The sequence below is a fragment of the Athene noctua genome, chromosome 2 (assembly GCF_965140245.1).
Source record: "Athene noctua chromosome 2, bAthNoc1.hap1.1, whole genome shotgun sequence".
Classification (NCBI taxonomy): domain Eukaryota; kingdom Metazoa; phylum Chordata; class Aves; order Strigiformes; family Strigidae; genus Athene; species Athene noctua.
The window spans coordinates 63470794-63614972 of NC_134038.1; the positions used below are offsets into that span (position 1 = coordinate 63470794).

Consider the following 144179-nt stretch of genomic DNA (forward strand, 5'->3'; position numbering starts at 1 on the left):
CATATTTCTGTGGTATTTCAAAGAAGAAAAAAAAAAGTTATTTGTGTTAGGTAGACAACAGAAAAGGAAGATTATTGACATCCTTGTAATTTGGTCACTTTGAATGATCACACAAACGTATGCAGATTCTTTTCCAAGCTGAAGATGTGATTCATCATCCATAATACTACAGTGCTTCTTTTATAACATCACTCACTCACACAGCTGATCCTCCAAATCCCCATTCATACTTGCACACATATTTTCCTTGCACAACTTTTCTTGCTAAAGTCATTGAAAGGTTTATAGTCTCTGCCCTTCACAGTTTGTTAACTTAGCTTTACTGAATTGAAATCTAATAACAGAGATGACATAAATAATTTACACAATATAAAGGAAAACAATTCCAAAACTTTTTGGCAGTGTTATCACAGTATTTTTTCGTGAATATAAAGAGGTATACTACCAACATTCTCTTGCAGGTTAGGAAAAGAGATTCATTTCAGCAGGCAATATATTAAAGAGTTTTAATTAGTGTTTATGTATGAAGTCTATCAATAAGGTAAGATAATAATAAAATAAACTGAAGAGACTATATCAAAGAACAAGTGAGTGCAACATTTATTAGGAAACTATACATTATAAGAGCAAATTCAAAAACCAGCATCCCAAAGTCAACCTCAAGACCGTATTTACAATTTACATATACAGATTTACAGTTTGGTTGCATTATAAACTACAGTCATGCCACTCTGCCCCACAGAATATAACTTTGCAAAACTTAATAGTGCACCTTTCCAGAGTTCAAAGGGAATTTTTGACATTGTAAACTGCCCAAATGGGGTAAAATAGTGTCACATCAATCAAGGGAGATATGAACTCTGATAAGAATCACCTAGTAGGAAATGTAACTTTTTATAAGAAGACAAATTATAAAGTGAAATAATGATGCCAATTACGATACATAATTTAGCTGTAAAGTTTCCTGTAAAATTTCCATTAACTGACAAGATTAATGCATTCAATTTGTAATGGGAAAAGAAATTTTGATTAGATATAAAAGCAAGAATTCTTGAGGAGTTCCACTATATCATTCTATTTCCAAAACAGATTTTTCAAGCAGCTCCATTTCCATTTAAGTCCCATTGCAGTCAGCCAAGGGACTCTACCTTTATGGAATTATTGTAGAGGATGGAACGGTCTCAGAAGCACCAACAATCCGTCCCATACTATTTATACACTAGAAATTATTGTTTTTGTCAAATTAGCTAATTAAACACTACTGATAACTCTCTTCGGAGGTGCCAGAGAGACCAAAAATTTCAGAGACATTTTATTTCTCTATATGCATCTCATTATGCCAGGAAAGGAGGACAGAACTCTCTGTTAAAAAATGACAATTTTTGACTAAATTGACAATTTTCTGACTAAATTTTCTACAAAGTACTAAAAAGTAATTGCTTCAGCAGTTAGCATTGTCCAACTCCTCTCACTGTTACAGTAAGCATTGCTGGATGTCCAAAGGCTTTCTCAGCCACTTCGCTCTTGAATCTATAGCCTTAATTACAAGCTTTTTCCTGGTCCTGATCACAAGGTTTTAAGGTTCTCAGTTTGAATCAACTGAGGCAGAAGCAAATCATGTGCTCAAATGTATACATGTATTTTTGAGTTGTCATATTTATTCCCTTCATCATGAGTGGAGAGATTGAGGTAGTTTTGGGGTATAGTTCATCAGACCAACTTTAAACAACTGCATGAGCATGCTAAGATTTCTGCTACAAAAGTGCTCTCTTTAAAAGAAATCTTGAGCAACTAGCTCAGACATAGACAGTCCTGCAGATGTCCAAGTCAGACATCACGTAACTAATCAAGACTGTGAAGCCAAAATCCTTGAAGCCATTGCTCAGTCTGTGCTCTCAGACATCCAGGATTTCAAATGTTTACATGACTTGAAACAAAACTTTTTCCTTGGAAAGTACATGGGTTCAAGAGGTAGGGGAGGATATAAATTTTTTCTACTTGCTCTTCAGTTCAAGAAAATTCTTTAAACTTATTCAGGAAAGGCAAAACCAACAAAACCCAGGAGCTTGGTTATCCCTACAATTGGTTCTTTTAAAATAAATCCTTTATTTTCTTTCAATTTTGTAGCATATTTAGATCCCTTTTATAGAAATAGATATTTTGAAAATGGTCACTCCTCAGAAAAATATATTAATTTTTGTTGATACTATTAGTTTTCCTTATAGTCCTTGTGACAGAAAGTGAGGTCTCTAGTGATAACATTGGGATATTTTTTCTGAATGTCAGGGATTCACATACTAGAGTTCTGGGAGTTTTAAACTTAAATTCTCCCCTTTCCCTTGGGAACTAAAAAATACTCAGAAAATTATCTGCATTGTTTCTCATAATTTACCAATTTATTATATGAACATAAATCCCTGCTTTCTAGATCAAGTATTCTGAATGTGACCAGCAGCACTTAGACATTAAGGGTTTTCTTTATTTTTAAGATACATTGGGCGCTCCTGATGACCAGTGAGCCATACATATAACCATACTCGTTAGAAAAAGATGAGTATACTATTGTCTTCAGTATCTTCTAAGATCTCAGGGAAGGATGCCACTTGCTTATAGCAGATTTTCGCTGGGAGTCTATTCATTTTAGGAAGTAAAGGCCTGATCCAAACCCCGCTGAAGTCAATGGAAAAAGACTCCCATTGACTACAATGGGCTCTGGATCATGCCCTAAGTCCAATCTCTTCATTAATGCAGGATTAATAATAAGATGTCTTTCCAGTAGCCTGGAGTACTTAAGATCTCAGAAATTTCAGCTGAATAATTTCATGTTAGGTTGCCGTCCACTGGAATTTGAAAGGTGAAGCCGAGGTCTTTTTCAGTGACAAAAGTAACCTTAACTGGGCGCATTTTCAGTTCCTAGTGATATTCAACCCCACCAGTTCAGTCAAAATCTTTAAGCATCCTAATGAACAAACAGCAAGAACAAGTGAAACCAAAGAAATATATGTTGTTCAGTGCATGCTTCAGAAACACAGTGTAGGCTCTGATTTGAACAATGAACAAATAGATGCCTAGTAATACTTTTGGAGACTTCAGCGTAGAGCCTGACTACATGGAACAAATTAAAAGATTATAACACAGTTAACTATGTAAGGTTTTCAGTTGTATTTCTTTTTAAACTAACAGACAAGGCAAGATACAAGGTTTCTTATAGTGTTTTCTAAGTTTGCACAGCAAAGCACAATCGTTTCATAAGTAATGAAAAGTGGCAGAAAGATATTAACATTACAAACTCTTAAGTTCTTGGAACTTGCAGATGTGAATTGCAAAAGTCATATTAGTACAAACTTTGACAGACAGACAGTAAATGGATAGAATTACTATAGTGTTAAAACAGATATAAAATATATCTGTATTGTGATCGGGTTTATATAAAATAAAAATCTGACACTAAGAAAATTTCTGCTTTTACTGTTTAAAATTTTCATTTCTGATCAACCACTAGACAGATCAGCCTTTCCAAAAGATCCCTAGCATTATCTATTGCTCACATTTCATTAAATTGCCATTAGCAGTACTTATTATTTTACCTTGGTTATTAATACTGACAAGAATGGCTCAAAAGTAGAAGCATTTTCTTTTTGTAATTGATTGCTAATGTTCCACTAAAAAATATCATCCAGACTGCCATCCACTTTATAATAAAGATCTTTCTAAAGTTATATTCTAGAGCTTAAAAATAAATCAGTGTAAGTTTACCATAATTTAAATAAGATTTACTGTTAACAGATCAGCACATTCACTGATCTATAAATGCTTGCAGACATGTCACCATCCTCCCACTAAGCCAGTGAAATAGATCAATTTAAGCTAATTTCTGAGCTGAAGAAGACCTGGTTTTGCCTTCACTTTTACATCAGGCATTTTACCAAAGCCATTTCTGCAATACTGCTTGACCACTCAGATTTAGCTTTAAGCAACTCAAAAACTTGCTTGTAACATTTCTATTAATTAATTTTAGAGATAATGGAAGCAGATCTTACATCTCTACATCAAAATCTGCCAGTTTTCCAGCAGAATGGATTTACTTTGCTCATCCAAAGACTTTCCCAAACTATGGAAAAATCTCAGGTTTGGATCCATGGTATGAATCACCTCAGACTCCTTCATTTCTCTCCAAAATGCATTAATATTATAATGAAATGGTTTGGGATCTTTTTTTTTTTTCCCTTGTTGAATTAAAAAAAAAAAGAAATCATGTGATTTGTTTCGCTGTAAAATAAAGATGCCACGTTACAAATTTTGCTGGTTTTGGGCAAAGGAAAATTTGCCTTGCTCTACAGCATAACTTTAATCACATCTAAAACTCACATAGACATGAGTGACATCAGGGAACACCTGATTTGAGATAAGTGTCTGTGACTTCTTCAAGTTCTGGCCACACATGACTTCAGCTTAGAATCTCGTATTTAGTAACACAGAAGTTAACACAACTGCAAGCCTGTTAAACAAATGAAGTACAAGGCCTGTTTTCAGTTTGACTCAATATCTTTTTCCACCCCTTCATTCTTGTTTAAACTGATATCTAGTCAGTACTGTTTCATTCAAACCATAGCCTTTTAAACTTGATGGAGAAGATGGAAGCCTCCCACCACCTGGATCAGGTGAAAAAAGAAGAAAATCCATCCAGTTTATATGCTGCTGGCTGAAGCCAATATAGACAAAATAAAGTTTCATATCTATTTGTTTAAATAAAGGGCATTAATTTTTCTTGATGTGGTCTTCAATTTATTCAAGAGTGTCCATTTATCACTTTCTAGATGAAAGGTATGGCTATGATTAGCAAGATCAATAGTCATCAAAGCTCTTTAAGCAAGGTTTAGCAACTGCTTACTCAAGGCATATAGAGCTTGGCTACTAAAATTAGCCTGGGTCATAGGATTATAAATGACATTTTGATCTATGGCTCCCATTTCATTTAACTAAACAGATGTGAAATTCCTGCCCGTAGAGTCAGTGACACTGGCCAAAATTCAAACCCTGGAAGTTGTCCAGGATGTACAGTGTATAGAAAACATTTCTCATTGATTTTCAGACAGAAGGAAAAAGTGTTAGTCAAGATAAAATGCTTTGTTGGAGAGGATTTCACAGCACAATGCTGTACAGAGAAAAATTATTTCCTGCTATTAATACACCTATAGCAAGGAACTTACAAGCATGCAGGAGGATGCTCAAACATCTTCATCAGAGGGACAAGTTAGTGCAAGTTAGTACAAGTTAGTACAAGTTAGACATCCAATACACTGTTTAATCTAATTTTAAAGTAAAAAACTAGACAAAGGTATTTGTACTTCAGATAGTTTTCAGCAGATCTAAGTCTTTTTATATACATCTGAGACAGAATCAGATCAGTCTGTAATGTTCCCTAGAGACTAGAGAAATCAATAGGCAAGGCCGTAATGAATTCACAAGACAATTTTGTCACTAGAAAACCTCGTAAGCAGCCAATAGTTTAATTCTTACAAGTAGTGGGAATTCCTATCATGCATCTAGCACCTTAGACTGAAATTTAGATTTTTAGAATTAAAAATGTTAGTAGAATATTATATTGCACACCATTAGGATTAACTTCTTTCTGACTTGGAAAATCAGTAGATTGGGTGAGATTTTGCTTTCTCCCCCTTAATCCCTCTACAGTTATCAAATCCCAGTAAAAATTAATTTTTTCATTCATTTCAGATGCCATACAGAGGTCTTCAATTATCATGTTGCATATACCAATATGCTGCATGTACCTGCACAGAAAAGAGATAACTAGTATCTTTTTGTCCTTGTACATAGGCCTAAATCTGTAACTGTAGTGCAAAAAAAAAACCCCTTTGTTTAGACCAAAGTTATGATTTTGAAATATTTACCTGAAAGGAGGGCAACTTACACTCGTTCAAGTATTAGCCAGGTAGCACTGATACATACACTCAAACCATCAAGTGTATGGTCACTAGAACAACTCTGAGTGAAAATCAAGCAAAATCATTCCTTTTTTTTCTTCACCGCTCAAGTATCTTCCTTCTGTATAAAAGAACATACCAGCATTCAAGTATATTTTTAGAGATGTTATTTTCCCACATCTTTTTCTTCACACTCTTACCTGAATTTGTAGTCCCTGGTATCACATTCTTTTCACCTATATTGTCAGGTATAGCAACCAGTACCACAAACTGGATTAAAAGGCATTCGTTTTAGTTGTCACTGATGTTAAATAATAAGCACTGATCTGGCAGGTTTAAAAAGAAGAATGAATGGATATGAATGTACTGAGGCTTCAGAAATGAAACCAACTATCAGTATTATTAATCTTGTTTTCACAATGGACATTCTGTGAAATAGAAAGGAAGTTTATTTTCTCTGGAGAGCCTTGATGAAAACCAGGATTCTTATTAATCAAATACACTTCTTTTTTTTTTCTTTTTTTTTTTTTTTTAATTAAAAGAGAAGATAGAGTGCATGCTTACTCTCATATCCCTTATTCATCATCTCATTTCCCAACTCATCCTCAGGCAAGCACATTCAGTAGATTAGGCCTCCACTAGAAAAAAACAATGTTCGTATTTTTTCTTTCTTTAGAAACCATCAAAACTGAAGCATATCCTGAAAAGTTTTTAAATAAAGCAGCCCTGCTTTACCTACACACAAAGAAACTCTTAATTAAAACTAATGAAAGACAGAAGAAAAAGCAATAACACAGTATCAAGGGACAGGTAGATGAGAAGGAAGTTTTCAGTCCAAGATATTTAATATTTTAATTGGTTATCTGGAAGAAATGTTGGTTATCTGCATGTTCTGAGTCTGATTCTAACCCTATGTAAGTCAGTGGCAAAAAGCCCCGTGAGTTCAACAGGGACAAGATGAAGCTCTAAGTGAATTAGGAGCTGACTGCAGATAGAATAGGTTACATTCTTCCATTCATCTTCCAATTTTAGCTGAAAGAAATAAGAAAGATTTATTGAAATCTGTCACAGAGGCAGGTAATTGAGTTTGTGTTGAGATGGATCAAAAGAAATAAGTACTTGTGAGGAAAGTAACTTCGACTATGAATTCATTGATATAACAATGCTGGACACTGAGCTTTCTGATAGAAATGGATTGCCCTACTGAAGTGTCTAAACCCTGTCCTGCACTAAAACCTGAGGTGTCTAAATACCTTGCTGATAAGGTAGATCTTTTTAAACACAATAAATATTGAGCCTTTCTCTGAAAATAAAAATGTAGAATTGGCTGAGGGAAAAAGGTACATCTTGTGCTTACTGCCCCCTCTGCCAGTCAGTGCTTGCTGTAAGTTCACATAAGATGTAAGTTCACATAAGGAGGACCTTCCCAAAGAAACCTTCACTCCCTTTTACTGCATGCAAGATGATTTATCAGTTGTTACTAGTGGAAGAGCATTAATAATAGAACTGGAAAAGACCTTAACTTCCCTTTGCCAACAACATCTCAGGGTCTCATTTCTCCAGCTGCTACTGGTGGCTGCCACCTTTTTGACTTTGGTCATCTTGTGAGAGACTGAGCTGAGAGGAAGGGAGACTTGGCTATCTAAGACATATGTTGGGGAGCAGCCCTTCTACAGGGATTTTCTTCCAGCCCTCAGAAGCAGGAGCTCCCATAATCTGCTGGAATAGCAGAACTGAGACATGGAAAGACAGATGCAATATCAGAGCCTCCCTTCAACTGGAAGGTTTCAGATAATGTTACCTGAAACTGTGAATTCAAGTAACTTAACGGAAATAATTCTAAAACTAATTGCAAGTGCAACACTAGCTGTTCTTGCATAATTCTCTGTTAAATTACTCTTGTGAAAACTATTCTTTTTCTGTTTAAAAACAACCATTCATTAGAAAAAGAGGGAAACTGAAGGGAGAGGCATAAGGAAGAGTCAACTCCTTGGCCCAGTGCTTAGAGGACATTTTTTTTCAAGTGGAAGAATAAGCTTGAAACCTCCCAGATCAGTTTCAGAAGGAGAGACCAATTATGTTTCATGAAAACTAATACAGATGAACAGTCACCCACTAATAAGTTAGATGAACGTCAGAGAGCTTGAATCTGCCTTTTTGATGGCATTAAAAGAAGTACTTTTGCAGAAGAGGGACTTTATGTAAGTGCTTTGGTTTCTGATGTACAATAGGGTTCAGGAGTCAAACAATTCTTTAGATTTTTTTTTTTTTTTTTTTTTTTTTTTACAAAGCTGTTTCCTTCCCTACTCTCCCTGCAGTGGCACAGACTTGAGGAAATGCCAAGTACCCGTCATTCCCTTTGGCTCCTGCTGTATTTATCCCAGAAAGGGTCCAACCTATCCAAGATCTTCTTGAAGCAAGATTTGGCTTTGAGACATTACATACCTTTGACTAACAGCTTTTAACATTCATTAAGAGTGACTGAAAGTCACAAAAAAACAACAAAACACAAATTTAGTGTGCAGTTTCTTTAGTCATGATCTGCTAGAACAGATGTTTTCTAAGCATCATGACATTTTAACTGCATCATTTTTTTCCCCCAGAATAAAACACTACCAGCATCTTCAGAAGGCAAACTGATAAATCTTTTTAATTTATGTTCATCATCATAGCAATTGAAATACATTCTGTAATGCCAAGCATGAAATATTCTGGAAATGGATTAAAGCCTTTCTTTGCATTTCTCTGTCCAAATTCTTTGTGTAATATCGGTCCAAATACTTGCAGCATTAGCTTGGGCACATTTGCAGTTTTCAGCAATCTGATGACTGCTTATTGTCATCTGGGGACATATAAGCTCCTGTGTTCATCATGGAGTATCCATGTACCTGGGAGATATGCATGTTAAGTGATGAAAATCATGCTGTATTAGAAAATTGATTGCACATGTCAGTGTATCCACCACCTTTTTACAAATTAGACTGCATTAGTGACAAAGTAGTCACTATATGCATAAATGGGGGAAGAGATTAATTACTTTTGTTCAAACTTGAGCTTCCTGCAAATTTTTAATCTGGAGTATGTTTCCTGTTGAAAACAGCAAAGGCAAAATGCTGTAATATTGTCATATCATGTTTATTGGATTTATGAATTTTATGAAACTTCAATAACAAGCTTGGGGGAGGCTTGCATAATCATCAGCATTGCATGTTATGATTGAAAGCCTGTATGATCACAGAATTCTTCCCAAACAATACATCACCCAAGCAGTAGATGTAGAGATAAGCATTACTATTCTAATGAAAGAAAAAAATCTGGATTATGTTTTTGTTCTCCCTTTCTCTTTCACAATGTTTTTATCATTTTCGACATTAGCATATGAAAAAGGAGAAATTCAAGCTCCTCAGAAATAACTCTGTACTGCCTTTTCACTAAAAGGTGCTTTTCCAAGGTTCTGTAGATTGGATCCTCGAATGTGACCTTATATTACATCATTGCATTTTTCCCCATTTTCCAAACAATGCACTATGATTACAATACTGGCTAGATGCCATAGTTCTGCAATGTTCTGCTAGCAACAGGCATTCCATAGCGTAATTCCTGTTTCAAAGCGATCTATAAAATACACAGAGCAGAGAAATGTGTTGGATCTGTCTAGCTAACAGCTTTCAAAAGTATTTAGGAATGTAGAGTTCAAAATTCTTAGAACAAGAGGAAGCAAATATAACTAAAATGTTAGCTGTCAATGCCTGATCCATGGTTAAAAACAAACCCCATAAAATCACTAGAGGATTTACAGATTGTCCAAAAGGAACAGAAGTGACTCCACTCCATGGTATGCATGGTATACATTAATTTTATGCATAAGTGTAAAATGATTTATTTACTTACCACTGTTGGGGGATTTGGATGGTTTTTTTTCTTAGCAGCCTCCTCTGCTTTCCACTTTCTCTTGTATGTACTTTGAAACTGAGGATAATAAGGACTCTTTCCACATGGCAAAAATACAACTATGGCATAAACCTAGCTAGTTGGAACTTTTGGTTTTATTTGTCCCCTAACAGTAGAAGGATCCATGTGGCTACAGTACTCAGATTGTTCTTCACACTGGGAAAATAGCAGTCTTCAGATGCAAAGATTTTCTTTCTTCTGACCCAGTTGGTATGCATCACTGACAAAAGTCAGCTCCAAACTGGATAACACTTCTGAGAGGCTTGGAGAGCTTTAAAATATTAATAACTGTCAGGGGTAGGGGTGGGGAGGGGAGGCAGGATACAAAAATTTAGATCTTCAGAGCTTCAGGCTCAAGTTAAATGTCATTTGAGCCATGGTTTTCAACAAGAAATACTTCAAATACGTGTTTATCAATGAACAACTTTCAAGGATGATAAAGAAAATCCAGAGTGACAGAATGTATTTTAAATTAAATTAGCTACCCTGTTATTTGTACTTTGACTGCTAAAATATAGAGACAGATACAGACAATATATAGTTAAGGCTTAACTCGCCCAAGTTCTCCATCACCCAGTAACTTCTGTTATTACCATCATAGCTGGAGGTGGGATATAGTGCTAACAAAAGTGACAAGAGGTCTGTCATGAAGAGCATCGCCTCTGAATAATCAGTCCATGTAGTGTCATCAGCAACAGAGGGTGGTGAGACCACCCTCACAGACTGGATGACAAGATCCTGATTCAGGAACTAGACAAAAGCCACAGTGAGAAAAGAAGTTTCCTATTGACTTCGTTGGAGATTACCCCCTTGGTATGTAGCATCTTTAAACCATATGCCTTACAGTAAGGAAACCAACAGGAGATGTTAAGTTTTGCAGTATTTCAGGGTAGTATTTACTAAGTTGAGAATTTCACACCATACTTCTAAACACTTTCACTACCATGATCTACTTGTGTTGCTTCTTGATGATTGCATTTTATACATCCTATTTAAATGTGGTGTTCAGTATGCTGCACAGATTCTATAGAAAGGAGCCTGTGCAGTTGACGTATTCTGAGATAGAAGAACCACTCATTTTCTCAAACCATTAAAAAGTTCCTAAATGTTCCCTTTCTTTTCTCCATATACTCCAAACAGATGTGTGTTTAAAGCTTTATGCTATATAAAGTTTATATCCCTGTTGAGATTTCCATAAAAGTTTATGTCTGTTGAGATTTCTGTCTTTTGATCAAAGCCACTTGAATAATAAAATCTTAGAGAACTAAAATCATGCAGAGCTTCCAGAGTACTTTCCTACTTTTATTTTTATGCATCTTTGATCTGACCGTTTTCCAGCAGCACACATTCAGCTAAACTCTAATGACATCTGATAGCCTTTTTTTGAAAAAGCTGTATATGTTACCACAGAAAATATTTTTTACTCGAGTCCCCACCAAGATAAGCTACTGAATTACAAAAGACCTCCAATAGACAGATGCAGAGTACAAAGTTTGCATTACAAAAGGTGGAGGAAGAGTAAAACCAAGAATTCTATCTGAATTTAAGGAGAAGGATCACAGATCTGAAAACCCTAGCATATATAATAATAATAATGTCACATTATCTTTGCTCCCTTCTGCTATGAACTGAAAGTTTTCTGTGTTAATATCACTCTTTTTCAACCACCGAGGTGATAACGCTATTAACAAATGGAGATGCCATATTCATATTATTTCCAATAATTTAAGACTTAAGTTATTACTAGCTAACTGACACTCACTGTTTGCCTAGATCAGTGTAGACTTTCCACCAACACACTAGCAGTTAACAAGATCCTTTATGTCATCAAAGTTACTCAAATGACAACACAAATCTCTGGGACTGGATCTTTGCCATGCAACTTAGGTAACAGTTGAAATTCCTCCTGCAGACGAAACTGTAATGTACTGTTGCATTACTAAAGAGATGCCAGATATGCTCAGAATAACAAACAAAATCACCCCATGGGTGTTTTCTACACCAAAAGAGCCAGTAGAATGTGGGAGTGCAAAAAGTTGGAAAGAAATTAATAATTTCTTCCATTTGGCAAACAAAACTCAAAATGCAGAGACTTGACTCTGAAAAAAAAAGACAACATTAATTGTTTCTGTCCAGCACATCTGTGTATTTAAAATGTCTGTCCCAAAAAATTATCAGTTCCTTGTTACAGATTTTTAAATGTCATGTATATAATTTTAAACTGGTATACAGATATAAAATCATTCATATTCCTCAGCTGAACTCCATTTTATAATACAAAATTTTTTAGAAGAATGGGTGTTAGAATTGGGTTTGTATAGTAACCAAGTATTCAGCTCTTAGTCTTGTAACTTTAAAATATTATTGCTGCATTGATCATTGGGACGATATGCTTGCTTTGGATTTTTGATGTTCTTTTTCATTGTTTTACTTCCTTTTCTAACTTAGATGGATCCATTAAGTATAGAGCATTAAGTGTGCTTTGAGTCACTGATTTGACAAACAATGGGAAAGAGAAGCTCACCTAATGTTGAAAACTCTAGCACTAAGCAAGAAATGAGGAATGAATCTTTCCTTCCCCAATGTCAATTATATTCCGTGCTTCATTAAAGATGGTGAAAGCCATTTGCTTTCAACAATTGATTTCTCCTAATTAAAATTTTCACTGAACTCAGAAAGAGGCAGGATCTAGAGGGATGATGTGAACAGAGCATGAATCAGGACCCGTAGTTTTATTAGCAAAACCTCAGATGGAAGATGTCTTCATTTACTGATGCAGTTGATGCAGCTGAATGGTTCATTTAACCAGATATATGTATCTTGCATCTGTGCACACACACCCACCCCCCCCAATTATTACTATTTTTTTACAATAGCTGCAGCAAGTGCCATAGATGCCTTTCACATCCAACTTGATTAAATGCCAAGCAAACACTTTCCAGTGAACCCGCCATTTTAGAAATAGTTGAGTGTGTTTACTGTGTCTCACTGGAGATGAAGAGGACAGACTGGCAAACTTAAAAGGTCTAAGTAACTAGATATTTCAGAGCTGTCCACTCCATGTGGCAGCACAAGACTGTCCCTATAGGATCAGTAAGTCCTCATCTGGCTACACTTATGCAAGCAGCTGTCTAGTCTTTCCAGAACCCTGAACAGTTGGTACACACAGTTGTGGTATCCTGATCCCTGGGATAAAGGATTGTATTTCAGTCTTCCCTTATCCGGGAATGAAGAGATGTAATGCTGCTGCATGGTGTTGGTCAGGCCAGTTACTTTGGTAATAAAATTTAAGCAATCTTGTTCTTTCCGTTTTTCATCATGGGCTGCTTAGATTGTGTCTCTACTCCTAGTTATGATTTGTTGCTTGAAGGGGTTGGTAGCTTCCCTTTTTCCCAGAGTGACCTTGTTGGGAGATTGCAGATCAGCACGACTCCTTTCCTGGGAAAGAAAATGGAGGAAAGCAGCGACTTCTGCTTCTCCTGGTAGCTGATGCTCTTACCTTGCTGATGATAGCCCTGCCACCACTGGCAGGCATTTGCTAGCCTGTGCAGCTCAAATGTGTTTCAATAGGCATGTGAAGGAGGCTAGGACAGGGATTTATGTTTTGTGGAGGGACATACTAATATAAAAAAAGCATAGGGAAAACAGAAACCCTTGAAACAAAGTTTGGTTTGACCATGGTACAGTTATTGCTTGGAGAAGAAAAGGGGTGGCGGTGAGTTTCTCTTTGCAGTACATTTGAGACATGACCGTAGCAGGAGCAGGCATGCCAACTCCGAGGTAGACAGCCCAGACAACACTGATGCAGTCATTAAAATACAAATCCAGTATCCCTCAGCTCATATTCCGGTCCATACCAATACATCTTCACAGCCTTTGTTGTGCTGCATATATTAAAGGTAATTAAGATATGCTGCAATCACATGGTTTTATTTTCCTGATTATAGGCAAGGTAAGGTTAAGATGACTCTGAAGTGATAGGTGGGAAAGAGCCAGGTGGATGCAAGGGTAACACAAAGTCAGTGAGCTGATAGGATTTCAGCATTTTCGGTGAATTTGGAGGAGAGAAGGGAACAGAACTAAACTCACTGTGGATAGTAATGAAAGGCAGAAGTGATAAAGATGTAAAATGATCATCAAAGAGACATGATGCTAAGGTAATGATGAGGAAGTGCTGTGAAGCCGTGAGTCCAGGACTTCACAACAAATGTTGAGTCAGGAATGAGGAGATAAAAGACTTCCAGATCAGATACAGACTCCGGTATCTGTTTTGAATGGTGAAGTTTTCATCCTTTCTACCACTTAGCTCTTCAGCTGTGCTCCCTCAGCCACAGTATCTTTGTGGTAGCAGGGAGACAGCACATAAAGTAGAAGACAGGAAAACACAGAAGGCCAACTTCTTGTTTGCAGGACAGTGTTCTATAAAACACAGGTATTACAGCTATCTGTTAGAGTTGGACATGGACAGTGCATTTTTATTTGGTGGCTAAAGAATTTATCTGTTGTAAATGTGTCTGTAAATTTGTGAACAGGTATGAGCAACAATCCTTCATACTTTTCTTCCAATTAAAGCATACCTTTCTCTGTTTCATATGCTTTTTTTTAATTTTTTTTTTGGTGCTAGCAATTACTTTTGAGTGGGAAACCTTTCTTCTTTCCCTCCTGTTGGTTACGTCATTGCTAGGTTCAAGAGAGTATCTCCAGCATACTCCAGCATAAAATGGATCCAAATAGAAGGATAAGGTACTAATATCTCTCAGTGCGTTTCCCCCCCCCCTTCAAACTGTTTTTAGAATGGGGAATATAGAAAAAGTTTACACTGAGGTGGTTTACAAAATAGACTTCCTGAGATTTTAAAATTATGCTGCAGAGAAGACTTCACAAACTGAAAAGGCCGTATTTCCTGTAGTAGAGAAAAATAGTTGGGCGTGGTTGCTCACGCTGTCTTCTAAAAAGAAAAGTATATACATAACAATATACTCATGGGAAAAAGCAAAAAAAAAAAAGCAAAACTATGAACAACATGGCAATGCACTGTGATAACAAAAACTCATCTTTAAAAAATATATAAGAAACAAGCATACTGCCAACATGGAATACATCACACACATTGCGCCAGTCAAACCAAAATGGTCTAGTAATTGCTATTCTTAGTTTTACATTAAGGCAAACATGAGGCTAAACACATGAAACTAACACTACTAGTTTAGCTAATCCACAGCAATTTACTAAATTGTTACACAGAACACATGTAGCTGTGTTACTTTAACAAGTCAAAGCTTCTTTCCTTAAAATGGAAAAGGTGTAATAGAATAGGTTAAATTTCACTTATAGCATGTGGTCAAATACCAGTTTTGAGTATTGTCTTTACAGGTAAGTGAACTTGAAGTTGCTTGTCTGTTTGAACTGGTTTGCTTGAACTGCTTTCTGTTTTAAGAGTAGTTTCATAATAATAAAAAATACTCATAGGAAAGACAAACTGTTTACTTTCAGCAACAACCCCTTTTATTTTAATGTTTCAAATTTTATAGATCACATTAAGATATCCTACTATTGTGTGATACCAAACAAAGCTTGCCTTTAATGTTTGTAATATAATGGACTAGGCTATTATTTACACTGACTATATACAGAAAATATAAAATATTTCAATTATAATATTTTAATTGGGTCTGAATTTATTGTTGTCTATTTTTTTAATAGATAATTCTATAATTTCACCCTGTTCCCCCAGTATACACATATTTTGTCACTTACATTGATGGTTTTGTTTAAGGGTATGACTAGCTATTAGACAACGTTTCTAAAGGAGTTTCCAAGATCAGGTAAGCATTACCATTCTCTGTTTGACCTGTTCTATTTTGACAGATTTTTATGTTTCTCACAAATTTTTCCCTGATGATTTTTAATTTTTATTTTTTTTTTAAGAAAGCAAGGATGTGCATGCACATATTTATTAATAGCTATGTTTTCACCAGTTAAGTTCTCTCAGCCAACAATTCACGGGAAAAATTATAAATGGATTTCACTGTGTGCTTCTCTAGGAGGGACTAGACAAACTCTGTTTCAGTGGGATTTAGGCACTTAAATATATAGCAACTTTAAAATCCAAGGCTTCAGCAATTTTCTAGGTGACCAGTATAATTCTTTCAAAGCTAAATTCACATATTTAGATTTCTCCTTACATATTTATTTATACACTATCTCCATTAACAAATATTTATAAATATACACAAATGTGTGTGCATGTATATGCATTTCTTTCAGGAAGTCTTTCGTTCTTCATTGATTTTTTTAATGGATGCATGGATGCATCCATTTTAAGCATGTGGCAAACAATGTAATATAATTAAAAAAGGATCATGAGAGAGGACTTGGAAAGACTAAGAAAAAAACAGTGATAAAGTATATGAACTTGGAATGAGATTTTGATCGGGAAATGAGCAATTAATGCATGTTAAAAATCCATGTAACTGAGAGATGACTCAATGACACCGAATGACTGCAAAGGATGGAGGACTCTTTTTTGTAGCTACTATGTGATAAGAAACAAATCAATCAAGCTTAAATTAAATTATGTAAAATACATGACAAATACAGTGTACAAAAAAGAGGCAAATACCTGAAACCCTTCTTCTTCTCATGTCATTCCTAAATCACATTTGTAGACATTGTTTTGTAGAAATCAGTTTCCCTGTATTTTTAATTATGTAAAATATGTGCTATATATTTAAATAGCTGATATAGATCGCCTTATTTTTTATGTCAGTCTTTCAGGCTTTCTCTTTTCCTGTCTATTTATACTTTGGGAAGTTCCATGGAATTCTTCCCCCTTTTTCAATGAAGGTAGCAAAATTTTTATAAAGAAAAACCATGAATGACACATTATGTTTAAGAAGGAACTGGGATTTGTTTTGAAACAGAATTTGGAAGATAACACTTTAAATAGATAACAAAACTATGAATTTATGCATGGTTATTACGTTCTTAAATGAGGAGGTTTTCAACTTTACATAACTGTGGCTTTTCAACCTACAACAATTCCTGAACTTAAACTCTCAGTTTTGTTTTTGGTGCCAGTTGCTAATGTTTATAGCTTGAATTATGAATATAACTTTACCTTGCATAGGAAGTGGTTTATATCTGTATCTCTAAAACTGGAGCCCAGCCATAACGTTTGTGTAACTGATAAAAATCTGCTACACTGGAGCAAACTGTCATCAATATAAATTACCTGAAGAGTACGGAATTGAACAAAAAGATTATCACAAACCTTTTAACTGAAATTAGGTGATCAACTTTATGTATTATGAATTCATTTAAATCTTAAAAAGAATTAATGTATTTTGCTTTTCAGTAAGTGAGAGATGAGAGACAGCTGATTCTCTGATGTATCTGGGTTTCAAGTTCCTAGAAGCTACATTTTGAGTTTAATCTTCTGAATTACACAAGATTTGTAAATTTGGTAAAAGAAAACATTGCCATTAAACTCAAGGTAAGAAATTATTATACATTGTTTTATGTATCTTTATATAAAAAGTTACAAGTAGCAAGCATATGACACAGAAATGGAACAGTAACAGCAATAATTGTGAATGCATGCTTTTTACAATGTATCTAATAAAGGGATTTTTGCCAACTCAAATATTCAGTAACATACATGCAGATTATTTTCTCAATGTCAAATTCAGTCATATTGCTAGATGCTTATCCAACAAACATTTCTATTGAAGTGATTATGAATGGCTAAATACCTGATTTCAATAAATTGTTCCTGAAATTGGGAATAAACTTGCAACAAAAAGAAGAGAGAAAAAGAAAAAGAGAAATGACTGATAAGCATAATAACCAAAGTCTTATTGCCTTCTAGTAATTTTACTCAACACTGCTGAATTTTGTCATGTTATGAGAATAGCTGGTCAGAGAGTCCATAAAACCTCTAGCTGGTGTTTCCAAGGACGATAGTTTCACATTTCATTGTAGCATGTTCAAAATCACCAGGTGCGCACTATTCTCAAGCAGTCTATATAATGAAAACAATGTACATATAACAAAAGTTCAATGTAAATCTTCTTCCACATATCACACAACATACAAGTAAATAACAGACTTATAAAATATATTAACTGAAATAAAACTAGGATTTTTTTTTTTTTTTTTTTGTAAAAAAAAAGGGACAGTCTCAGTTAGGAGCTAATTTCTTCTTCAAGTTTGCAGCAAATCTCCAAATGTATTTAAAAACTAAGGAACACTTAGTGGTCAGCAACCAAATTACAAAAGAATCATATTATTGTGCAATGGGAATATCTTGCTAAGGAAGTAAGATATGTCTGTACTTCTTAGGTTTGGATAAAGGCAATGAAACAAAACTAGAAACATGTCCACTCTCTCTTTCAGACAGCTGAAATAATTCACTATAGATTTTTCCATTCAGAGTTTGCATGACTGCATGAATAGTTGTCTGAAAGCAAAACAAAGTTAAAGTAAGTTCTCTCCGTGAGGAAAAATACAGAAAAATATTTACTTAAACTATGTAGAAGCAATAAAAGCATTAAAGGTTTCTTTCCCAGTAAAATTGCTGTATACATATATACACATATAACCATGTATATACACATATCTGTTTATATATATATACACATATACATATATAAATTGACAGATTAGCAGCTATCTATAATTTCATTATAAATATCTGAGATTATGTTTATTTAGATTTAACACTGATAAATTACACAAAATAAAAATCCTAGGAAAAGACTCAAAAATTGAAGTTGAATTTGCAGACATTAACATTAACGCTACAGAATCTCTATCAGTACTACCACACACCCTTCCCCTGACACTTCAAAAGGTTGAGTGAATAAAATGAGCTGAAAACTTGTAATTCCACATCTTCCTGGCTGGGGTTAGATTGCCAAGTTTTACATACTAATTCACATGCTGAATTTTATGTTCAAAAATCAAAAAATAAACACCAGAGCCATGCAAGAGATCTGTCTTTATAATGTGTTTGGAATTAAGGTTATATTTAGCTAGGGGATGATTGTAGTACTGTCAAGAATAAGGAATTAAGAGATTTTGCTTTAGTTTACAATACTAAAGTTGTAATCTGTCTTTCATTTTTCTTTGTATTCAAACGTGGCTCTCTCCGAAAGGTGATATGTAACTTGAGAATTAACATGCATTTCAGCAATATAACAAATAAAATGAAAAGCAACAGATGGTTCAATTGTTTTATAGGTATGTTTACTTACCTCAAGTTTGTCTCTTAGACCCTAGTTGTGTTGTACTCAGACTCATGTTTGCTTAGAGACCCAATGAGGCAGAACCTGGAATGTTATGGCTATTTCATTCAAAATAATAATGTTTGTATAGAAAAAAAGAAATATATGCATATAGATACTTAATAAACAGTATACCTTGATAATATGAGCAATAGTCATGAAGTCATTTACATTGGCATGCAGTTAGATTAAAATAATAAAATAACTTTCTTTTAAGAGACAGAAATGCCTTAATGTAAAAAGAAAATATGAAGGGCATGTAAACAGTCACAAGAAGTGCATAAATAATGCATGCAAGAGAAAACACATATATAAAAAAAGTTTCTGTGTTCTTTTTCAAATAAATTGTTCATAAATGTTTATGCTTTTCTTTTTCTTTTACTTGTAAACTTTTAATCATCCATATTTACAGTCATTCAAAGTGCAATATACAGTAGAAATAGCTCTTTTATTAAAAATATCATGCTTGACTTTATTTTTTTATTGATTAGAAAGATTCCTTTTAACTACATTCTTATATGTAAATATATGAATATTCTCTATTCACTATTCTGTCTCATGTTCTAATTGAGATAAAGATAGATGTTAATATAACAAGCCAAGATACTGTGGTTATTAATGGAACAGACACAGTAAAGTTTTGCAAATATTGTAATTCATTATAGAAAAGATAAGGTTTTATGAGAAAAGGGGTTTCCTTACCCCAGGTTTTTGTTTATCATTATTGTGTCATGCATCAAATAGATATAGGTATTTTTTATTTATTAATGTATTGATTTAAAGATGTTAGATCAACAGGGGATGATACTCAAGGCCACCTCAGTTACAAGGAAACCACATGTATGTGGCTCTTTCAAAAACTAGATTCACACAAAATCTTCTTTGGTTTTTAACAATTGTACCTGTTTTCTGTTGACCTGTGTGTGTATGCATTTGGGTACATGCAAAATAGTAAAAGAAAAAGAAAGATATAAAGTATAAAGGTAAAGCTGAGATACAGGATCCTTCAGGAAACAGAGGCAGAGAAGAAAGAAAGAGAGACAGGGAGAGATAATATAATGGTATGTGCTATCAGGAAACAGAAATTTAAACAATAAATAAAGAAGAAATAAAATATGTGTTTACTGAATAAAGAGTGAATATGTTTGGGCAATCAAGTCCTTACACAATAGTCTTCATCAAAAATCTATTGATACTGACCGCTGAACAGCTTTATCATGTCTGGACAGCCTGTGACTTGTGGTTGGTACCTCTTCAATTTCGTCTATCTCACACGCATCTGCAGCATCTTGTGAGTAGCTATGCTTCATGACAAGGATATTTCTCCTGTTCATGGGCTGAATGAGTGGTTTTACAGGCTGGGGTTGTATTTCTGTCAAGACAGAAGCATCTCTTGTGCTGAGGTTACTACGGCTGCCCTTAATGCTAGACACTTGTGATCCACAGTGATGGTCATGAATGCATTTTGAAGATGATCTCCGCAGTTTATGATAATTTTCAAAGTCATCTGCAACATCAGCAAGGTCAGCTGTAGGCCCTGTCCCTCTGAGGGTGCATAACTCATAATGAGGAGGCTCAAACACCTCCTGGAACACTGTTTGATCAAAGTCTGTTTTCCTTTGGACAAATTTTTTACGAGGCTGCTTGATCTGTACTATAACAGAGATAACAATGAGGATGATCACAATGCAAGAAGTCACCCCAATTATAGTCCCACTGGTATTGGTAAGTTGGTCCAATAGGTTAGCTTTTCTTTTTTCTGTGTGACGGGAGAAAAAAAAAAAAAAAGCACAGCATTAATTGCAGTTCAAGAATAAAAACAACCACGATGGGTTCACAGATTACTGCAAAACTGAGCCTAGTCTATGTCTGTGTTTACTTAATCAATCTCTCTGACAAAAAGAAAAAGGAAAAAATCAGGTATTCGTGAAAGCCAAATAAACAACACACAGGTCCTCTGTGTGCCTATTCATTTGGAAAGTGATTTATTCAGGGTACGTTACAAGCTTAATTAGATAAAAGAATTATTTATGCTTTTTATAAAAAGCAACCACCATAACAAGCAGATGGCTTTAGTGTCACCTCTGAAATCTATTTGCCTGCTAAAGCCCCCAAGACTGTTACAGACATTCTCCTCATTATTTTCTGTCTCTTCCAGTAAATATATGCAACTAGAACATTAGCACCAATGAAAGAGCAAGACTTTACAGGATTTAAGAAAAAATTCTTCTTTGCATTGGGAACTTCCACTGAAGTTCTAATATTTACGAGCTGACTGGGACTGCTGACAGTATTCAATGAAAAAGCTAAATGAGGAGAAAATAGAAAAGTTACTCAAACTGAGGTTTCAGAAAGAAAAAAAAAAAAAAAAAAAAGCGTGCAAATTGTTTCTTTTGTTCCTGGCCTATTAAATACCATAACTTTTCTAAACACCCAGTAAAATCCAAAAGCTGATCCTACATATTATCCTTTACTCAGGGGCCTCTAGGAATTTAACCAGCAAATTAGAAGAAAATCAGAGAATATGCAGTAAAACAATAAAAAGAAAACCAGTTTCACCCTACTGTTGTGTATATTTCTCTGTGATTTGCTTTCAAATGGCTGCAGACACATGAGACGGTGACTGAGCTTTGTAGAAATCCAAGCTGAAAGCATTCACATCAGTCTCTCACAGGCATAGCAAGACGCCACAACTGTGATTAAGTATCAACACCCAGTTTCGTGTAAGTTTTCCTAGCAACCTTAAACATATCAAAGGACTTAATAAAAAGTTTTTGAAGTGAAAGTTATTGGCACCAAAATAATAACATCCATCTCTTCATAATCTCATAGATACCAAAAATGAACTTCTCAGTACTCCCCACTCCCTATTCTTGTAGATTCACCTAAGGTTTCCCTAATGGACTGCCACAGACTTTGGGGAAGTAAGAGAGGTAGAAAAAGCAACACAGCAGCAAACAACCTTTTTACTGGGATCAGCAAACCTCCTTTTTCTAGTTAGAAAAACAAGAGAGGATAAACGCATAAGACCAAATAAAAAGATACTTGGCAAATGAAAGATGAAAATAATTCTGGAAATTAAAGAGTGGAGAAAGTCTTCTGTTTTCCTCTGTGCTGAAGAAGTAGAGAACAGATAATTATTTCCCAATCATATGTTTAGTTTCTTTGAAGAATATTATGCCATGCCACAGTTTTGCTGTGTTCTTTTGAAGTGTGTTTTCATTTGCGTTTTACCCTATTACACTGCTTGTCAGGATTTTACAGGCTTCAGCAGACTTATGGGCTGACTACTAATCCACCTCATTGTGAATTTCTTCTTGATTGGTTCCTAAATTTGGTATATCCCATGTTTCCAGGAACAAATCTGTGGTAGCGAGGGGGAGCGGGAGGGAAGTGAACTGTCTCCCTAGCCTGTAATGTAAGTTAGTTAAGCTCTTTTCCCTGAAGAAAACACAGATGTTGATTTTTTTCTTCCAGAAACACAGAGCAATATTTAGAAACCATTGTGAACACCTGGTTAGGAGCATAAGTCCCTACCTATGAAACAGACGTTATGCCTGATTTCCCGTGCCTGTTCCTTACTTTTCAATTTCACTTGATTATAGTAGATTTGGTTGCTTTCTTACAGGGTTAATTCAACTTCCCCTTGGCTTTTTAGTGCACCTGGGCTATTATGGGCATGGCATGAAGCTAAAAGGCACCTGCTACCCATATGTTACCCCACTGAAAAGGTAACTACGACAAAGGAACCAAAATATGACTTATAATTACATTTTAGATTATACAGAAAACAGAGACCAAGTGATCAGAAAGCCTGCTAGAAGGACATAACCAACACAAATCAACACCAAGCAAAACAAATACAAACACTGAAACTAAATCCATCGGTACTTTTATCTCTCTTCATTTTCTCTATTGCTTGATGTATGGTCTCCCTGAATTACTCTTCTAGAGCTTTGACCCATCTGGCACATACTTAACAAGAAACTAAGGATAAGATGCTGTATCCCATGCAGTCTAAATGACCTGACATTTCCATTTCTAAACGTTACCTTTGCAATGGTTTTCATCCCAAGGATACACACAATTCTGGAGTCCGTTGCAGACCAATGTATTATTAATACACATATTACTGTGGCAAAAGAATGTGTTGGCTTCACAAGGGGCTAGAAACAAGAGAGAAAAACCGATATTAAGTAGTAAATCATTCACCTCTCTGCAACGAACACATCTAGGAGTGATCATGTAATCTGTAACAGGAAAACGCTACACACACAGGTTCCTTGAGCATATTTTATATTCGACATGCAGCACTGAGACCACTCCACTGACACACTGTTTATTATTCTGCGGCAAGAGATTTTCAGTTCTAAGACAAGTGGGCTTTCCCACAGTCTGACTCTCATGGTTGTAGTAGCTTGGTTCTCCATACATTGGTGGGGGGTCACTGATGTGTTATCAACAGTTTTAGCTGCAGATCCAACACACAGCACCCTATGGGCTGCTGTGAAAAAAAGTTAACTGTATCCCAGTCAGATCTGGTGTATAATTTGTTTTGAAGTTTGTTGCTGAAACTTGTTTTACAAGAAAACTTGTGTAATTCAAAGAAGATATGTACTTTAGTGCCCGTATCAACAGTGCCTAAACCTTTATACATAGACAATAAAATTACACACCCCCAAATACGCAACCATCCACTCAGATATAACAGTATGCTTATACTGTGCCTCAGCCAATGCAGAAGACTGATCAGCCAGGCTGGTTCTGACAATTGATCAATTTTTGGAAAAATGTGGTATACCATCTCCTAAGCTGCAGTGACCCTAGTCAGGTGTTAAGCTTTTTAGGATTTTACTTTAAAGTGACAGAAAGAGGAGAACAGCACACATGCATATTAGCAAGGGAGGGTGCTTTGGGACAGCCCTTATCTGTCGCTGTCATTTGGGGATAGTGAGGGCTGAGCCTGGAGGATTCATACAGGGAACCCACTGGAGGCACTATCATTCTTTCACACTCTAGCTGCAATCCCTGTTTCTGGACAAAGCGAGGATCTTTTGGGACCAGTTCTTTACAACACACAGAAAGAGTCTCACTGCCTGCTCTAGGCAAAAATGTGAAACAGAGAGGAAGAGAATTTTTGAAAGCGAAACCTAAGAAAAGCTAATCAGGTACCTATTCAAAATACATGGTAATAAGTAGGAAAGGCACAAGAAAAGAAGACCCAATTGATAAATAGAGAAGGCACAAGGAGTGATAGGGGAACAAGGGGGAAAAAAAAAAAAAAAAGGAAGTGCAGGATTTTATGCTAATAAAGCCATAAAGATTAAATAAAATAAAAAACACCACCAAAACACAAAAAAACCTACACAGTGGCATGGAAGGCTTTAGAAGTGAAGTGGTGAGGACAGAGTGCTGTGTCTGAGTAGGCAGAACCTCCTAGATATGTATGACTTGCTCTTGTCACTTCAAAATCAGTCTGATTGCATCCTGAATGCAACAGCAAAGAAAGGATTAATAACGGAAAACAACACCCAAAAGAATAGAGAACAATTTAAGGGAAAAAGGGACAGTTGTGTAAGGCAGAAATAAAGGAATTTAGAAGCATAGTGGTGGTAAGCAGAAAAGAACTAGAGGAAGGTAGTAAAGGAAGTGAAAGAAGAAAGAGAACTGCACAACAGAAATAGATGACACTTAAGGCATTCTGCACTGAAAGGAATGACAAGAGATTTTACATCAAATGAAAAATATTAGGAAATGTTTCAGAAATAAGAGAGAAAAAATAAGAGCAGCACAAAAGACATTTTTTGCAGATTTAAGAAGAAGGGATAATTATGCAAAGTAACGGCAGGGAGATCTGGAAATGAAAGGCAAGATAAAGGAAGAAAAAACAGAAATTTTCAGTTTCTCTGAATTGTGCTGTTGAACTATGGAGGAAAGGGTTAATATGTGAATAAATGTCAAAACTAGATGAATAGCAAAGCAGAGAAATTTCAGAATAAGTACAGCCTATTTAGCATGAGAGAAACCCAAATGTAAGATTCGTAAACCTAATGATAAACAGACCTCTCTTGTTCATGTTTATAAAATTTGTATGGTCAAGCCCTCTCTGTGATCCCTTGGACCTGGAGTGATTAAGCTGGACAAGAAATCTATATATTTTGCCCACTCTAATGAAGGCTTTTTGTTGGAATGAATGAAAGCATCAAGGGAAGCTGAAAACGTGTCAGTCCCATTATACATCGGAGGAATCAGGTTTTTTGTCCTTGAAGAGGCACAGCAAAGGTGTCTTGGGATGCTGCATCAAGGACATTCTAGTAATAGCAAAAAGACAAATTAACTGGTAGTGAACAGAATTCTTTTACAAGAAGATGGATCTGTTCCTGATGCTTTCCTGAAGCTGTTACAGAACCCAGGATGGGAGTGAAATCAAGCAGATAAGGTATGTGGCAACAACACTTTTTAGCTTTACCACAATCTTGAGCATCATCTATGGCAATACTTCAATATATAAATGTTTAAACCTGAGGAAAGGTTGTGGATGTTTTCACAAAAGGAAGCTACTGCTATTATTTGGTTCAAAAGAAAGCAGCACAAACCTCTCTGTCCAGCAGAAGCCTTAATCTATCAATCTACGGTCTTCTCCCTGAGTATATAAATGCCCTTTATATGAGAGAGCAGCAGGAACGCACAGAGCTCTGCCTTGGGTTGGGTGAGGAGCCAAGTGAGATTTTTTGAGTCAGGATTAGCACACAGCTACCAATATTGTAGTTGGTGTCTGTTACCTGATCAGGGACAAGAAGTAGATGAAACCTTCTTCAGACATCTGGAAAAATCCTCATGTTCACAGGCCTTGGTCCTTATGGGAGATTTTAACCAATTGATATCAGTGAAGGGAAACACAGCAGGGCAGAAGCAATCCAGGAAGTTTCCAGAGTACATTGATCATAACTTCCTGATACAGGTAATCAAGGAGCTGATGAGGGGAGCTCTACTGGGCCTTATAGTTTTATAAACAAGGAAGAACCAGTCAGGGATGTGAATGTCAGACACAGCCCTGGCTGCAGTGATCATGAGATGGTGCAGTTTAGGATGCTGCAGAGAGGGAATAAAGTAAAAAGTAGGATCACAGGTCTGGGCTTTAGGAGAGCAAAATTTCACTGTTGAAGAGTCTGTTTGGAAGAATGCCATTGAAGGTGGTTCTGGAAAGATAAGGGTTCCAGGAGAGTTAGTTGATTCTGTAAGAGCACTTCCTCCAACCTCAATAGTTGTTTATTTGGACAAGCAGAAAATCCAGTGAGAGCAGCAGTTAGACTGCACAGATGAACAATGAGCTCCTGACGAGACTCAGACATAAAAAGAATGCGCACAATTCAGATGACTCCAGCAGAAAAATAGGGTCACTGACCAGAGGTGCAGTGATACAGTTAGGAAAGCTGAAGTCTACTTGGAATTAAATCTGTTAAGGGTTGTAAAGGGCAACAAAAACTACTTTTACCGGTATGTCAGCTGCCAAAGCAAGATGGGAGAAAATGTGACTGTGATGCTGAATGGGAGAGAGGTCTTGGTGACAAAGGGAATGGAAAAGTCTGAGGTACTGAATTTCTTCTTCATATCCATCCTTTTTTTTGATGAGATTTGTCTTTTGGAGTTCCAAGCACTTGAGATAAGGGAGAAAACCTGGAGCAAGAAAGACTTGCCCTCAGTGGGAGAGGAGCAGGTTAGGGAATATTTAACCAAACTGGACAGACCTGAGACCATGGACCCTGATGTGATGCCCTCAGTAGTTGACTAATGTCATTGCGAGGCCACTCTTGATTATCTCTGAAATGTCATTGGTAATCAAGGGAGGTTTCCAAGGTCTGGAAGAAAGCAAATCTCCCCCCATCTTTGAGAAAGGTGAGAAGGAGAATCCTGAGAGCTACATGTCAGTTAGCCTCATCTCAATCTCTAGGAAGGTGACAGAGCAAATAATCCTCAAAACCATTTCCAACACATGAAGGACAAGAAGAGTGTTGTCTGCATGGAGTTATGAAAGGGAAATCATGCTTGACCAACATGACAGCCTTCTACAATTGGATTACTGGCTTGGTGAGTGAAAGCAGTGGATGATGTGTTTTTCTAAGAAAAGCTTTCACCCTGTTTCCCATAACATCCTCAGACAAACTGATAAATATGGGCTAGATAAATAAACAGCGAGTGGGACTGAAAGTAGACTTTCAGTTTAAAAACTGCTAAACTCAAAAAATTGTGATCAATAGCATGAAATCCAGCTCGAGGCCAGTCACTCGTGATGTACCCCAGGGTCAGTACTGAGGCCAATACTCTTTAACCTTTTCATTAATATCCTGGATGATGGGACAGAGTGTATCCTCAGCAAGTTAGCAGGCCGTGCAAAACTGGGAGGACTGGCTGATAGACCAAGTGGCTGGGTGGCTGTACAAATGAGCCTCAATGGGCTGGAGAATCGTGAACTTCAACCAGATCAGCAAAAGGAAATGCAAAGTCCTGTGCCTGGGAAGGAATAACTTCATGCACTTCATGCTGGGGACACACTGTCCGGAAAGTGAGCTTTCAGAAAAGGTGCTGCTGTGCAATAAACTGACCATGAGCCAGCAGTGTGCCCTTGTGGCAAAGAAAGTCTCCAGTATCCTGAGCTGCATTAGAAAGAACATTGTCAGCAGGTTAAGAGATGTCATCCTCCCCCTCTACTCAGCACTGGTGAGGCCAAATCTGCAGCACTGTGTCCAGTTCTGCGCTCCTCAGCACAAGAGACATGGACATACTGGAGTGAGTCCAGCAAAGGGTCACAAAGACCACTAAAGGCCTGGATCATCTGACATGTGAGTCGGGGCTGAGAGAGCTGGGACTGTTCATCCTGGAGAAGTCTCAGAGAGGGTCTCATCAATGTGTACAAATACCTCATGGAAGGGAGTAAAGATGACAGAACCAGGCTCTTCTCAGCAGCATCCAGTGACATGACAAGAAGCAATGAGCTCTAAACAAATACAGGAAATGCCCCTTAAATGCAAGAACAAACTTTTACTTTGCGGCTGGTCAAACACTGTGCAGGATCTGGTTTCCCAGAGAGGTTGTGGAGTTTCTGTCGTTGAAGATCAAAAGCCGACTGGACACAGCCCTGAGCAAGCTACTGTAGCTGACCCTGCCTTGAGCAGGAGGATTGGACTAGACAATATCCCAGAGTCCTTTCCAAACTCAACCCTTCTGTGACTCCCTGAAAAGATGCCTTCATAATTAGATTAAAAGTAACATTGGGGAACACACAGTGATGTTATTTCTCCTGTGTCCCAAAGCTGCCTTGAGTCAAGCTCTGCCAAGGTTCTGGCCTAGAAATAAGTGAGATACTGTGTTCAGTACAATGAAGATTTCATAATGATTATAACATAAGGGAGCAAATTAGAACTAAACATATAACTCAACTTCATGTATTTGAATAACTTTAAATCTTTGATAAATGGTTGGATTTTTACAGCATGAAACCACTATAATTTAAATTAAATCACCAGTTGAAAAAAGAGATTATTATTAAAGGTTCTTTTTCCAGTTTGGATTTTAACTGATAATTATTTTTATGTAAAATTATATTTTATATAAAATAATACATACCAAACAAAAACCTTCAAAGACTTTCATTCTACCTGATTTTTAATGATAATATTTTCTTTTTAAAAATCTATGTAGTATGTAGGGATACTTTGTATGCTAATATACAAACAGGTTTTATAGTTATTGAATTAATTATAATGTAATGTCTTCTGCTTTGCAACTAGTATTTATAGTGAACACAAGATGGTGCACTTATCCTAGAAGATATATAAGCAAGTGAGTTAACAGGAATAGACATGATATCCCAGAATTTTTTTCAGGTTTAGGTAGTCTATACTTTAAAAAACACTAGACTAAAAAAACCCCCACTATTTCTGTCATCTGGCTTGTAAATATATTTTGTTTCTAATACAAGTTAGGAACTTGTTGTAATGATCATAATTCCAGAATGTTACCATCACAGTATTAAAAAAACCTGAGTTTAGTGTTTGAAGGTTACTGCTTTCAAAATTTATAAAAATTCAGCCAATGGAGTTGTCTGTATTTTCTTACTTTTGGAAGGTTCTGGGAATGCACATGGGGCCAATAATCTATAGTTTTTCATTTATTAATGTAAAATACTAATAAATTCTTTTAATCCTGAATAGTTATAAGGCAGAGAAACATAAAAAGCATTAATAGTTCTTCCATATGCCATGTTTACAGAGTAACCTGAAATAAAAGCAGTTATATATATATATATATTTTTTAAATACCGTTTTCACTGAGACAATAAATATTCACAAGTAATGCATGCCCATTTATATTACAAAATAGTATTTATAAAGCACTATAGTAATTAAATATTGTGTTGTTTTAATAATTATTACTATTGTGATTTTATGACACTAATAATACATTATCTGTATTTGTTGATCATCATTTCGTTGGGCATGACAAGATACTTTGGGTATAAAATGCAAACACGGCCAGGTCAAAACATTTTTACAAGATGAAGTCAAAAGCTGACTCGTCATGGAGCTGGTGTGAAGCCTGGCTGTTCCAACTCAGTGTAGTGCTCTCCCCAGTGTATTTGCACTGTTTCTGAGCACCAAGCAGAGTCAGCTCAACTCCTTTGCTTCTAGGGTGTGAACTAGCTCTGAGCAAGCAGCTTGGGTGTCTACGTCGCACTTCATTGAACTGTGTGGATTTACCCTTTGAGCTTGTCTCCAGACAGGGATTTCAGTCTGGGATTCCCTAATCTCACATGAATGCCCTACCCTACTTGCTATTTTTAGGCTTCTTCCCCCCCCCCCCCCCCCCCGCCCCCCCTTCCCTCCCTTCTTGTCGTAACATATTTGAGAGGTCCTGCTTTCTTCTGATAGTGAATGGGAAAATTCCGAAATCTTAACAATGGTTAAATGTGAAAAATATTTTACTTGTTAGACATTTCACACCTACTCCTCACGTACTCAAGATAGCTCATTGAATCATGTTCTGCACACGAATTCTTTAAGTATAGATCATTTGGATTTTCCCACTGTTACTGAAAAATAGAGCTTTCCTTCGGAAGATAAAGAAAAATTAAATTCTTCAGATGTTCCTTAAATCATCCTTGAAACAGAGAAAGAAGTTTTCTCTCAGCCTCTTCAAGGAACATTTCAGTCATGCTGAGAAACTGTTTCACTTTATTAAAAATATGAAATTATTGATGGGTTTAGTACCGTACACTGAAAGTATTTTACCTAAACTAAAATTACTTCTCTTTCCATTTGCCACTAATGAAAAAAAAAAAAAATCTTATTAAAATACAGCTATTAGAAACCTGAAAATGAAATGTACTTAATATTGAATTTTCTTTCTCAGCCACCTTCAGACAGTTCTGTTCAAGATAAATGTAACTTTTATGGATAGTTAATACCAGATACACATTGATAATCTACCTTTAAAAAACACTTATATGTGGTTTCATGGGGGTTTTTTGATATACGAACTCACCAGAGAATGGCAGCTCAGAAGCATGTGCTCAGAGCTCCAGTCTGTGTTCAGTTTATACACTCTAGGCACCACAAAGAGTTATTTTGTTCAGGGTCAGAGTCATTGGGATGCTTAGCCAGTGAGGGTTTTTCACTAGAGATAGCTGCAAATAGCACAGAGGGGAAGAAAATCACATGAGTGCTCACCAGTAAGGAGGCAATACCAGTGTTTCCTTTTTTATGTATTAGTGTGGAAACAGGGAGCAAAACCAGCAAAGCTGCAATCTATTTATACTCCTAAATCCTTGCAGAGGGCAACCATCTCTTCACGTGTTGCACTTATCACTTTGTTGTTCCCTTTCTCAGTAGTTCCCTTTCCTTTACCACAATAAACACAGTCATTAACGCTGCATACCCGCAGTGCCTTTTCCCCATTAGAGAATTGCCCATGCTGGGGTGATCATCTTCAGGGATTCTGGCTGTAAACAAGGTCTTGAGTGCTGTTACTTGATAAAGCTGTGCACTACTCTTCTAAACATGGCCCTAGATTTCCATCCAAATATGGGGTTTGTTAATAAAAAGAAAAGAATGATAGAATTTGTGCTCCTTTAGGAAAGCCAGTATGACAGGGTTTTAAAAACAGGCTTAGATCTCAAAGGAGGGGCAACAAAAGAAGAGGAGAAATTATACTTTTCTGATCTGGGTGTTGTGATGCAGGGTTATGGATGGAGAAGAAAGCTGTGCCACCAAACAGCAGTCAGAGGTGAGAGAACGAACATCTTGCCTGCTGTGCATGCAGAGGGATTTTCTCTTAACCCATATGCCCTGGTTCTACGAATCTGCTTTTAGGTTAAAGCGTAGGTGTGTCTGCTCAGGAGCAGCTCTTTGAAGAAGCTGTAGGTGTAGCATGTCTGTCATTAATCAGGCTGGAGATCACTCTCACAGTCATGGAAAATGAAATGAACAGTTAGTGGGTGAAAAAACAAAGACTCGTTTTGCAGGTCTTCTTACCAAATGAACAGACACCTTTTGATATCAGCTTTCTTGTGGGGGTTTTTTGTTTGTTGGTTTGGTTTTTTGGTTGTTGTTTTTTTTTTTTTTTCTGATTCTTAAATTAATTTATTGGATATTTAAAACCTATTATAGATAATGATTACCATACACAAAAATATGATTAGATATATATGTTTAGAAGATATATTAAAGATTTAAAAGGTAAGGACATAAGCAGACAAAACCCATAACGCTAGTTGCAATAGCTAATAATCCTGATAGTGAAATATCAGATCATCACTCTAAATTATCAGCTATTAAGAATTAGTTGATCTACTACTATTTTGATGATGTGAGAATCATTACTAATTTTCTGGTGTAGAAAATTTAACAACTTCTTGCATCGTATGCTTTTCCTTCCAACATATTTATAGCACTGATGCAGAGAATCACTGCTAGAGGTTTGGAAACTTGTAAGACCACTCTTTACATGCCAACAAAAAAGACATGTATTTCAAATTTAGTTGGAGCACACTGATCAAACTGTATGAAAATATAAGAAATCTGTTCTACACAAATGTCAAGTCCCCAGGAAACAGCCCTATAACAAGAATTAACACTGAACAGATTTACAAACATTCCTCAGGCTAAGTAGCCTATTTCCACAAAAAACCACTTCCAGTTCGCAGAGCCTTGTGTAAGGGAAGACGCACAAACTTGACAACTTCTACACTAAGAAGAGGAACTTGGGTGGGCTACAGATCATCACACCTCCTGGTCATTCCCACAGCAACAATAAATGAAGGACTTTTACTTTGTCACTCTATGTGGCACATAACCACAACATAAATGTCATCTCCTGTTTTGTTTCTTTCTCGGCTCTCAGTGAACAAAATAGCTTTTTTCCTCTTTCTGTGTCCCCAAGTAGAGACACAGGTGTCTGTTCCCTGATGCACATCTCCCTGAATGAGGTCTGACATTCCTTCTCTTCCATGCAGATGATCTAATTATTCCCACATGCTGCTGAAAGACATTGCAGTTTACATGCTCTGAGCTGTATCTCGCAGTGCACACGCCGGACATCTGTTCTAGCTGACTCCTGACAGCCAGCACCAGTCTGCAGCATAGGGCAGCACTTAACTTGACATAGAAAGTACAATCTGTATCACCTTTAAATCTTTAAAGTAAATTTCCAGCATTCAAAACAGATGCAGTTTCTTCTACTATTTATGAGCAGGCGGTGTATATATATCTCAAAGCACAATTTATCTTGTAATAAATTTTCAGCTTTTAGTGCACAATGACTGTTCAAAATAAATTTACAGAAAACCATCATGTTAATATTTTCAGCTTCCCAGTTAGAATACTATGCAGTATAAACTATCATCTGTTTACAAGAATGGAGTAGCTCAAAGATGTAGCATGACAGATAAATACCTTAGGAATACTGTAAGAGAAAAAACCACATTTTTCCTTATTTTCCTTTAAAACATGAAAGCCTTGCAAACACACACTTATTCAAACCTTCATTTCAACTTAGTCATCATAATGCTTCACTCTCCAGATCTTTATATGCTCTGAACCTCCAGTGTCTATGCAGTTGTTTCTAAGGTAACAGATCAGGATGCCTTGTGAAAAAAAATGTATCAGATCTTGAATATTCAAGACATCTCCAGTTGCAGAAATGAGAAAAGGGCAGTATCATCTCAACTGAGGGTTCTCAGTATCTTTTAGAGCTCGGTCTGATTTACAGACAAGAAAAATATAATCCACCCTAAGGCTGCAGTGTGAGAGTACAGTGGCGTATGCAGTTTCAGGCATGTAGACTGTCAGAAATTTTTAATCAGAGCCATAATTAAGGAATTACGGAGGCTGTTCTCAACAGAGTCTCGTTGCCTCATTGCAGGGCACACACACAGAGAATACAGATGAAGAAAAGGTTTGGTACGATTGTGCCTTCATTCCAACCACTTAAAGCTGCACAGAAATCTTCCTGTCAGACATGTAATGCAAAAATCAAAAAATACATTAAAAATGAACGTGAATCGGCATTATGAAAATACATGTATATAGTCCTTCCTCAAGGACCAAATATGCATTATTTCCATCAAAGAAAACAAATCATTATCTTTCACAGGTGATTACCTGAGTCAATCATTTTCAGTGAATGGGATTATTGGCTTTTATTGAAGGTTTGGGGTTTTTTTAAATTGTCCAGAACTACCTTTGGTTTCTTTCAAAGGCTATTTTGCTTATTATCTGAGTCCAGAAATCATATAAACATATGAATTCAGGAAAGGTACATAGAGAGAATATTAAGCAAAATATCATGTAAGGCTTTTAGAAAACTTTTATTACTACAAAAAATTAACTAAATTATTTGCTTAACAATATCTGACATATAGGTTTATTAATATATGCATTCTAGAATATGCACAAGCAAACCCATCATGTGTGACAAAATAATCATAAGGTATTTTTCAAATGCCCTTCATAATGAGATCTAAAAAATCAAATTCCTAGAAAAGGATCAGGCTTGATAAAAACCTTCAGAGCTGCATTATTTTCCACATCGTGTAAGGGAAAACTGAGACATAGCAGCCTGGTAGCTTGGGGATCAGGTAAAAGTTACAGTCATACTACTGGAAAGGTCATAACTAATCATGCCTGGTTTTCCGTCTCTGAGTCTTGTGCTCTACCTACTGCACTACAAATTATTGTACACTAGAAATACTTGGACTAAAACCTGTTCTGAATATTTACATTGTTCAGTGAGTACTTTGCATGAAGAAAACATTAACAGTTTTGGGGACTTATTGTCATTTAACAAGCTGAAAGCAGGTGCATTTATTAGGGTCTTACGTTCTTGGAAAGATGTGAAGAGCATCTGGAATCGGCTGCTTCTACTGCCTTCATCTGCCCACATGCGGATTACACCAAGACCTGTCCGCAGCATTACATCATTAGCAACAGTGCTGCAAAATTTTGCTTTCAAATCCTCCACGGAGCTGCTTCCATCATAGACAGCTACAAAATTCCTTTTGCATTCATTGGAATTCTGCATCTCATAGTCCAAGAATCGCAAATAGATCTGTGAAACAAACAACAAAGGCAACATGTACAGACATTTGAGAATGACTAAACAAACACTAAGCACCTTTGCTCTACCCTGTGGGAGAAAGGCTGCACACCACCATCAGAATAATTTTTCTGGAGCTGGTGATCCATAGGCCACTTCTCTGGAAAGGCATTCATATGGAAAAGGAGCACTCTTTATACTTCCTGATATTTTGTCTTGCTTCAAAGTAGAATCTAGTGGAAGATCTAGATATTTTTGTTCTTTGTAGTAAGGTCCTAATTTCCAAATATATACCCATCTTTGAAAAGTATGTACAACAGTCCTTCAAGCTGGAGGACAGAGAAGCTAGAATTTTATTATTTCACTGGTTGGCACAGTATTGCACTATTACTTGCCTGACATGGAAAATAATAAGGCAAATAATTGCTGCTCCCTCCCCAGAGTCAATATGTGTCATCTTTGTGATATGTCTCAGCTACACCAATTCAGGAAGAGAGAACTTGGGAGCCAGGCAGAACTCAATCTTTTTATGTTTCCTCAAGCAGTTTGGACACAACCTCATCTTTCCTAAACAAAGCCTTATGGTATATATCTTTATAATTTAACAGGGTTGAAATCAAGTGTATTTCATAGAAACATCCAGAAACAGAAAGTTTTTAGGAAATGTCTCTTGCGTACAAGCTAAGTTCTCTCACAAAAGTAATAGATGTGTTGCCCTCTGCAAAGAACTCTTTAAATCCATCCAAAAAGAAGCAGGGGTGAGGAGAAAATACTGTTAATTTGATATTCAACTCTATATGGACTTTAATAGGGAAAACCACCCATTTTAACAACAGTTGATAATACAAGCAACTCAAATATTCCAGTAACAGATAAGGCAGGTAATTTTCAATAGATACATGATACATAATCAAACTGCCAAGTATACACAAGAGTCTTCAGGAAAATGTTACAGAAAGGGGAAATAGGTAAGAAATAACATAAAACGCCAGCAAACATATCCAGCATCCAAATAGCCAAAAAGAAACTCCACTGTATTAGATATCAAATATATTTCTTCACATACAAAAATCTTATTAGCTTCAGGTAATTTTTTACATGCAATAGCTTAAAAATTGCTTAAAAATTGCTTTTTTACATGCAGTTGCTTAAAAAGCTTCTCTGGATTTACATAAAGTACACAAACATAGCATATCCTAGTAGCAACAGGACTCACCACTTCATTAATATATTAAAGCTCTTACAGTTTGAGAATTGTGTGCTATTAAGCAGTCAGTCCCTGTTTAATAATAGCTCAGATTTTTAAATGAACCTTTTTCAGGTAGCATATTATGGTACATTTTCATTCCTTGTTATGCTTAGCAACTGGTCTCTCGGAAAAGACCATTTGTAAAGCAATTTTTACTAGCATATGAAATTTAGTATACTAAGTTTCATTTTACTTGCCTCACCTTTTTCTAGTATGTTATTTCTTACAATAATCCTTACTTATGTTCCAACATTCCCATCCTCCAGAAGAACTCAGAGAGATATATTTCAATTAAATTGCAGTTAAGTGAATTCTACATTCACCATGTATCCTGGTTTTTAAATATTATAAATTAAGGAAGTTTCTTCCACTGATCGCTACAAAATGGAATAGTTAAAAGCAGTACACAAAGTAATATTTAGATGTCAATATCTTCTATCAAATAATACATTTTATAGTGTTTTTTATTTCATTTATGGGTTGCTCCACCCTTGCAGTGGAATGAAAAATTACTAGAGTTCAGTCACCAAACACTGCTGAAACTTTCTCACAGTATCCACCACTTGTTATAAACATGTTTTGAAATGTCTTGCCACTTCCTCTCCTACTGGGTGACATGCAGTTTCCATTCTTGTTAAAACAGGTCACCTACTTCCTTGGAAAAGTCATATTTAAAGGCTTGTTTTGAATGATGAAGATTTGTTGAGTGCAGAAAATGCATTTCTGAAGTTCCTCTGCACTGGCTACACCCCTTTACAAGTCTCTCTCCTACTCAAGTCTCTTCCTCCCTTCCTTGGGTGCTCAGGCCCCCTTTACTCCTTCTCATGCTCCAAATCCTTGTTCTTGGTGTTCTCTGGCTATTTAAAACATTTTTGTCTTGATGATATCTGATTACTTTAGCCCCACAGGTAAACCTCATCTTCAGTGTTGCTCTGTCTCTTTTCTGTTTATATAGCCTCAGCCAATTCCATGGCCACCAGGCAGATGCCTGACCTTTGCTGCCAGCTACTTCCTAGAAACTGTTAACACCTCTGAGAGTAAGTGTATGAGAACGTGCAGAAATTAACTGGAACCAAGCAAAAATGAGCAGCAAAAGGCCAGTGACAGGGCTGCAGACAAGAATTCTGTACCAGTCAGTGACTTGGACACAACCACGCAGAACTGGGATGGGCAATGTGAGATGGGCTCTCACACTTAACTCTCACGGTTTGATAAGACCCTCTTATATTAGTGGCTCCTGGGGTCCAGCTGGCACAGGCATGCTATTGTCCTGCCAGAGCAAGATTACGCACGAGGGAGGGAAGAGGCAGTTCCATAATATTCACACCCAGCAACTGGCCATAGCTGGGACACACCAGAGAGCTGCTTCTGTGTCCTAGAGACCAATCACTCCTGCTCAAAGAAGAGTGTAACAGGGCACTGTGAAAGCCTGGCACCCAGCCTCTGCTGGGAAGCTGCTGAGATAGCACCTAGTCCATCTCTGCATATGTGCACCTTGCTTTTCTTTCCTCCCCTAACAGAAGCAACCTGCTTCAGATGGTCAGCTTTGTCACGGGTAATGCAATAAAACCTTCTGCAGCTGATTACATGCAATATTGTATACACATGACTTGTTTAGAAAGTGGAGCATGTCATAAATCTCATGAGAAAGCACAGCAGACTTCTAACATATTGTCATGAATCACTACTTTTATGCCATATAAGCCTATCATATGTATACTATCTATATGTTACAATATATCATATATAGATATGATAGACCGTATAGGTATAATGCAATGTACATATATGACATTTTTATCTTACTCCACTCTTCAGGAAAGTTCTTACCTACTCCAGAAAAAAAAAAATCTTAGTTTGACTGCAGAACAATAGGAAAACGTTACCTTAACTAATGGGGAAAGATCTCTTAGGCTTGTTCTCTATTTCTACCCTGCTGTCTTTTATATATATATATATATTTATATGTACATAAGTATGTATGTATACATATATATAAGCACACGTATATCTTGTATAGGGTATCCCATTTCAGTACTGAAATGTAATTTATATCAGTTTTCATTTTTACAAGAAATGTGTGCTAATCCTCACATCCTCACTGTGGTTATAAAACATCAGCTCTCAGCAATTTCCAGCATTCATCAATTATTCCTGATCTGTTCAAACAGATTGCTCATATAACAGTACAGCCAAAGTCTTATTTCTATGGGCTTATCACTTGACAGTCTCTAGTTTCTGGTAGCATACTACCCATATAAAATAGTAAATATTTCTTAAAGTACCAGTTATAAATGCTGAGAAGGAATCAAGAGACAATAACTTATCAGTTCACTTTGAGTCTTTCAGTGAAGAAGCCAACACTTTCAGTTCTTCCTAGGCCTGAATTCTGCTGTCAGTCATACCAGTTCACTCATGTGTGATAAATTCAGCTAAGATCATAACATATATAGACTTGATAGATACTGGAACTACTGGAAAAAATATTTGACTTAAAAATCTATGTCTATCCTTCAGAAGAAAGATGGCACCTTCTGCAATGGCATGGAATTTCATAAATTAGAGAAAATAAATTCCTGACTATTCTGAGGTGAGTTGGAGTTTCACTCTCATAGTCTTCTTTGGAGATGACTGTTCCCAGAACTCTATCTATAAAGTAACGAGGACTTGATACAAAGCTCACTGAAATCAGTGGGTATCTTTCCATTTACTTATTTGGATCAGAACTATGGATTAAGACTGCAGTGCATTTTTAAAAACTGGAAACTGATTACACAAACTGACAACCTGATATTGGATCAGATTTTATTTTAAAGAGCTGGAATAATTTAATTGCATCTGCACGCCTCTGCCAATTTTTATGGTTTTATTACTATATATTTGCCATTGTTCCTGTCACTGGCTGTAAGACCGACACTGGCAGAAGAAAATGACTAATAAATTCAATTCTCCAGGGAAAGAATAAAACTGATTCCGTGACAAACTGTTATCTAATGCTAAATGTACCTGATACATAGTTTTCTGAAATCAGTGGCAATATTCTCATTACTTTCACTTGAATGTGGATCTCACTAAAAGAAATTAAGTAGAAAGTGAGAGAGGAATTATCAATATTTCTGGTTATTTCATTTACTGAGACCTTAGTCATTACTTCTACCAGCAGTGGATAAGAATTTTTCTCCCCTCCCCCCAAAAAAATTAACAAAAAAGAGGTGACAAACCCCTCCACCTGCCTTCATTAAACATTTTTTCATTGATGCCAATGGGAGCTTCTGGAATTATAACATTTCTGTAGATACTGACACATTATATTAGCATAATGGGGACATTCTTGTTGAAGAGAACATCTTACTTGAAAGAAGCAGCATACCTGCTATATCTTCTTCTTTCACATTTTTGTTGTAAAGTTTTAATAAGACACTTTCCTCAAATCATCAGTTCCATACTACTTAGAAGAACAGGCTGCTAGTGCACAAGTAATAGCTTTTACTGAGTTTCGAGATGTCACTGCAAATGCCAATGCCATTAACACCAAAACTGATAAAACCTCACTACAACTGTGGCATATATAATTCACACTTGGTCACATATTTTAAATAATTGTCTTGTCACCTTTAAGATCTGTATTGTCTTCATAATAATGAAAAGGAAATACTGGATAAGTTTTACTATTTTTTTGATTTAAATTTGAAAACAACAGAAATCTCTGACTGCATATATTAGGAAAAGAAGAATGATTGAAAACTATGAATAATATATCACCTCAGTAAAATGATTAGATTATAATCTCTTCATAGTGAATCACTTCTGATGAGTTCTGCTTTTTAATCAATCACTGAAGGTTAGGGCTGACAACATGATTGATCAGGCCAGTCAGGAAAAGCTTCAAACCATATCCCAGCATATCAGACTTAATATATGTGCACAGACATTCAGTCCCTTAAAACCAAACCAAACAAATAAAAAGCCATCGTTCAACTGCCAAAAGTAATTTAGATGTAAGATAAAAGCCTCCTCTTCGTCAGGGCCTAACGTCCAGATTTTGCATATTCAGCTTCTAGGTTCAGTCAATTCTCTTGTAAGCACAGGACTAGGTTAAATGTTCCTATGTCTTTCCCCATTGCTCAGTGATCAGTTACAGTGCCTGTTTTATTCTGCGTCTTGTTCAGCTCTAAGTGATTACAAAGGACTTTCAAGATGATACATCCAGAATTTAGGCTTGGGAAGGACAGTTTTTTAAAGTAGATTGTGCAACACTAATTAATCTCCTTCAAGGCAAAAAGACAACTATGTCAGCCTAAAAAGCATATTACTAACAATTCTTGAATTTTCTTCTAAAGAAGCCTGTTCCATAGCTTGGATCCTAAACTTTTTTTTTTTTAAATCAATGTTGCTTCAGCCCAAAATGGCTAACAGTACATGTTCTGTTCAGTTTTTTGCTTGTTTGGGGTTTTTTGACACGTTGGGGCCTGGTGTTACTAGTTTGAGACCACGCTGTGCAAACAAAGAACTCCGTACCTCGTATTTTCCTCTTTGCAGAGGCTTGGAGAGTACTGTCTGTAGAAGGTGACAACCTTATATGGTACTTCTAACAGGTTGTGATTCACAGCCAGGCTCAGGCATCAAAATACCATTTTCCTGGACAACTGAAGCTCTCTGGATTTCTCTGCTTTGTCCTATTTGTTTCTTCTGACTTCTATGAGTCGCAAAAACCTGACATTTATTCTAACTGTCAAGTCATCCTCATTTTTCTCTTCTACAGTGGCAAAATGCTCGCAGGTGACAACCTTTACAGCTCCTTGATGGTGTTCTGCTTTTTCACACTGAAAACTGTAGATCATATCCTTATTTTGCTGTTCTCTTTGGCAGATATTTTATTACTTTCATCAGTAGCTTTTTTAAATCACATTTCCTAACAATTATTTGGTTTGAAGATTCTGAGTTTGGTTACATTTCTACACCTGAATGAAATAGATCCATGTTAACTTAAAAGTGTTTTGTTTTTTTTTGTCAGTGCTACCCTGTGCTACATGTGTATTAACATGCCTGCTAGAAGAGATTCTACATACATGATTCTACACATGCATTTGTCTTTCATCTTCATCTAACAAAACTGTTTCAAAAAACTGATTTTAATAGTCTAACATAGGTAAACAGTATTTTCAACTTGTTTAAACATAATTTGTTCATCTTGTTCCAGGGATGTTATATGTTTGGGTTTTTTTTCATTCATAATATTACTTGCATGACCTGTATGTTACCAAGCTTCAGAGCTTCTTCAGAGATGGAGCCCATTTGAAGCCCGTAAAAGTGCCTCTGGCTATTAAGTTTTTCAGTCTTTGAATTTCGTTTTTCTGTAACATTTCAGGAATCACCACTCACATGACTATTAAATTTTAGTGTACTACTCAAAGCTTCTCTTCTATGCCTGATTAAGAAGCCTCCAAAAATTAGGGATATTATAGTCTGCCAGTGCTGACAGCTTAAACTGTTTTTCATGCAGCTCTCATTCAAAAGCACAAGTTTCCTCTTCATATGTAAGAACAGAAAATATTTTGGTTTAGTCAGATTGTTTTATACAGACTTGTACTCTGCAGTTTGCTTCACTGCATGTTTCCTCCTAACTGTGTAGGAAATGCATGTGCAGTAACCCAGTCTCTGTCCAGACTACATTCAATCTGAAGTCAGGTGCCTGGAACCAAAATCATCATCTCTCTATTTGATCAGGTAGGTGGATACAAGGTCCACCATGAAAGCAGTGACAAGTGATTTAGAGCCTCTACCAGACAGAAATACCTATCCTTCATAAATATGCAAGTGTCTTGGTCCCACTTGGGCTTTTGGCTCATGCCCAGTCTTGTACTTCACTGCTCCAGCCTCACGCATTGCCATGCTGCTGCCTGGCTTGAGCTGGGGCTGGCCCCATTGCCACAGGCTAGCCCAGCCACCACTGCACCCCAGCTGCCATGGCGGGGCCTGACTGGCTCTTCTCATTGGTCATGCCCTGACCCTGTGGCCACCTTCACCCTGATCCCCTCCTGTGTGCTGCGCATCCCCCTCCCACTGCTCCCCAACAGCTCTGCTTTGAACAAACGTCACCACTCATGCGCAACTCAGGTTTAAGGATACTCCAATAATATGTCAAAAATAGATACTCATTAATTAATCCTTTGAGTTTCTTAAGATTTTCGTTAATTCTTGCATCCTATAACCTGTAAAGAAATCTTCTTTGTCTGGTAGCATGCTCAGGTTGGGCAGGAGACTTAGGCATCACTTTGCCTAACTAGATTACATCTTCATTGTATTTCTCGTGGTGTACACATGGAGGATAGCTTCTCTATTTGCTCAGTCTAAACGTACCTCTAGCTCATTCCTTTTGAATAGATGACTTCCACTGGACTGGATTCTAATTAATGCTTGTGTATGTGTAGTTTGGATGCTCTTTCCTGAGCTGCCCAGAACTTCTGATTATAAGAACCCATCATTAGAACATCATCTTTGTAAATGTTTTACTACTTTTGCTGTCAAATTTTCTTTTTTCCCCCCTACAAAATCTCTCAAGGAACAAGCACAACACAATGGTACCTTGCTGGGAAAGTTACCCGCCAAAGGGAGCATTACTCGAGCACAAACATACATTCTGTCTTCCTGGGGGGCCTTGTCAAACTCTTCTGACTCATCCAATACTGAAAAACGTTTCTCAGTAATATTATCCTCCAACATTTCACCCTTGACAGAAAGTGAGAAAATACGATAATTCTTTTCATTTTCTTATTTTCTATTCATAAAGATTCTTTGCTTATCTAGTGGTGTAGCCAATGACATCTCTGTAGTTTTTCATATCCTAGTGCAGTAAGTTTATCCACTTCTTCCTTTGGACTTTGTTCTACAGTGAAGAATTCTGGGATGGGAGGTTCCTCCAGCTCTTTAGTGCTCTCGGTGGGTTGGCACATTCAGTCAGCAGCTCTCTTCTTCATTTTCCATTCTTGATCTGATTACTGATTGAAGTCAGCTTCTACACAAAGTGCAGAACCCCCAGTATTTCTGAACTCCAGATTCACAGCTATCTTACTCAGCAGGAACGGTCTTCAAATGATTATAAGAAACCTTGTAACCATTTCGCAACCAATCACTGTCAAACATAAGGCTCCATGTCTGTGTATAGACTGAAGTCATGTTTAAACTGCATTTTGCTGTCTTTTGCACTTTCAGAAAGTTTCAGTTCTGTTTGCATTTTCAGCATTTTATTTTTTTGTGCTATGAGATAATAAACGGCGGCTTTAAGTGTGTGCAAGAAATTTGCTGTTCTCTGTCCCATTCCAACTTGCTGATGATAGCAGCAACGTTACATCCAGACTGTCAGTTTGAAGCTCAGGCTTAGAGATCTCAAGTTCATACTCCTTGACTGATCTCATTGCTCATATGTTGAGCTCAGACTTGGCTTGAATCTGGAATTGCAAACCAAGGAAAGGACTTGCATCTTGCTTTTGCAGACAGTTTAGATTGGATGAGCTTAAGCCAAATGAAATTGCAAAGAGCCCATATTCTGGCACAGTTTAATTAAGAAACAAAAGATGTAAAGATCCAGCCCAAACTCTGTCTGAGAAACTCTGGCCTTTTAGGCATAGTTCCCAGTAACAAGCTGTGCAGCCCAGAGTACAGGAACATGTGGATTTAAAGACATCTGCTGAGTTCTTACTGTTCTTAGCGGGAGAGTCTGTTTTCATGGGTGCAAGCTGCCATAAATTAGAATGATGTCACTGAATTATTATACCAAATATGTCATTAGTTCAAGGTTAGATAAGCACAAAGGAAGCTGACTGTAAAATATGGACAATGTAATATAGTTCAATTGAATCAGGCTCACGAACAGTCTTAGAATAAATCTTACTTCATACAAGGTTTTTTAAAATTTTATCCACTAACTCCTTCCTTAATATCTGAAAATTTTTCAACCTGTCCCATTATGACAATACCATAACCATGTGTGTGTGCATGTGTGTATACATACATGTATATATTTGTGTATACACATGTTAAAACCACACTAAGAAAGTTCAAGTGGACTTACCCCTCTAAGATGAATCTAGACTTGGAAACTACTTTTTTTCTCTACCTTGATGAAAAAGCTTTCACCTCTACATGTTAGGAAACACTGATTTATATGCTTTTACATTGTCTTATCTCTACCCAGAAAATTCTGTAAGACGGGAGCGGAAAGACTCGTCAAAAGATGACCCAGTCTGTCCCTCTGTGTAAAGGTAGCAGTAATAATGTTTCATTTTTCATAGGTTGTTACCTAACTTGCACTTTAAAACCGCTAGCAATGCTGGCTGAACAAACCTCCTTAACCAGTCATTCATAATCCCCTTCCAGCTGCCTGAAATTTTCTTCCCTAGTATCTAACCTGAATCTTTATTTCAGAGTGCAGGACCATGACTATAGACATGGACATCAGAGCATTCCTTCCTCATTGTAAAAGCCTTTTACTGTCTGGTATCATGCTCCTTTGACATTAAATAATTTTCAGTCTTTCCTCAAGTTTTCTAGAACTCTCTCATTGTTGTCCCTTCCAGATGGTTTTCAGCTGCTACACACTTTTTGAAATGCAACACAAGGAAATGCAGGTACAGAAGTTCATGAAGAACTAAGCAATCTTTAATCCTCTATTAACAGTAGTAGAGTGTCATTCTTCTGTTACATACTGTGTTTATGTAGCTACACAATTTGTATTTTTACGTCAGCACTGAAGTGTGGATAAACCCTACAGGTAAGTAAATACAGGATTTCTAGTGGGACTTTGAATCATATAGAACTTTACAGCTAGATGAAGTAAGAGTATCACACTAACATTATCAAACCAGCTAAGCATGAACTGAAATTAAGACAACAGGATAATTTTACTGTCTTATTTATTTGTGCTAATTCTAATAAGCACAATTCTAATTTTGTGTTTACCTGTTTTCTTTCTAATACCTAAGTATATAACATATGCAATAATCATTCATCAGTCCCATCATTTCATGTCTACAGCTACTTACTGTAGCAAAATGGGAAGCTCATCTACTTAATTGAAAACCTCTACGAATATTGAATTTATCCAAAAGTAAAAAAAACCCCATAGAGATTAAAGTATATTGTGGAAATAATTTATCTATAGTCTTTATGAGCCAACTACTCAACTCCTCTTCTAAACTTTCACAATAGAAAAATGCTGATACTAATGACTTTTTATCTTCTGGAAACTCTTCCTCCTTCTTATTCAATATCAAATGTTGAAACAGTCCCAGTCTGCTCTGAGATTATACAGAAAAGCCCTTATCTGTTTAAAGATGGCAGAGATTAGTGGATATGTCAATTCTACCTTGTAAAACCTTTCCTGTCCAATAAAAGACAGCTAGAAAAAAATATAATGTGTTGTCTTTAACACAGTGAATGAAAGTAACTGGGAGGCGCAAAGCTGTTCCAATTGCAAAGAGAAGAAAAACGGTAGTGTAGCCAGCAATAGATAATCCATATAGTAACTGATAAACCGTGGATAAGAGAGGAGCTCAAACGGAATCTAAGAAAAGAATTGTTAAATTCATTGCAGCCCTCTACTGTTTGTTACAAAAGCATGGCTTGCTGACTGTGGTGGGAGAGAAATTAGAACACTATCTCTTCTCATCTGTGGCTCTAAACCAAAGGAACTAAAGGTCTCATACAGAGGAATGTGAATTTACCTTGGCTCTATTTTCACAGTTCCCAGATGAGAAACAATGATGACCTTAAGGAGCCAGCACTGTTCCCTTAGTAGTCTCTATATTAGGTATTTGAAATACATTGAAAATTGAAGTGATAAGATTACCTCCCACTTAAGAAAACATACTGATTTTTTTAAAACTATGAGCAAAATTAAAGATGAATTTAAGAAAATTACTTATGGCACAAAAAACACATTAATGCTGCCCACATCATTATTTATAGAGAAAGGAGGTTATTTTGGCTAAGGTGACAAATTACCCTTCCACAGCAGAACACAAAAAATAGTTTACAAGTTCAAGCTGTAAAGTTATTAAACAAGACCTGACTGTACTAAGAAATGCACAACAAATTAAAAAAGTCAATTTCTTAAATTAAACGGCAAATCAGCAAGTGGATGAAAGACTGACCTTGGATCTGGGTGGTGCTCGGATGTACCATTTACAGTCTACTGCTTCAGTTTCAGAAGCTTTTCCTTCTTTGACAATTTGTACAGATTCCACAATTCCTTCAGGTCCTCCCATCTCAAACTCACAAACTGAATAACAAAATACCAGAAAAAATGAAACCTGAACACCAAACAAAAAAATTTTCTACAGCAGAGTTCAAAGGCCTCCAAGTTAAAAAAAGAAACAAAACAAAAAACAACATACCAACCTGGCAATGGTTTCAAAACACCAAGGTCCTTAAAATCTGGATCTTAAAAATTGAGAAAGAGAAAATTAGTTTTGTTTAATATCTTGGTTATAATGTCAATGTGCTAAAATTTGACAATACACTTCAGCGATATAATTATACATATATTTATCGGAAATGAGAAATGTATCAAAACTATGGCAACACACTAATTATTAATGCAGAAATTATTGATACTATCATAGCGATTTCTTTTTTTCTGTCACAAAATCCTGCTTTTCTCTGTCTCTTTCAGAACAGTGAGTTCAAAAATATTTCTGAATACACTAGTAAGCAAGAACATCACACAGCTAACCACATGATATTTAACACATCAGTCTAATGAAAGAAGATATATTTACAGATCCATTCAGAATCCTTTTGCCTATTTTGCATTTTGCAGTGTAACACTCAACTTAACTAGAGAAATCTAAACCATTCTGTGTTTAAGAGCACTCTGCCATCCCTACTGACAAAGACAAAACTTTTTTTTTTTTTTTTTTTTTTTCCAGAAGCATCCATTTGGTGTTCCTGGAATAAATACAATAAGGATTTAGCATGGAATTCGTTGTGCTGTCAAGGTAATAAGTCTAATACAGGTGCTATTTTCAATCAGATAAACACAACTATATTTACTGTCTGAGATGTTTTGTATTATCCTTTTATAGCCAGCTATAACACAAAGAAGAAATGAGTTTGGTCTTAGACCTATGGTTTAATAGACAACTATCCATAGAGAAATCATCATTTCACAAAATTTGGCCCAGTTTGAAGATGCTGTCTAAAACCAGAAATGTGAAAGAAGCTAAAGTATTTCAAGATAAGATGATTTCTTCAGAACAGACTGGTCTTGTCTGGGAGATTTTTATCACTTTTATTATTTTTCCACCTAAAATGAAAGTTCTACACTGTTTTTCTCATTTTCTGGAAGAAAACAAAAAGAAAGAAAGGAAAGAAAGGAAAGAAAGAAAGAAAGAAAGAAAGAAAGAAAGAAAGAAAGAAAGAAAGAAAGAAAGAAAGAAAGAAAGAAAGAAAGAAAGAAAGAAAGAAAGAAAGAAAGAAAGAAAGAAACCCACTGGCTTTTACTTTTTTTTTTTTATATAATTGATAATTTGATAATTTTGATAGTTGATACTATCTGGTCTTCTAAAATGAATGATAAACAGTCGCATAAAAACGCTCTGCATTAAGCTGCTCCTGAGTCACATCCATAGTGCCTAAGCCTCAGAAGGATTGCACAAGAGGAAAACCAAGGTACAGTTTGAGCCACATAGTCTACTCACGGAACTGATCTTATTGTTTCAGGATTGGGTCAGTGTAGAAAAAGCTATAAATACAACAGTGAAGAAAAAGTTGGGAAGTAGGAAATGTATCAAATTAAAAAAACCACAGCAACCCACCACCAAAAATGATGTTCCTGTCAAGTGTTAGTCAAATCAGGACAGTAAGAAACATAACAAAATAATATCCTGAAAATTCTAGTGGTCTATAATCAAGATCAGAACCTGAACAGTCAGAATGTGTTGACTTCAAAAACTGGAGTTGTAAAACGACTTTTTTACAGTCCCTCTATAAGCTGCCATTGTTCTTCCCAGTTACCTTTCAGAGTTGCACAGTATAAATCATGAATAAATACACATGAACTTAAGGGACGGCAAATATAAGTGAGTAGGCAATTAGCATTAATTGTTAAGCAGTTTTATAGATCAGTAGATAGATATGATAACCAACATCACTAAATGTAATTAAATAGTTCAGTTAATGTACTCAGATGTTGGTATCTAGTGCTGAAAGCAAGATACTTAAAGAAAACCTACTTGGACAACTGATTCAAATTAATTTCCAAACCATGTCTAGTGTAACTGGTACATTTCTTCCTTTTGCTGAGTTTGTAAGGATCACTCTGATTTACTGAAAACACTCCACCGCTTTAGCTAAGTACAGAGATCACAGAAGCAGAAAAAGGTCCTGGCAGGATTTCTCCCATATGAAGGAGTTTTCATATAAAGGAGTGCTAGTAGCAAGAATCCAGGCTGAAGTGTAATCTAGACCCACCAAACAATTCTGTAAGTGTGTTATCATTCATTAACGATACGGTAACATTTGTAACAATGCACATAAATGTAACAATGCACAATGCACAATATGTTATTCTAGAAATTTGGTAGATCTTGCTAAGTTTTGAAAAATTATCTTTTTGCAACCTTTCAACATCTCAAGAGTGATAGTGAAATAAAATCTATGACACCTGAGCTGATACACTTAATTAAATATTAATAGTATATCAATATTATTATTAAAAAACAACAATCTGTAAATAAGGTATTAGAGATGCTGAAAATTCAACCATGTTTATGTATATTTATCTAGCAAATGTTTGTTTTTAAATAGACTACCATTAAATGGATTATACTTTAGCAGCTCTTCTGTATGTAACTCAATCAAATTGTTATTATCAGTCTGGTTGAGTCAGAGCTCTTTTAATGATATCCAAACACTGACTGGCTAGATGTTCCAATAGACAGATAGTCCTGATGAAAATAATGGTCCCATTAGGAAAACCTCCCAAGACAGGAAAATTTTGCTGTGAAAAATAAGATTGAGCACCTATAATGAGAGAGGAAAATATGAGGTAATAGACCTCGAGGGCAATGCAATAAATGTAAATTTTTAATGGTGATCTCCTTAATGGAGAAATGAAGTATGTAAAGAGAAAACCAGGAATTTTCATAAGAAATGTGAAAATGTGTAAAACTTATATAAATGGAAGAACTTGCAAGCAAAAGAATTTCTGTGGCTCTCTCCTGAAACACTGAATGTCTCTTTTAAAACCAAGCAAAACCAACAAAATAGAGGTTATCTAGAAATTCCCTTTGTGATATACTACACCTTATTCCACAAATAATAGATTCCTGCAATGTTTAGTTACTAAAAAACTTTTCTGTAAAGTCTCTGTGAAGCACAGAATTACAATCGAAACTTCTGAAATGTAAAAATCTGTGCCAGGTTATTTAGAGTTACTGGCAAACAAACAGAATGAGAAACTTCAGAGTGACCCAAGGAGAAAATAGTTATAACCTCTAAATTCCTTAGTCTGTAAAAAAATGCAGCGGATGAGCAGACTGTGGGGTGGACTGGAAACTGGCTGAACAACCAAGCCTGTGATAGTGGTGATCAACAGCACAAAGTCTAGTTGGAAGCCAGTAATGAGTGGTGTACCCAGGGGGTCAATACAGAGTCCAATCCTGTTTAATACCTTCATTAATGATCTGGATGACGAGGCAGAATGTATCCTCAGCAAGTCTGCTGACGACACAAAACTAGGAGGGGTGGCTGATATACCAGAGGGTCATGCTGCCATTGAGAGGGACTTCAACAGGCTGGAGAAATGAGCTGACAGGAACCTTACGAAGTTCAGTAAGGGGAAGTGCAAATACCTTCACCTGGGGAGGAATAACCCTATGTGCCAATATATGCTGGGTCGACCCAGCTAGAAAACAGTTTTGCAGAAAATGACCTGGGCGTCCTGGTGGACACCAAGTTGAACATAAGCCAATAATGTATCCTTGAGGCAAATACGGCCACCACTATCCTGGACTGCTTTAGGAGGAGTGCTGGCAACAGGTTGACAGAGGTGATCTTTCCCCTCTACTCAGGACTGGTAAGGCCACACCTGGAGTGCTGTGTCCAGTTCTCAGATCCCCAGTACAAAAGTGATATGGAGCTACTGAAGACAATCCAGCAAAGGGTCATGAAGTTGATTAAGGGACTGAAACACTTCTAATATGAGGAAAGGCTGAGAGTGCTGGGATTGTTCAGCCTGGAGAAGAGATGGGTCAGAGATGATCCTGCCAATGTGTATAAATACCTGAATGGATGGTGCAAAGAGGATGGAGCCAGGCTCTTTTCAGTGGTATCCAGTGACAAAACAAGAGTTAGTAGACACACACTGAAACACAGGAGGTTCTGTCTGAACATCAGGAAAGACTTTCCCACTGTGAGGGTGACTAAGCATTGGCACAGGTTGCCTAGAGACACTGTGAAGCATCCCACCTTGGAGATACTCAAAAGTTGTCGAGACATGCTCCTGTGCAAGTGGGTCTAGGTGGCCCTGCTTGAAAAGAGGGTTGGAAGAAATGACATCCAGAGGTCCCTTCTAACCCCACCCATTTTGTGGTCTTGTGATTCTGTAAAAACTAACTGGAAATAGCTAATACTGAAATAACTAATCGAAAGACAAATCTAAGGTAATACCAGAGGTTAGACAAATCTCTATCACAATGGAGACTTGTTTTGGTAGAATTTGCTTTGAGTTATGGGAACATATATCCAACCTGCAGAAATGTGTCATATTTAGAACTGATTTCAAATGGATCCACTAAGACGCTGTCTCTGTGATCTATTCCATACCTGGCTCATGGAAATAATGCTACATTTCTTTACTTTTAGTTTCACTGTTAACAAGTCTGACTTTTCTAAGCAGCTGGCAAGCATGGAATTTAAATGTGAAAACAAGCGGACAACTGTAATGAGTTAGGACACCTGATTCCTCAAAAATCTAATTAAATGAAGATGATCAAAGGGTTGGAGCACCTCTGCTATGAAGATAGGCTGAGAGAGTTTGGGTTATTCAGCCTAGGGAAGAGAAGGCTCCAGGGAAACTTTACAGTGACCTTCCAGTACTTAAAGAGGGGCCTACAGGAAAGCTGGGGAGGGACCTTTTATCAGGGAATGTAGCGATAGGACAAGAGGTAATGGTTCTAAACTGAAAGAGTGTAGATTTAGATTAGATATAAGGAAGAAATTCTTCTGCTGTGAGGGTGCTGAGACCTGGAATGGGTTGCTCACAGAGGCTGTGGGTGGTCCTATCCTGGCAGTGTTCAAGGCCAGGTTGGACGGGGCTTTGAGCAACCTGGTCTAGTGGAAGGTGTCCCTGCCCAAGGCAGGGGGGTTGGAACTAGATGGTCTTTATGGTCCCTTCTAACACAAACTGTTCTATGATTCTGTGAAATAAAGAAAGTTGTAAAGTAAAAAGGGATTGTAGGTTAACTGGATTAACTATTCAAAAAGTATGTAAATGAGTTTGTTTACAAGTAAGCTGCAGCATCTTATGCGGTTGCACAGCTGCAGCATATCCACACAGAATATTTAGCCACCTATGCATACATGTGGTCCTACACTCTCACACTAAATCACTTGTACAGAAAATGAAATTGTTTAAAATTCTATTACTTGAGTGATTTCTGTAAGAGACAGGCAGATAGTATCTAACAGAACAGGGAAAATATATAAAGTTCAAACCAGTTACTAGCGATAAGATATTCCACTGGTAAGTATTATTACTATTTAAAAAAGATCAAAGTTTGAATAAAAAAAAATCCACACATCATCAAAACTTTTCAATTTGCCTTCAAAGACAGATTCCACAAGGCTTTTAAATTAATTTTAAGTCATACAGAAAAATTACAGTTACAGATGTACACGCGTGAGTAAACCTCACATTTTATTAATCAATTTCTTTAGTTTTTCACATAAAGTTCATTCAGACACTTACACTGTCAACATCAAGCCTGTTGCTTGTACTGATAGACATATCACTCCTGGAAGTCAAAAGATTTAAGTTAACAGATGTTTCAATATCTCTTTTAAAAAATGGAAGATAGAACTGTTATGTTCCTTAGCATGTGTGGACTAGAATACACTTAATTGCACAGAATTTTTAATATCTGAAGTACATTATATACAGTGAAGAATATGAGCAATTACTGTATGGTCAGAAGTCAAGATGAAGAAAATGTGTACTGCAAAATCATGGTGCAGATATGAGACCTGATTAACTTTTGAGGTATTTTGCTTTTTTTTCTTCTATAAACGAGAAATGAAGGAATTATTTGATCAAACTATACACTACAAAGGGTTGATGTTTGAAATATAAAGGAGTTTTTGCTGTTTCTGAATACAAAACCCTCCTTTTTTAATGAATATATACACAAAGTAGTTACAATATGTAGAAACCATATTTCCTAATGATAAGTAGGACACTGTCCATTTTTACTCTTTGAATAGACAGCTGTAGATACATCTCTTAATATTCCTGTCTTTCCGATCAATTTCTATCTATCAATATTTAAGAAATTTTAACACACGCATGTGGTTATTTGTCACAGAACTTACTAGGGACCTGATTTTACATGTAAATGCTCATGGAAAAAATAAAGAGAATTGCACTATTCAGAAACCCCCCAGTTATTTATTTTCAAGTTTATGAAGTCAGGTTCTTCTACAATGATTTCTGGGAGCCTAAACCAATCATGCCTTCTTGAGGGGTTAAATATAATTCTCTGTGAAAGCAGAGCTTGCAAAACTCAGTACAGAACAGCAGGATTAAACTGTTTTATGTAGTTGCCTCCTAGTATTCAATGATACAGTAAAAATAGTGAAAGATGATGAACAAAAGATTTTAAAGGCATAAAAATCTGCTCAAAGAATCACTAAAGCAATTCTAAAATAGAAAAACATTTCTATATGTAAATATTTTTTGTGAAGTGTACAAAAAAAGGGGATTTAGCTATTGTGCTGGGGAGAATAAAGGAAAAGTACTAAGTAACAAAAAACCCAAAGTGAAATGTGTGCAAAGATAACACAAATCATTGGCTTGTTGGCCAAAAGTGAAATTTGTTCTGATGAATCTTTTCAGCTCTGTAGTCTTGTTGAAACTTCCATATGTATGTCTATGCCTGTATTAAAGATACCAAAGGATCTTCAAAGAAAGTGTACTTTGGTAGACACCCTGAAAATCAGTTCTATAATAATTACAGCTGGCAATAGTATGTGCTGCATTTGCTCTTTGTTTTCTATGTTCTTTGTTTTAAGAACAATATTGTGAGCAAGAGCAACTATTTTGAAGGCTACATATTTATAATGTAAAGCAATGCTTCTAGAATTTTTCACTCCTTAGCACAGTCGTGAAAGAACTCAAAGGTGGTGAAGTGCAAATGTAGAAGTGAATATGACTCCTACTATTTCACCTTGAAGATGTACCTGCTATTAGATCAGCAAGAAGTCATATGAAAACAAATAAGCCAAAAAAGATTTGTGCTGTGAAAAAGTTTGAGAAACTATGTTTTTGAGGATGTAGCTCCATAAGGAGACACTACTCTGTCTTGCTTTTGGTGATCTGACTCACACTAAAATTATTATTTGTCTTAGCAAGAAATTTTATAAAGAAATGCTGCAAGCAGTAGGTGAAGTAAAATCATATTTAGAAAAAAAACAGTCTAGTATTTTTCTAAATACTCTATGTATAATACTTATGCTCTAGTTACTTTAACCAGATTCCTTATATTGAAATAACACAAACTTCCACCCAGGAGTTTGGTTTCTAAAATATTTTTTTGTTGTTATTTTTTCTTTTGTCACATTTAATAATCTCAGCTCATACTTGCAATCAAAGTCTCTTTATAGTCTAATTTATTTATTATACTGATTTACAAACTGCACAGCTATGGTGACCTCATTAAGATGAGAGATACTGCAAGTGTTAGCAATAGCTGGACATCTGTATGCCAAAAGTTAAGAATTATTTCTTTAACATCTATTTAGAAATTAAAAGGCAGTACCATCAGAAAAAAAAGATAATCCATGTATTTGCATAATTTCTTGCTAAGACTAGTCAAACTGAGCAGACAAGAAGTACCCAAATGAACTGCATTGGAACAGACCACATAACTACAGAGGTTGCACCTAGATTTCTCTTGTCATGCACACAATGGCAGGCTTTGAGATCTCCTGCTTGGGTCCTTTGTCTATGCTGTAAACTCTTTAGAGTAGGTTCTTTCCCCAGTGTAAATTTTGTATGGGCAGGAACCATGTTAGAAGGTAAGAGGGCACATGAAAGCTGGGGTCTCATCCTCAAATGATGTTTGGACTATTTGATATGTGCACCTAAATCTCAGAAGTGAGAAGTGCTTCTTGGAACTGACCTAGTGAGAAAGGAGAGCAAGAATGGGCAACAACTTCATACTCAGGATGCTGACTGGAAAGAAGAAGTCTGGGAGCCTTGATCATACGTGTAGAATTATTTGGGAGATCATTTTTATTATGTTAAATATTTACACTAGCAGCTGAGTGCTCCAATTAGGCATCACATTTCCCTTATGCAGCACACTGTGTGTGGCAACAGAGGGAAAACCAATCTTATGATGAATATTTCATGGTCTGCATATACCTTTATCTGCAAGTTGCCTGGAAACACATGAAACAAGACTCAATGAGCTCAGGAACCCACTTTATCTGAGCAATGAAGCCTTGCTGCAACAGTGCAGCCGGCTTGACCTCTAAGACTATCAGTCAAGAGCAGCACCTTCTATGCATCTCCCAAAGACAATATCCCAGTGGCTTCCTGTGATTGACTAATGGTCTCTGAACTTGACTGTGAGGAAAGCTGCACAACACAAAAGTGCTGTGGAGATTTTCCTGTATGATGTTGAATACTAAGTATGACTTACTTGTGCAATTTCAGCCTAATACTACTAAGGCTTGCGCTTTGTCTCATTGATTTGTTATAGATGATTCCTAACCCAGATCAAGGCAGTAACGCTTTAAGTTCATGCCAGAAGTATAGGGAAAAGTGATCCAGAGTTTATCCACAACTGGTTGCTAGGCACTACTTCTTCAGACTGAATCAATTTATATATGGTTATTGCTGTCTACCACTGAGAGCTAAATCTGCATATCCTTTTCAGAGAGGCCATTCATGCTTTATCCATCCATGGAGTGGATTTCTCAGGACAAAGGGAACTGATGGGAATAACTTGGTGATATAAAGTAGCCTATGCTATTTTATCATAGGAGAAATACTTTATTCTAGTTTTACCTCAGAACATTCAACAGAATGAATACATTCACTGCAATATTCCCAATTGTTTTGAAGAGCTGTGTCTTTTTCAGCTATTACAGTCAACCGAATGTATTACTTGTGCTACTTCAAATAGTACTGAATAACCTGGAGTTGACCGCACATTAAGACACATTTCCAATACAAACAGAAATGTCAGCATAGTGTTTACACTCACTAACACTCCCTTGCTCTGTCTGGCCATACCAGCTATGGCATGTATGCTATTGGTATCTTTTGAAGAGAACTACATCTCGCATGAGAAGCTCAAATGTCTCCTTTAGTTTCCACGTGTGATAGTTCACCATCCACTTTAACAAGAGATTTCTTGCACTACCTCCAAATATTATTCTCTTACAGCCTAGTAAAGTACCAGGTGGACTTTCGCTAAAGTGAATAACTGTGTCAGAGAGTACTGGAAAGGAACTGAGTTGTGTCTGTAAAAACAAATGATTGTATAATCATCTGGATGCATAAGATACTAGAAACAGACTTAATACTTCAGAAAATATGATCCTTATAGTGGATACAAGTGAAACAGCCATAGACAAAAGCTATTAATTACTGAGCAGATGCTAGACTTTTGAAAGTTACTGCATCATTTATGCTATAGTGCTCTCCTATAACAAAGTCTTTGTATGATTCCAAAAGCTAATGTCACAGTTTTGTAAAGTGTATATCCAGAGTAGAAACCTGTGGTGTTTAGAATCAAAGGGAAAATTCTAGGTTTTCATCCCCACTGGAGCCTGAATGCTGTCTTTCTAAAGGAAAAATTAAAAAATAGAACATATCAAAGGAAGAGTGACATTAATTTGTTAAACCAAACTGTCAACTGTGTCCACCACAGACATTTTCAGTGAGCGAGATGAAGAACTCTAAAAGCCACACAGCTCAATTAATTGCTGAGGAAGGCATATCAACACCAAGTCCCAGAAACAACTGTGGGAAAAATTAAGTTCTCTGTAGCTTCTTTTAGCATCCATAGCAGTACAGTTTCAGTGACACTAGAGCTTTCCTTCTTGTTCTGATACTTTTAGAAGGTTTCCTGCCTAGAAATTGTCCTTTCAGGGAGCACTGAGCTGTTGACACCAGCAGTTTTCCCAAATGTACAAAGCCCTCTCTACAGAATGAGAAGTTGGGTTTTCATCAGCTTTAGATACAGAGTATACTGTGGAAAGTCCTTGGAGATATTCTTGCACTTTCTTTTTTAATTCATCTTTTTAACAGCATAAGGTAGCAGTTTTCTCTGAGGAAGAGCTTCAGTATAGTCCAGTTAACAGAAAGAAGATTACTCTGTGTGTTAAACTTTGAATTCCTACTTAAATTACCCACGAACTTATGAATTTTACATTTTGTTATACAAATAAACATTCAGATATTTAAAGGACATAAATAATATATAGGAAGGGAGCAATAACCTATCCACTCTTTCCAGTATTATGAAATTCAACTTCTCCTGAGATTAGGGGAGGAAAACATTTTGATAATTTTTTGTTCAAGTAAGGCTTTACAAGCTGGGGTGTTTTGCCTTACAGTTCACCTGCTTCCTGCTGGTTACAACTTTGAGAGTGACATTCCCTTTTGTTCAAATATATAATTTTTCTCAAATTTCATGCAATTAAAAGTGCCAAATAACAGTTCAAACCACGATTAATTGCTAATTCTGACCTAGTGCAGACATAATCTGTTAGAAACAAGACACTGTATCAGATGAGACTTTTATTATTTTGATAAGGAACGCTCATCAAATACATAGTAAAGCATAGTATGATTACTATGTATTTGACTAAACCAAGCATAATTCATACCCACTCTAGCCCCAGATGGTTTCCACTTAAAGTAATGAATAAACATTGTTGCTCATCAGTAACAGTAAGATGTTTTGCTATATGCTCACATGAAAAAAATTAACAGGATGGTAAATTCTAAATCAGAGGGTATTGCCTTCAACATTTCTGGCTTTTTCTTTAAACAGTAAGATTCTTCTATTGGATCCTCAGTCCTCTTTGAATGTCATTTATGATATGCTCTCTGTGTTCACTATCCATTTCTCAAACCTGTTTTCAAATGAATACTGGCAAACAAACGGGTCTGTGGAGAACTGGAGATCTGTAATCTAGAGTCTGAACAGAGTTAGATTTGTGTCTATATAAACTCAGTTACTGCTGACTTTTCCTCATCCCAGAAACTCCAGATCCAGCTATTCCTAAACAGTGATTATATTCAGTACAGAATAGTAAATTTTAAATTCTATTATCATAATTTGGGAATTAGGATTAAAAAAATAGTTTCCATGGAATTTAACAGATTTGCAGTTTTTCTTTTCTATTCAAAAGCTACCAGTTTGAAGCAACAATCTGATTTCCACTGGATTTACTCACAGTTTTAATATTGATTCTAACAAAAGCAGATTTAGGCCCACAATCTGAGCTGAATTTAAGCAATCGATTTATTAAGTGATACACTGATTGACTGGCTCAGCCTCATACAGAGAATGAAAACTGGTGGTATGCATCACATTCACCATGAAAAAGCCATTGTGATTCACTGAATCACATACTTCGGAAAGGCAGTGTTCCTAAATCCTTATGCCTGCTTTATACAATATCCAATATTGTCATTAACTGGCTGAAGAGACCGAGAAAAGAACAGCAAAGTAGGTACTGATTAGAGATTGTCCAGTTCTTCCACTGATATGGTAATGTTTAGAAAAAATGAGGTATCAGACAGTTTTCACTTTCAGGAGCAGCAAGTCAAACATGCTGGTCAGTCACAGCACTTGGGATTTTTAAGTATGGGTCAGCGGCTTAGCTGACAAGCAGGCAATAATTAAATTTCATTCGACCAGATCAAGTTTTTGACTGCCAAACAGCAGGATTTTTTCTAGCTTGATTTGAAAGAGTCATTTAAAGCTCTAGTGATAAAAAAAAAAAAAATCAAATATAAATCAAACTTTTTACTTAAAAGTACTTGGTAAATCATTGATCTATATGTATATTGGAATATCTCTGATATGCAATATTCTGGAATACAAACAACTATATTAATGCTACAAAGGATTCTCGTAGGGAGAGCACATACGGTTACAGAGATTCAAATTACCCACATCCAATTTTTAAACTACTAAACCAGCATGCATTTTATTAAAAAAAAACTTATAAACTTATTTTATATAGTTTCAGTATGGACTTTGTAGTTGATAGCAGTTAACAATCAACTGTCTAATACACATAATGAAATAAGCATTAAAGAACAAAATACTTTTAATAATAATTTTTTGCATTCTCTTTTAATATTAATTTTCACATACAGTTGAGAAATGAGCTACAGGAAAGAAAAGGACAAAAATAAAGAAAAAACAAGAAGTGGTATCATACAAGCTTTTATTAACCCACATACTGCAACCAGCAGATTTGATAACATTGTCTCTTGAGCTTCAACTATCAGATAACATCTGGCAAATGATGTTTGTAAGTCCTGTTACACAACATATTCTGGCTTCTCAGTGTCATCTAGGGGACTGATATGTGACTAGAATAACACATTTCACGCTGCCTGCTTCTGTCATGCTAGCACAAATTTTTAATAATGGATGTGCCACAGACATCAGTATATTTGAATCTGAATTCTCAGAAAACATTTGGCAATTCTGTTCTCATCTTACTCGTGACTCAAGCAATCTTTCTTAACACAAATTCCTGGATATTAGATGTAGTATTTTGACATCGAAGTATTCAGATAAATTTTATGCATCTCTAATGTGTAATGATCTCTGAAGCAATATTTTAAAAATGTTGATCAAATGTATTTGCTTAGTTATTTTCACAATTTTGCAATTAATTTCTTTTGATGGGTTTCTCAATAGTTTTGTAGCTCTCATCACCCTAAACATTAAAAAAAAACCAAACTGAAAGTCCATTTTAGACTGTGTACCTCAGACCAAAACATTTTGTCTCATTGAAGTCAAATTCTTTTCTACAAATCTGTTTGAGGAAACACTAATATCAGACACTCATTTACCTAGTGAATTGCAGACTACATTGTTACCATGTAAACAATGTGTTTTTGACATAATCAAGAAGAGTCTTCAGAGGAATAATATGAGGGCACCAGTTGTCTCCATTTCAAAGACATTTGTGTACTTTGATATCTGTGGTACTTATTATATCATGCATTTTTAATAAGAAACAGAAAATGCCTCTCCTGAGAATTGCTCTCCAAGGGAAGAAATAATTTTTCCTGATTTGATTATGAATGACTAACATCTTTTTAATGAAAGGTTCTCAGTTAGACTGTATGTCCATATGATTGCAAAACAGTCTTAAATCAGATTGGATATATCACAGCAGACCAGAACACAACACTAAACCTAACCTGCCTGACTGTGCATCCAACTTCAGTATGAATAGAAGTCTCATTCTTAAACCAAAGAAAAATCTGGTCTGTTTAACTGAAATATTTTCTGTATTGTATGAAGTTGTAGATAATGCTTTTATGCATCAGATTATACTAGTTAAATAAACACTTTGGGAAAAAATTTTGAAACTTAAGAAAAAGTGGTTAAGGAATCCTGTAGTCTTCATTCAGTGACTATAAATGCAAGTTTTACAAGTACTTTTAAATATTTTCTTATAGTAATAAAATAAAAACATCACCTTTCTATTAAGAATAGAATGTAATTTCTAGCAAACAATCAAGTTGGGTTTTTTGTTTGGTTGGAGTTTTTTTTAGCTAAAGAGAAAGGAAAAGGCAGGCAATACAAATACAAAAAAATTAAGTGAAAGATAATGAAGTGCCAGGTCCACAAAGAAAAAACTTCTTCAATTTGAATCTCCCTAAATCAAGTTCATTTGCTTAAACGATTGCTTATTTCTACAGACAACTCACCACCTAAATGTCTTTATGCTTGGTCATAAATAAATTGAGAAAATACATGAACAGAGAATGTAGGTGGTTTTAAATGTCTGAAGACTGCTGAATAGATTAATGAGTAAAGAGTAAATAAACTAGTGATAAATAGTCATAGATGCCAACAACATAGAGCATGGAAGACAGACACCATTCTTTGGAAGATCTGCAGCTGAGCTAGCTCAGGCTTAAGAGATCTGAGTCTCTTCATTATTGGAAAGGCGTGTGGTAAAGGCAGCTACTCCTCAGTCCTGACTTAGCTACTGAGTTCAAAAATCAGCTAGAGTGAGGAGATGAGATTTTGCAGAAAGAGCAAGATACTAAAGATTAACTTGGCTTTCCCTAGGTACCTCTTGTTTGTGGAGATTTTTTCTGGGAGTTTAACTTCCAATTTTAGAGAAAAGAGCACACGATAGCACAAAAAAATTCACAGGTTTCTTTTTCTATCAATAAATAATTGTCCCTTTCAAAAATTATCCTTAGGTATTGCTTCATTTTTATTCTAAAAAGCTCATTTGGCAATGAATGCACTACCACAAGTTTAAGTAGTGGGAGTGTAATAAAAAATTTACTGGAAACTTTATGTTTAAAATTTAAAATCCAAGGAGTGGAATGAGTACTCATTGCAAATGGTTGCAAAACTAGTATCACTTCATTTTACAACTTGTAAACCTGATTGAAAAACTGACTTGGACCAAAAAAACTTATGTGAATGAATTCTGTTCTAAGCATGGTTACAGAAAATTATTTTTACATACAGAAAATAATTTAATTTCAGATGATTCCAAGGTGATTTTTTAGGGACAAGGATTTATAGAAGAAGAATAGCACAAGAAGACAGATGAATCACTGATCATGATGCTCTATCTCAAACAGAAACTCAATATACTGTAACAGAAGATGAGAACAAGTGAATACTGGGAGTTAGTGAATAAGTTGAGCCTACTTAAGGCTATATTAGTGTGATGTTGATCAAACAGACAAACATTGAATTGATATATATCAACCACATAATCTGTGTGAAGGTAGAAAACTAGTTTTTAACTCATGAAAAGAGTTTAAGAAATAGTAGTTCAGTTCTTCAAAATAAACAAATATTTAATTTTGATGTCCTTCAATTGATGAAAAGGTAGAGGACAGTATTTAAACGTACTTACCTTTAAGAAAGTACCCAAGCCTAGAGACTGCCCAGATTTAGGCACATGCTTAAATGTAGGCTTTCTGAAGTTGTTTGCTAAACTGGGACCAGATTTAGTGGCTTGTCAGTGCAGCATTTAAATACAGTAAGCTTAAGCAACTGCTCTTTGGAATTATCCTTGGACATATCAGAAAGTAATTTCAGAGATTTTTGATGGATTACAGTGCTAAATTATAGTTTATTATGTAAGTGTTATTGTTATTTGGTCCAAGGACCTTAGAGAAAAAAAAAAAAAAAGATAGCTAGCATTTGGATATGCCATAGTAAAAAATGTGTGCAACTTGAAAATATCTACACATTGAACATAAATTGAACAAAAGTTACTTACTGGCTTTCCTAAACAAAAGAAAAACATTAGTTGTGCTAGTGGAATTCTGTATGTAAAAATTATTTTCAAGATCTGCAGGAATGAAAATTATGTGACAATTTTTTTATTTATTTCAAAGGTAACTAATAAAACACCTACAAGATACAGAGTAAATTATTATACATTATAGAAATGGGCCACAGGAGGCTAACAAATTTTGAAACTCTAAATAGGGATGTTAGACACTTGTGGCATTCTGTATTTGGTGGCTGAACTTTTTGTCAACCTTACCCTGTTCACCAGAAGAATATGCTACTTACGAGATTTTAAAGGAATAGCTCTACATAAACTGAATTAATATTATAAGGAAAAAGCCTTTTCATCTACTCAGCATTCACAAACATTAAGCAACACTCACAATAAACAGGTGATTCTTGCATGAACCTGTTATTACAATTATATACCTCTGCATTATAGATTTTCATATTTTAAAGTTTGGATTCTTTTAAGATTAGATTTTTAAAACTCAACTTCTTACTTCCTCAACTTCTCATGATCATGTTTAGGATAACATGCATGCATTTATTGCATATATAACATCAGTTAACATTACTGAGATGGGGTTTGTTGATAACTCCTTAGTGTATGTATAAGGTAAAGGTATATATGGTTAAAAGAGCTTGTCAGTAGCTTGAGGTAGGTTATAATTGTACAGAGAGAGAGTGAAAGAGAGAAAGGGAAAAAAACAGATAGGAGGAAGTCCGGGTGTTCAGAGGCTCTATTCAAGTTCTTGATTTTCCACCAGGTTCATGTCTAGCAATACATACATTGGCTAGAAATAGCCATACAGAGGATATCTACCTCTCACAGAAATCTTTGTATTTCAGTTCCTCATATGGAAAGGACTATGCATGATAGTATTTCTCTACCCCATAAGAGCAGTATGATACTAAGATTGCAGACTCTTTGATATCACATAATAGGAGAGAAAGAGAAGACAGGTCAAAGGCACAGATACTCTAACGGGCCAGCTAAAAGTTTATTTACAAAATAGTTAGGACAAAGTTTCTATCAAAGTTGAAGGAAGCACAATCTTATTTTTGGACCTGAGCACCAAAAAAGCTCAGATGTGATATCTGAAATGAAAGAATTACATAGTCTGTGTTTCTCGACAGTAAACAAATCAACTTTGGTCATAACCATCAATATCACAAAAGATATATTAAGGTGACAACATACACCTGCTAGAACCACAAATATACAAAACAATATTCAGTAACATTCACCTCAGTATTGGTAAGCAAAAAAGACTCTCTGGATCGATCTATTTACAAAAAATATGAATACTACCCTCAGAAAATGACCACTGTTAAACAGTTGATTATACACAACAAAGGCCAAGAGAGGATATATTTTGAATTTGACACATTTACTAATTCACTCACCATTGCATACTGCAAAAATACTCAATTCTAGAAACAGAAACATGACTGACTTTTCCAAAGACTAGAGCGCAGAATCAGAGCTACCAATTATGGGGCAAGGGCTCTTTTTATTTGTTGCAGAGGACTCAGAGCTTTCTAACAAGGGTTTGCATGCATTTTTTAAAGGAGAATGAACTAGAAGTACTATTCAAAGAGTAAAAAATCTGTTAAGGAAAGCTAAATATGTCAATAAAGATGCTTTCTTGTCAGAATTGAGAAATATTTCATTAAACAAACAGATGATAACAAAAAAGGACAATAATCACAGTTACTTGAATCTATGCAAATATCAAATTAACAAGTATGAGTGACTGAAAACAAGTGATATAAACATGACTTTGTATCTAATATAAAAGAATCGTTTTCTATACAGACAGCTAAAAAATCAGACCACTTGAAACTGTGGCTAGACAGTCATGCTGATTAGACAAAAGCCCCGAGGTGATTGTGAAGATTTATTGTCTATACGCATAACACCTCAGAAACCTGTAGATACAATACATAAAGATGAAAATTCAGCCGCTTAAGGAATGGATAAGTAAAGAAAAAGAATTGCTTCAATGTCAGCAGAATCTCTGCAGATATCCACATCGCCAAGGTCACTAAAAGAAACTATTACAGACAACAGTGTTGCCAGGATGAGGCCACAACACAATCCGCCAGAAGTGCATCCCAGTAACAGCTATTAGAAAATCTGCCAGATAAGGAAGTCAGATGATCTAGAACAATTTGAAGAGTATTCAAAAACTCCTTACCCCTTACATATGAGGCATGAAGTTTCTCATTTTTTCCCTGAAAAAACAGGTGTTAAAATGTTTGAATGAGAACTGCCAAGGTAGATACTTAACAACAGGTTTTAGAGGTGCTATTCTGAGTATGTGTATTAGTAGTGAAAATAAACAAGTAAACAAGCTGTTTCCAAGCACTTGTGGAAGACAACTACCCAGGCTTTCTGTTCAGTACAAATTCTATATTATCTTCCCTGCTCTGCCATTTCCAAGTGCTTTACAAACATAACAAAAGAATGAAAAATTAATAGGGAAAACAAATTCCCAGGGCTCAGTGGTTATTTCCACATTTTGCAAGTGTTTAAAGAAAAGGGTAATCACTCTGTATCAGACCTAAGGTTAAGCTGAGTATAGCATTTGCATAAAGCCAAAAGTTTATCCTTAGGGGAAACAGCATAAGAAAAATACCATATTTAAGGAAAATCCTCTACAGCCTCTAAGATTTAGTTTTAATAGTTCTGTAACAAGTAATGACATAAACTGTTTTGAGAATTATGGCAATGACATTGTAAAAACACAGCTTAATCTAAAAATGTTGACTTTCTAATATTACCTTTGAATACACATCTAAGCTTGCTAAAAGTTCCTCCCAGGTGCTTCCAAAAAGAGACTTTTTGTCAGAGAAATGTGGTTCCTCTATAAATAATATTGAGCAATGCTATCCTATAATCACCTTTATTGGTGAGATCACCTACATGTAAAGAAAAGTATTTCCTGTGGAGGTAGAAAAGTATTATTTGTACCTGTACTGCAGTACAATATCCTAGTAAACTTCTAGAAGTCTGTGTTCAACTTTTTATGGAATGAATACACAGAAGAGATTCTTGGAGAGAGGAGAGGTGGTACTGATGGCAGGGGGAACAAAGAGCCTGTGGCATAAAAAGACAGTACAAGGATTTGGCTTGTGTAGACAAGAAAACTGACATGTTAAAAAAGATGACTGTCATCTCTAAGCTCATGACACAGTTCCACATAGTCCTGATGAGAAAAGAGGCTTCAAAGCTAACAAGTAATGTTGGTATAAATAAGAAGGCAAAAGGCAAAAACTGGCTATGAATAATTTAGGAAAGAAATAAGAACATTCCTAATAATTTGGATCCTGGAACAGGTCTTCCATAACAATGTCTGAAGCAGGAAATACCCAATTAAAATTGACTCTGAAAGTCTATCAATAGAGGGATATGAATTTAAACATTCATGACATCAGTTGGAAATCTGTTGCTTACAGTCCCAGTGTGAGAGACAACACTACATGACTTGAAAAGACCCTTCACTCTGATATTCATACTCAGTCAATACAAATGCAGCTCTAATGTCCCTAGTAATAAAGCTCTTGAGTTTTTTCTTTCTTCCAATGTTAGAATACTTAAAACTATATCTTATATTTCTATTGCTCTTATTTTTACAGCAAAGCTCAACAGGGTAGGAACTCAAGTAATCAACCTCTTTCTGTTGGCAATATGATACTCCCAGCATGAAGGGGTTTCTAAACCAAGAAATTCTGTAGTTGCCTTTTGGTTATTGTAGAAAGAAAAATATAAGTATGTGATAATAAGAGATAATACGGGACCTGAGAATCTTGTGAGATCTTTTAGACACTCATTTTCTCCACACAAGAAACTATTTTTCACTTAAATTATAAAATAAACATATTATCTCATTACAGTCTCACATCTATGGTACTGAAATACTCTGGGCCTAATCCTACAGTTCCTGTAAATTACTGGAAACTATAGAACAGCACAACAAATATCAAATTCCCTTGTAAAGACAATATTCTGTGACCAATCATGATTTTCAATGTAACATACAAACGCATCATCCTAGATGTAGCACTAAAATTGTTTCTCATTCACAAGATGAGATGCCCTAATACACTGTAGACAGCAATGAAGTGCCTGACTGTTGTGCACTTGTATGAACACATTAAAAGTTCATAACTCAAGGAAGCTGCTTATAACGATTTGAAGCACTGAGAACTAGGAATCTCAATAAATAAAACAAATTCACACGGGGTTTTTCTAAGCACCAAAAGTTTCTGGCTTAAAAGTTTAAATGAAGAGTTATAATAAGCAATTTCTCATAATTTCAAACCAACTCCCAAAGGAAAAATATTGACTCATTCAAAGTCACATGGATTATTTTTTGTTTCTCAAAAAGCTTAACTGGATTAAAAGTTGGTTAAGAGTAGTTATCACTGCTGATGTTAACTTAGAAGCAATCAGACCAAGTTCAGAAGAGAATGGGCAAATAAATAAATAAATAAATAAATATAAATAAAAGCGAGCAAGCTCCCACAAGTATTCAGGTGTCCCAGGTGCCTGGCAAATATCCCTTCCTGAAACACACACAAGACAGGACATGGACATTAGACGGCAAAATGATTTGACAATACCTTATCTATTTCCTAAAATATGGAAATTCCCCAGTCAGAAAGAATTTGAGGTGGCTTTTTTTTTTCCCCTCAAGATAGAGGATATTATTCTATTACTCTGACATTCTACAACTACTTGTACAACTGCAATGGGGATGTAAAAGTGCTGTTATTCTGATTAGACAGTGTTTTACACTCCACCTTTCAGGACATAAGAGTATAAAGCTTTTTTTCTTTTTCCATTATCAGTCAGTTCAACAAAAAACATTATTGACTGACCTTTATATTAATGAGGCTAAATAAAGACACAGATGGCTTCTACTAAGTGAAGGAACTGAAAGTAATGATGTGCTATCTTAAGCCACTGTCCTGCAAAATCAGGGACTGGGATAAACAGAAATCTGATTATTCTAGCTGAGTAAGAAAGCTCAAGTAAATACATCCTCTCTCTGTCTGAATCCTTGTCTACACGAAAAAAAAATTGACTCATTTTAAAGAACAGTTGTCAAAAATAAGTCCTCTTGAAGTAATACTTGAATTTTTCTACACAAAACAGTGATTCAACACTATTTCAGCAAATGCTTTTGAGACATAATTTTTAAGGAAAAATTAGGGTAACAGATTGAGTCCAAGGACCCAGAGATGTGAAATGAATTTTCAGGTGAAGGCCTTTCAATGGCCCAAAGAATGACAAAACAAGATCTAGGAATAATTACCATGTGACTTGTCTTGCAGGTCTTTCCCTAGTCATATTTGCATTCAGAATGAACCAGAGTAACCTGAAACTATTGTAGGCTGATATGTTATTGCTTTTATACATGAGATCTGAAAAAACACAACAAAATGTTTGTATACATTTATGAAGGTTTTATAGCTTTAGATAGATCACTTTAAAAATTACCATAGGTAATCAGCATTTAACAATAAAAAATTAAAATAGTACATAAAGAGTAAATATGTTTTGTTTTGCTTATAAACTCTCATGTATATAAAATGGTTTAAAATTACTTCACATCCAAATTGCATCTGGTTGTTACAGGTATTCAGTTGTAATAATGTAGAAGAAAAAGACAACTTATTCCCTTAACCCAAAGTTTTGTCCTTATACCTTACGTACAGCTTGATTCAACTACATATTGCATAACCCTACAATTTATAAAATTACAAAAATGAAAACATAAATTATCCTCTTAATAAGGATTTTTTTAAAAAAAATTTTCAGTAGTTTCACCACTTCCTGGGTGTGGTTTGTGTTGATTTTGTGTGTAGTTCTGGATTTGTCATTAAAGATGTTTCTTCTGCTACATGTCACATTTTAGAGTGCTGACAAGTGCTCTAAGAAAAAAATCTGTCTAAACAGAACAGAATTTATGCAAGAGAATTCTTTCTTTCAAGATGCCTGAAATCTCAGCCTGTTGAGAGACTGTTGAAACTCCACTGGACTTTTGTATTGGTGGATGGAGATCCATCCATTTTGATACCAAAGAATCAAAGAAATTATTACACAGAGAAGTTCTAGTAATTGTAAAATATTAGTCTATTCCTTAGGATTATTCTATATAATTTATTTTTTAGGACTTAGTCTAAACTAGTTTTACAGTGCCTCAGGTGACAGGGCTCTTTCTATTTGCACACACTAACAGATCTTCATTGGAACATTTTTTCTGATACCCAAATTGATCTTTTTTTCAACTTCAGCCAGTTAGCTGTTTTTATACAGCCTGAAGACATAGTAAATAATTTCTTTCCCTGTTTCTCCAGGTACCATTCAAGTAATAATAAATGGTTGCAGCTCCAATTTAGTGAAATTTACTTATCTAATTTAAATCTTGCCACACACCCACACATTAAACATCACATTTCTTGTCTTTATCAACAAACCAGAGCCTCCATCAAGATATTGAATATAAAAGTGGCAGCTGAGGAAGATTTCAGGGATGGATGGGGAACACACAGGTGGGGAGCATCAAAGACTGCTGGTGCTGAAGAAATAGCTCTGTTGTGCTTGTCACTGGGATGGAAACCCTTCTACGTAGGCTGCAGTTAGGCAGTCTGCTGCTTGTGCCCAGTGAGATGGATGCAACAAACTGCATCTCTCTTGAGTGTTCAGCTGCTTTAGACACCAATAGTTTCTTAATGTGTTTCTTTGGATCACTTTCTTGATGTTCTTTAAAGAGAGGTTAGCTGAAAATTTCCTTCTGATCTCTCCTTTGTTCATAACTTAATTCTATAAATTGTCACTACCCAAGATAGATCTAGATGGCTTAGATGATAATTTTCAGAGGCAATTCCTCTTTATGCTACTCTTTTATATGCTTTTGAAAGTCATTGCTCTTTTTGATGAGTTGACAGTCATCCCTCCCACTGGACACATTTGGACAACAGATCTCAAAATGTCAAGCGTTATCCATGCCTACATGATGAGTGACTGGTCAAGTAATCATGTGTAATGAGAACTGCTTCCTGTTACTGGTGATCAAGGAGGCAGCAGTGATGTTTTGCACTTGTCAGATTAATCATATTCTCACTTTGGCCAATATTCCTAGAAACCCTCTATTATTTGCAGAGCTTCCTATTGAAATCTATGGAGGGAAAAAAAAAAAAAAAAAAAAGGAAAGAAATAAAAAAGAAAAAAAAGACACAGCTATGCCATCTGAAGGCTGAAATAATTTATGCTGCTATAGCAATTTACTAGCATTGATCTCTGGGTAGAAATCCACCTTACATCAGTAGAAAAGGAATGAGGATAAAACACGGTCCATGAAATTGTTTTTCACTTGAGAGTTTTTTAGACAGGATAAGCTGCAGATTGTGCTATAAACATCTTTTCAACCACAATGCATAACCATTTGAAACAAGAAGGACATGAAATCTAAAGCAACAAACTTTTGACAGAGGTGGGGAGGAAAAAGGCAAAAGCTCACAGAACCATGGTAAATGAGAGATGGTACAAATTTAACTCACTTTTCAGAGACAAATATGTGTGGATATAGTAAAATTTCATCCATTGTCTTTGCATTTACAACAGATACATATATCCGGCTATAAGGTTATTTGCTACAGATATTCTGTGTTCTGCTTCTGTTTTAACCTAAATATGGCTACCCTCTGGAAGGAAGTATCTTTGACTTAAGATTGTACTATGCTAGGTAATTTTATAAGTATTTTCCTTGCATAGGGGAAAGAAGGCAGCATAGAAGAACATGCAGGTAGTCCTGCTATCTTCTATGATGTTATTGAAATAATTAAGCAAGCAGAATTTGGGACCTCTTAATTTTAGCAGATATTCTAAAGAATATTGTTCCACCTAATTCAACAATTTAGCTGAAACAATAGTGACATAATTGTCAAAATTACATAATAATTACAGTGCTTTAGAGTGAGCTATATTAAGGTATGACTCATCACTCAATACATAAGAAGGTACAGAACTACGTCAAATCCAGCAGTGCAGTGCAGTATAGTGTAGCTGCAGCCAAAATGAAATTTAAAATCAGCAATTTTTTGTCAATAAGTAGGGGAAGGAGGGGAATTAATGGAAAGTCTGACTGGGTTTTTTTAAAAAAAAAATTAATGAATTAAATTTAAAAAGTGACAGGGAATAATTTTACAATTACAGTTAATTTTACATCTTTTTTAGAAAAATATTTAATACATTTTACTATTTGAACTTCACACTTCCTCTGGCAATACTTGTAATAGTTGGCTTTACTGAAAAGGGAGAATGATTCCACTCGTCAGTTGGGGAAATGATTGGTGAAGTGGAAAAGCAATGATGGAATTTTCTGAGATAATTACATTTTTTTATTAGACTACTTTATCAATGATCATTTTGAAAGAAAAGCTGCACAGTGTAACAATCAACCATAAAACACATAACTTCCCATGAAGCATTTTTAATGTTTTTCTATAATAGAATTTGACTGAAAACAATTCTTTTAAAAACTGCAGAGGCTGAATATATGCATCTTGGACAAAACTGTACTGAAAATTTGTTCCTTGAATAAGCTTTACTTGTTATGCAAAAGTTATATATACCTTCTATGGTTTTCCTAGCAGTTAATATTTTCCTTGCTAACAAGCACAGTCCCAGTTAAAGACATTATTTCATGGCACATGGATTATACATCATTAGCAAAGTTACTATGCTAAGATTTTTCTATCAAAAAGTGTCATGGTTTGTACTCACCAGGTGTAAAATTATACCGAGCAGAAAACCCGATGGATTCCAGCTCACCATCAGCAAAAAATTTAATCCATAGGAATCTGCCACTGGATTTTATCATAGGTGGATTTTGCTGTCCACAGAAACGTCCAATGATTGGGGAAAAGCCAAAAGGTCCATCTCGTACTTCGATATGGTCAAATTTACACTCCCAAGAAGGCTCTATGGAATATTTTTCATCGAAGTGTAGTTCAATGCATTGTCTAGGGGCAGCTGGAGATGACAAGAAAATTATCACATTATTTTCTAAACCAAGACCCTTCAAACTTAAAATAAAATTAAAGAAAATCAAATATATCAATTTTATATGCATTTTAATGTTTTGCTTAAAAACTTGTTTGGAAATCAGTACATCTATATTTTTACAGATTTTACACAGTCAGCTTACATGTCTTTTCCTTTAAAAAAGTGCTCATGACAGCAGTTCCTAGCAAAACTAAGATATCTATGATGTAAAGCAAAATACAGTTTAGGAATAATTGGTTCAAACACAAAATCTTTGTAAGAAACTTATGTATCTGGAAACTCAGTGTTTTCTTGTATTTGGGGGGGAAACGTTAATCTGAATACTTTTACCTAATGCTCACAAAGATGAAGAAAAAACTGATTAGATGTGTGCTGTAGTAAGAAGAACAAATTCTGTCCCTGTATGTACTGCAGTCAATGACAAGCTTTAGTATAATTGCTTATACTCAGAATTACTTATCATCTAATTTGAAACATAAGGACAAGTGTAGTGAATTCTCATTTAAGAAAATAGAGAAGGATGAAGTAAAACTAAAGTCTAACTAAAGAACAAACAATATTCTACTGAAAACCTTGAAGAAACTTTATAGTGGTCACTTCATTAGACATAAAAACCATCTTTATTCATATATACTAATAGCGGTCACTTCATTAGACATAAAAACTATCTTCTTCATATATAATAAGGCTGGTGACAGTCAGAATGTTCTCTAAAACAAATATCCCCTGGCATCTTCTGTATAAAGAAAAACAGTTACAGGTTGAACTATAGTATTTTCTCAAAAGGAGAAGAAAAAATAAATCACGGGTTTTGTCTACAAATTTTAACAGATGAAGCATTCCTGGGGCGTGCTCTCCCTGTGCTTAATACTATCCACAGCAAAAAAGTGTATATCTTCAGATCATGGCGCTATGTAGCCTTTTGCTGACAAAGCTTTCTGCTAAGACAAGGGTTTGTTGTGTCACTGCCTGCTGTGCCTCTCACGGGATCATGTCCTACACTTCACACATATTAGAAGAGATGACTGAAATTACTATGAGCTTTGCCTGAGTTACCATTCTTTTCACATGAAAACATGCAAGATCAAACTCCAAGCTGAGTGCATAAGCTTAACATGGAAACTCCTGCAGTCAGTATTCTTCCATTTCTTTCTTCAGGAATAATAAGAAAACTATCAGTGTGACCAGAACCTAGATCTTGTATGCATTTCAAAATGTTATAAATTGAAGATTTTGGGATGAGCTCATTACTGACATGAGAATGGAGACTATTTAAAAGGAACAAAATAAGAAGACATTAAGTAAATTTTACAATCTTTACACAAGAGTACACCATCTGATCACATTTACAACTATTATAGGTAAATAAATACAGCCTCATTTTACAAGAAGCATTAAATAAATAAGTTAATAAAACATTTTTGAGAAAAAATATTATTTTAATAGGTTTACTTTCATGTTAATGTAGTTGGGTGATTGATGTTTACTGAAATATTTAATATAACTTCTTTAATAAGAAAGAAAACTTATCTACTGTTCTCATTTTGAAAAAAATCACATTTTGGGAAGTGCTTACTATTGGCTTGTTGCTATTTATACCAATTTACAGGAAGTTTATGATCTCTGTGCGCATACAAATTCAATAGCAAATCAAAACCTAAAACTTTACATATATTCGCACCAAATACACAGTCCATGGAAATGTAACTACAATGAAAGTATAAAAAAAATGTTAAAAATAAAATCATATAATAAAACTTGTAAAGAAGATCTTATTAATGCTATCCTTGTTGAGGTTTGAAGACCAAAGTAGATCTTTGAGATTATAGTAAAAGACTGAATAACTGAAAGACATCATCAATTAATTTTATTCAAATGTTTCTACCTCACAAATGTGTGACTTCACATATTTATAACAAATATTGATTTGAACTTTAAGCAACACTAGGGCAGAAGAGAGCAATCAGCACCTTCAATCTGGGATCATATTTGCATGCTCTTATTCATTTAAGGAGATTTGTTGAGAGCTACTCATCATTCACCTAGGGACTGCAGAGTCTGGTATCAGAAACTCCATCCTGACAACATTTTAGGTAACCTTAAGAATGTTCATTAAGGCTTGAAAATCTTATATATTCACTGTTCAAATATTGTGTTATTAACCTACCTAAAGCTTTATTGTAATGTTGCAAACTAAATATGAAGGTGAATCCTGATAGTACTGTTAGTGTCAGACAGCATCATACCACTGTGTATGGCTGCTCTGCTTTCCATGGCAACAAAGATATACCTGCTTCAAAACCGGCTTATGTCATTAACATAACACATTTGTCCTTTATAATCTTCCTGTGTTAGGCCTTCACTACTCTATTTAATACCAAGAGGAGGTTTACAAGTTTAAAACCTTAACAGATCTCTGAATCCAAGATGCATGGAATGTGATAAAAATAGGCATGAGCCCCTCTGAGTTATAGCTCAGTCATTTTGACATTGGTTTTGGTGTTGAAAAGGAGTCCTAAAGCCTATTATAGCCTCAGTATACTATAAAAGGAGTCTTTGTGAGCAAATAAGAATCAGGCCTACAGAGTTACACATGAGATCTATTAAATCAGTGAAAAAACAGCCTGAGAAAAAAATGTGCAATTTCCACAACTTCCATGTAAATCTCTGAATCTTACATTGCTATTTAAGATCAGAATATTGCTATAGTGTACTCTTCTCTGCTTTTACTTATCTTTCAACAAAGTCAAGACAAGGCTTTTCCTAGTGAAGCTCAGTTCTTGCTAGAGGATCAGAGAGAATCACATCAGCTCAGGGAGCACTCAAGAGTTTCTACTTTGGCCCAAAGCTCCCATGTGTAGAGCTGCTCCACTTTTAAGAATGGAGCATTGACTATTCACTAACACCATTTCCACACTGCTAAATAAAACAAGGCTGGAGAACGAGTTTGGGAGCTGGACCACTTATTAAATGTTAAAATCACCTCCTGGCATAATTTTGGCCGTGCCAGTCAGAACTGCCAAAACTCATTCTTAGGCATGATGTGGTGGTTCTCATCAGTCGAGACCATTCACAGCAAGCAGTTTGTATCTGTACTCTTGACTGGGAAGGTGAAAGGAGTTAATCTGTACATGTAGGATTGTGCTTCTCGGCTTTAAAGCCAGTGAACATTTCCTGATCTTTTTTAGGTATTAGTATTGGTACTGGCTGTGCCCCAGCCTGCTCTGCAAGCTACTTAGAACAGGATGAGGTCCTTTCTCCTAACTCTCAAGGAGTGCAGTGCTTCGTGTTTCTCTAACTGTGAGGACTGTGGTGATCACAAAAGATTGAGCAAGGGGAGGAAGGCGTGTGATACATGCATTCATTTATTTTTTAATCATGTGCTTTTAAATTCATCATCTTGCATATTTAGAGTTAAATGTTTTGTTTGCAATAATGTACCTAAGGAACAGAATTATTCAAATGTTCCTGGAAATTACCATAAGGGATGAAAACACACAGTTCAAACTCCCAACTTCAACTTCCTTTTAGTGAGAAAGGTATCATTTCCAATTTATACTTTGGCTTTAACAAAGTGTTTCTTTGCCAAACACAAGCTAAAGCAAGCAGGCATTGTATAAATACCCATCTTGTGCCACGGTTTTTGCAACAAAGCATGTGCAAATGTGGTCACCTTAAAACTTACAGAAATACAGTGAGAACAAGTCCAGAATAGCTACAGGAAAAAACAAAACAAAACAAACAAAAAGCCCAGAATAATCAGTTCTTCCATACTGGATTAGAATCTGGCCATCTCATAAGCAAAGGAGGAATGGAGTGGTCATTTCCGATACCCTTATTCATAGGTAAACCCTATTCACAGCTTCAGAAATTTTTCTGTGGCTACAATGTCAGGAAAAGTTTTTGTCAAGTCCAAATGTAATATATTGAAGCTGTCTCATAAAAATTATTTTGCTTCAAATCTCAAAAATCTTCCCTATTTAACTTCCAATTATCTTTCTTCAAAAATGTTTAATACCATGGAAAGGTTACTTAATGCTTGCATGTCTTGTCAAATTTTTCATCTAATTATCTTACACAAGTGCTGTCTTGAGATTTTACATCCAAAAAAAAGAAGACATTGGGTTCCAACTTCCAGTAGAAGAACAGTTGCAGCAAAAACACACAATTAAGGTTTTAATTCTGATCAGTTTCTGAGTCTGTATAAGTGACAGCTCAAGTTAAGCGAAAAATCTGTTTCAATTTACCAGACTGCATGAAAATAAGACATTGAACTCAGCACCTACCCTCATCTATCTGAGCTGCTACTGTACTAATAGTCTTCAATAATCCTTGGTCTTTCTGGTTGTCCTGCTCTTGATAACAAAGCCACCTATATCATCCTTTCAAAAGAGGATTCTTTCCTTGTTTTGATGAAAACTTTTTGAACACAAAAATCACTGTGAAATACAAAAGGACTTTGAGCAGAGATTTTTTTGTACAGTGATACGTGACCATTTTCTAACTCCTGTGAAATATCTAGGATTAGGGTTTAATGGTCTTTAATGAAAACATAGAAGACCTTCAAGAGCGCTAACTCTAAATGTCCACAAATGTATAAAGTGGAAGATTTATTTCATATCTCCATAAAGCAATTTTAGCCCATACCTAGATTTACAAATAAGCATTTGATTAATAAAAACTGAAAAACTGATAAAAGCTCACAAGTATTTTACTTACAGGATTTATAAACCAATTCTTAAGATATACTGTGTAAAGTATGACTGTCCCACTCCCCAGATATCTTAACACAAAGAGAAGCTTTTGCTCCTACAAAATCTCCTGTGCAAATTTCCCTTTGGAGCTTACATGCCAAATTTTCTTCAGTCTGGCAAAGGCTGATGCTGCCAATGCTGCGATTGTTCCGGGCAGCTGTGAGTTTTGCCAGGTTAGAGTCATGAATATGTGAAACAAGGGTGAAATTGGGTCCAACAGGGAATCTAATGTGTACACTCAGCTATTTCCTACATTTTCTATATGCCAAATAAGACTGAAAGAAAAAAAAAAAAAAGAACGAATTCTTACTGCATTTTGAAAGGCAGATGGGATTCACCAGAAGCTCCTCTATAGCATAATCATTTTTGTACTGAGTTCCTGACTTCTGGATGACCTAAAGGATTTCTTTCAGAAGGGCATCCAATCTGGACTTTAAAATTCCTAGTTGTTCCAATAGTTAATTAACATTACTACAAAAATAGAAGAAATTTAAAAAAAAAAAAAAAAAAAAAGGAAAAGGAAAAAGAATCTTCTAGCTGTTTGATCTGTTTATGCCTTTGACTGCTAGGACAGAAGCCTCTGCAGTCAGAAATCCTCTTCTCTTTTAGAAACTCGGTCTATGATCATGGCAATTTTTGCAAGCCCCTTTACTTCTCCAAAGTAATTTTGAAATGATAAAAGGCTTGCACACATTTAAGATTAACTACAATATGGAGGAAAAAAATTGTATCATGAGATGAAATTCAATTTTATTACAACACACTGCATGCTGGAATCCTTACTCAAGTCCACTAAATTTAGTAGGAATTGTGTCTGAGGAAAGCCATTAGAATTCGCCCTAGATTGTGTTTGATAGTAAAAAATGAAGGAATGAAAGCAGGTGGGCAGGAAGGAACCTGGTGATTTGTATATGTATTTAAACTCACATCAGGCAGCTGTCAGTATGGTATATACAGTCCTGATATGCTGAACTCTCTAAGACATATAAAAGGGAGATAGCAATGTGGGAATGCTATTACAGCTCCTATGAACAGTCCCCCTAGTTTGGTAGCTGGTATTCAACAGCAGCCAGAAGCTTTCTGAAGTGCATTGGAAGATGCATATGGAGATGTTTCTGTCTTACTCTGAAATTGAATGGATATTTATGTCCTGGATTAGCAAGTATTATCCACTCCATAGGTTGTTATCTGACCTCAAAGGTGTTGCTATTTGTAAAATAATTAATCCTTTTTTTTTTTTTTTTTCAGTCCTCTAACTTCAATATATTATGCCAATGAATTTCACAGAATATAAAAGACATGGGGAGAAGTTTTCAATCCCTACCCTTCTTTATAATTTTCTGCCAGTTTTATATGTTGTAAAAAGAATATGGACAAATAATTGACTGCAATTACAAAATCATTTTTTATGTCCTTCAGTGTTTCTCCTTTTGACTTTTTTGAAAACTTCCACTTTTTAACGTATCATTGCTCATCATCTTACTACATCTCTTTTTATTTTTGTGACATTTTTCAGACATGACTACTCCTGATGTTTTTAGAAGACAGGAATAGAGGGATATCAGGGCTGAAAATGCTGTGCAATATGCATGGTTCGCATCAAATTATATGCTGATAGAGCTGCCATCATCATAGGTTTTAAAAATACTCAGTTGCAATCCAAACTGTTGATTATGGCTGGACAGGAAGCAGAAGATATCAGGCTTGTAAGAAATTATGCGCAACTGGGTTTTGCCAGATTGATTTTTCCTGTAAAATATAACGAGATGTTGAGTTCAGATTACTCTTTCTACTATACATTGTTTCAATCTAGATAACATGGAATTTCATCTTCATCATAGAAGCTGGTTGCTTAAATCTTCCCTTCCTAAATTGTTCTTAGATATTTGAGCTACTCTAAATCGGGTCATTTCAACAGTGTATTTTGCCACCTTTTGGCTTATTAACTTTATTTTTATAAGTACTTAATTACTATAATAAAGACAAAAGGTCTTTACAATAAAGGACTTTCAGACGCCTTCTTACTAAGAGGAGGAATACCTTATGGCCTGAGACACTGGACTAGGGTTTATAAAAATGGTCACTTTTTCTACACTCTTTCTCATTAACAATAAAACACATCTCTGTGTTTCAGATCCTTGAAGATACAATAGGCTTGCTCCTTCCCAGCCTCACAGGGATGTTAGAAGGATAATTTGATCAATATATGCAAAAAGACCTGGATCTAGCAATATAGGTGTAACAAAAAATGTAACACTAAGCGGTATACATTGAACATATACTTTTATCTTTTTTTAAAAATAATTTTATTTTAAATCAATTACCAAATTATGGAAGAAATGTTTACCATGCATCTGCTTAAATTTTGGACTCAAGTGGGAAGACTGGACAAGCATAAATCTTCTTTAAAGGGTTTGACTCCATGATTTATAATCACCTCTACTTCTGACTTCTGCCAGGTTAGCTAGCACTAAAGTGGAATTCAGAGATCTCAGTCATTTTGCTGTGATTTGTTTTTCCTAAACAATACATATATTTTCTATGCATCATTTCCCCAAATGGTTTTTATAAAATATTTTCTTTTAGTTACTTGGCACTAGATTTGGAAAGACAGTTTTCTGGAAAGGCCTAGTGGGGGGTTCTAAGGGAACTAATTCAATTTGAATCATCTGTACATCTTTGGAAATCTCTCTTGGTTTCCTGCATCTTTAGTAAAATAAGTATTTCTATAATTCCTGGTCCATCATTTGTAGTTAATAATTCTGTCCAACCAAGCATGGATGGAACAAGCATCAGTGTTGTATTCTGCATGTATTCACAACTCATGAATGAATCTTCTTGGTTTCAATGACTTACCAGTCTGTACCAGATTCATCTTTTCTACTAAGCTCTGGCAGTATCTAATCTCTATTTCTTTCCACAGATTCATCTTTACAACAGTCCCTTCTACATCCACTGTACTAAGGCTGATGAAAAGAAACTGCGTAATTTACTTGCAATATACCTCGAGACTTTCTTACATCACCTCCATGCTTGCAACTATCTACTCTTTAAAAACTGTCTTACAGCTGTTTGGTGTTAATGTTTGTTCTTTTCTGGTTTTGTTTTGGTTTTCTTTTTCCATTTGTTTTCACTTCTCATGAACAATTGAATGGAAAATAATTTTTACATTCACTATATGGATATTTTCTGTATGACTTTCTTTTCTGTACTTAGCCTAGCTATACTTGTCATCCCTGATTCACTTATGATGTTTAAAACATCTTTATGAAAGTCAAAAACATTTTTATTTCTTGTGTTCACTTTTTTTGCTCATTTTAAAATATTCTTTCTTCTCTCATGTTACAGCATTTTAGGTTCGATTCATTCTCTGAATATACTGAAATAAATTATACTGTGTTTATTACTAAGTGACTCATACAAACTCATCACCTGAACTAATTTATGAGTGATGTCAGGAAATAAATCAAGTATTTGCCAGTATTTCTTGGTATGCTCTATAAAATTTTTAAATTTTTATACCAAAAAAAAAAAAAAGGTGCAGAAATAGATCTTCTATAAATCTTATGTCTTGAAAAGATTTATCATGATCATATAGGCTTACCTACTCTTCACCTATAAGAAAATAAAACCACTTTTTTTTATATACATATATAGTCGATGATGGAATATAATGATTCTTCAGCTGATCACCTTCTATAATGTAGACGCACTCTCTGTCAGGAGGATACTTGTTGGGATAATTGGGAGAAGTAAAGATGCCTCCTTCTGCATATTTTGTCCAAGTTCCACACTGCACTGGTTTCTGTCCTTCGGGAGTGGTTTGCTTTTCTGTGAAACAATTACATTAAGCATTATATAATTAGCTCACATGACACTTAGAACTCTTACAAGATAAAACAGTCCCTTCTGTCAGTAGCCTCAGCTTTTTTCTATTGAGACTACGAGTATGATCATTGACCTGGAGGAAAACAGGGCTGTCCTTTAGGGGTACAAACATTTAATTCTTACTCAAAATATTTTTTCAAAGCAGAGAAGAGGCTTGGATGTCAACAGGAAGATTTATCTATATTGCTTTTTAAAGAATAACCTTGTAGGGAAAACACGTGCTCAAGAAATGGGAAACATGAATTTCCCACTCATATATCTCAAAAGGCTCAAGCATGTGCTCTATCAGCAAGCTACGTGCCATAATACAGGAATACATCAGAGTCACAAAATCAAGAAAAAAACACAGAATTATGATAGAATATACAAAATGTTTTGAATTTTCAGCAGCTTGACTCTATATTTACCGGACAGAGATAGACAGGGGAATTCCTGGATTCTGGTTCATAGATTATTGCTGTTTGCTATCAAATTAACAAATAGATCTGAGGCCAGGAATCACAGCCCAGAACTTTCCTCCTCTGTTATGAATCATCATAAAGCAGAGTCAGACCTTCTTGTTTGCTTTCTTCCTAGTCCTGAAACTCTTGCACTCCTTTCTGCACACTGGCAGAGAGCCTGAAGACAAAGGTTTGAGTCTGTTCAGGCTGAAGAAGATAAAGGATCACTTCCACCATCCACCAAGGCACCAGGCTTTAACAAATAGGCTACAATAAGATGGATTCTTTGGAGGGAAAAATGGCTAGGCTGGAATTAAAAGGAAGGATATTAGTTTGTAGACTTCACACAGGTGTCTGAAGAGGACTCCTGTGTTTTGCTCCTAATGAGGCATCTATATCCAAGGAGTGTCCCATCTAACTTAAACCTCAGATGTGTAGAGCCAAGTTTGTTTGAGGTTCACTCTTATGATCAATGGAGGGAGACAGGCACCTTCCAAGGACGATTTTAACCACCCGAGATCTGCCTTATGCTCTGCAAGCATTTCTCTTTCTTTCTGGTCTGTATCCAAGCTCAGTACGACATGGATCCTAATTTCTTGAAATGAATTCATGCCTGTAGGGACTGAGCATTCAGAGAAACCTTCAGACACACTCTGTGCTTAGCAAATCTCCGTGTTTGGCTCTCACAACATTAAGCATCCAGGGCTTTTAAGAACCTCTTTCTATCTCTGCCCTGCACAAATGCACCCATGATACCCAATTTCAGGTTTTGAATTCTACTTCAACAAGCAAAAAGATCTTAAGTGTAGATAGCTCAGTGCCCAAACTGGACTTCCCAGTTTGAAAGTGGGGGCACTTCACAATCTTCAGTTAGTCAGGCTGAGTCTGTAGTTAGTACAGGCACACTAACACAAAAAACAAATGAACAAAGGACAGACACTGGAAGTAGGCGAACTACTGAAAATTTCAAGAACTAAACTAACAGCTCAAATCCATACTTTGAAGTCTAATGTCTGAAAAAAATGTCTGAAGTTTACATACCTGTTCCTTTTTTGGTTGCCCCAGACAAATGTAGGATGATTAGACTTGCTACAACTGAAAGAGAAATATGCATTAGATATCACAGTGTGATAGTGCCCGCAATCAAATCAGTTGTAAACATTTATTTTAGAAGAATACAAATTAAATAGAATTACTGTAAAAAAAGTTTGTTTACTTGCATCTTTAAATTGAACATTTTGTATAAACAAGTTTCTTTTTGATCTGTCCTTGTAAGTATTAATTTCTGAAAATGTATCCAAATAAAGAGGAGATCTTTTGGGTTTAAAACAAAATCCCCAGGCACTGATGTTTGTCTCTTATTTTTTCTTCTTTTTTTAATATTAGAGAAAATAACATTTTTACAATATTTATTTATGAATATACTCGCTTCAGCCAGTACTAGAAAAGTGGCTGGTTTAAACTGCTCAGTTTTTAACTGCTAAGTTTCAGTGCCACTGGCCTCACTAATGTCTCTCACTATGGCATAATAAAATTTGAAAATGAGTACTGGGAGTATGAAAGAAGTGAGGGGTTGGGTTCTTCACATTCATCAAAGCATTTGCAAGTCCCCAGTGAAGTAAATTATTGTGTGTGCTTAACAGTCTCATTAATCTAGTTTGTTTGACTTGTGGAGAGGGTGTTTCTTTGTGCTGCAGTGAATTTGCAGCCCATTTTACAAACAAATCTCCTATCTTCAACCGTGATAGGACAGCTCTACCTCTTGGGAACAAATGCGACCTTTCTGAGATGGACTTCAACTTGGAGATATTTCCTGAGTTTCTGGAAGTTTCCAGATATAACATTTTAATTAGAACCAGCTAAGAGTCAAACTCTTCGGTCAGTCATGACACTGCTTTGGAAGAACAAAGTGACTAGCTAGCTACCTGATAAAGAAATCATGCACTGATGATAGCATTTTCCTGTCATCTCCCATATCGTCTTTGGCTATTGGAAACAGTGGGATAGCAAGAGCATAAGAGAACATATCCACCAGTTCTTGGAGCGCTTGGGGTTTTGACCCCAGCTAGTTTGGTGTTAGGCCTGGACATAGTGCCCAGACTGCACTGAAGTTAAAGCGGAGGTGAAGCTGTGCCTTTATTCTGAGTATTTTGGATTGATCAGCTGCCATCTGTATTATTGACTATGATGAAGAATTGACAGACCTGTGGTCCTGAACAAATGTAACTGAATGGCATACTTTCCTCTTCTCATCCCCCAAAGACACCAAAGTCATCCTGGGCTAGTAACTAGCTACCTATATGATCCTCTCAAAGATGGTGCTTTCATCATTTTCAGCTTTTATACTGCAAATAGTGTACAGTTTTTACCCTGAAGGAAGCCAGTCTCCATATTTCCAGTATTCTGATGGCATTGAGATCTCTATGTCTTTGACCTTTCCTGTGTGACAGAGGGCTTGAGGCATGGATGATGGCTACCTTATTAAGCAGGGAAAGGCTGAAGTTCTGGGAAAATGAAGGCTTGGCAGCATATTCACTATTTCTTGGTCAGGCTCACAGCCCCCATGTCTTTTTTAATCCCTCAGCTAACAGAGATGGATGTTGGCAGAGCTGGTAGTTAAAAACTCTTCTGTGTCATGGGCATTCAGTGAGAACATTACATCTTCTGCTTGGACCTGAATGCTACCCAACCATTCATGCCCTTACTCTCCTCAGGGATGGATTCTGGAAACATACGCTAGCTGGGACTCTGCCTGTTGGCTGTGTCAGAATCTGAAGGCAATGCAGGATTCGCCCATTTACTAAGTTGCTCGTTTACTTTAGCTGTGTTTTATACAGTAAGCATACTGCATCTATGCCTGTAATCCTCACCCATCAAAACTTAATTTCTCAGTAAGTGTTAAGGTGGATTGGTGTTAGAATATGGAGCCAGCTGCCGGTGTTCTTTCTGCCCACAAATTTATAGAAGCTGGAGTAGGATGCACAACAGCCAGACAAACCCCATGTGAGAAAAGTTTCTTCTTAGCTAATTAATAACAACTCATATCTGACTCCTACAGATTCATTTCAAGCACCTTTATCTATTAGCTCTCCCCTCCTTTTCTATATGGAAAAAATTGAAGTTCAGAGAAGTAAAAGAGAGTTGGCCCAAGTCACAGAGATATTATTACCAAGATTACAGAAAAAGCACAGATCTTTTAAATTCTAGCTGTAACCGCTAGAAAGGATGCTTCCAAGTCGCAGAGCTATGTTATTCCAAAGCAGGGAGCTATACTTACATATCATCATGTCAGTATTTATTATTAATAAGGAGTCAAAATAATCTTGATAATAAAATGTAATAGACAAGAAAAAACTAAAAGACCAAGTTTTTCTGGACGTATCATATCCCTCATGTGGATAGATGAAGTGAAATACTTCTCCCACATTTCAAAAAAAGAGAAAGCCTCTTGATTTAGTTACATTAACACCAGCATCACTAAAATCTGTATATTGCCAGAAAGTAATTAAAATTATGGGCTTTAAGGAAAAAGATAACACAGAATTTTTTATTTAAGCAGTCAAGGCACTCCATTTTAATCTATGACCCTTTGTCTTTTTCTTTCTCAAGCCACAGGAACAGTGATTCTCACAGACGGGAAAAAAAAAAAAAAAAAAGAAAGAAAGAGAAAAAAGACCCCAAAGAGACCAGTCGTGCAATCTTCGCTCACTGAAAACTGTCACTGGGGAAGCTTTGGCAGTCCTCAACAGTATTGTGATTATCTGGGTTTGGGAATTATTTTAAAGAAGTTTCCACAAATTTTCTTGTTCCATTCTCTCTGTGTTCCTCCTCCCCCTCTCCCTGCTAATCACGGGTGTAATTATAATCATGCTTTCTAGTGCCACTCTGATTACGCATCTTTGCATTTTTTCGGTTCTGTGCATTTTCCCATTACAAGCCGTACGTTAGGAGATTTATCTCTTGGCCAGGCAGCTTTTTGGAGGCTGCGATTTGGCATAGGCATGGCTTAGCCTAGCGAAGAACTGTTGGACAAGCAATACCTGGCCACAGCGCTGCTGTTTTACAGGTGTGGGCGTCGAGAGATGCTGGAAGGAACTGTGGTCAAGCCGAGTCCCTTTCAGTAGAGTGGACCTCCTGCAAAACTGCGGAGGGAGAGGGGGTCCCGTCCACGCAGCCTAAGGCCCCTGGGGGGGTGTGGGGGGGGTGTCTTCGACGTGTAAGTGTTCCGTTTCGGTGCCTCCCCGCTGCTCCTGGAGGATTTCTCCCGAGGGCCGCCCCCGCCCCGCAGCCCTCCGGGATCCGCGCCCGCTGTGGGCGCCCCCGCGCCCCCTCGCCCCTCCGCCGGTTCGAGCCCCGGCTGGGGCTGCGCCGCACCGCCGCGGACGGCGGGGGCCCTTCCCCACTCCCTCCCCCGTCACGCCGAAAGCCGTCAGACGCGTCGCGCCCAGGTGAAAACCTCCAGCCCCCCGCCCCACAGGGCTGACAGACACCGGCTCCCCTCCGCTGCACCGCAGAGTGGCGGGGAAGGGGGTGTCGTGCATGCGTGGGGGGAGTTTACCCCCACGCCGCGGAGGTCTGGGCGTCCCGTTCCGCTAGTTGTGGAGGCAGCGGAGAGCAGGAGCCCGTGCGCGGCGGCGGAGCTCGGCCGGGGGAAGGGGGGGGAGAAGGCAGGCGGGAAAGGGGAGATAGATACTCACTGTGAAAGAAGCTGCGCCCATGGGTCATGTCTGTTCCTTACACAAGGGGCTTCGGTCTCCACTAATTCCATTTAGATACGGGAGGACTTCCAGTGGCGGGGAGAGGATGGAAGTAGGAAAAGAAGAAGAAAAAAATAAAAATCCCGAAGCCCACACACAGCAGAGCGGAGCAGCCCTTCCTCTCACTCGCTCTCCCTCACCGCCTTCAAATAATCACCGCCGGCTCAACCCCATCACAGCCGAGCTGCCATCAGCACCACCACAAGCGTTGCATCGCGGCGGCGGGCAAGGCGGCGGCGGCCCGCGCATCCAGGTGCCGGCGGGCGGCGGCGGCGGCGGCGGGGCGAGCCGAGCCCCTAGTCACCAGTTTCATACAAAACCAAAAGCAGATCGAAGCATTTCCTGCAGGACTCCGAGCCCAGCGACTTCCAGCCCTTCGGCTTCTTTTGATGCATTGAAGAAGGGATTAATGGGTCCGTCATCAGCTCCCTGTGCTTGCTCCTCTGAAGGGGTGGGGGCGGGCGGGAGGGAACCCAAAGAGGAGGGGTGGGGGGAAGAAAGATTTACCAAATAGGGGATTTAGTCATATTTGTGTGCAATGCGATCCTTATTAGAGGAGAAATCCTTTAAAATCGAGCAAATCCATTTCTGCAAAATCTTCTCCCTGCGCGTAGCATAGTATCAAGTGGTAGCAACGGCAAGAGGCTGGAAAGACATTGCACCGTCTGAAATCCTCTCGGGAATGGATAGAGCGAGATAGAGATGGATGAGGGTAGAGAGATGTCCCCTCACTTCTCCAGGCCAGGGCGAGAAGCAGAAGAAAACCCTGGAGACTCTTCCATTCATTCAGTGCAGGGGAAGGGGAAGGGGAGGGGAAGGGCGGGAGGGTGGCGGTGGTGGGGAAAGAATTATTTCAAAACTGAGAAAGGTCGAGTAAGAGGAAGGGATCGTTTCCCCTCCCCTAATCAGTTCATGGATCAAACAAAATGCTTATGAGTTCCTCCTTGAGCTGCACCTGCCAAAGGAAAATAGAAGAGGTTTTTCCCCCTTGAGAGGCGACTTCTCCACTTACACCCCCCCCCCCACTCATGCACACAGACACACACACACACACGCACAAAAGGGAGTAATAAAAGTTTAGCTGCTAATCCTCCGGCCGCAGATACAATGATTGCCTCTTCCAATCAGCCTAGAGACAACAAAATCTCTCCCTTTCGCTCCCCCCCTCCCTTTCTCAGACTTATCTTCCTCCCCAGCTACATCCCACCCCAAACACCCATCCCTTTGACGAGGCTGCGGAGGGCTCGTGTCCAGGGCGGGAAGGGAGGGGGAGAGCAGAGCAGGGAAAACATATTCATAGTAAGAGTTCTGAGAGAAGCTGAAATGATCTCAGCAAAAAACAAGAGAGGAGGAGGAGGAGGAGTGGCTGGACAGGAAGGGCAGTGTCCCCCCTCGGCCCCGGGCGCCGGCCCTGCAGGGCCGCGGCAGCCGCCTCCGGCCGCGCCGGCGCCCCGGCACCCCCCGGCCCGGGCAACGGGAGGCCGGCGGGGACCGGCAGGGGCGAAGCGCAGCGCTGGGGCGGCGGGGGGGGGCGCCGAGGAGAAGGGACGGTTTGTGCCAGAGAAGTGCGAGGGGAGCGGGATGGCATCCCCCGACCCCTCCGCACCGCCGCTGCGGCGGCGAGCCCGGGGAAGAGCCAAGCGCGGGGAAGCGGCCGCCGCCCCCCGCGGGGAGGGGGAGCAGAGCCGAGGTCCCCGGGGCACAGCCAGCCCCCTCCCCCGGTCCCCACGCCGCAGCCAGCACCTCGGAGGCAGGGGCGGCCCCGCTCCTCCTCGCCCGCACCTGATGCTCGCGCTGGTTGCAGTGAGAAAAGTGTCTGGAAGCGCGCAGGCGGGGCGGGGGGGGTCTGGAGGGTGTTGGGGAGGAGGCTGCAAATCAATTAAAAATCAAACACAGTCCGGGATCCCCCGTTGCGCGGGTGAGGAAAAGCAAAGGGGAGGCGAGCGCAGTCAGACGGCGCCGGGCGCTGCTTGAAGGCGGTCCCCGCGGCCCGGCGCGGAGGGGCGGTGCGCACCCGCGGAGTCGGGCTGCCCGCCGGGGTCGAGTCCCCCAGCCCCGGCTCTGCCGGCTACCTGGTGGGCACTCATAACGCTGTCTGGCGACTTGTTGTCTTTAGGGCAGCTTTTTAACGAGGCGGGTTCCTTTACTCCCTTTGGGACAGCACTGAACGGCACAACTCATGTTCTAGAAGGTGAATGATGAGGAAGCCTCGAAATTATTATTTTTTCCAGTAACTGGCCTCGCTTTAACAACAACCTCAGGGCTTTTTTCAGCCTGTGGGTTGTCTGCTCTGTACTCTGAAATCAGGAATATGTCTGTCATCGATGCTTATGAATGCAGTCAGTCAGCAGCAGTAACATGCACGTTAGGCTAAGTCTGAGGTAATCATGGCTAGCAGAATTCATCCATTCAACCAGCCAGCCAGCCATCATCCCAAACAGCCTGACTCTGAGCATTTAAAAATCCTGCTGGGTGAGAAGGGCACAGGATTCAGCTACAGGGTCTCTGCAGTAAGCTCCTTACAATAAGGAATATAGAAGATGTAAGACTTCATGAAAGGATTCACTTATGTTTTGTGTAATCTGTTTTGCCATTAGCAACATCAAGTCTGCAGCTGTTAATCTTAATAAACTGTTCTACTCTGATTTCTAACCCTCTCAGCAATTTCTCTGACCTTCCCTATTCTCTCCCATCTCAAGTTAAAGAACTTTATTTGTGCAGTAATTGAAAGTCATCTGATTTATCCATAGGATAAACTTCTATAATACAGATGTGCACTCTGCCTTAGTCAAGCAACAGTAGAATAACTGAAGAAATATAGTGTTGAAAACAGTCATAGGAGTGTTTATCGACAGTCAGATGTTTCTTCTGCAGGATGATGCAGACATCCATATGGCTAAGTTTCAAGTTATAGTTACTTTAAAAAAAAAAAAAAAAAAAAAAAAAAAAGGTTATAGAACAAGTAGGCACAAAACAGCTGATTTTGCTGTTCTGGGAAAATGTGCTGTGTCACATCATATAACAGTGAGCTTCAACATTTTTCCTTTTCTGAAATAGGGTGTTTTCATCTTTAAATATCTTAGATCTCTTGATTTTCACTCTTAATTTTAAGGATACCATTGCAATAGTATTGACAAATAGCATGTGGTAGATACCAGGTATGTTTAAAATATGCTAAAATGTAATCAGACACCATCACTGTGGAGTGATACATCCACAAAATAGCTGAAGAATGGCCACAGTGGCCATTGCATGTTCTGCTAATGAGACCTTAAAGGGGTATCTCAGGATCTGCATAGCTGAACGCTAAAAGCTTGTTCAAAGGCATATGTAAGGGAGCATACAGGGTTTGTAAGTTAAGAGACAGGTCAAAATCACTTTCTACCTCAATACAGCTCCCTTCTGTAGAGAGTTTGAAATTTCAAACTTCATACAACTACAAAAGTCTTCACCAGCAGCTTTTTTGGCTTTATTTCTGATTTTGTTGCAAAACCTGTTTTGTAAATACTTTTTCTATAAAGGTAGTAGCTCACCAGCCAGCATGCACCTTTCACTACCTTGGTTTTTATATGGGTATTTATATACTCAGTGTGTATTTTTTGCATCCTTAATTAGTCAGTAACCATACACTTACATTTCTACTAGGATGTAAACTAAAAAAAAAAAAAAGCAAGAAAGGTATTCACATTTAATAAAACATGAAATGTTAAAAAAAAGTTGATAGAAAAGAATAATGACCATAGACAATTATCTCAAATGACATCTTAGTACTGTTTGGAATCCTTTGGATCTTACTTGGTAAGAGTCTTATTGATTTTAAAATGGGTTTAAGTTTTTTTAAGTTTTAAGTTTTGCATTTTCCTTAGAGAAGAACACTGCCTTATTTTATTACATGGATTGACAGCTACACTTCCGAATTAGAAATGTACTTTTATTAGTTCTTTATTGGATGTCAGCTGAAATTTTATTTTCCTTGATTCTGTACATACACTGTTATTCTTTGTAGTTTTAAACCATCCATTACATGATGATCACTTCATATAGGGCATTCTGTGAGCCTCTCTCTTTCATTTTCACAGCTGAGTTTTTCTATTGATTTTTATGGGAGTTTGTTTGAACACCGAATATTTTATTCAGCAAGATATGAAGCACTTCCTTCCTGTGGTCTGACATCTTTAGGCTCACCTAAAACACTAATCAGCCTGAGGATGGTTAGCATGACAGAAAGCAGATCAAACATTTGGACACCAATTTAAGCACAATGGAACATTTTCAAATCGGCATTCCAAAATGAAAAAAAAAAAAAAAGCAAGTACAAAAGTATTTCTAGCAGTTTTGTCAGAAACAGTAGTGTACAGTCTCCCATTGGTAGCTAAGTGAAGGACTGGACACTTTAATGGAGAGAAGAAAAGGTTTTGCCTCTGAACTGTGTTATGCTGGTGTTTCAATAAAAAAAAAAAAAAAAAAAAAAAAAAATCTGTTTTACTTTCACCCTTCTGTGGTTAATCTATGTGTTTATATGACAAATAGCAGAAGTAAGTCCTTGGCAAGTGGCTGTAGGTGGCCCTGCCTGAGCAAGGGTGTTGGACCAGATGACCTCCAAAGGTCCCTTCCCACCTCAACCATTCCATGATTCTGTGATTTTGTGAGAAATGGGGGACAACAGGGCATAAAGAAGAGCAACAGCTTAGTTCTTATGGTTAGTGAGAAAAAGAAACTCCTTAATATTCAGAATTGAATTAGTTTGCTTTCATTTGTAACATAATAGAGAGTATATCTGGATTATTTTCTCCTTGAAAAGGAGATTATCCAGTCTCAGTTAAAGTGGAAAATTTTTCAGTCTCAGTTAAAAATTCCCCAACATGGATGCATCCTAGATAAATTACCCCTGTACCTTTCTCTATTAAAATCTTTCTTGTGAAAACAGAATCTGTCCAGCATTTATACCTTTTCTTTGCTGTCCTATCCCTGCTCTGCCATTGACTGCTGTTCTAACTACACCCCTTAATAACTAAGTGAATTAATTCCTCTTTGTGTAGATAAAAGACACAAAGGATTCAAAGTAGCCACGAGTTAGTCCCACATTCCTACTGAAAGACTCCTTGAACTTCAAGAAACAGCAAAGTTATGAAACAAGGGAGACATTGGCTTCCTGATTTATGAAGAGCGATCTATGCATCTGAGGGTGGGAAAGAAGAAATAAGAGAGTGATATTTCACTTCTCTACACTTTCTTTAAAAACAGTGTGGATTCTATACTGAAGTATGTAATCGCAGATGTACTTTTTGTCACAATCTCTTTGTGAATGGTTTTTGTTGCTAGAATGTAACAAATCCAAACTACAGGCTCAGAATAATACAGCTATACACAGTGTGACATTTGGAAATGCTAAAATGAATCACCAAGCCCATCAGCACATCTATGTTCGTGTTTTAGTTCAGATTAGAAGTGTGTTTTAAGTGAATCTCCCAATTGCCCCCACTTACTGCATTTTGGATTGCAAATTGAGCAGTCTTCGAGTGTGTGAGCTGTTTTACTTAGGGATGAAACTAAACTGAGAAATGTGTTCCAGGAGCAGTCTGCTTTCTAACTTCTAAAGGGCACACAGTCCACAGGAACAGAGTGAAACTAATGCTAAAGAAAAGGTGTGGAGAACTCAGTACCAACCATTCAACCTTTCAGATAAGCTTCTTTTCCACTGAGTTACTTATTAATGTGGACTTATCCAATTTTATTTTCAACTGGGATAGAAGCTGAAACAAACAAACCTGAAATATACTCCATTCTTTTTGTGATGAAATACCTACCGAGAGGCATTATATATATATATCCCTGTTTGATATCAGGATAATGGCACCTTTTGATCCCTTAAAATAAAATCTATTCTCTCATTATCCATTTTCTGGTCATTTGTAGACCTCTCTCCTGTAAGTGCAGGAAGACTCTGGGTTTGCACCCTTCCAGCAAAGGCTTTCCTGAACACAACAGGGTTAGAACACACCTTCTCACAAACTTTATTGGAAATTGAATCGTATTTCTCTTCTACAAGCCAGTGTAGGTAATAACACTGAAATACGACAAGAAAGAAGTTTAAACAAAGGAAGAAGAAAAATCTGACACATCTTCAGTTACTCATAATTAGCCTAAGATTTACTAAGTGCAATTTGGATTTACATGATACCCCACAATTTCAACTAGGTATTTGACATATCTTCTACAGGATGCTTACTTCTTTTAATCATTTTTTTTCCTTCTCATTTGATTGGTCTCACTCTGAAATGGGATTAATTATAAAGTATTTGTTGCACAATACAGGAATTGGCAAGGTTGCGTACTGTACTCAGGTTTTTTTGCTTTATTTAGAACAGTGGTCTCCAGAATGGGGGGAGATTGTGCACCCATGTGTTGCATAATACATCCCCTTGGGGTGTGGGAAGAAAATATTTTTTGCACCAGTAATAAAAAACCCCCTTAATTTTAAAAATACTGTTTATTTCATCTTTATCTCATCCTTTTTATTTCTATTTTTGTATATGTTTTACAATTTACAAAATAGTACAGTAGTACATGTATATAATTTATAAATAAATATATGTATATATTGAGGATGCATGCTTAAAAATATTTTACTGATAGGTGTTCATGATCAAAAAATTTGGAGGCCACTGATGTAGAAAACTGCTGCTGATTGTATTCTCTGGAGGAAATGATACTTGCAGAAGTGTTAGTCAGGGTTCCAATTGTTAAACTGAGATATGTTTGGCACTTAAATTAAGGATTTCAGGAGCTTTGATTTTACCATTTCAAGAATAAGGGCCATTCCTAACAGAATTTCTTAGTACAGAATATGGGAATTTTTTTTGTAATTCACATGTTGGTGAGTTGGTTCATGACTTAAACATAGACATATTGATACCTGGAAGAGCTCAAGAAATTCCATCCTTATTATTGGTAAAATCTGGAAGAAAGTTATTAAACAAAAATATTTGAAAATGTTTCCTCATTTCTAACTCATCCAGTAGGAGTTTTGTGGTTACTACTCTATGGCCAAAATAACTAATGCTAGGAAAAAACCAACCAACCAAACAAAAAAACCAACCCACAACAAAACCACAAAAAACACCAAGAAAAAATTACAGATAAGCTCTTTTCAAAGAAACAACTGTAAGATTGCATGAATCTCATGGTAAATCTTTCCCAAGATTATATTCTGAATCACCAGTCACAGGCTAAGAATTTGAAGACAACTATGGATAAACCATGGGAATATGCTTAACTGAAAATTGAAATGGCAGAAGCTAAAATTAATTTTAAAATAGATAGCTTGCTCTTTACAAAATTTCTATAATTTACCACAAAATGAAAACATTTTAAAATGGCTATTTGCATTTTTTTCTAAAGAATAACTTACAGCTAGCTTCCAAAAAACAGGCATCTTTTATATAGATCAGTCTAATACGAATCACTATTTATTTATTTATATAATATTACAGTAAGAAAGTGCTACTAAATTTGGGTACCATGTAACATTGACTGACCCATGTTTGAGATAGAATACTCAGATCTTTATATCAGCTGCATGTGACCCTTTAAACCTGATTACCACCATATAATCAATTATTGGTAATAAATTAAGTTCTATTGCAAAATCAAATGTAACATTGTTTTCGGCAGAATGTTAAGTTGGGCAAATGCATTAAAGAATTAAAACTCTCTGATACTTATTATGAAGTAAAAAGTTATAAATACATAATGGTAAATGGTAAATATTTTAACAGTCTGTAATTACTTTATTATTAAACCTGCTATTTAATACTAAGAAAGACTATGTTAGATTCAAGAACAATATGATATTAAAAGATTCAAAGATTTATTAAAAATGGTTCAAAATGCTGATATACCTACCTATTTTTAAATCCTGAAAGTAATCCATTGGTTGGGGAAATATATTCCTCTGGGACTCATATTTACACAAACAAAAGTTTGTGAATTATTCAAATGTAAAATAACTAAGCTATCTTTCACTTTTATATCCTAAACTATATTTCACATTTTTAAATCTTCCTAAAATCGAATGCTACAGATATACATAAACATGCATATTCAGAACTTTGGAATTAGGTATTCATAATAGCACTGCTTTATCTTGTGTAATGAAGACTAGAAATAAGCCAACTTTGAGGTTTCTAAATTCATCCTTTTTGAACTATGCCAATTCAAGTATGAATACTCATACAACTCAGAGCATTCATTTCCATATTTACTGGAATTAAAAGGATTCCTTGCAGAAATTTTGCTCAATCCTAAAAAAGGGAGGAAAAAAGAATCCTCCCCATATGTTGTCAACTATAGAAAATGTTAATCCAAAATGAAAGCATCTGATAAAACCACAAGGCTTCAAAGTGGAGGAGTGAAATGTAAATTGTAGGATGGATTTCTCAATAGAATCAAGTGACTGCATACTTCATAGGGGGACTCCAGTGCCCATAGATAGCCAACAGTAAGCTGCTGATGAGCTGCAGGAACTTTCTGCTCACACAACTAAGACAGTTCTGGGACTCATTCCTGGTGCTCTTCTGAAGGAGAACTTTCCTTTTTGAGCCATGAGGGAATAGAAAATTCCTCCTATATCATCTTTAACTAGTTATATGCAAATATGAAAAGAGAACATTCTTTTGCCTATTGGTCTGCCATGTGTGAATAGAAAATGTCTGGAAATAAGGCAGATAACTATTGTGGTAATAAATTATAGCCTAATGATTGATGTCATTGGGACCTAGGCACAATATTCAAAGTAGACTGTATAGATGTGCACTTAGCTGTGAGCCATCCCGTTGCAGTTTTCCCTGCACACTCTTTCCTATAACTCTATTTAGGATAAATATATCCAAATACGAAATGGGTTACCACCTGAAAACTGTATTTAAAGTTAATGTGACATATGTAGGGACTGTATGTTCTTCATTGTGTATTAAGGCAAAGTTTAATTTAGTTATAAAGATCCTCACATGTTTTCCTGTAATTCATTAAATATTCTCTTTGGCATTGACAAAATAAATTACTTCCTTATTAAGAAAAAACACACCATTTCTCCTATCTAATAGTATGGAATCTTAAAAGGATTAATTAGAAAGTTCAACTAATTTTTATTTCATTATTATTCCAGTGGAACACTGTGATTAAATGCCTTTTTCCAGGGGATTATTAATAGGACTCAATTCATATTTTAAGACAAATACTCTTTTTTACACTAGTGAGGCTGGGTAGGTCATCTTTATTATTTAATTGGAATGTCTGTAATATCATGCTATGGAAAGAAAAGCATGAATTGTGCTATCTTACCAAACTTTTCATCCTTGTGAGAGAGGAAGTGACGGGTCACACATTTTGGACTCAAATTAGTTATTGTTAGATACCATGAAAATACTCATTACTGTAGACCCAGTTCAAAAAGGGCACTTATTTATAATATCTTAGAGAAGAGGAATTTGGATGCTGCAATGCAATTCGATAACTGCCAAGTCAGCATCTTTGCTATATCTAGCACACAAGTTATATATGTAGCATATACAGCAAAGTTACAAGTAAATAAATGATGTACTGTTAACTAGATCGAGATGACAGTAAAAGAGGAAGAGTTATACGGGAACACTGAATTAGAAGTGGAAGCCTAGCTTGGTCAGCAGGTGTAAATCAACAAAATTTCACTGAAGATGTTGGATACACATTTATCAGTCCAAATGAAGTTCTATTTTAATTACTAGCTTCTAGATTAATACATAGTTTAGACTTCTGTTATCTTGTTCTGTTCTTAATCTTGAGGCAGGGAGAAAAGGAAAGGTTGGTAGGGGATGGAAAAAGTACATATATGAAGGCAAGTGTGACACACTCCTAGTGGAGATACTTGCATATTAATGGACAATATTGCAGACAACCATTTTCAGGTAAAACTGTTTCATTACAAATACTTCAAAATCTAGGAAGCTCCACTATTAAGTATCAGATCAACACCTGACAGTAGAAATCTAAATACTTCTGAGGACCTGAATTCATGTGACAGGAGTACTCAGAGACACCGTCCACCAGGGTAGAGTTCATTCAGGAGTGTACCACCCAGCTTACAACCTCCAGGAGGTGTTTGAGTTTTAAACACAGTGACCATGAGTGAAAAGAGAATCACGCTGAAGTTCTCAGTAATGCAAGCAAATTCAAATGGTAGCATCCCTAAAATGGGGACAGTTGACCGGGGCAGAACATGAAAAGTACTCCAAAGAGTCAATGCCCCAGCAGTACCTGGGGCTGGCAACTGCTGCTACCGGGAGTGTTTGTTAGCATTCCAGATGTCTAGAAGAGACTGTTGCCTGTGTATCTGTACTGGATTTGGGTGGGATAGAGTTAATTTTCTTCATAGTAGTTTGTATGGTGCTATGTTTTGGATTTGTGGCTAAACCCGTATTGATAACAATGATGTTTTTGTTCCTGCTGAGCGGTGCTTACACAGAGTCAAGGCCTTTTCTGCTCCTCCCACCACCCCACCAGTGAGCAGGCTGGGGGTGCACAAGAAGTTGGGAGGGGACGCAGCCGGGACAGCTGACCCCAACTGACCAAAGGGGTATTCCATGCCATAGGACATCATGCTCAGCAATAAAACTGTGGGGAAAAAGGAAGAGGAAGGAAGGGATGTTCAGAGTTATGGCGTTTGTCTTCCTACATAAACGTTACAAGTGATGGAGCCCTGCTTTCCTGGATATGGCTGAATGCCTGCCTGCTGATGGGAAGTGGTGAATGAATTCCTTGTTTTGCTTTGCTTGCATGAGCAGCTTTTTCTTTACCTATTAAACTGACTTTATCTCAACCCACAGGTTTTCTTACTTTTACATTTCTGATTCTTTCCCCCATCCCACTGGGGGGCAGTGAGCGAGCAGCTGTGTGGGGCTGAGCTGCCTGTTGGGGTGAAACCACCCCAGTATCGCATATGGTTCACACAGCTGGACCCTGTTTATAGTGGTGCAGAACACACTGATGTCACATTTGTCCTTACTTGGGTCTTTTTACTGCTTCCAGAAGTCAGTGGCCTGATGTAGGAGCCTACTTTATTAATACCTGAAATTATCTGCGGTGTTTTTCTTGTTCTGCATACATAGGGGTTTTACTGTTAGGACACTGGCATGAAAATATTCTAAATTAGGCAAAATTATTATATTAAGCTTTGGGAGAAAGTGTTAATAGTCATTAAAGTTGTAATTTCTCCAGGTATATAACTATAAATACAGAGTTCTTTCTTGACTATTATTTACATTAGTAAGTTGTTACCAGATGAAAACTTTTCTCAATTTCCAGTTTAAAATGCATGGCCTTACATTTAAGTCCTATAACATTTCTTCATAGTTAAGAAAAATATGTAAAACTCCAGCATTTTTGTACACATTTCCTGTAAAATGCAATTTTTATTTTTTTATTTCAAGGGCTGAGCTCATGGAAAAATAATCAGCTCTTTAAAGCTGTAGCTAGGACAAAATTTAGTATCATTAGGTCAATAACATTAAAATTAGCTTTGATTTCCATCTTTTGAATGGCATTTCATTCGTAGTGCACACATGCAAAATTTCACAGAGGTCTTTATGGTTAAACAAATAGGATGCACTTCAACGTAACGGTTTTTTAAATTACAGTTCAACTTAGTGTATTCTGCATCAGTTGTCTAAAATTAATAGCTTCAAGTTTAACTATTTTGTTTTAAAACTGTCAAACATTATTAGTAAAGTGGAGAAGCAGTTCAAAAAGTAATTAATTCCAGGGCTTAGAGTAAACTGCTATTTTAATTAAAAGAACACTAATGTCCTGCTTCTTTGTGCTTAGAACAGGAAATAAAAAAAATCTAAATCAGTTACATTTAATACACTTTAAATGTAAATTGAAATATATTAAAGGCATGTGTCCTGTTAGTGTAATTTATAAACTGACTTGAAAAAAAATCAAAAGTTAGAGAGACCATATACCATCTTTCTTGGTTATGTTGTGCCATTTTTCTTATCAATTCTCTTCCAACTTGTGCTTAGTAAATCAACTGGTATGTAATAGATCTTTCCACCATATTCATATTACATAAGATGCCAGACCTCAGTTGTGTGGTTATGACAATTTCCACCTGTAGGACCACCGAACATAAGGTCCAAAACATTTCTCATCTGAAGCTGTGGAGTAGTGCTTTCTATACTTTGTAAATTTACAGCTTCTCCAGGTTGTCCAAAATTTAGCTTATGCACAGTGAAGGCACTCTACATGTGAAGAAACGCAAGTTGTAGGCAGTTTGGTCTCTACTACAATTTTACAGTCTCCCGTTTGGTGATTCTGTCTCCTCATGGAGCAGTGAAAATCTCACCAGGTATGTCTGCAGTATGCCAGGGAGCATAGCGTAGCTGCCTCCAAACCAGCACTGATCCCACTTGCCGCCAAACAGGAATCTCCAACAGGTTAATAACCATGATCTGAAGAAGCTTGAGCTACAAGACACCCATGGGAAATAGGGTTTATTTTCTAGAACAGGATGCTGTGTGTGCCACATGATTGTATTGGCACTGCTTGGAGCTAGTTCAATTATCTATGTATGAAGTTCCTTTGCACAATGTAGATCTGCCTTATTACTTGTGTCTATCATGCTTATCTCACCTCATAGTTGAACTTCAATAATGTAATAAGCACGACTACAAAACTTCCCATGTTGAGAAAATTCCAGTTTGTGCAAGAAGATTCAAAAGGCACATATTTTTGACAAGAACAGCAGACTAGGCTTGTCTTTCCCTCTCCATGATGCTTGACTTTCCCTATAATTCCTAATTCAATTGCAACTTTATGCCAGGGCCCAGAGAAAATAAAAGATCAATTCAAATTTTGGGGACAAAGACACAAACAATGGGCTTACTCTTCTAGGAAAAACAAACAAACAAACAAACAAAACCCACCAAGTTTGTTTCCAGATGTCTTGGATTTGAGTGAGTGATGGGGGATTTTGGTAGCAGGGGAGGGGGCTTCAGCGGTGCCCCCCTGTGAGAAGGTTCTTGAATCTCCCCTGGTTCGAAGTTGCACTCACCTTTGCACCAAGGCTGAGCCAATTAGCAATGGTGGCTGTGCCTCTGACACAACGTATTTAAGAAGGTGAATCTGGGAGGAGGAGTTGTAGTTGGGAGGAGGAGTTGCGATGAGAACATCTGTGTGAATACCAAGGTCAGTGGAAGAACAGAGGAGAGGGAGGTGTGCTGGAGCAGAGACTCCCCTGCAGCCCATGTTGAGAGGACAGGGCATTCCCCCTGCTACCCACAGAGGTCCATGGTGGAGCAGATACCCACCTGCAGCCTGTGGAGGACCCCAGCTCAGAGCAGGTGACTGTGCCCCAAGAAGGCCAGGACACTGGGAAAAGCCCCTGCTGTTGTAGTTTGGTGCTGGGAGGCTTGCAACCTGCAGGGGTGACCCACACTGGAGCAGCTCAGGAAATGCTCAGCCCATGAGAGAGACTCATGTCAGAAAAAGTTTGTGGAGGTCTGTCTTCTGTGAGAGGGCAAGCACACTGGAGCAGGGAGGATTGCCAGAAGTTCCCTCACTCCTGATGAGGAAGCAACAGCAGGACTGACCACACACTCCATTCCCTGACCCCTTGGCCTCTGGGAGGGAGTAGGTGGAGATATTGGGAGCAAAGCTGAGCCTGGGAAGAAGGGAGAGATGGAGGAAAGTGTTTTTAAGATGTGGTAATGCTTCTCACAGTCCTACTCTGTCTGTTAAGTATTGTTGTTGTTAGTGTCTGTATTAAATTTATGGTTTTTTCTTCCCCTAACAAGTCTGTCTTTTCCTGTAACCATTATGGGTGATTCATCTCTCCCTGTCCCTCTCTTGATTCCCAAGCCTTTTGATTTACTTTCTCCTTCCCAGCGCTGAGGGGGAAGGGGGGAGTGAGAAGCTGTGCGGTGCTCAGTGGCCCTCTGAGCTCAAACCACAGAGCCTTTTGCTTTATTTTCTCCTCAGCGCTGGGGAAGAATGCGAAGGTGAGTGGCTGTGTGGTGCTCAGTTGCCCTCTGAGCTCAAACCACAACAATACGTTATAGGTCTATTCTGTAAGAGCATCAGATAAAGTTTAAGAAACTGACACAAAGTTTTACATCACTAAGAAGCAAAGGACAGAAAAATACTCCCCTTTCTTCCCAGCTACAAGTTCATCTCTTTGACCTTGTTTTCTTTAACACACTTTTAAAAAGTTGGATGGGAAACCTGCATCTGGAATCTGAGAAATCTTTGTTCAACTGTTGGTTTGTTTTTTTGTTGTTTTTTTTTTTCCTCCGAATTAGACTACAGATTTAATCTAGGGGTGCTGCATCCTTATCAAGATGTTGACCATTGCCTTTTTTTTTTTAAGTTATATATCTTTCCTGGAAAATCCAGTGCTGGACATAAGAAACTTTTCCCAAAAGATGCTTTCTTGAAACTAGCTCATTGCTACAATGTTTCACTTCAACAAGTCATTATGTTTTAATTAAATAAAAAAAACCCCAAACAACATTCTTCTGTCAAACTGCTGCACTGGAAAAATCCTAACCCTTTCAAAATATAAGGCAATATGTTTGCAAGCTAGAAAAAGCAAAGCAAAGCATTCCACTGCATACTCAAGACAATAAGGTAACAAATACTCAAATGATGTTAGTCACACTAATTGGTGCAACACAAAAACTGTGCTGGGCAGTCTGTGAGGCTTCTTCATCTCAGGTGTCAGGTAGGATCAGCTGCAGAATTAGAGACAGAAATTCCAAATGTAAAGCATAAATATCCGTAGTAAGAGCAGTCTTGAATTTGACTCCCGAATCTACATTATCAGCAGAGATACCCAGAGAGGGAGGTTCACTCATTTATCCTCTGCTCAGAGAATGAGTTTAACAATTCAACGAGTTAGCCATTCATTGATCCAGGATCAGTGAATCTTGCTTTTGATGCACTGCACATTTGAGTAATTGATATTAGCCTACAGGTAAATTTTTACATTATCATCTTTTCTACAGGAGAAAATTTTATCAGTATTGTCATAGTATTATATGAGACATAATTTTTTGCAAGTTACATTATTGTCATGTGACTTGTTAATATTGTCCCAGTGTTACTGACATGAGCACAAATCCTGGATGGTGTATCAAGGCTTAACTCAATTTTTTCAGCATTTTCAATTTTGAGATCCATTCTCAGTTTCTTATTCCTTTCTAAGCTTTATCCATTTGTGTAGGCTTTTTCTGCTTAATATCTGATTCTATCTTCATACTTGGAAAAATGTCAAGAATGGTTCAGCCATTTCTCAGTCTGATATAAAGGAAAAAAATTCTGCTAATTAATTCTTTACGACAACTATTTCACGAAAAATTTTTATAGAGAACTTATTTTAAATAGAATGATATGAATTCAAGTTAAATTTCTAATACCTTATACAAATAATAAAAGTAATAAAAGTCTACCCAAATTTTACTTATTTAGGACTCTGAGAAGCACATTAGGGCTATCTTCCACCCAGTAGGAAAGAAAGAGGAAAAAGATAAATGTGAAAAGACTAACACATAACTGAAAGTATACTTCTTCTAGATGGTGCTATTGCTTCGCTCTTGTGGAAAAAAAAAAAATCTTTTCAGAAAAGAAATAGATTGTGATAATTAGGGTCTATACTACTTTTATACAAACAAGGGATATTATTAGGATATCAAATAATCTCACATATAGCATACCTGATTTCTGAATGTATATTATATTTATGGATTTAGGTACATTTTAAGGTAATTTTCAATGTTATTGCCATAGCTAAATTACTTTGCAGTAATTAACATTATTGATTGGATTTAATCTTTAAAATTTATACCAGAATGAGCCTTTGACCATAGAATACTTTCCTTTTTCCATTGACAATATTAAGAGGCTTGAAAGCCAGAAAAGACTCATACAACCCTCTGAGATCTGCATGTACAAGTTACTAATCCGATGACCTGCACAGCGATCAGAATTCAAAGAGGTCTCCAAAGGTCAAAAAGGAAATGGGCTAAATCAGAGAAATGTTCTTCCTAGAGGTGTTTATATTTATTAGCATTCATAGCATACTAATCAATTCCTAACAATCAGAATGTGTTCCCTTCTGTTCAGGTGCCTAATTTATTTATGTGGATTTAGGAATAAAGGCATCATTGGAAATAAATGGAGCAATTCAGTAGTGTAAGTGTTCAGAAAAGTTGTAGTTCAAAATCACTTACCTGGCAAAAGTCCCAGGAAGACAGCATTGGTGTCATTTATTGAAAACATTATATGGCTTCTTTACTGCAGTCTGTGAGCATCTCAGAGCTTTTATTATATTTATTTTCAAATCTTCATAGAATCATAGGAAAATAAAGCTGACAGGGACTTTAAGAGGTCACTGAGTTCTCTGGCACAAGGCACAAGGCGAGATGAACTTTCTCACTGCTGATACCTGTTTGTGTAGCCAGTCCTTAAATTCTCTAGTAAAGGAGAAAACGAAGTCTTCATGGGCAATTCCTGTCCATGTTTCAGAAACGTTATTGTTACAAACTGTTATGCTAATAACCAACCTGAATCTTTCTGGATGCAAATCCACCGCATACCAACAAAATGTCACGGTTCAGCTGAGCTTCATGAGACTCTGGGCTTATGCTGCTCTAGGTGCAGTGGTGTTGCTCATTTGAAGCTTACTTCCCCATTAAGGGAACTAGATTTTGCACTTTAACGTTATAATCAGTCTAGTCTTTGACTTGGACAGAGATAACAAAAGAAGCATACAAAAAGGATATCCAAAAACATAAACTGTGGGCTTAACACTCATAGTTCCTCCTTCTAAACTACCTGCAGATGAAGTCTGCCAAACTACTATCCCTGCAAGCTTATATATGGGGTACTTGAAGTGATTTTTCAGTGGTCTATGGAAAGTATTGCAGTTTTAGTTCAGTTACAGCATTTATGATGTAGGTGGTATAGGACTTAATTTGACACCACATACCTGAGACATTTGGGGGGCCAAGTATTCCTTTCTCATTTACCTCCTGGCTGCCTAGTGCAGTACATGATATGATGCCCTCACTATTGCTCACCTTGTCTGATTTGATTGTTGCTCCTAATCAGAGTTGGGTTCTCAGACCACTTCTGCATAAAGCTTTAATATGCAAGAAAAAAGGTAAATTATGACGTAAGTCCAAAGGTCTTTATGCTTTATCCACAGCGTACAGTATTAAGGTACAGTCTGGCACAAACACCTGTGCTAGTGATAAGAACATGCTTGCTGGAATATAAATTATTCCCAAATAATCCCTAGATTTTCTGATAAATCTGAGGAACAGTCATATGATGGCCTTTGTAAAACTAATAAGGCAATAATCATCATAAATCATACCAGTTCACTTTCAAAATATTCAGAAACTCACCTGCCATACAGAAAGGGAGAAATTACAAGCAATAACATTGCTGAGATCATTCAAAAGTTAATTCAAGAATGCTCTGAGAGTTATAGTCTGCTCATCCTTTTGTATAATGACTACTGTGTTACAAAATTTATACTGTCCTTAAGTTTTCTTTTAAATTCACTTTAAAAAAATGGACCAAAATTCATCATTAAATTGCCTTTACCTTTGCAAAACAAATCATTTCAATTACAAAGATCATATGATCAGGTTTAATTTCTACAGTAGATCTGAACCAAATAAACATATGGCTCGTTTAATTTGATGAAATGCTCTATTTACCAGAAAAGTCCACCACAAGCCACATTCACATTCTGAGTTATAAAATGAAAATTTTAATGAGATTAGCACTGGATTTCATACTTCTTTCAGGCTCAGACATACATGAGTTTCCATTGCTTCACAGTTTAATGAAAACGTGACAGGGCAGATATATAAGGCAGAGACAGACAATATATAGACAATATGGAAGAAAATGGAAGTATTATCAGAAAAATAAGTAGATAAATTCTACATGTTGTTTTTCATCACAGAGGAGGTGAGAACGTTCCCTCTCTGGAACTGGTCTTTATGGGTGAGTTTAAAGCACTGCTTAAATAGGAATTGCTGCTAAAGGAATAAAAAGTTGACAGTAGGAATGCCAGCTTGTGAAAGAAAGCTGGATAATGATCTGGATAATTATAGATCAGCCTGAACTCCACCATGGGCAAAATAGTAGAAACAAGAGGAAAAAGTGACCTGAGGATAAATACTGCATGCTACAAAGAATCAACACAGCTTTTGTAGAAGAAAGCCATGTCTGATACATCCCCTAAAGTTCTCCAAGACAGTAATAAAATTGTGAGAAAATAAAAGGAAATTTGGTTAATAGACTATTCTTGGCTTTTTAGCATATTCTACATAAAAGTTCCTAAATAAACTAGGATGTCAGAGATCATAGAATCATAGAATCATGGGATGGTTTGGGTTGGAAGGGTCCTTGATGATCATCTAGTTCCAACCCCCCTGCCATGGGCAGGGACACCTTCCACTAGACCAGGTTGCTCAAAGCCCCGTCCAACCTGGCCTTGAACACTGTCAGGGAGGGGGCAGCCACAACTTCTCTGGGCAACCTGTGACAGTGTCTCACCACCCTCACAGTAAAGCATTTCTTTAAGTCTAATCTAAATCTACCCTCTTTCAATTTAAAGTCATTACCTCTTGTCCTATCACTATATTCCCTGATAAAATGTCCCTCCCCATCTTTCCTGTAGGCCCCTTTAAGTACTGGAAGGCTGCTATAATGTCTCCCCAGAGCCTTCTCTTCTCCAGGCTGAAGAACCCCAAGTCTCTCAGCCTGTCCTTATAGGGGAGGTGCTCCAGTCCCCGATCACCTTCATAGTCGCCTCTGGACCCACTCCAACAGGTTTGTGTCTTTATTTTGAGGGCCCCAGAGATGGATATGGTACTCCAAGTGGAGTCTCACCAGAGCAGAGTAGAGGGGAAAATCACCTCCCTCGACCTGCTGGCCACACTGTTCTTGATGCAACCCAGGATATGGTTGGCTTTCTGGGCTGCAAGCACACGTTGCTAGTTCCTATTCAGCTTCCATCCACAGGGCTGCTCTCATTCCATTCATCACCCAGCCTGCATTTGTACTTGGGATCACCTTGACCCCTGTGCAGGACCTTGCCATTGCCCTTGTTCATCTTCATGAGGTTTGCACAGGCCCACCTCTCAAGCCCATCAAGGTCCCTCTGGATGGCACATCCCTTCCGTCCAGCATGTCGACTGCACCACACAGATTGGTGTCGTTGGTGAACTTGACAGTCAGGTAAGATTTTCCCATGGTAAGAAACAAAACATGGGAATAAATGGTCAGTTTTCACATTTACAGGGACCTGTTTGGGTCTCTGTTGTTAAATATATTCACAAATAAATCTGAAAATTATATGAGGAATGATGTGATAGAGCTTGCTGAGAATATGAAATCATGCAGAAGAGTCAAAGCTGAATGTAAAGTATTATAAAAAGGTCTTAGAATATTTAGATGAAGCATCAAGAAACTGGAAGATAAAGTGGCAGATTAATTCAAATGAGTTACAAGGTAATTATTTTTTTTTTAAAAATCACCCAGTGACATACTCACAATAACAGACTCTATTATGATGAATGAAAGAGCTCTTGAAGTTTTTGTAGGTAGCTCTTTTAAAATATCAAGTAGAATTTTCAGCAGGCAAAAAGGCAAAATAAATGTTAGCCATGATCAGGAATAGAAAAAAGAACAAAATAGGCAACTTGGTAAGAACACACATTCTTACACATTGCCTACAGTCCTGTTCATCCCATCTCAAAAAAATTACATTAAAATAAAAAAGTATGGATCAAAATATAGGATGTGGGTTGAGAGAAATAGAGTAGCTTCAATAGGTTTGGAGAGAGGCTACTGACAACAGATATGATGGGCAGCTCACAGAATTATTAGTGACATGAAGTGAGTAAACTTGAAAGCTGGAGGATAAATACCTTATTTCTTTTTTCCTTTAAGAAACTTCTCTTGTTGATTGTGAGGGACAGGACATTGAACAAGATTTGATTTTGATATAATACAAAATTTTAAAAAAATATTCTTATTAGCATGCTTTTCAGGCTCTGTTTCAAAAAAATGCATGTCAAAGTATTTTTTTGCATGCGATCTGTATGATAAGTTTAAAAAGAAGAAAATTTTGACCTGGACTTGGTCATGTCATGTGAATTACTGACCGAGTACTAGTATGTGCTGGTACAGACTTCCACTGGGTGATGCTGGTTCTTTGAAAGCTAGCTGTTTCCCCATCAGGCACCTGTTAAACCAGCTGCTATAAGAGACCTGAAAGATTCTTCCATTTTAACCCTGTGTATTCTCAAACAGGTCACAAGGACTTGAAGATATTCAGATTCTCAAGCTTGAAAGGAACACTGCCAAGCAATCTTCCTCTGCTTTGGTGACCACAGAGCTCTTGCAATATTTGAGGGAGGCTCCCTGAAGTGCTTGCAAGTCCCAAGGGCTCTTAATCAATTTAAGTGTCCTTGACTGAGATTAGGAGTCTGGAGTTTTCAGGTTCTTCCCACTCCAGGCGTGAGCAGGAAGGTCCTCTCTTTTGTCAAACATCTTTCTTGGGATTTCTGGAGTCCCTGATTTAACACTAGGCAGCTACAGAGTCCTGTCCGTACAGCAGTAATGTCTCACAGCCTGTGCTTATTCTGCAATTTGGGTGAAAACCTGTAGTTAGTTACACAGCTCTAGTGCTTGAAATATATACTCAGTTGTTTGATCTGATTCATTTACATTCTCAGAGGCAAAATATTAGTTTAAGTTTAATCAATATAGTGATAGAACTGTTAATTCTACAATTCAGGTCTGCTACAGGCTACTGTGAAGAGTGCAGAGAAACCTTACTCAGCCAAACAAACCCCCCCCCCCCCCAAAACAACGGATCAACATTCGTTTTACAGACCTTTACAGACAAGTTAGATGTTTGTCTAATGAAAACTGCATTCTGAGTCAAATCTTTTCTGTTTCACAATCCCGAGTAAAATAGAGCTTGTTCAATTTTTTCATAATGCCACATTAAAAGGCCATATTTAAAGGAGAAAGAATGAAATTCACTTGCATTCTATGACTCAAGGTGCAAAAGGAAAGAAATGCAATTCATTCAGAAGTTTTGCTGTTACTTAAGTCTACAATGTACTCTGCGTTTACATGTATTCTGAATGCACTGAATGAATATTTCCAAAATCTTGCTATAAGCACGATATACAATGCAATACTCTTAGCTATAGGTTAGAAAAAAAGCTATTAAAATTGTTGGTTTCAAAGCCAGTCTTTCATCCTTAATCATAGTCTGAATTTCCTTTCTTTTGTCAGTTTACCATGGACCTGGAACTGATATTCATATTTTCCCCTGTGCTTAATTGCATACTTACTGGATTTTTCTTGTAAACTACTTCGGACACTACAGTTTGGATGGAAGCAAATGTTCTATTTGTATGACTGACTAAATGAAGAGAGAACAGAATAGAAACAAAAATAAAAGCATGATGAAGATGCCAGCTAATAGGTTTATTATGTTATATGATGTCATTATGTTTACAGATGTCATGGATGAAAGGGAGTTTTTGCTCCATGATAAATCTGACATTTTTGAGAACTGCATTAATAAGGTTTGGCCATATTCCAGAATAAGCAGAACTCTTTCTGGAGCGTCTATCGCAACTTTGTTTTCATTCTCCTACAGCACAAGAGGAAGTTGCTTGTCTCTTGAGAATCTAACATACCCATTACATCTACCCTTCTTAAAGTATAACATGGTTGTGGACTGTCTGATTTGACTCGCATGGCCAAGCTTGAAGAGCTGTCATACTTTCATAAGTAAAATAAACCCATTTAAAAAAAAGAATATATGCCTCTCCTTGTAGTTGTTTGTCATCAATTACAGGATTACAGTGAATTTTTAAAAAATTATTAAATTATGAAATGTTTACTTGAGCAATAGTTGTGGCTAGATAAATTATGTATGGTGCAAAATCTGACTGTTACTGGATGTTTTAAAGAAAATAATTTTAATTGTGAAAAAGCTTACACTGTGAAATTTTAAACAGCTGTGAATGAACAGACATCATACAGTGCATTATAAATGATGAAAAAGTTATTTTCAGCATTAATGTAGCATTAAGCTATTTCAAACACATCATAAGAAGCAAGCTTGAATGAGGATGGACAATCATTTACCACATATGCACATTAAACACATAGAAATACAAGTTGGCTTTAGCCTTCAAAGTTGCAGAATACTGACATGCATCAAAAAGATACAAAACTCATGACAATGCACGTGAAGATAAACAGACTTCAGTAGTTGACTACCCACTTACCAAAACACAGCCAAGATGACTGTGTGATCAATTTACTTCATGAAGAAAATAAATTATTATACAAAGACCTGGTGATAACCAAAGCACTTTGCAAAAATAGGACTTCAGTATCTCAGTCTTTTTGTCATGGTTATCTATGCTGAAAGTAAAGGAGGGTAAAAAAAGGAGAGGGACATTCTAACCATAAGAGAGCACAGATGATTGCAAGCTACAAAAAACCTGTTCCTCTGACCTTGAGGTAGTGAAAGGTGACTAATTAGTCTTCTCTGTTTTGAAACCTACAGTTCACTGTCCTTGGGGCAAGCAATGTGTGGCAATTTATCTCTGCATTTGTTAGTAGCTTGAAAAATGAGATGATAAGACATATCTAGGTTTGCGTCTAATGTTCATGTGGTTGCAAGAGTGTCTTACATTGTCAGATATATTAACATAACGTTAGTTTCAAAATCATCAGGGTATGCCATAATGTAAAAACACTCAGTACAGAAAATGCCTTCCTGTCTGCAAAATACCCTTGAGCAGTATATCCTACTATTTCTACAGGATAGGTATTGCAAAAAGGGAATGCAGCTCTTCCAGAAGGTAATGAAAAGTCAGACCAGATTTCATTTAGCAATTACACCTGCAGACACTTATTTTGAAATCTTTCACATGATGTCAAATGCTGGTGGTGTCAAGAATAATAAGACAGTTCAGAATATATTGAAAAAGGTCATGCAGGAAAACAGACGTTGCTAATGATATAGTCACATGTCTGGGGATATGAACGTTTTGATAGTGATTTATTTTTGAGTGAGGCACATGTTATACAAGCTGTTCAAGTACTAGTTCGTAGGTAAATACCACTCAGAATGTTGTTAAAGGCAGCTTAATAATGGTGACGTGAATGATAAAGTGATATTAACAGCAGGTCCTTAGGCCTTTTTTTGTTACAAGTTGAAAATAAGCGACCACTTGAATTTCTAGTGTCTTATGAACTATCAAGTGACTGCTGTAATCCCCTGTAAAGCTGATGTAGATCATTGCCTTAAGCTGAAAGATCTGTGAAGAGAACACAGGAGAAGATAATAATTGCATTCTTCTTACGATTTATTTTTATTTTTTGATTCAAAATAAAATAGAAGCCTTTGAACGCTTTAAGTGCGTGCTTTTTAAGTGTAAAGGTTAGGTTATTTACTTGGATGATAAGATTCAAAACAGTTTTTGGTCTACACTGAAAAATCTCTCAAAATGTCTTATATCTGCAGGTCAGCACCTTGAGCAATCAGCCTAAGATAACATTTTCACGAACATAGGGAAAGAGTGCAACACAACAAAAAATGTTCTGACATAAAATGAGGTCACAGTTACTTCTTTCTGAGCACATTTTTGTCTTGGAGTCTCCACTGTGATCTATTTTTATCAAAACACTTTCAGAAGACCTCTAAAAGTTAAAGCCAGTATACATTTCCTGGCAAGAACTTTTTTTCTTTCAAATGCAGTAAAGCAAGAGTTCTCTATCATATGGGTTTAATACTCCTCAGGACCTCAAGCTACCAGACAGTATCAACACACCCAGCTTGCATCACTCAATGCACCATAACTTGCATTTCACTCATATGTGAATTATTACCCATGCATGCAGTTCTATTTTGAAACACATTGGGAAATGACAGGTGAAAGTATTAAGAGCTGTCTCCAACCAGATCTTCCAAAGCAGCTTCATGTTTCAGTTGCTAGACTGTTTGGATGAATCTCTATAAATTTAAACTGAGGAATAACTAAGGAGACAATTCTCTGTTTCACAGCTGTATAATTGCAGTCTTAAGGGAAAACGGACATTAAACCAAGGCAGATGAAGATGTTTATCCTATTATAGAATCACATCTATAGAAATTGTTTAGAAATTGAAGGCAGTTTTGCTAGTTTCAGAAGGGTACTTGTCTTAAGGCACTAATATAAATTATTGAGCCATCTTACTTTCTCTGTTCTGTGACAGTCAATAAGATTGAATGGAGATTATGACCAAGACAATGTCCAGTAATTTTTCAGTGACAATTAAAGCAGGTTTCCAAACTTGCCAACAGGTCTTAACAGCACAGGTAAAAAGATATGAATGAATGAAGTGCTTACACAAACAAAAAATATACAAAAATGCACTAACAAAGAAGTTTTTTCTTCACGTCATTATCCTGATTTTTACAGCTTATCTATTATAAGCATCCTAAGATTTTCTTCAAAATTACAAATATTTTGTAACCTTACTGTCTCCCAGTTAGGAATGACAACTTATCCCTGAGTGGTTTTAGAAAAGCAGAAATAATATCTTCCCAGTAACAAATCCCTGTGGTTTGGCCACCTGAAAAATGAGTCACAAACTGTCAAAATTTATAGAAAGAATAAAACATGCATTAAGGTTTTCCAGAGAACATGCTTAAAGAGACAAATCAGACAAGTCAATTCCTTAAATTGTAGGCAGACAGAAACTTCTTGACTGGAAAAAGCAATGAGAAAATTTGTCTCATTGACACAAGTTTTTAATATCTAGAGAAATCATCTGCCATGCACATTCAAAGTTCAATTACCCAAATATACATTGAATTTATTGCTTAGTTTCAGTGCATTTTCAATGCATTTTGTTTCAACAGATTTTCAGTCAGTAAAAATTCAGTAACCTATTTCCAGCTGTATTGCAGTAACTGAAAAAATAATCTTATATTGTACAGGGTGAGGTGAAATACACAAGAACTCCTTTAACTTCTGCTGTTCATATACTACGGTATAGTAGTTTTGCCATCTAAATGTCTTCCTCTTTCCATAACTAATGTAGTGGCTCAGTTCGTATTGACAGTAAGTGAAGATTTTGTCTCAAGGATTCTACGTCTTCTAGGTTGTAGATTATTAGGCTTATTTCAATGCAAAGGGGTAGCCTTTTGCTGCAAAAACACTACCACATCTTGCCAGAATCTGATTTCAGGGAAGGGATTTATTAAACCAATCAAATATAAATCTAACAAAGGCACATACTGTCAGACTATTTGAGTTGTTGTTGACCTTATTTGTCTTCAGGCTTCGGAAATGAATGTAAACTTACAGTAGCATTTCTGTGCCCTGATTATTGCAGGCAAATCAAACTACAATTTAAATATCTCTGGTTTGTGTTTACAAAAAATATTTGCTTATATATATTTTTTCCCTGATATTTTGATAATTATCTTGTCAGATTGTTATATACGCCAAAGAAAGATTTTTTAGTAGTATAATCACATGATACACAGCATAAGTTCTCCACAATATCAGGCAGTAAAGTGCTATTTTTTTAATACATACTTTTTCCTCTTTCATATTTTTCTGCTCTTATATGAGCTGCAATAGCACTTTGCTAGAGCTACAGAAGATATATGATATATGAGAGATTTGCCTTTTTTTAATCAGATAGATACAAAAGAAACCTGGAAGCTTTAGAAAAAGGAAAAATAAATATAAAAAGTGAGTGGAAAATGTACTTTAAAATATAATAATTTTCTTTAATAATTTTCTTTATTAAGATTTCTAATATATTCTAAGATATTAACGATTTATGGGATCTTCTTGATTTATTCACACAAACTGCTATTACTTACTACTTTTCTAGAATCTTAAAAATCTTCAGCCTTTGCAATCTTTCCTATCATCTTGATCAAGAAATTTCTTAACCTCAGATAATTACTGTTATGTCACACAGCAGATCCCTTGAAGCTCCTCTGTCCACAATGAGGACTGCAGTAGACATATACTGTGACAAATGAAATGATAAAACTGCATGGCTTGATTAAAACCTTGATTATACTGGAATAGTAGGAATAAATTTTTTCATTGTTTACCTTTCTTTCCAATCAACTATTGTACAATATATTTTAAAACTAAATTATTTAACTTGTCATACAAATCATGTTCTTTTATACTTGACAAATTAATAATTATTCCTTCAATCTCAGATTTCTTTTATTGTCCAGTTATATAAATATGCGTGTGTCTGTGTGTTCAAAAAAAAACAGAGTTTGTCATTGACATCAGAAAGTCTGGTCTCTTTTTGCACAAGGAAGCTGCTTTTAGACACAGGTAGGCACAGACTACTGCCAAGACGAAGAATTGCTTAACTGCAAGTGATTGTCTTCCCATATGCAAATTCTATGGCCAACTTCTGGATTGCTGTACTTGAAACTGTAGGGTAGTAAGGAAAAAAATCACATGGAATAGAAAAAAGATGCTCTGAATTGACATGGGAACTCTTGGTTCAGTGAGAGTTGAAAATAATATGACAAAATGGGTTTAGGGATACCCTTTTTTCCTGTTAACTAGACATGTTTCAGATGAGACTGAAATTACAGAGAAGATGGAAGGAGATGTTAGTCAGTTACACTCCAAAAGACTTTTATGATAGTTAAATTGTCAGTGTCACACATAAGGATTGTGCATGATTTAATGTGCCATACAAAGCTGGTCCTTGTTTTCTTCTCAGGGACACTCTGGCAACACTTGGGGATTAGGCAGCAAAGAGAGGGAAGGAGAATGGACTCTTTGTTTATTTTGCAAAATATATAGTGGCCTTGAGGCTTTAAAGAATGTAGGAGCTGATATTCACACCATAAATGGCATCACTTCTAATTAAAACATCTTGGAATCCTAGTTAAAAAAAAAAAAAAAAAAAAAAAAGTTGTAATTCAGCAAGAGCAAGTAACAAGATAACAAGAGAGCAATCTGCAATAAATGCTTTACTATTCAAGAATAACAAGAGATCTCAGTGAAAATACTAAGATTCACTTTTTTTTTCATTATGTGAAGTTACTTAAATATGAGCAATCGTCCCATTCCTTGAAAGAGTTAATGGCCGTCCAGACAATGAAAATAGGAAGAGGGTTTTGAAAAATTATTTACATTGTCATTCATTTTGTAAGAATTAATATCCTAAATGCAACCTCTCGTTACATGTATACTCTATTTCACCAAAGCTATAAGCTTTTCACCTCTCTTTGTGATCATCAATTTGAAACTTCAAGGCGCTTAGTGCAACATAATAGATGTGGTTTCACAGTAGCGCAGTAGGGTAAGCGCAAGTCAGAAACAGGACTTAGGTTTGTGTCATCTGCTAACAATGCACAGAGAGGTAATTCAGTGTTCAAAGGAATTACCTACTGCCTGAAATCAAACTCCGTTCTGGCTGCACTTGGCAATAATAAATGTGATTTTCAGTGTATCCTATGACAAGCTAATTCTGTGGTAGTTGCATACAACTACTGTAAGAGTTCTTGACAGGGCTTTGCTTTGCTCCAATACGATGGAGTGTAACAGTTAAAGTCTATCTATAAGAAAATCGCAGTTTTGTGAATTTCAGTCAGTCATAAATGGCCCACAACTGATTTAAAATCAGAATTTAGAACACAGAAGGCATAAAATGTAGTGATGCAAAGGAAAGGTAGGAAAGAGAAGGGAAGTGCCAGAGAGGACAAGTACTGAGTCTCATATATTCCAGGTGAGTTCTCCAGGTGGATTGTAGGTTGCAAGAAAAGCGTGTATCCTCTCAAATTTTGGCTGAGAGGTAGACAGGTAGCGCTAGTCACACTTTTTGAACCAGGTAAAACATCTAAATTGCCAAGCTATGAATGTCACTGGACACTCAGTGTAAACTAAGCGTCGAACAGTAGTCAAATTTATTCAGATAGAAATATATAATATACTCAGAAATGATGGCTTATAAGGGTCTTTTTAGCATTAAAATTTGGCACTTTGGAAATTCTGGAACCTCTGAAGTTATGAAGAGATTTTAAGGATCTAAACTTTGGATTTAGACATCTAAAATGGTAATTATCAGTGAAAAACCTTTGTCTCAGTAGTCTTATCTCTGTCTTATTTTAAAACATCAAAAAGTCTTCAAGAAATATAAATTCTAGCACTCTCCTTTAGGGTGCTGTGATCTTTGAAAATATGTTTATATATTCATTTGAATTGATTTCACCATCTGTTCAGATATGAGTGGCTGCAAAATGATGATCTGCATAATGATACTTAAAGTTTCCTTCACACATTGGAAGCTTTCATTACAAAACCATCTTTGGCTGCTGCCCTACAAACTAGTGGAGTCACTCACTGAGAAGGGTATGAAAACTTTTTAAAACTGTTTTTTTAAAGGTCTTTAAAAGCTGTGAAAAACCTGAATACATAATGCAGTTAGTCTAGCTCTTATATTGGATGCATTAGCATGCAGTGAAGTAAAAAGCATACTTAAATTCAGAATATATGTTCCTTAATTTAAAATAAAATGTTCATGATTACACAGCTATGTGAACTATTATAGAAAACATCAAAAATGTGTTTATATGGAGATTATATAAGTGTATAAAGGATATTCAGAGATCCTGGAATTGTTTCACTTGGAAAAAATAGTGTTGTAGGATGTCCTGCATGTTTTTACCAACCAATAGCCACAGTAAGTTACTGACCTGTCATGCTTCTGAAGGTTTGTCATGAAGTGACATGCAAGATGCATACATGTTTCCCTGGCATTTCACACAGATAATCTGTGAATTGTGGGTCAAAATTTAATTTTATAAACCTCTACCTTTTAATATGAAAATGTTAATTTCAGGTGATTTAACTTAAGGATAAGATGCAAAAGCTGATTTTGGATCTGATTTCCACTTTGGAGATTTTGAACTATGCTGAAACCCTCTGACTTTCGTTCTTCCCAATGCATCTTTTCTCTCCTTTTACTTTATCTATGACTTGCTCTAGATTCATGATCAGATTTTGCTAGCAGAGCTATAGTTTCCAACTTCTTAACCCATGAGCAAATATTCTGGTCTTTGGTGATGAGTAGGTAGGGCAGGCATACATTTCCCACTGAAAATGTTGAGCTAAATAGTGCCCTGCTGTAGTAAGTGGACTACTTTGAAGAGCCTTACAGAGTTTGAAGTGATTGTTGGGAATGCAACAACAACAAAAAAATGTGCCAAGCAGAAGCAACAGGCAATTTCATTTAGCCCAAAATTTCATGAAAATGTTAGACAGCATGACGTATCACTGTCTTCATAAGAAGCAACCTTTGCTTTTCTCAGCCTAGCAACTAATATCTGCCCTTGTGTAATACTGAACTACATGCAGTAACCGATCTGGCTTTATTTTTTGTTTTTCTTCTTGATTTAGTTCACCAGTTAACTATCAAGTCATGATGAAATTCTGATGTGGGCAATGCCCATCCTCTCAGGAAAGGTTTGTTGGTTTTGGTTAGGGAGGGACTTCCACGTTTTAAGTGAAACTTAAAACTAAAATAAATTCTGAATTGATTTTTGTATAGAAATTGATGAATATCTCACTCTTAACAGCTTGCATTTTCCCAATAGATACCATTTTTGAAAGCATATGTCTCAGACATGGTAAGGCCTTTATTATTCATTTATAAGGAAACATTTCTGTGTCACTTTGGAAACATCATCATTCTAGCAGCCAAGAAAGTTTTGTCTCGATGAAGACTATAAAAAATGGTCAATGGGTTATTAAAAGGGTCACCAACAGAAGCAGAATAGTCTCAGGCATAAAAGGGTGCAGAATAATAACAGAAAATCTGTTATTTACAGTCTACACCTTTTGACTGTCTAAAGGTCAAGTTTATAGTCTGAGTCTAACCAAACAAGAAATTTAAGATCCCATTACTGTATTGGACATAACTGTCAGGGTTTTAGTAGTGAAGGTAAACAGGGGGAACCTGTGTAGGAGGGTCCAGCTGCTGCCCTGTGCCAGACACAGCCACTTCCAGCCACCTCCACAACAGAGAGCACAGATTTACTGCAAGCCAAAGCTGAAACAATGAGATGAGTTTATGGTGCCTCTGTGAAGACACGTAACTATTTGACAGTAAATGCCAAGAAAAGAATACCAAAGGAGGTATGGTGGACAGTGGAGATGTAAGGGACAACACCAGGGCAGGGGCAAGAGAGAAGCAAGAAATACACCAGGGCAGGAGCAATGCTAGAGCAAGAAAAATGTCAAAGCAAATGTAACCATCCGGAGCAGGGCAGAACCAAAAGAGAAACCTGAGTGGGGACAGGGAGGAGACCCAGGAAGAGGAATAACCACAGAGGCGCTGAAGCCTGGGTGGACTCAGCTGGAGCAGCTGAGTGGGAACCACAACCTGCTGACCCCCATCTCCTGCTCCACGCATCGCCTCCCTGGAGGGATTGAGTGTAATCTGCAGCACGGGGACTGGAGACTGGGAAGGGGAGAGGACATGTGTCCACATGGAAGCAGAGATGTTTTCCCTGTTTATTTGTTTGGTTTTGATTTTCAACTCAAGAATCCGTAATGAAACATTTGCTAATTGGCAATAAATTTCTCTAACTCAAAACTGGTTTTGTCTAAGAGATAATTACTAAGAGAGAAGATTCTACACTTAATTTTTCTGCAGAGGGATCAGAGAGTATTAATTTTTTTTTTTTTCCTTGAGTATCAACTTTAGTGAATGCTACTTACCTAAGTAAGAAGTATATTTCTTTAGCTATTTTAAGATCAAGCACCTATGACATCATTACTGTAATTCTGAACTTGTGAAATACATTCAGCAACTCTTTGATCTGATTTAATCAAGCAGACAGAGGGAGGAAGTTTTTTCGGAAAATAAGTAATTCTGCATTCTCTCTAGTTATTCTAAGATATTGGACTGAAAAAAGAAAAAAGTCTGGAGGCTAAATTTCCTTGTGCTTGTATAAATGCTGAAATTGACTGAGGCTACATGGACATGGTCAAAAATTTAATTAAGTTAACTAAAGGTGTGAGTTTAATGTAGATTACTTAACCCCATTTACTACTCATATGAACATGTTCATCCAAAATTTAAATGGAATCATTGATTTGGCACAACTCGCTTCAAAATACATTAAGCTAAACCTAACTGAACTGAAATCCTGTGACTCTGACTAAGCATCACCACACAGAGTTTTCATGTAATTTAATTAGTCCACTTCAAAGGCTAATCCACAGTAACTTTGGAACGTCTTTGGATACCCTTTGTGAAGAGACTGGATGGCTCACAAAGTAACAGCTCTTTGTTACCTTTTTCAAGAACCTGGTTCAAAGTTTATCCAGACTCATTATAAATATTGTTCAATAAAAATATATTCAGCAATGTGTTTCACTGATCTACCTAGAGGGTAAATCAAGGCTGAAAAAACTATCACCATGGTTGATATTAGCTCAGTTAGCAAAGGTCAACAATGTAGCTAATAGCAGAATAAATTGTTCTTTCATATACTTCCAGGACAGAATTAAGGGAAGCTGACAAGGCAAGACTCAGAAGTGGTGTATTGCTGATTCATTAAACTGAATGCATTTGGTGGGGAGATGTGACTCTTGCCCATTTGTTAGGACTAAATATTTACACATATTCAATCAGAATAGCCCTAAAATATAGAATTTAGAGCACTTGCTGGAATTTGGAAGAATACGTTTGAAGTTCTGTGGGCAGCTCAGGTAGAACGGGAATTTGAGCCTGGGAACATCAAAGTGAATTTCTATGTCCTTCTTCGTGGAAAAAAAACCCATTTTTTTTAAGAACTCCCTGACATCTCATACAAAACCATTTCCCTCACTGTGTGTCTGTTTGTTGTAACTAATTAGATTTCTTTCTTCATTATATTTGATCAGGTCCCTTGATAACCAGTGGCTTAAACAATCTGACAAGTAGATAAGCCACTTTCTTGTGTGTGTACATGGATGTGTGCTGTACTTCCAAAAATCTTAATGAATCAGTGAAAATGAAGCACTGGTAGTAATTATTCAGATCAATCACTGTAATTTGACAGAGTTCAACTTCATTGTTTAGTTTTTCTTTAATTGCAGCTTAGTTTGCTGAAAAGCACTTGAGTTAAACTCTGGAAATCAAGGTCATTTATCTGAAGTTTTATTTGTCATACAGAACAAAAGTGTCAACACCAGGCTTCCCAGATGAACAGACATCAACTGACTAATTTCTGCTTGCATTCAAAGCACAGGTTAAATACATTGTCTTTCTCTGATATTATCTCAAAAGCAATTTTTCTTAATGATCAAATTCAATTATTTAGAAGATTTGTGACAATAGAGCAGGACACATCAGCTTGTCTCTTGTTCCCTTAACAAAAAGCACCAAGTGTTGTTCCTCTATTAGGATATTGCTCTGTTAATACTGAGTCTCATGAGAAAATCAAATACTTTTTCTCTTATGCAAATCACTGGAGATTGCTAGCAAGTATCACATCACGAAACAGACTACAGGCTCATAAAATGGTAAATAATTTTACCCTATTTCTTGCTATTTGTAATGTAATATTTCGCTGGAGTTCCTATTTCACATAAATCTCTGTTCTGGATCCTGATCACTCCTCATCTAGAAGTTTAAACTGTGCAAAACCCCATCAAAACCAGGTGCTGACAAGTGTCTTATTTTTCTACATAGTCTTCCTTCTATTTCTGCTGGGAGAGATGCATGGAAAAGAGGAAGTGGGAAGAAAATGCAAGAGAAAAAGAAGTTAAATACTTCCACTAGTTCACAAATTCCAGTGCCATAGAAATCAGGACAAGCAGTTACATTCACACCCAGAGCTGTAATTACAAAAAAGATTGAAATTCAGGAAGGTCTGGATATAGACTTTTAGTTCAGCACACAGTAAATATAAAGCTGCCTCTAGCTGTACTCAGATTTTAGGCCATAAAGAAGAAAAAGCAAACAACAGAACCAAAAAAATCCCAAACCTACAAAAAAATACTCAAACCCAAACAAAAACCTAAAAAACCCCCCAAACAAACCCTCACAAAACCCCACTTACCATAAAGTATAGTCAGGATGTTATAGCAATTCAGGTTCATTTCTAAAATTTACTTATAATAATCAGGGAGTACAGTAGTAAAGAGATACACAGTGCTGTCAGTGAGCATGAATCTTTGAATTAATTGGTGTGTATTCAAAAAACAGAATTCTATTTTAAATTTGCATTAATATAGGTTGGTTGGTTTGTTGTTTTGTTTGGGTTTTTTTTGGTTTTTTTTTTTAATTCTGTATAACTTCCTCAGTGATTTCTGTTGCCAACTGAAAACTGAAGGCAGATGTGTGATTTCAGAAGCTGACAGTATATATCCAATGGATTTCCTATAGAAATATTTTACAGAAATCAATTGTATGAACCAATGAGAAAAGATGTAAGGTACTACTAGATTAACATTTTGGAATGCTAGCATTCCAAGTACATTAAAAAAAATTATGACAATGAGGGTTTATTTCTTGGGACTGGTAGAGAAAATAAATCTCTTGGTAATCCCATTGATGAGATTATGAATGAACTAAGAATTAGGACCATAAAGACTTTTGGAATTCTTGAAAAATCTAAAATTAACGTTCTGTCCAATTCTCTTTGTCAGGTTGCTTGCCTGAAATTATCAGGACAGAAGCAAAATGAGAATGATGCTTTAAATCAAAGTTTGCACTTCTATACTGTGTTGGATTTGTGAGTGTGGCAGGGGTTTTAGGTAGCAGAGAATGGGGCTACAGCAGTGGCCCCTGCGAAAAGCTTCTCAAAGCTCCCTGGCTCCAAGTTAGACCCAACTCTGGCCAAGGCTTCACCTCTGCAATAACGTATCGAAGAAGGGGAACCTGAGAACATGAGGAGCTGTGAGGGAGACACCTATGCAAACATCAAGGTCAGTGGAAGAAGGGAGGAGAAGGAGGGGGAGGTGCGCTACAGCAGAGACTCCCCTGCAGCCTTTGGTGAAAGGGCAGGCTGAGCCCCTGCAGCCCATGGAGGAGGTGCCCGCCTGCAGCTCATGGAGGACCTCAAGCCAGAGCAGGTGGTTGTACCCAAAGAAGGCTGGGACTCTGAAGGAAGCAGTTTGTCACTGTGAGCATTATGACACATGGGAGGGACCCACACTGGAGCACTTTGGGAAGACCTACGGTCCATGGGAAGGACGTGTGTCAGAGAAGGTTCATGGAGGACTGTCTCCCATTAGAGGGACCCCATACTGGAGCAGGGGAACGGTGCGAGGAGTCCTCCTCCTGAGGAGGAAGGAGAAGCAGAAACAGGTGATGAACTGACGGCAACACCCACCCCATGCGCCCTGCACCACTGAGTGGGAGGAGATATAGAAATCGAGCAAAGTTGAGCCTGGAAAGAAAGAAGGGGTTAAGAGGTGTTTTTAAGATGTGGTTATACTTCTCACTGTCCTACTTTGTTTGATGTTAAGTGGTGGTGGTGTTTGAGTTAAATTGATGTTCTTTTTCTTCCCCTAAAGAGTATGTCTTTTGCCCATAAACATAATGGATGAATCATCCCCTCTCTATCCTTATCTCGATTCCAGAGTAATTTGTGTTATTTTCTCCTTCCCATTCCCAAGAGGTAAAGAGTGAGCGAGTGGCTACATGGTGCTCAGTTTTCCTGTGTGCTCAAACCATATACCTAATGAGGTTTGACCTCGATTCAAGAAAGCCCTTCAAACATGGTCTTAAACAGTTTGAAGAGCGCTCCCTGCTATTCCATAACACTCCTCACTTATTATCAGGAATCCCTTCATTTTTGGTGACCTGTATCTGCTCTGTTTGCTCTCTCTAGCAGTCTTTCTAGCACTGGGATTTCTTTTCATATTTACAAAGGATTTGGAGACATTATTCCTGTCTAGTAGTGTGGACAGATGGGAAGGAATGAGGTACACCAACTTAAGCGCGTCAGGTCCTTCAGGTAATAGCACTGACAAACCAGTAAGGAAACTACTTTGTAAAATCTCTCCAAATGTAACAGCCCATAACTAGCTCTAGGAAACAGCATTTCCTTTCAATACTCCCTTTAAAACCTGTATAAAAAAAAGAGAAATTTTGATCTACAGTTAAGGACTCTACAGAGATCGTTTGAGAGAAGGAGTATCCTGGGTATCTGTTCAGGCACAAAGTGATTCTGATTTTAGCAGCAAATGAATTCCATGACAGGTAGCTGTGTTTAAAAGGTTTAGGGAAGGACAGATTGCCTTTTTTTTTTTTTTTTTTTTTTTTTTAAATACAGAATTTGGACTTTGTACTGAACAAAGTTTTCAGAGAAAAAGACTTGGCACCTTTTCACAGCAAGACATAGTCTCCGATTTTGATGGCCTTTTAGGACACACTTGTGTCTAGAGGATTCACTCTAAGTTACTTTCCCCTCCTACAGGTAACTGAGCCTTTTGGTAACTGAAAAATGAAAAAGAACATTATTCGATTTTATACTATACTGGCTAGAAAATGGTATGAACAATTAGTGTCCAACAATCTGATTTCTATTTGGCAGAAAAAGCAACAGAAACTGAGAAACTTCAGTTAGTTCTGTCCATCCCATATGCACAATGACATCTATATATTGCAGTGCTTTGAACAAGGTTGTGCTCCATCTAAACTGGCAGACTTACACAATACAGATATGAACACTTTTTCATTTTTTTAGATTTTTTTCCTTGACTGAGAAGATTGGTAAGTAAAGGAATCAGAAAAATATTTAGCTGGAAGACACAGGCTGCTGTGAAGCAAAAGAGTAGATCTACTGCCACAAATTCACAAGGAACAAGAGGTTTTTTCCCATCACTTATCATGCTTTGTACTTTGAAAGGACTTAGGCTCATGACCAAATTTCTCCAGGAATAACAATGTACATCAGCTGATCTGTGCTAAAATTAGCATCCTTCACCCCATCATGCTCAGCAAAGCTAGCAAAGCTGAACAAAATATATCTCAATGTTTCCACAGTTCATGTGATTTTGACAAAGATATTAGGAAAATAACCAATTTATATACACACATTACACAAAATTCAGAGTTAGAAAGGAATAGCCATGTTAACTGGCAGAGGACTTTTTTCAGAATGCCACAAATGGAAGGTATTTCCATTTTGACAATTGTTGTCTATTATCTTGTAAAAATCATACTCTCCATAGAGATTATTGCAATATTATCACAGTTAAAAATAGGATGGAGAAGGTAAATACTAAGGAAAAAACAAATCAGAGTCTAACAAAAGAAATTAAATAGTTCAAGAAATATATGTGCTGTGATGCACTCTCAAGCTTTTTCTCATTCCTTTAACTCTAGCATGTACTAGTTCCTCATTGCAGGGATGACAGGTGTGAAGGAAAACAGACAATTAGTTGTAAAACTTGTTTAAAGCATACACTCCTACAAACTCATGTCTGGTTTACGAGTTAAGTGGACAAGTTCAGTGCCATTCTGCCAATGAATGGAAATCTAGCCTAGAGGGTCTTCAGTCCTGGGTGAAGAAGGAGTATCTGTGTTTGTCCACTTGCTGTGTTTCCCCTAATAAGGGCATTTTCAAATGAGGACCAAACTACAGTGAGGGATCACACAGTCAGATGGCAGATCTTTGTCTTTATCTCTAGTTAACATTTGAAGAGAAATATACTGAATACAGCCTATGTGGAAACAAACAGAGGAAGGAACTGAGTTTTGTTTTGTCCCTGACCCACAGTCTACCTCTAGTTAAGACACTGAGCTGAGTTAAACGTGTAAAAACCTCTGAGGAGATGACAGGTTCCTCATAGACTAACAAGCCCCAGTAACAGAAATTGTTGAAGTATTGTTGCTCTGAATGTGTGCTTTCAAATCTTTTCCCAAGTGAGCTGGCAAGCAGGGGCTGGCAAAGGATGCTTAACTTGCCTGACAGCAGGTGCTGCGTCTGAACTAGGAGTCTGGGCTCCTAAAGTCAGCCATGTCTCAGATCCTTAGAAAAGAACATCCCACTTTATAGGAAATGCAATCCTGTTGTATAGTGAATATTTGATGAGAGAAGCGGAGATATATATGCCATCGTTGCTATACCTTAAATATAACAAGGCATTTCATCCACTGCTTATAAAATTAAACAAAATTGAAAGACAAGTACACAGCATATAGACAAGCCTAGTTTGACTGAAAATACACAGAACCTTGCAATAGCTACCAGTGCAGTCTCCTTACTTTGTGCTGTGGTCCTTGTGCTGCGGCTGTGTTATTCACTCAGCAATGATTGTGATGACACATTAATTAAGTTTTTTAAAAAGCCTGCAAAAGAAAAGTATTTAAAGAAAGCAAAACAAAAGCTAAAATTCAACAGGATTTGGCAAGTCTGACAGGGAATTATACAGGTCCAGTTGCACACTGGAAATACTCTAAGAATAAGGTGCACAGGCCATTTTTCTGAAAGAACTCTTTAATTGAACATTCTGCTGCATTTCTCTAATCAAAGCCAGCCTGACAGGCCAAGAAAAACAATTGCTTTTCCTATGCAGTATTAATACTCATTAGCAGCCGCTGCATCCCAGATTGCATCATATCTGTCATTACTTTAAGGCTGTGGTTTAGCACTAGAGCACCTGCAGCATATTAAATGCATCTCAAATAGCAACTGTCTTATATAGTATAGGTGAATACTGTATGAGTAAATTGTGTCAAACAGTCAGAATTATCTAGTCTTCTGTCTGTATCTTGTCTTACATAACCTGCATTAGGCCTGTGAGTTTGGGAAGTCATACTGGCAGCTCACCAAGCCTCCAGAATTCATTGGGATTTTAAAGCTCCTAATGATCTTAGCTGGTATCACTGCCAAATATTTGTACAAGTGACTTTGGTTTGTTGCTCTTCAAATGAAAAGATAATCAGATGAGAGATTCTCCTAGGTTTTTAAAGTGCTTTTTCCTAAAGTTAACTAGCAAGTAAAACTATATTACTCTTTTAAAACATTATTTGTCAAGGATAATATATTGAAGTCATAAAAATTTCTGATTCAATATCTGTAAATTTGTGGAAAAGGAGGAAATTCTTATCCTTGCTCAACCTGCATACGCTCAGCACTACATTGGACAACAGTAGTTCTCCAGATATATAGATGCAGTGCTAGAGGCAACAACTCTAACCTACTGTTTCATATTATCATAAATGGCATTTCCTACTAAATAGTTTTAACCCCAGCACTACTGTGGTATATAATGACAAATATTCAAGTGGCAAATGAAAGACTTCAGTCTGCCATTGTCTAATCTGAAAATTAGATTCCAAGATATTTACACTTTTAAAAAAAACTTTAAAAATATAAAAAAGATAAAAACTTAAGATAAAAACTTTACTGATACTCTAGTGAAATTACAGTTCAATTTGGTAATTCTCGCTTATTACATAATATATAGAGAGTCAGGTACATGTAAAACAAGACTGGAATAGTACAGCTGAAATACTTGAGACCCCTGCATATTTATAGTCACTGGTTTACTTCACTTCAAGGAGATGTCTCATCCTAAAGGAGGATAAGCTACTTGGTAAAGGCTACAAGACCTTGCAAAGATTTTCTCTAAGTTGACTCCTCTACCTCTGTGTAAGTGTGTTTTATGTATTTAAATAGTTACATTTAAATATTTCTATGCTTTTTTGGCTTTGTTTGAGTAACTGCTTCTCAAAAAGATCTTTAAACCTTTGTGTACTCTACTCACAGAAATAATTCTTACTCATCCATTTGACATCCGCTGCAAAGGATGGGGCTAGCCACTATTAGAAAGGATATTTGTCTGAGCTGGGACTACAGCATGAGGCTGTCAAAGAGGTGGAGTGAGATGAGGTGCTAAGGACAGTATGAACTTGTATTCTGGTTTTGTACTAGCTACTTTGTAAGCACAATAAATAAAAACTTGTGAAACTCGGCAAACTAGCTCAACTCTATGGTACAAACAGTTTTCTTATAGCAACCTCACAGCTTTGTATCTTAATTTTCACTATGGACACTATACTGGACTATTCCTGCTCTCATTAAAGTCAGATTGTGATTGCCTGGAGTGAATTTTATTGGGTATTCACACTCTGGAATTATACCTGTTTTCCTAGCATTCTTTCCCATAAGTAACTGAAGGGGAATAGTTTGGTTCCTAAGTAGCTATTTTCACACTTACAGTACACAAGACATATTTTACCAAGTATGGGTTAAATGCTGAAGGGGCACCAACTGTATGGAAAAATAAAGCACTCACTATGCTTTCAGCAAAGGCTGGAGAACATCCAAAGACATAGGCTTATTTTAGCAAAAGGGTATGTTGGCTAGAATCCTGCAGTTACTTGGTGGCCTGATAAGGAAAAAGAACAAATCCAGAAATCGGATCAGATTCTCTCAGGCAGACAGTGAAGAATATTACTCAAAGCACTTCATTGGCATTGACTTTCTATAGTTTTGACATTTATTATCTTTCAGGTCTTCAGTTCACTGGAAGGTTTTTTTTATTTTTTTATCAGTCATTCAGCATTTTCACGGATGTGAGCGTACGAATTCTGATTTACCAATAAAAAAGGATTTCCTACTCATTCTTTTACTTCATATTATAGAATTATAGAATAGTTTGAGTTGGAAGGGACCTTTAAAGGTCATCTAGTCTAATTCCCCTGCAATGAGCAGGACATCTTCCACTAGATCAGGTTGTTCAGAGCCCTGTCCAACCTGACCTGGAATGTTTCCTAGGATGGGGCATCTATCACCTCTCTGGGCAACCTGTTCTAGTATTTCATCACACTCATCGTGAAAAATTTCTTCCTTATATCTAATGTAAATCTACCCCTTTTTAGTCTAAAACCTTTAGCCCTTGTCCTATTACTACAGACCCTACTAAAAAAATCTCCCCCATAAGCCCCCTTTAAGTACTGAAAGGCCACAATTAGGACTCCCCAAAGACTTTTCTTCTCTAGGCTGAACTCTCCTCAACTTTCTCAGTCTGTCCTCATAGGACATGTGTTCTATCCCTCTGATTGGTTTTGTGGCCCTCCTCTGGACTGACTCCAACAGGTTAAGGACTCAAGAGCTGAACACAGTACTCCAGGTAGGGTCCAATGAGAGCAGAGCAGAGGATCAGAATCACCTCCTTCGGCCTGTTGGCCATGCTTCTTTTGATGCAGCCCAGGATATGGTTTCTGGGTTGCAAGTGCACATTGCTGGCTCATGTCCAGCTTTTCATACCCCCAAGTCCTTCTTGGCAGGGCTTCTCTCAATCCCTTCATCCCCCAGCTTGTAACAATACTGAGAATTGACCCAACACATGTGCAGGACCTTGTACTTGGCCTGATTCTATCTCATGAGGCTCACATGGGCCCACTTCTCAAGTTTTTCCTGGTCCCCCTGGATGGCAGCCCATCCGTCCAGCATGTCATCCACACCACTCAGCTTGGTGTCATCTGCAAACTTGCTGAGGGTGCACTCGAACATATGGTCTACATCACTAATGAAGATATTAAACAGTACTAGTCCCAATATGGACACCTGAGGGACACCACTTGTCACTGATCTCCATCTGGACATCAAGCCATTGAACACTACCCTCTAGATGCAACCATCCAACCAATTTCTCATCCATATGGTTGTTCCCTCTACAAAAAAAACCCTGTCATTTCCCAAATTTGATATCTCTCACTCTGAATGGACAGTCATTTTCATATTTTCAGGTTTGTTTAACTGTTTGTTATAATCCTACACATTTTTCAAGGATTGTGTTACTTTGGGACAAAGGGTAGTTCATGGCTCATGAGTAGGATTAAGTATATGTATTTAACATTCCATATGCTTTTCCATTAATGAATAGTTATTCCTTTTAGTTCAAAACACTAGAAAGTTATACTGAAAGAGTATAAAGTGCTAGCATTCAGCAACAGCTCTAGGGTTGCAAACTAAAAATTATTTCAAATATTAATTAGTTTTGAATTTTTTATTTTAGCTACAATAGAGTTCATATTTCATTGCAGTCACTCAAACATAATAAAGCAATGTCAAGCAGAAGGGTATAAAAGGTTTCTGGTATGACCAAGACACTGTGTGAGTATTATAGTCTACTGCAGTTTAATGAGCCTCAATAACGGTAGCTAATAGGTCGTATTGTGCAAAGAAGAAAAGCATAATTAAATGCTATTTCTATGTAATTACTCCATCCATTATTCATTGCTAAAATGAAGACAATTTAAAAAGCCTTCTATCACAATAAATTATTAGAGAAAAATAAAGATAATTTGAGATGAAACCTTATTTTTAGACTTTGTTATATTATGTATGTAAGTGAGTGTCTGCAGTCTGTCCTGGCAAAGGAACTTAGTAACTTCCTGAGAGAAGAAAGTCACAAGAGCACCCCAACTATCCAACACTGTCACTTACACATGGAAAAGGCTGCAAAAGAGACATAAGCACCCATATCAGAAAGACACAAAATATCATGCACATATATTTTAGTATACAGTAGCGGTAAAGGAATTGGGTTGTACACATAAGAAGGAGTGTTGAAAGCTAGGTGCATACTTCTTATGCTATGAGATAAACCTAAATAGCTTAATTTTTGCCAGTGCTAAGCAGCAGACTCAGCCAATAGAAGATCAGACTCAGCCATGTGATCTGAAAAAATCCTTGAAGAGTCATCTCAGTGTCTCTATTTCATTTTTCCTTTCCCTCCCCATGGGAGTGTGGGAAGAAAAATCATAGAAATTGAAGTTCATAGAAATTGTTGTATCAACCAAAATATAGAACTTTTATCAGTTTCTTATGAAATTCAGTAGCATATTAGACCAATCACCCACGTCTGTTAAAAGCATTTTTCAAAATCAAAAATTAACAGATACTCTTTCTTTCCACCCACCCCCCATTCCCCCTTCTGAAAAAAAGCCAGAACATTGTTGAAGTGCCACAAAAATGCAACAGATATACTCTCAAAGTTCAGGCATAGGGACATTCTATAATACTTGTCTGTTATTACATTGTTTAAATGCTGTAGCTCAAAATGCAGTCGTGATACTTAATTCTGAAGTTTGTTACATAAGATCAACAGTACCTACAAGACAAACAGACTGAAAAACCCCTCCAAGAACAAGTCTGTCAGCAAATCATCTGTGTTTCTAAGACAAACACATTGTGAACACTGAGATCTAGTGAGATGATAAAACATTCACACCAGAAACTTTCAAATAGGTTTGGTTCCACCTCAGCAGTTAGGCATATACCTTCAAGGACAAGTGAAGACCAGAAAATGGGTAATAGTGAGATCCAAGTTCTTTTAATATTTTATGTTTCAATCACTTAATTATTCAGGTGGTGAAGACAGGAGGGATGATGCAGGAGGAATGATGCCTTCTGCCATCATGAACACTGGCTGGCAGCAAAGGAATAAGTGAATCAAGCTATTCAAGATATTCTTGGGAAAAAATTGTACTGTCCTATTTATTGACCTACTGTTGTAGTGCAGCTCTCTACAAAAAGTCTCAGCACTTGAAAGACAGACTTCAGAAAAAGAATGAAGAAGAGCCTCTCAAGTCATGTCAGACCGCACATGGGCAGTGCAGAGATGATGGCACATTCTTTGCACGGTATTACTGAGAAGACAATTTTGACTCAGAATAACGAATATAAAAGATAATGGCATTAGAATAGCAAAGCATGTTTCAGCAAGTGTCAGCAAAGAGACAATGAACCCAATTATACACCAATACCAGAAGAAATGGGCATTTATGACAACAAATAATGTGGAACAGATAAAATTAGTGAACTATGTCAAGTCAGTTACAAATGGGAAGATGGATTACATCCAGAGAGAAGTGAAATGAGGTACAGTCATAAACTGAAGAGGAAAAAATAGCATGTACAAATTCTGTGGCAGAATTTGTTTCACAAGGTGGATATCAGATTTGCTAGAAAATAGGTAAACTTCTGACCAAATAAGCTGGATAACTAATCAATGAATGTGATGTTTTCCAGGTTGATTAAAAAAAAAAAAAAAAAAAGTCACAAACCTTAAAGTGAATATAAGAGAGTAATAATTTCTGCAAAGGGAAGAAAATATTCATAAACTATGTTATATTTTAGAAGGAGATAAAACCAGAAGACATTCTAAAGACAGGAGAGTCAATAAAGAGCCAGAAATATTGTTCTTTACATCATAGAGTAAATGGACTTAGATCTTGGTTTTAATATTAGTCTGGGGCTAATGAGCCAGAAGCTTGATTAAGACAGAAACTGCTCCACTGTAACATTACATGGAATTGTTATTCTCATCCAGTGTGACTGATTCATACCAGTAATTCAGATTTTGGATTAAATATTTTTAATTTCCCAGGTACATAAGGATATTTTGAAAGATCAGTGTTCTAGAGAATTAAATTTCTGCCAAGACAAAATTACTGCACCTTGTAAAACGGTTAGTAACCGAGAATTTAAATAACAGAGAACGCATGAAACATATCTCAATCTGTTGTTGAGGTATCTTATACTGAATTGTATTTTTATTAATAATGGCTTTTATTGCACATAGATTGCCAACAAAAAAATTTCCACAGTCAGTGTTACTATATCGAAATACCCCATTTTACTGGCAAATATAAAGAAATGCTGCGATAGGAAAAAGAAATAGCACAGAAAGTTACACAGAATTGCACCTTTGGAATATATTGACTTGATGAGTATAGCATTAAATATTGCAAAAACTATGCAGAAAATACAGGAAAATGAAAAGTGAACTTTAGTTAACCTCTAAAGTATAGTTCACAAGTGAAGATAAAAATGAAAGGAGAGTATTAGCTGCTGCCATGGTCAGGTGTGCTCTGTGCCTTCTGACTGGAACCAAAACAAGGCCTGGCACATTACAATAAGTGAAAGAGATCTTGCCCTCTCACCTTACATACTGTTACCTATCATTACCTAGAAACAAAAACATGCTACCATCTGGTCTTAAATGAGACTTTTACTACATAAGTAGCTTAACTGCCAGCTGAAGTCAAGATGTAATATCAGTCCTCTGTGGCAAATGCCCCTCATGCATTGGTCAAAATGCCATCTTTCCCACCAAACACCAAACAAGCTCTCTCATTATCTATCTTAGTGTTTTTGCAAACTAAGCCTCTTGCTGTGGTATTTCCTAAATGCTTCCAAAACGTGGTGCTCACCAGTGTGCTGAGTAAACTCTAGCAAAGCTGTAAATCACTTCAAGGGCTGACAGAGAGCAAAAAGCACCCAAATAGTAACTACAGAGTTTTTAAAGCTCCATCAGTCGAGACAAAAAGTTGCTGCTGCAGCTTCATGACTGCAGACACGAAGAGCTTGATAATCAAAATGATAAGTCATTCTCCATGTAATCTCAATTAAGTGGCTTCTAGTGTTCAGCAAATTCTTCTTAAATGTATTTTCCTTCACAGAAGTGGACAAACAGCAATGTAACATTGTTTTAACCTTGGAGGAAAATGTCAGACTTCATTAGTAGTTTTATGAAGATTTACATCTTCAGTTAATGACACCATCTGCTTAAGTATGTTTTTCCCAAACCATCATTAAAAAAGCACTGGTTAAAAGGTTAGGTAGTGAAGGGTGGCTTAAACTGTTTTCATTCTAATCAACCCATGTCCGGTTTTTATTACTTTCATTTTTTGTATAAATGTTTTCTAGGTTTCTCCATTTGACTCAAATGTCAACCTTCTAGAGGAGTATCAGAAAACTTGTCAGATGTATTTATAGAGTGAAAGCAAACTGCCTTCTCAACATTTTTTGCTCTGTGCTAGAAATATTTCAGTTCGTTTTAAAACTTCCGTTTCAAAGCAGTATTTTCAGTCCTTGATTTGGGCTTGGAAATTTAGCTAGACTATATAAAACTGTTATGTTAGAAGACACTGAAAACAAATCATGTAAGTCCAAAGAAAATTATTAAAATCTGATGTAAGATGGGAGTAACTTAAAGTTACTTATTACTCAAGTAACCTATTGCTCAATTTTCAAGGGTTTAGGGTTTAATGTCTTGTTTCATTTCATGCTCTGACTGGCTGATTCTCAGATAATAAAACCATGACTGGTGCAAGGAAGGGGAAAGGAAATATTTTTCATCGCTTTTTCTAGTCCAAGAGCAAGAGGGCATCAAATAAACTAGCACATACAAAAGAAACTAAAGAAAACACATCCATACACCATGCATAGAGGACTCGTGGAACTCCTTGCCACAAAAGATTTCCAGTACTAAAGCATTCAAAAAGGGGTTGGATGGTTTCACAGAAGAGGTTCCATGATATTTTATGTACAGTATGGAATGTTCTGCTTCTGTCACCAGGAGCCCCTGAGCTTCAGCTCATTGGTTATTGGGAATGCATGTTTACACACATTTGTAATTTTTTTCCTGGGGAATTTGAATTGACAGAGGGGGTGTTTAGCTTGGTCTTTGGTATAACCTGCAATGGGCATCTTATATTCTTAGAAAATACATCTGTGTGCTTCTGTAACAGGTAATAGAATTCTTTCTATATTGAAGGGCAGAGGCCTGGTCTAAATTTGTACAGGTTAACTAGAGTCAGGGTCTTGAACTGATTATCCAGCTGATTAGATTGCAGCCTCATCTATTAACTATTTACTTACTTAGAGAAAGCATTCCTGTGATGGCCTGTTAAAAGCCATTATGATTTCGAGGAAGTATTTTGTATTTATCCAGAAAAGGTGTAGTTTCCTGAAACACACTTAGGTGTCCAGGGACTAAAAGTTAGATTTCAGGATGAAAATAATCTTAACCAAAAGATTCCTTTGGGTGATCTGCCATAAACAGGTGGCTTTGGAACAGGTTTATATTGGGTACTGGCTATTCAATATATTCTGAAGCTTTTTTTATTACTATGATTATCAACCATAAACTTAGGTATTGCTGTAATTACGCATATTGTCATCTGATTAAGGTAAATGTATCACTAACCTGACTTCCATTGTCCGCTACAACACTTAAGACTAATTTTTAGACTTGACTTGACATGGGGTATAAATAATAAGACTTCTCCTCTAGTCTGAGATGCAATAATGACAGTGGCCTAAAAGCCAAAATACCAGTTCTACTCTAGCTTTTTTTTTTTTTTTTTAATTGCTATGAGATCATAGATAAGATATTTGGAATCCTTGTGTTCCCCTTTTCTGAGGGATTAATATTTATGGCACTGTTGGTTATGTCAATTAGGCATATTGCTTAATTATTGAGAAAACACAACCACAAAATGAGTTATTATCACTACTTGCTCTCTGGAGTTTAAAGTAGCAGCACAGAATCATATTTTAGAGGACAGAATTTCCTCCCCATATCCAGATCTTCTCAGGGGGAAGGTCACCTCAGAGTAGGTCAACAATTGCAGACTGATTTTATTTTTTACTGCCAGAGGAAGAATCACAGGCAAGGCACAGGAGTAAAATGAAGCTTTTAGGAGCTGTTGAAAGAATAGCTGTGAATATTTACTAGAGCAGAATTGTTCAGGTTTATACTAGGCAAAATCTGTCTTGCACCTCTTCACTCTATGGAGGAACAGGCAACTGTGAGTGATGGAGCAGTGACTGTGATTTTCAGACAAAGCCTAAACAAATATTTTAAAAATTACCATGAACCATCCATATTGGTGGATGGTGATAAGTGAGAAGAGAGAAAGATAGTATGATATCCGCTTGTCTTGCCTTTGTGCAATACACTAATCACAGGCCTAGATCTTTTAGCAGTGATCTACTGAGTTTCTGACTGTCTGGGCTACAGCACTACAATCCTGGGAAAGGAGCACGAGGCCGTGCACAAAACTTTGCTACATATAAAGAGTGAGTCTGATATATCCCAAACATATTGATTTATTGCAGGATATGATAGAAAGTAAATGTGTGATAGATCTAATGAAACTGAAATTTCTTATGCCGTCTGATATGAGGGATACACTGGAGATTCTGACCAAGCTGTGCAATGAAAATCGTACTCAAAACTAACCCAGCTGACACCAAAACTGTAACTTACTTAATATCCTTCTGTACATGGGAATACAGACTGGATGAAGTGCCTTGAGATCAAAAGTTCCACTGTGACTAAAATTAAATATTTCTACTACATGTGTTAATTCGTGAAAAGGCTGAGCTGTTAGGTTACCTCCAAAAAAATGTTAAGTATTAAAATACTAAGTGGTAGTGAGTGCCTTGACTTGAGACATCTTTAACATAAAGTCAAGTTGTGCAGTAGCTAAATGTCAGGAAAGTATGAAATGTTTATAGAGGCCTCAATTAAGACTGGAGACTCTATCCAAAGTACTGGAAACTTTGGAAAGTATCTAGTTCAATACAGTTTCACATCAGAAAAACTGCAGTTTGTTTAATGTTTCTTAGAAACAATAGAATTAGATGCAGTGAAATATTTGTTTCCATTGCTATGTCCTGCTTTTCAGTGATATGAAAAAGGTAGCTAAGACAAAATTTGGTCGAGTTTCTGAACTTTAACAAAAGACAACTTTAGTGCTTTCTGCTTTCACTACATATTTCAAAACTATACAAAACTTAAAATAATTTCTATGAAAATGCCAATAGTCATTCGTTTTCAAGATGAAATGAAAAAGAAACTTCTTTGCTTGATTTTTTAATGGGAGCTAGCTTTCTTTGGAAAGGAACAGTTTCTACAAAGCAGTTGGAAATAGAATATAAGGAAACATTAGATATTCAGAGCTGGAGAAGTCATCGAAAGATCAAAATTCAATTTATGTGGTTGAATACACATAGGGAAATACCTACCTCATACAATTTTTCACCATTTTTCTCCATGCTGTTCTAATCAGTATGTCACTTTTAGAGCAGTTTGTGAAAAGCATGCACATGAAAAAGATACTGGAAGTGGAAAATATATTATGAGAAAATGGTCTTGTATGCTATTTTCATTGTTCTCAATAGACAATCAGATACTCGGAATATAGGAATTTAATAAGTGCTGAAGAAAATTAATCAGACTGTAGTACAATCTCAGTATACATTTTTTTAAAAAAACTTATGGATACATCAGGTCAGTGACACGTCATATTATCCATCAATCAGTGAGACCAAAGTGATAGCATAGTCAGCTCAAAAAAAGGCCAGCAGCACACAGGAAGTTTTTTAAAGTGTGCTGTCACAGGCCTTCAGAAAACAAAGGCAATGCAATTTGAGCACTGTTATAAGAAGAAACGAACATTCTTTACGAAAAGTGATCATTGTTTCTGAAGTCAACAGCTACTGTATTTTTTTTTAAATACAACCCATGTCTGTAAAATATTTCCTAGAGAATGCAACAATTATGCTTCCTATTCAGTGATCAGTTAAATTTATCATCTACAATTTTTCATGAACTCAAATAAATTCTGTGCATTTACTGTCTGCTCCAGATAGGCCTTGAAGATGCAGATCAAAAAAAAAATTTTTTTTGAGCCTTTATTATACAGTGCTTAGTACTTGGATCTCAGATTTTTGATATGAAACTAAAAAAAATTGAAAACTATCAAACAAATGTCTACAAAATATATCCAAACTCTACAACATAAAAAAAAAAAAAAAAAAAAAAGTTTATAAGAGATAATTTTATTACTGTTCTACACAATGTTTTAATAAATAATGGAATAAAAATAGTAAGCAGTTGGAAACCAGGTTTATTAAAGCATCCTAACATTCATTAATTTAGCTGTAATATCTTCCTTCTCCCCGAGAAATTCATTTGAGAGGATAATGCAGTTTAAGCATCACCAGGTTTAGACTGTAGACAAAGGAAGAGTTGAGAACCTGTGTTTTAGATTTGGTCTCCCTGATATTCCATTTAACCGTTACATCAGACATTGAAGGCCTTTTATGGATTAAGGCTTTAAACTTTTATACTTTGAATCACAAAACAGAGATACAAAACTTTCAATATCTCGCAGCATTGTTGAAAAGTTTAATTCACTGACACTGACTGGAAACTACCTGAAAAAGCCTTGAATGAAAGGTGTAGAATTGCAAATATAGTTATATTTGAAGAGGAACTGTGGATAGGATTTATCTCAAGCAGTCTTGTCAAGTTTCATCAAATAATACCCATTGCTTGCTAGGGATGTCTATTTAATAGATGAATGAAAACAAGACCTAATTTCCCCTAGTTATTTATCTTTTTTAATTAACAACTTAAGTGGACACTCTCTCATTTCACTAAGACAGTAGATAGTTTCCATTTTCTTTGACAAAGTGAATTCTCTTTAAATTGTTAGTTTTGTTTTTCCTTCATCAAGACAATAATCTTTCTCTGGATGAAGGAATAGTGAAGTTTAGTCATCCCTTTACACTTACATTTAGGAAAAAACATCCAACTGAAAGGGAAGTGTTGCCCTATTACACTTGATAGTATATCATATGTGTACATGGGATCGTGCAATTTATATTTAAATAAGCAATGAAATCAGGAGATTTATAATTAACTCCTCTTAATCTATATTACAAATGCAGCAACTTTTATCTTCTTTATCTTATTATGCCCCTTCCCATCTACCTTCCTTGCAGAATAACATTTTAAAATAAAAAAAAATATTTTAAAATTTAAACCAGATAGTATCTATAATATCCTGTGACTTATTCAACGTAGTTGTACCTTTAGCTTCAGTTGTACATTATTTCTCTAATGTATCTTATTGCCTTTGAGAGAATTAATAGCAAAAGAGTCTTACAGGCTTTATTAGCCACAAATCTGTTCATTTACTTATCTTTCAATATGTTGTTTGGTTTTTTATATTTTTACACTACATTATTGTGAAATATTGGCCAAGACTCTGGATAGATATTTTATCACCAGGAATTATAAGACTTTCTTTAGATTAAAAAGATTTTAAAAGTGTATGGTACAGATACAGTATCATGAAGAAATGTCAGGTTTCAGGGGATGATAATTATGTTGACTGTAAGTGATCACAAATGCTAATGCTAAAACATCAATCAGACTGACGGCTGAAATTAATTAGCAGGGTTTGAATACAAAAGCAAACAAACATTTCCTCCCATGAGAGCCTGAGGAAAGAAAAACATTTTTTTCCATTATCTACTCCACCCTCCATTTCCTAAGAGGTGCAGTTTTTGTTTTAAAAAAAAAGCAGCAGAAGTTGCTTATTTTCAAAATTCAAACCACACAAGTATTTTGATGAGAATTCCTTAAACATCAATATTTTATTTGTAAATTGAATTTATTGGATGAATAACTCATACATTGTATAGAGTAATGACAGCAAATGAAAAATTACCCCTTTGGGTTTAGGGCAGGGGGATGATGTTCTGCAAATGCAAATTGAAGCTAAAGGATAAGCATGGGATAGGATATTTAAAATGTCAGAATGCCCTTATTGAATTAGGATTTTAGTATGCCTTATAAAAATCGACCCAATCTCTCTAATAGTTTCTGCATTATTGTACAACTGTTGTCTTTTATGTCATCTGAGTATACATGTTAGAGTTCAGTGGTGCAAACTACAGTCTGAGTACATTACATATTTCTTTAGATTTTATTTTCATTATTTGCTTTTGACTATTTCAACACTTTCAGTACATTTGTTTGACTTGCACTGTGTATATTTGAGGAGAAATCTACTGTTTCTAAAGTTATGTGCAATAAGGTGATCTCTGACCAGATACTTTCAAAAAATGGACTTGTGCTTCAACTGTGGGAAGAAGCAGAATTTAAGAATGACACAAGATATAATATAAAAAAGTGCACTGAAAAAATCTGTAGGTGCTATATCCCCCATAACATTATGCATCTACATTCACCTGCATTCCTGAGTATCCAGTCATAAAAGATAAAGACCTTCAAAGACAAATCTTGCTGTCAATATGGGGGTGAGACAGAAGAATGGCTGGTTACCTTTAGATGACTCTCAGCCTTTATATGCATAATTTAAGCAAGAAACTCAAATGCCAAAAAATAATATTTAAGATAAATCTGCAGTGGGACAATTAATCTTCCCAAGATCTTCATGATTATTAAATCATGGAATTTCTGGTTTGAAATACCACTACGCTGGTAAGAAAAAAAAGCTGAACAAAAAAGGCATAATAATTATATAGCCAGAGTATAAAACTTGATCAAAAATGTTGATACACTATTCTTTATTTACAGGTAAATGCCATGGAAAATTATTTTAGGTATATACACGTAGGTACATACATGTAGGCAATTTTATACATAGTCTTTGAAAGTGAATAGGGGTGATAAAATACCAGAATATATTAAATTATGAAGATTCAGGGAACACTTAAAATGGTCTGCTGAGATATAGAAGTTTTTAGATGCCAAATGTTCTTTCTAAAAACAAAAAATAAAAATAGATTTTAAAAGGACTAAATCTGAAGAAATAATAAATTATTAAGCATAAGCATACCTGACATATTTTTTTACCTCAACTTTGATTATTTCAAGAGCATCTAGCAGTTTTGACTCTTACCTCTCATTTACAGTAGATCTTCAAGAAAACTAATCTGCTTATTCTATTCTAAGTATAATCAAAATAGATAAATTACTGAAATTGACACACACTATCACAGAAATCTGAGAGAAGTACTAGACAATTTTTTTTAAATGGTCATTTCTCAGTTATACAGAAGCTGAATGATGAATGATTTTAACCTTAATGAGAAGAAAGCAAAAATTGCGCTGTGAACATTTTCAAAGTTTTGTAATTTCATGGGCTGAGTAAAACCAGGCTAATATCAAAAGAATATATTTACTTTGAAATAAAGTCAGCTTTCTGTGCCCTGCCCTTAAGAAGGACAGTACAAGAATAAAAGTTGCAGTTAAAATTAACCTTGACTATGGGCCAAATGTGACCTGCTGATACATGCATTAAAATAAACAATAGTTGTTCAAATGCATCTAAGAGAATAATTCATTACTAAATGTATTCAAACCTGAAACCCCTCCTTACATGACTAATAGGCTATGCACATGACCTCAGAATCATACCTTGTAAGCCTAAGTTTCCTGAGTATTTAAAATCAAAAGAGATTGAAAAGATGAGCAGCATTACTCTTCCTTGTGGGAAAATGGAGCAAGTTTTGCAGCTGTATTACCCCCATATGGCCTGGGTTCCTGAAACCCAAAAACACAATTTTCAGTGTAAAGTCCATTCCCCCACATTTGGGCTGTGATCCTTTTCTGACTGTCATCTCACAGCTGTAATGCTGCATTGGTTTTCGTTTCTAGAGCATGATTTCATAGCTGTTGCTTATTTGAAGCTCTTTTCTTCAAACTGGAGATGAAAATGCCCCATGGTCTATGCTGCCAATAATAAATAAGAATGAGCATTACATTTTAATCACATTACAACAGCTACATTAAACCAAGGGCACTACTTTAAAGATCCATATACGGTATATTTATAAGATGTCTGAACAGAGGTAATCATAAGATACTGTAAATTCAGCTTTTCAAAGTCAGAACACATCACTCACAAACATTTCCTGTTCTTTATGTGCACTCATTCCAGAACTTCATTGAAGCTGGATGTTAGGGAAGGAAAAGACATGTGAATAGGAAGCTTACCAAAAGATTTAGCAATGACCTTGAAAACTGGTCCTGTTTGAGATGTATGCACGTAAATTAACAACAGTGAGAAAGGCCTGCCAAGGACCTGCCTACACTGAAAATATTTAACTTATTTAATGTTAGGTTCTAGTTTGACTGATAACTGGTGATGCTGAACATGATTGCCAATGGGCTATGTTGTCTACCATCTGTCAATCAACATCATGTCTTCTAATTTGTGATCTCAGCAAAAAATGAACTGAATACAGATTGGTCTGTGGGACAAACTTCTCCACAAGATGTGCAGAGCCACAGCATCCCACTCTTTCTAACCTAGTCAGTGATCTGACAAATGTGGAACAAAACACATTAGCCTCTGATATGACAATAAAATGGTGTCAACATACTGAAGTTTGTAATGAAGGGGGACAATCTGCTTCCCCATGGTCTTCTCCAGGGGCTGCAGGAGAATTTCTGCTCTGACACCTGGAACATCTTCTCCCCCTCCTTGTTCTCTGGCCTTGGTGTCTGCAGGGCTGTTTCTCACACTGTTGGCTTGGTTTTGTGGTGGTGGCAGGGTGGGTGGGGTTTTTTTGTTTAATTTCCTCCTCAGTCTTCTCTCTTCACCCTCTAGTATTTTTGCCCTTCTTGGAAATGTTTTCCTAGAGGCATCCCACTGATGTTTGAGGTGCTCCGCTTTGCCCTGCAGTGGTTTCTTTGGAACCAGCTGGAACTGGCTGTGACCAACACAAAGCACCCTCCTCAGAGGCCACCTCTGAAACCCCCCCACTGACAACACCCTGTCACCTACACCTAGTAAACACAGCTTAAGTATTACTAATGAGCCTTTTCTGTGTTAATAAGTTGAACTATGACAACAATGACCCTTTGATATATTTTAATTACACTGTTAAATCATTAAATAGGCTAAAAATACATTTTTAGCTCCAAATATAAGGTGTGTTCCTTTGTGTCCATGACAAGATTTTAAGTTTAGCCCAAGGTGGAGAAAAAAAAATGTTTTCACTTCATGCGATGTTAAAAAGCTCAAATTATGAGAATCATAACATGTAACCAGTATTAGATGAAACCCATATGTTAAATTAATCAACTGGTTAGTTTGTTATGTTGATAATAGCTCAAAATTAGTATGATATTGAGGTACTGAGAATCAATTTTCTACTAAGGGTGTGATGTGTCACTTTTGTATTAGCAAATAGTCCTAGATAGGTCCACAAGCACTTTACAAGTTGGTCATCTAATTTAAGAAAGCACTTGATCTTTGATTAAACACATCTAAGTCAATGAAGGTATGATCCCAGTTAAGGCTGCTGACACTTGCAGAACTATATGATACTCTTTATCAAGGATTCTTGCTCTTACTCTTAAACTGTCTAATTTAAATGACAGCTGAAAGCCTGAAGAACTTCCCAGCTCACAAATCTCCATTCTAGCCTTTTCCCCATTAATTTCTGTAGGGTGCTTTTATGTGTAATACTTGTGCATCAGAAATGCTTAATTCAGCAGTTACTTATGTTCTATATGGGTAACAAAAGAGGATGTTTATCAGAGTTGTTGCACAATATTTCAAAGGCATATAATTTATATTTGAAGTTATTCTCTTGAAAATAGCTAATGTTTTTAACTGTACTTCAACTTTTGCTTTTTTTGTCAAGTGACAGTTGTATTTATGAACTTCCAACGATATGCAAGACTTCCTATCTGAAAGAGCTTCTCTGCCCAGAATGATCATCACAACTGCCTTCCCTCTACACCAGAGAGTGTGGTGGGGAAGGGAGGGAAACTGAGCAAAAACTTCACTACTAGAACCATTTCTGCAGGACAGTAACCTTTTCTGTGGGGAAGATGCCAAAATAGTAATGAAGATAGTTGCCACTATTAATATCTAAACTATAAAATTCAAGAATTAGGAAAGGACATTTAACATGTCCTCAGCCACCTATAGCTTGATTTAAATGTTGTTGTTCTTGTGGTGTATCTTAAAGATTGTTAAACAGTCCTGGTTTTATACAAGACTGACCTTCATCAGATCAGTTCCACACCACTAAGGATACAAAAAAAAAAAAAAAAAAAGTTTTTGAGAAAACACCTTTATGAAAAGCAAGTTTTCAATCCTTTGTAGAATTCAAAGTAATTAACTAAGGACAAGAACTTTAATCTGTCTTTAAAATTACACAACCAGTACACCATAACCTTATTGTGAATTAACAGAATTAAAGTCTCACCAAAAAAAAGTGTGATGTTAATAGTTTACAGTTAATGGATTGCCTCTAAAAGATTCCAGCAGAGACAATATGCAATAAAAGACATGGGGGCCTACAAGTTAGTGCTGCTCTGCCAGCACTTTGTTTGCCAGATACTTGGACTGGAATACAAACTTTGAAATGGTTTCTTGACTAGGGGCTTCAGAAGGATAAGCCAAAAAAAACAGTATTGAGCACTGGTCTGCATAATGTTACAGTTAAGTCTGAATTGCTGACTCTGCCTTCAGCTTAGTTGCCTAAATTAGAGATCCAGAAGGACCTATAAGCTGTTTATTATGGAAAACTGATGATCCTTTCTTCAGAGTAGATGATTAAAACACCTCGTCTTCTCTGTGTGTTCTGAATCTCATGCTTTGGAACCAGCCCTACAATTTGAGGGTCATAACACCATAATATGCTTTCCCTTACTTCACCAGCTGTGAGGAAGAAAGAGTCCCTCTGAGGTACTGTAAGGAGAGTGATCCCTGCAGACTTCTGTGATGGTCAGTTATCTATGGGTTGCTCTTAACTAAATGCCAGGGAGGACGATTGACCAGATATTGATCAATACAGCTGCAAACACTGTTCAGTTACTTGAAGTTTTCCATGAACCTGCAAGGAGATCAATCAGGAGAGAAGGTATGCTATAGATCAGCCATACAGAATACACTTTAACTGAGGAAATTTTGGAGCTTGCCAAATAGCCTATAGCAAGGATCATACTCTCTTTTTCTGGTTCATTTCAAGAAAAAGGATAACAGCCAGCTGTTAATACACCAGTATCAATACTTTTGATATTATTTTTTTTAACTTACTAACTTAGTAAGTTAACTAACTTAGTCAGTAAGGAGTGTATCTTAACATAGCCTGAAGACAATTACCACTGAATACTATCACAGCTTTTCTGAAAGGTATGTTGACTGCTATTCTGGGCTTTCCTTATGTCCAGAAGTTTAAATTGGTTGTCTGTGCTGAATATATGGATACATAGAGAAAAGGGATGACCAGTGTATCCCTCCATGTATATTCAAGAAGTTCCCTGAAAACTTAAGCATTTTATCAATTCCTTCTATCTGAACAATATAAAACACTTAATTTAGATTATGCTGTAATTGTGGGTAATAACTCTGAAAAACTAGGTACAATTATCTTCATTATGTGAGAAGGAAAGATAAACATTGTCAGTTCTGCTAGTTTGACAACATATGGGCTTTCATTGTTAATTTCAATGTTGAGATGTTATAAGACACACAGGAGTCAAGATCAAGTGTTCCAGTTTTCCAACAAATCACCTGTGTGATTACAGGTTAGTCTTTTTGGTTAATTTGTTTTCTCGTAAACATGAATGTGAAGATTCCTTTGTCAATGCATGTATTATAATATTATGTCTCTTAAATTAGGAATATGCATGTTATTATTAATTGTATTTTTGAATAATTTAGCATTCAGAAGCAGTTTTTCTCTCTGATTCATGAAAAATGATTTTGTCTCAGGGCTAAATAGCAGACTACTTCTGGTTTGGGGTAGTAGACATGTTTAGCTACTTAGTGGACATGTTGAGAGTTCCCGTGTCAATATCTAGAACTAGCTACAAAGATGTTCAAAAGAAATAAATCCTAGTATTTTATTAATCTTTAATCCAAAGAGTCTGCATATCCTCCAATTATTCTTAATTGAATGATTCTCAGAATGCAGTGATACTGATGTAAAAGTTGAATCATTTGACATTCTTGTAATAAAATAATCTAATAACTACAGTGAAGCAAAGAAGCATATTCTGTAGGGTTTTTGATCTCCATTTGTCATAAATTTATTGGCAAAGACTATTTACTCTGTAAATATTCCATTACAGAAGCAACCTAACCAGCTAACTGTGAAATCCTATATGTCTGCCAACTGGTGATTTTGTTTTGGAACTGTCAGCACTTTTCACTGTACATAAGACAACTTACTGTGAGGGATGAAAGAATAAACAAAATCGATAGCTCAACTTTTCTTGATATTGAAATGCAGGTGGAACAAATAATCTACTGAAGCCAAGAGCACGAGTTAATTAAATCAAAAACACTCAAATGTTGTTTTGGAAACTTAGTATAGTATAATACTACTCTATTTTAAAAATAATAGTCATATTGCTTTTCCTATGCATTTCCTTTTGCTGCACATGGAAAAACTGAAGTTACTAACGTCATAAAAACAAGTCAATAAAACCGCATTTAACATTTTTGTTCACTAGGAAACTGTAGTGCACAGCTTTCCTTAGATACTTTAAAGATGTTTGTTCCTATATACAGTGTTCACAAACACAACCAGAACACAGAATCACAGAATCATCTAGGTTGGAAAACACCTTGAAGATCATCTAATCCAACCACTAACCTAACACTGTTCTCAACTGCACCATATTGCTAAGTGCTGTCAACCCGACTCTTAAACACCTCCAGGGATGGGGACTCCACCACTGCCCTGGGCAGCCCATTCCAACACCTAACAGCCCCTTCTGGAAAGAAATACAGAATCACAGAATCAACTAGGTTGGAAAGGACCTTGAAGTCCAACCATTCGCCTAGCACTGACAGTTCCCAACTACACCAGATCCTTAAGTGCTATGTAGACTCTACTCTAAACACCTCCAGGGATGGGGACTCCACCACCTCCCTGGGCAGCCCATTCCAACGCCTAACAACCCGTTCTGTAAAGAAATACTTCCTAATATCCAGTCTAAACCTTCCCTGGTGCAACTTGAGGCCATTACCTCTTGTCCTATCGCTTACTACTTGGTTAAAGAGACTCACCCCCAGCTCTCTGCAACCTCCTCTCAGGTAGCTGTAGAGGGCGATGAGGTCTCCCCTCAGCCTCCTCTTCTCCAGACTAAACACCCCCAGTTCCCTCAGCCGCTCCTCCTACGACCTGTGCTCCAGACCCTGCACCAGCTTCGTTGCCCTTCTCTGGACACGCTCGAGTCATTCAATGTCCTTTTTGTAGTGAGGGGCCCAAAACTGAACACAGGAATCGAGGGGCGGCCTCACCAGTGCCGAGTACAGGGGTCAGATCCCTTCCCTGTCCCTGCTGGCCACGCTATTGCTGACACAAGCCAGGATGCCATTGGCCTTCTTGGCCCCCTGGGCACACTGCTGGCTCCTGTTCAGCCGGCTGTCAATCAGCACCCCCAGGTCCCTCTCTGACTGGCAGCTCTCCAGCCACTCCTCCCCAAGCCTGTAGCGCTGCTGGGGGTTGTTGTGGCCCAACGGCAGCCCCCGGCATTTGGCCTGATTGAAACTCCTCCAGTTGGCCTCAGCCCATTGCTCCAGCCTGTCCAGGTCTCTGGTGGTACAGTTTGACTATGTGATAGTATCAAGTCTCTCTCCAGCTTGCCTTCTCTACTGAAAGGAATCTGAAGTTTGTATTGATTTCCAGACCTAGAGTCTAACCTCCACTGCTTACAGCAGTAGAGGTCTGTCTATAAAGACTCCTAAACCACCTTATCTTTGAATAATATGTATTTAAAATTAAAAATAATAAAAAAATCTTCCTAACATGACAGAGCTCCTCTTTTATAAGAAATGACTCAACAGCTCACGTCTTGAAACACAGCTCAGGTCTTCAATTGCAGTCTTTTTATCCCTCAGTTTTTCAACCATCTTCCCATAACTTTGGTCTTCTGCTTAGAACTGCTAGCAACAGAGATTTGGACATTTCAGGCTTGACTTTCATCCTTCTTAGCCCACTTATGCTTGTCTTCCTTGACACACAAACTGATGACAGTCTTTCAGTAAGGTTAAGGAAGGAGAAAGGGACAAGCAACAGGGTAGTAACATATAGAAATTGTTTGTTACGTTATGTGAAGAAAAGCTGAAACAGCTGAGTTATTTGCTGACATCTTGGTTTGCTCCAAAATACAAAAAGAGAAGGAAACATGAAACCCCAAAAAGGAATGTGGCTTGGAAAGACTCTTAGCCACTGTAGAGAGTCAGTCTAGACAGCTGCTCAGACCCCTGCTCAGCTTTGGCAAAGGGCAACAGGAGAGAATGTAGCAAGAATGCAGTCATTGCCACTTGGCATGTGGCCCTGAATAACTAGCTGACATGGATTCAACCATGTATTCTGTGGCAATGTTTTCAGTCAAGTCAATTCATGTAATTTATCTGCGTTTTTAATGTAAAGATGGACTTTTAATTTTACAACAAAGTGAAAAATTATTTAAATATTCAGTGTACTATGAATATCATTGTTTTTGCAATTTTTAGTGTATATGACAGCGCTTGAATTTACATGTTCTTTATCCAGAACAAAACAATGTCTTTGGCTTTCCTGAGTCCACTGTTCCATCACAGATATTTTTTAAAAATATAGAGAGTAGCCACAGTTATGTGGGTTGTCAGCTTTATCTACCATAGATATTCTTCACAGCTCTTATAGTAATTGAATAAAATCTAGTATGTATATATCACACAAAGACATACATGGGTATTTATATATGTAAATAAGTATAGAAAGAAATACATTTTTCACTCACTGTTACCAAACTC

At 36.7% G+C, this 144179-nt stretch overlaps 1 protein-coding gene across 9 annotated transcripts; it reads right to left on the reverse strand.

The window, feature by feature from the left end:
• Window positions 1-17401: 17401 nt before the first annotated feature.
• On the reverse strand, window positions 17402-85493 carry NETO1 (neuropilin and tolloid like 1). Of its 9 annotated transcripts, none has more exons than XM_074899304.1 (11): window positions 84645-85493; window positions 80989-81042; window positions 79313-79450; window positions 70584-70832; window positions 46422-46463; window positions 46175-46302; window positions 34558-34786; window positions 23236-23349; window positions 20384-20942; window positions 19154-19204; window positions 17402-17919 (listed from the first exon to the last, which is right to left on the reverse strand). In XM_074899304.1, the coding sequence occupies exons 1-10, from the start codon at window positions 84670-84672 to the stop codon at window positions 19168-19170; spliced, it is 1578 nt and encodes a 525-aa protein (XP_074755405.1). In that variant the 5' UTR covers window positions 84673-85493; the 3' UTR covers window positions 17402-17919; window positions 19154-19167. The 9 variants fall into 9 exon arrangements, with proteins under 9 accessions (XP_074755405.1, XP_074755400.1, XP_074755399.1 ...); XM_074899299.1 differs by having other exon boundaries at window positions 19154-19228; XM_074899298.1 differs by having other exon boundaries at window positions 17402-18357; window positions 19154-19228.
• Window positions 85494-144179: the final 58686 nt, after the last annotated feature.

What these genes read in the sequence shown, in the direction of transcription:
- NETO1 (XM_074899299.1), bottom strand. Translation starts at nt 84,672, where the DNA reads ATGACCCATGGGCGCAGCTTCTTTCACA. An exon ending in TGGGCGCAGCTTCTTTCACA is followed by an intron (nt 81,043 to 84,644) that starts GTGAGTATCTAT and finishes TTTCTCTTTCAG; the next exon opens with TTGTAGCAAGTCTAATCATC. An exon ending in TGTTTTGAAACCATTGCCAG is followed by an intron (nt 46,303 to 46,421) that starts GTTGGTATGTTG and finishes TTTGTTATTCAG; the next exon opens with TTTGTGAGTTTGAGATGGGA.